The 104,528-nt window shown below is 44.1% G+C and overlaps 6 protein-coding genes and 1 long non-coding RNA gene across 13 annotated transcripts in view; 4 read left to right on the plus strand and 3 right to left on the minus strand.

Annotated features, from left to right (window-relative positions):
- sstr3 (somatostatin receptor 3) overlaps nucleotides 1-11,431 on the plus strand; it is a 14,639-nt gene extending 3,208 nt beyond the window's left edge. For both annotated transcript variants that reach the window (XM_028987632.1, XM_028987633.1), the window contains exon 2: nucleotides 6,907-11,431. In XM_028987632.1, the coding sequence (XP_028843465.1) occupies nucleotides 6,962-8,431 (1,470 nt within the window). In that variant the 5' untranslated portion in view covers nucleotides 6,907-6,961 and the 3' untranslated portion in view covers nucleotides 8,432-11,431. The remainder of the gene's footprint in view (nucleotides 1-6,906) is intronic.
- A 24,284-nt stretch (nucleotides 11,432-35,715) lies between these two features.
- Nucleotides 35,716-38,627, plus strand: LOC114794199 (uncharacterized). Its single transcript, XR_003750318.1, has 2 exons — nucleotides 35,716-36,019; nucleotides 36,404-38,627. It is a non-coding gene; the product is annotated as an uncharacterized LOC114794199 (long non-coding RNA).
- Nucleotides 38,628-39,743: 1,116 nt separating this feature from the next.
- Nucleotides 39,744-45,838, plus strand: eif3d (eukaryotic translation initiation factor 3, subunit D). 2 transcript variants are annotated; one of them, XM_028986704.1, is made up of 16 exons: nucleotides 39,744-39,828; nucleotides 40,394-40,519; nucleotides 40,935-40,980; nucleotides 41,072-41,208; nucleotides 41,301-41,386; nucleotides 41,468-41,540; nucleotides 41,624-41,745; nucleotides 42,489-42,621; nucleotides 42,728-42,875; nucleotides 43,032-43,162; nucleotides 43,509-43,594; nucleotides 44,057-44,186; nucleotides 44,318-44,460; nucleotides 45,215-45,407; nucleotides 45,498-45,591; nucleotides 45,672-45,838. In XM_028986704.1, exons 2-16 carry the CDS (start codon nucleotides 40,397-40,399, stop codon nucleotides 45,683-45,685), a joined length of 1,659 nt encoding a protein of 552 aa, XP_028842537.1. In that variant the 5' UTR covers nucleotides 39,744-39,828; nucleotides 40,394-40,396; the 3' UTR covers nucleotides 45,686-45,838. The 2 variants fall into 2 exon arrangements, with proteins under 2 accessions (XP_028842537.1, XP_028842538.1); XM_028986705.1 differs by having other exon boundaries at nucleotides 39,750-39,794.
- Nucleotides 45,839-47,301: 1,463 nt separating this feature from the next.
- Nucleotides 47,302-73,894, plus strand: dnah1 (dynein, axonemal, heavy chain 1). 2 transcript variants are annotated; one of them, XM_028986100.1, is made up of 78 exons: nucleotides 47,302-47,442; nucleotides 47,526-47,702; nucleotides 47,774-47,846; nucleotides 47,952-48,126; nucleotides 48,209-48,362; nucleotides 48,443-48,575; nucleotides 48,692-48,853; nucleotides 48,953-49,205; nucleotides 49,289-49,446; nucleotides 49,534-49,739; nucleotides 49,812-50,110; nucleotides 50,209-50,359; nucleotides 50,434-50,627; nucleotides 50,741-50,966; nucleotides 51,045-51,164; nucleotides 51,251-51,333; nucleotides 51,420-51,561; nucleotides 51,683-51,838; nucleotides 51,922-52,120; nucleotides 52,248-52,501; nucleotides 52,683-52,895; nucleotides 53,571-53,735; nucleotides 53,822-53,943; nucleotides 54,132-54,237; nucleotides 54,320-54,499; nucleotides 54,677-54,817; nucleotides 54,888-55,051; nucleotides 55,613-55,726; nucleotides 55,874-56,062; nucleotides 56,125-56,230; nucleotides 56,336-56,449; nucleotides 56,527-56,676; nucleotides 56,747-56,833; nucleotides 57,018-57,204; nucleotides 57,274-57,365; nucleotides 57,450-57,604; nucleotides 57,760-57,937; nucleotides 58,022-58,216; nucleotides 58,294-58,413; nucleotides 58,803-58,961; nucleotides 59,046-59,141; nucleotides 59,222-59,362; nucleotides 59,477-59,637; nucleotides 59,717-59,874; nucleotides 59,946-60,119; nucleotides 60,321-60,499; nucleotides 60,600-60,830; nucleotides 60,907-61,103; nucleotides 61,225-61,360; nucleotides 61,440-61,648; nucleotides 61,739-61,910; nucleotides 62,149-62,313; nucleotides 62,414-62,524; nucleotides 62,657-62,842; nucleotides 63,022-63,213; nucleotides 63,316-63,483; nucleotides 64,775-64,966; nucleotides 65,057-65,188; nucleotides 65,471-65,593; nucleotides 65,878-65,997; nucleotides 66,074-66,223; nucleotides 66,311-66,471; nucleotides 66,753-66,978; nucleotides 67,598-67,793; nucleotides 67,909-68,060; nucleotides 68,433-68,629; nucleotides 68,844-68,988; nucleotides 69,395-69,553; nucleotides 69,673-69,804; nucleotides 69,873-70,043; nucleotides 71,248-71,427; nucleotides 71,564-71,740; nucleotides 71,827-71,997; nucleotides 72,085-72,215; nucleotides 72,292-72,436; nucleotides 72,542-72,748; nucleotides 73,402-73,636; nucleotides 73,710-73,894. In XM_028986100.1, exons 2-78 carry the CDS (start codon nucleotides 47,559-47,561, stop codon nucleotides 73,829-73,831), a joined length of 12,519 nt encoding a protein of 4,172 aa, XP_028841933.1. In that variant the 5' UTR covers nucleotides 47,302-47,442; nucleotides 47,526-47,558; the 3' UTR covers nucleotides 73,832-73,894. The 2 variants fall into 2 exon arrangements, with proteins under 2 accessions (XP_028841933.1, XP_028841932.1); XM_028986099.1 differs by having other exon boundaries at nucleotides 62,122-62,313; nucleotides 73,710-73,831.
- A 3,601-nt stretch (nucleotides 73,895-77,495) lies between these two features.
- On the minus strand, nucleotides 77,496-79,812 carry sult3st1 (sulfotransferase family 3, cytosolic sulfotransferase 1). The gene is made up of 6 exons (XM_028986768.1): nucleotides 79,578-79,812; nucleotides 79,158-79,354; nucleotides 78,607-78,733; nucleotides 78,413-78,507; nucleotides 78,067-78,247; nucleotides 77,496-77,776 (listed from the first exon to the last, which is right to left on the minus strand). Exons 1-6 carry the CDS (start codon nucleotides 79,720-79,722, stop codon nucleotides 77,649-77,651), a joined length of 873 nt encoding a protein of 290 aa, XP_028842601.1. The 5' UTR covers nucleotides 79,723-79,812; the 3' UTR covers nucleotides 77,496-77,648.
- Nucleotides 79,813-80,752: 940 nt separating this feature from the next.
- On the minus strand, nucleotides 80,753-86,907 carry rundc1 (RUN domain containing 1). Of its 2 annotated transcripts, XM_028986526.1 has the most exons (6): nucleotides 86,439-86,907; nucleotides 85,691-85,699; nucleotides 84,722-84,880; nucleotides 83,938-84,136; nucleotides 83,712-83,807; nucleotides 80,753-82,720 (listed from the first exon to the last, which is right to left on the minus strand). In XM_028986526.1, exons 1-6 carry the CDS (start codon nucleotides 86,814-86,816, stop codon nucleotides 81,852-81,854), a joined length of 1,710 nt encoding a protein of 569 aa, XP_028842359.1. In that variant the 5' UTR covers nucleotides 86,817-86,907; the 3' UTR covers nucleotides 80,753-81,851. The 2 variants fall into 2 exon arrangements, with proteins under 2 accessions (XP_028842359.1, XP_028842360.1); XM_028986527.1 differs by lacking the exon at nucleotides 85,691-85,699.
- A 1,034-nt stretch (nucleotides 86,908-87,941) lies between these two features.
- grna (granulin a) lies at nucleotides 87,942-102,250 on the minus strand. 3 transcript variants are annotated; one of them, XM_028987471.1, is made up of 16 exons: nucleotides 102,201-102,250; nucleotides 100,404-100,544; nucleotides 99,948-100,070; nucleotides 99,680-99,764; nucleotides 93,935-94,032; nucleotides 93,676-93,820; nucleotides 92,526-92,623; nucleotides 92,264-92,408; nucleotides 91,705-91,802; nucleotides 91,443-91,587; nucleotides 90,286-90,383; nucleotides 90,024-90,168; nucleotides 89,164-89,261; nucleotides 88,978-89,053; nucleotides 88,557-88,750; nucleotides 87,942-88,295 (listed from the first exon to the last, which is right to left on the minus strand). In XM_028987471.1, exons 2-16 carry the CDS (start codon nucleotides 100,542-100,544, stop codon nucleotides 88,155-88,157), a joined length of 1,830 nt encoding a protein of 609 aa, XP_028843304.1. In that variant the 5' UTR covers nucleotides 102,201-102,250; the 3' UTR covers nucleotides 87,942-88,154. The 3 variants fall into 3 exon arrangements, with proteins under 3 accessions (XP_028843304.1, XP_028843305.1, XP_028843306.1); XM_028987472.1 differs by lacking the exons at nucleotides 89,164-89,261; nucleotides 90,024-90,168; XM_028987473.1 differs by lacking the exons at nucleotides 99,680-99,764; nucleotides 99,948-100,070; nucleotides 100,404-100,544; nucleotides 102,201-102,250 and adding an exon at nucleotides 99,566-99,642.
- Between the last annotated feature and the right edge of the window lie 2,278 nt (nucleotides 102,251-104,528).

Here is a 104,528-nt window from a genome sequence, read left to right on the forward strand (position 1 = left end):
TCAGCGGTCCGTCTGATGATGGGGAAGACGTCTCTGGTGCCTAATAAAGTGGCTTGTGAGTGTATGGCCGTAACTGCTTGGATATTATAACACTCTGAATAAAAGCCTGAAAGCTGATAAGTTCTACAAACAGTGGCCAGTCTCTGACCTTGAGTCCCACACTGTTTGCTCCTGTTTATATGCCGGCTCTTATTTTTAGGCAGTGTGAAACACACGCTGAAGCTGTGCTGCTGGACGATAAAAATGGACCTGAAGGGCAGTGGCGGGGAGGCAGGAGGAATCTTTATCTACAGAGTCCCTTTCCTTCGCGCGTGTTGTGTAAAAAATCCATTTGTGTTCAGGCAGCCTTTCTGTGATAGCTCTCTCACACCTCGCTCCCTCGCTCCCTCGCTCTGAAAAGCGAATGCCTTTGAAGTGCACTGAACGCCGCTGAGCATATTGACCCCAGCGACTGAGCTGAAGTATCCAGTGCTCATCGGCCTGGCTACTGCTGAACCTGGATCAGCCATCACCAGGCGGCCTTCAGTGGGCAGTGGGACATCATCCTCTGTATTTCCTCCGAAAAGCTCTTCCTTCTCCCACACTTCTGTCTGGGATGCATTCACCATGTCTTTTCAAAGCCTCCAGAACCTCCCTGTCTCCGTGCCAACCAACACCATTTCCCCCTGTCCTGTCCAACTTCCTCTTCCACACCGCCTGCATTTCCTGTCCATAAACCCCCTACTAGGCCTTCCTCTTTTTCTCCTGACTGGAAGCTCCATTCTCATCATCCTTCTCCCAACATACTCAGTGTCGTCTTCTTTTGGAAACGTTACCATTGTGTCCCTGAGCTCTTGCTCAGGGGGACTGTCCCTGTCACTACTGGTGTAAGACGCTCTGGATAAAGGGCATTAAGTGTTTTCCTTGAAACTCTGATCCTCATGCATATAATGTAATCAACCTGCATGCATCTTCCTCCACTTTTATACGTCACTTATATGTCTTCCTCCCTCATCTTAAACAATGGGTTGGTTCACCACAGACATTTTCATCCTTTTTTGCTAAATCTACTGCCATCTGACCTTCTGCATTCCTATCTTTGACACCGTACCTACGTGTCACCTCCTCATCACCTCCTCATCACCTTCACCAAAATGCCCACTGCAGTCTGCTCCAACCACCACTCTGCACTACTTCATCCATCTAACTCCAAACTCATTTTTCTCACCCATATCACACCCAGCCTGCAGGGCATTGGCACTAATAACATTCGTCACCCCTTCAATTTCCAACTTTACACCCATCACTTTGTCTGACACTATTTTCACCCTCAGAACATCCTCTTCCTTCAAACGAACACCTGCCCTTCTTCCCTTGCTTCTGGTCCCCTGCACGCACAATATATCAACCTTCCTTCTCTCCGTCACATCAGCAGCTCTCTCCCTTTACCTGTTATGCTGTCAGCACCCTTCCATTTCTACTCTCCTACCATTCCTCCTGCATCTGGACACACCTTCCCCACGGCAGCAGTAGTCCAATTTCCACTAGCACACTGTCGTTGTTAACCCAGGCCTCAACCGATCCCTTGTGGGAAATTGTCTGAATGCCCGCGCAATTGATATGGCAATTTTTTATGGACTGGGGACCGACATGGAGAAATACTCTGGTAGGCACCTCACTACTGACTGGGTTAAAAGTTAAAATGTGCATTTAAAATTTTAGGAAGTGCTGATTTGTAAGAAAATAAATTATATCAGTGTGAATTTTTTTTTTCAAGATTTAACCTCTAGACCAGTTTAACCAGGTTTACTGACTTGAGATTGTCGTTTTTCCTGCAGTGAGTAGGGACCAGTGATGTGTGGGTTGATCTGATTAAGCAGTGCCCCAAGTTCAAATGAAATTTTAGCATTAGGTCAAGTGTCATCTAAAGGTTAATAACATGCTGGTTTCATTGATTAATTAATATTATTCATTTTATTTTGCAGTCAGTAATTAAACTGCATGCAGTGATGCATGTTCCTGTTCATGCTCCAAGGCCATGAGGTTGAAATTGCGGCGGCCTCTCAAATCCAGGATCTTAAATACTCCTACATTGACAGGGTTTTTTTTTATCCTTGCAGCTACAAGCCATCCCATTCTCGCAGATTTTTTCCATATTCATGACAAGAGAATAATACTCAGCAACTACAGAGGGTGCTAATGGGCAGCAATACTCCACTAATGTACAAAGTTTACCCTGAACCTAATGCTCCATGTTCTCCCAGCAGCACGTGGCAACCTTCTAAAAAGCGATGATATAGCACTATGGGGTCAGTCTGCTTACACAATTTACTACTCAAAACCAAATTTTGTCATTACAATAAATACCACTGCAGTTTTGACAGTATGGCATAGCTGAAAGTGAGGATATTTCCTGAGCATAGCAATTTAAAATGTTGCCTCAAATGTCAAAATGTCTTCTAGGTAGAGAACTTGTTATGTAATCACACTTTCTCAGTTAATCAATCAGTAAATACAGCAAAGTCATATAATTGTGATATTTGTCATCTGTGCTCAAGCCACAACTATGTTCCGCTTTAGGATATCTGGAAGTGTAGTATGAACTCCAAAAAACTATTCTGGAGGATGGTAAATATTCAAGTCCATTCAAGTAAAATATACTTAATTATATTAGTCAATGAGCTAAAGCTAAAGAAATTCAATAAATCATGCCCACACCACCCAATTGTGTAAGAGCAGCTACAAAAATAAATAGAATAATATTTACCCAAACTGAAGGTGTTCTGGACGTTCTGTGACGTGGGGCGGGATATTTTTGCATGGGTTAATTTACATGTGCCCGCCTACTGGGGTTTATGCATTGTGTGGCACAGTTGGCACAGTGTCACAGTCGTTACTGCATTGTAAGCATTGGCGAAGGGGAGGGTATGAGCTGAACAAGGTGGTTACTGGGGGCATTACACAGTTTGGGTGATTGCTGGCTGGTTCAGTTTGATGGGTCGGTGACTGTTAGTCTGTCCATAGCTTTATCAGACGCCATTATCCAAAGCGACTTACAATCAGTAGTTACATGGACAGTCCCCCTGGAGACACTCAGGGTTAACAGTATTGCTCAGGGACACAGTGGTAATAAGTGGGGTTAGATCCTCGGTCTTCTGGTTCCTAGGCGAGTGTGTTACCCACTAGGCTACTTCCACCCAAGTTATGCTTGCACATTTCTTCAGTTACTGGCACATCAACTTCAGCGGCTGCCTCATATATCCTACTCAACCGTCCTGTCTTTTCATTGTATTAAATGTTCTTTAAAATGTATATTAAAATGTATATTTTTAAATACCATATGATATTTTAAAAACTGAACAAATGAACAGGCTGAATAAAAATGGTTCAAAATTATTTAGTGGCTGGAATTAGGCTCTAAACTGAGTGATTTCCTTTGAAATGACATGAACAGGGAGTGGGCTGGGAATTGATGGCTGGGTCAGAGAAAGGACAATGCTGAGGCTTAAAAGAAATGTGGAGCCCTGGTTGGCAGGCTACACGTGTACCATGTAGCAAGAAGCAGGGCTGACTGAGAGCAGGTGTTTGGGGTCCTCTACTCTTTCTCTTTCTTCTCCTCTTTTAAAAGAAAATTGGCTGGTAATTACAGCACTTATCTTGGTGAAAGTGAACCTGTGCACCAGCCTGTCTTTGTTCTGGATGTGAGAATGGGTTCGGATATCTGCAGGAAATGGCTGCAGTCATTAAGGGAAGTGTTTGCTGCCGAGTTCAAGTTTGCTTCCTTGCACAAAAGGTCACACATGCCGTACGTGATTAGAAGGCTGCATAGCTGTAATTGAATCCATAGTCCGAATGCATTAAGCTGTTTCATCGAGTGTGTTTAAGCCTGGGGCTGATTGTGACTGCATTTTTTGGAGCGTTGCTGATAAGGATAAGAATGCCCCACCCCTTGACCTCTTCCACCATTTTACTGCAGTGGTCACCAGCTGCAGAAAGATGCTGAGAAACAGTCCCGGCTTTGAAGGAACGGCAACTGTAAATATGAGCAGGAGGAAAAACTGAATCTGACTGGAACTCTTAATAAAACAGCATAATTAACATTTCTGGCTATTATCAGATTAGTAGTTACAGGGACAGTCCCCTTGGAGACACTCCGGGTTAAGTGTCTTGCTCAGGGACACAAGTAAAAGTGAAGTGATTGTCATTGTGAAACACAGAATCACAGCACACGGCGACACAATGAAATGTGTCCTCTGTATTTAACCATCACCCTTGGTGAGCAGGGGGCAGCCATGACAGGCACCCAGGGAGCAGTGTGTGGGGACAGCTCCTCAGTGGCACCTTGGCGGGTCGGGATTCAAACCGGCAGCCTTCTGATTACAGGGCCGCTTCCTTAACCGCTAGGTCACCACTGCCCCTTAAAAAACCCCAACTAGATAGCACTTTCTGATTTTAACATAATGCTAGTAAGTGGGGTTTGTGGCCTTCTGCTTTGTAGGTGAGTGTCTTACCCACTAGGCCACTACCACCCCTAAAATTTGGTCAAGTTAAGTGTCAAAGAGCCCGACTGGCATCAAAGAACACATGGAAAAAAAATGGCAGCCACGGGTAGTTAATAAGCAGATGACTATGACTGTATATCCATTGTCAGCATGGGTTTAGACTCATCATGTGAAACAGTCTGGAGGGTAGCCACATTAGATCACATGATGAAGCCATATTGACGCAAGTGCTTTCGTATGGAGAACTGGTAGGCAGGTCCTTGTGTCATCTGCAACAGCAGAAAAACATCTAATGACTTGCAGCCTTCATTTATTAAAACATGATGATTAAAACATGATTTCATGATGAAGCTGCACCCAATATACACAGCCGTACCCATCTCTCATGTCAAGTGAGTAAAAATTCAGTGCAGCAGTCGCTGTGTGCTGATGCTGATTATGAAATGAACCACACAGCCTACAGGGCAATAAGCAACAACAAAATCAAAGCACTGTGTGAGCATGAAGCTGATTCTTTTTTATACAAAGGTTTCATTTGGAATGACTGCATGTTCTATTGTGGCTGTCCTTGAAGTTCGTCACAAAGCCAAGCTTCAGTAAAAGTTGCTATAAAATATTTTATACACTACAGGTCAAAAGGATGGATTCTAAAGAATCCAATGCAAGAAACATAGTCTGTGTACATGTGCACACCTGTTTGTGTGTGTGTGTTTCTTCTTTTTTCTATAAGAGGGAGAAATCACTTGTTTTTTATAAAAAAAAATCAGGATGGAGCTTATTAGACATTCATCTTTAACCTTCAACTTAATCAGAGTGGTTCATTCAGACCCGTGTTCTGTACACACTGTCAGCAAAGTTGTCTCTGGCTTCAAAGCAGACAACTGAGATTACCACATGCACACTCTTTTGGTGGAAAAACTGAAAATCTGCTCAACACAGACTGATGAGACGGTGAAAGCACTTGATGATGGAATTAGTTCAATGAGCTCAAATCAGGTCATATGTTTGCCATAGCGATTATGTTTAATCACCTCTTTGTGATGATTGTGGTTGTTCAGCTACACTTTAGAGCATAACGTGTTGAGTGCACTGGAAGGCGTGGAATAAGCTTCACGCTTGCTGCTGAGAGCCCAGATCACGGCAAGAGGACCAGCCTCTTTAGACAATTCAAGTGAAACTCGCAACGTTTTAAAGCCTTTTTTTTACGGCTGTGTATATTGACTTTGTGGTGTTTCGGCATCTGTCTGTTCTTTGTTAGCTAAAGACACGCTGCCGTCTGAGGATTTCATCTTCTTCTGCATGAAATAGTATCCATTATACTAATGATACTTCACACTGAAAACACCTTTTCATGCTTTGCACAGATGGAACCGGAAGACAAGTGTGAATTTTACAAGCATGAATAACATTATGGAAGCTTTTATGTTAATACCACTGCACTCGTTTAAAAAAAAAAAAAGTGAGACAGTGCTCTGAGGCTCATTCAGTTTCTGCATCTGGGAAGCATTAACATTAATGAACAGTCAACATTCGACTGAAAGCCACACGGTGCTTAGGAGGGGTGCGAGTGGCAGGTGTGAATTTTCTGAGAGTCATATGTACCGCACACATGCAGGCTCCTCTATAGTGCACACACACATTTGCATTTGTGCTTATGCAGCATAATGGATGTATATTAAAAGTGTAACATGTATGTGTGACCTTTAAAAGTTAAGGACCTAAATTTTACAGAAAAAAATAACATTCACTTTACTGTAAATGCGTGCACAACACAGAGAGTAAAAACTGTACAATTGCACTGCTGCATAGAATGACAAATTCAGGCTATGCACATAATTCACTATGGTAAAATTTGGTTTGCATTCACGTTGGATCTATATTTCTTCCAGAAGGAGTGGCATTAAAGATGCATATTATCTAGAAGTGTAAAGCGAGTGCAACATATCAGTTCACCTGGTAACTGATGAAATATGTATTATTAGCACAGGCTCTCCATATGTGGGAACATGCTTTGTTTAATTTGTCTGAGGTGTCAATAGGCGCGCCACCTGGCCAAACACCGACCCCAGAGCGAAGTCAATTTCAGACCCGCATATTCTCCATGTCCTTTAATTGTTTCCTGTCTGACTCACGTATTCTGACGCCCTGCTAGTGTTGTCTTTCTTTATCAACTCAATCTAAGCTCTTGATTGTGTTTTGCGTCGCCCTTAACCTCTCTGGCATGTGTGAAGTCACCACCCGTCCACCACTCAGTATCTTCATTGCCTTCAGCCACGTCTTGGTGGTGAAATGCTTCTGCTCTAAAATTCTGTATTATGTTACAGACCCCCAATAATCATATTTCATTAACCACATACAACAAGACAGCTTAATCCAAAACAAGAGCCAATGCATTAAATGTTTTCATCCTTTTATTTTTCTGCAGGGGAAAACCTATTTTGCTGAGCACAACAAGAACAGACAAGCTCTAAAGGAAAGACATGGAGTCAGCAATCCTTTCAACATCTGCCGCCCCCGACATACAGAGTAATGCCACTGGTCCACCATGTGTCCCAGACCTCCCTCAATCTCTGGTCTTATTCAACGACACCTTCCTGAACCTTTCCTGCCTGCTGAACTTGACCAATTGCACCAACACCACAGATCTGGCCAACCCTCCTGGTGCTGTGGAGGCCGTCCTCATCCCCCTCATATACATCATTGTTTGCATCATTGGCTTGGGAGGAAACACTCTGGTCATCCACATTGTGCTGCACTATACTAAGACTGAGTCTGTCACCAACATTTACATCCTGAACCTGGCTATCGCTGATGAGCTCTTCATGCTAGGCCTGCCTTTTCTGGCAGTGCAAAGTGCACTGCAGTCCTGGCCCTTTGGTTCCTTCATGTGTCGTCTGGTCATGACTGTGGACACCTTCAACCAGTTCACCAGCATCTTCTGCCTGACGGTAATGAGCATTGACCGATACCTGGCAGTGGTGCATCCTATAAGGTCTTCAAAGTGGCGCCGTCCACAGATAGCGAAGGCCGTGAATGGCACTGTGTGGGCCTTGTCCTTCATGGTGGTCGTGCCTGTGGTGGTCTTTGCTGATGTTCACAGAGGACATTGCAACATAATCTGGCCAAAACCAGAAAACATATGGCGTGCGGCTTTCATAATATTCACCTCCACGGTTGGGTTTTTCTTTCCATTGCTGGTCATCTGCCTCTGCTATTTACTCATCGTTTTTAAGATTCGCAGCTCGGGGAAGAAGGTCCATGCCACCTCCAACAAGCGGCGCAAGTCTGAACGTAAAGTCACCCGCATGGTGGTGATTGTAGTGGCCGTGTTTGTCTTTTGCTGGCTGCCATTCTTTGCCCTGAACATAATCAACCTTATTGTGGAGCTACCAGATGAGCCTAAAGGACTTTACTATTTTGTAGTGGTCCTTGGATACACCAACAGCTGTGCCAACCCCATCATCTATGGGTTTATGTCAGAGAACTTCAAGAGAGGCTTCCAGAAGGCCCTGTGCCGCTCCTCACGGAGAGTGCAGAACCATGAGCCCACAGAACAAGAGCACCACCAGGATGACCGCAGGCAGGTGCTCATGCCACGAGAGAGCCTCCGGAGAGCCATGAAGGATGATGACGAAGACGATGATGAAGTGGACCAAGATGAGGTAACAGAGATGACAGAAATCTGCAGGATTGCTCAGAATGGAAATGGCGGTGGGCAACCAAACACGTCCTGTGCCCACCTGTCCGATAAGGCCATGGTCCAGGACGCACCTGAGTACCCAACCCCAGAAAGGAGAGGCCCATTGGGGGACAATTCTGGGAAAGCCTCATGCTTTGGGCCTGCAGCAGCAATGCCTGCTCTGCTAAATGGGGCTAAAAATGGAAGCGTTAAACCATTGCCAGAGGAGCCTGTGGAGAAGAACACACTGCTGGAAATCAGCTATCTGTAGTGTCAGAATGTCAAACTGTGACTGATACCTGACATAGATCAGTATTACTTTCCTTTTAATTCTGATGGAGTTCTCAGATCCTTGCTGTGACAACAGAACAAACTGATTGTGCATAGACACTGGTGGATGAAGTACACAAAGCATGTACTTGAGTAAAAGTAGATTTTACTCCAGTAAAAACAGAAGTCCTTCACTTAAATTTCTACTTGAGTAAAAGTATTTGCCTTCAAATGTACTTAAGTACAAAAAGTAAAAGTACAGTGATTTATTGCGGCTCTAATGTCTCATTTTAATTTACTAGTTAAATCAATTCATTTTAGGTCAATTTTTACATCAATTTTAAGAGGAAAGCCATTAATTTCCCTGCCTTGATAACTATTAAAATGATCATAAATGTACTTTTACGTCATTTATCAGACACCCTTATCCAGAATAACTTGCAATCAGTAGTGACAGGCACAGTCATCCTGAAGACACTCAGGGTTAAGTGTCTTGCTCAGGGACTGTGGCTTCAAACCACCTTTATCATTTTGGTATAGACAAAGTTTTTGGTAGCTAAACCTGTGAAAATTGTAGAACAGATTGCTAGTACAGAGTGTGAGTTACTGAGATATTGAGATGCAGAGTTTTTAATGGACTAATGGACATTTTGTTTTTCATCTACTACTGTATTCACATAATAAGTGTTTTGGGTGATAATTATTGGGTGATCATCACCCTTATAGCCAATCAGTGCACGACGTAACATATAGGTGTCAAACTTGTGACCCACGGGCCACATCCGGTCTGACATACAATTACATCTGACCTGCAAGATCATTTAATATAGTTCTATTATTATGGATGGGTGATTTGAAGCACTGATAACACACAAATTACATATCCCATAATGCAACAGTTGCCTTGCTGAATGCAATCCGTTCAGTAGATATAAGTTGCATTAAACACTCTAAAATCAAGCCGATTTTTAGAGCAACGTCTAAATGAAAATTTATATTTTTCTCTCAAAATACTGATGATTTTAATATGATTGTACAATTTAGGATCTGGCAACAATCTGAAAACATACAATATAATAAAATTATTTGAAAAGACACAGCCATCTACCTGAAATCGCTAAAATATCTTTAACCTGCTACTGGCATTATGGGTAGGTTTCCCAACCTGTCTAGCTAACTGTGTTGAGAAACAAGCCATCAGAATTAACTTGTAAATTTACCCGTTTCCTTAGATTAGATGGTGAATTCTTGTAAAATGAAATCTTATAGGGCTGAGGCAGGCACAAATCCCTCAAATAAGGCAGTTGGATGTTTTGGCAAACTGGACATAAGTACTTCAAATTAGTACAGTAACGAATTACAATTACTTCATTACTATCCCCCATTGTACATAGATGTTTAAATGATCCAAACGGTCATTTAAACATCTAACGGTCCAGCAATCTGCTAGACATTTTGAACCCTCTTATGTAAAATAAGATTTTATGTCAATGTGTGGTCTTAAATATACTGATCTTCACCCATTCTCTCCACTGATTAATATAAAATTATTTAGAAAAAATGCAGATGGCCTTGAACCCCCTCAGAGAGACATGAAGGGGGTTGTATTGAGAATTGAGAGTGATGTGAGAATCTAACATGGTTCTTGGCCAGATGTACCTTGAATTTTACTGTACTAACACCAAAAATCAGCTGAAGCACCTCGTCAAGCAGGTTCGTTCCATGCCCACTCCTCTGGAAACGATTGCACTGCGTCCTGTACCTCCATCCAGCATTTTTGCCACATGCTGATCCAGGACCAGGCTCTATTAAAAAAAATCCCTATAAGAAAATACAGTGGTTTATTTTTTGGAATTATGTATTATGATGGTGTCTGCCTCCTGTAAACTCTTAGCATCATCCAGTACAATTTATGTGAATAAACTGTAGTTATAACATGTGTGTGTGTGTATTGATGAAAAAATATGTTGCATAGCTTATAGTAATGCAAAGTCAGGCCCACTGAAGACAGTGGAAAGCTGGGTGTATGCTCTATTTTATTAATTTTTTCATTATTTGCATCACACGCCTGTTCATGGTTGTTGTTTTTTGTGAAGCTGTGCTGTACAGGTCGGCAGTCCTTTCTGTAAATAGGCAGCTGCACCAACAGGTACAAAACGAGCACTGATTTGAGTCCTGCTTCTGTATTCTGCTTGTCACCTCCACCTCCGCAACCTCTAACCCCCCCTCTCACCCCCGCACTCACTCGTTCAGAAATGATGATTAAAGCAGATCAAATTTATGAGGATCTTAATAGCAACTGTGGTTCGAGAGACATTCTTCCCCAGTGGTCCTTGTGTATCTGTGTAGAGGTGTACTGTGGAGTTTTTCACACACACAATTATTTTCAGTTTTGTGTTAAATAATCCGTTTTTTTGTCCTAGTGTGTGGCAGGTTAACTGTGAGCGTGCTCAGATGTTATTTTTCCTTTCTTTTCTGGAGTGCTGTTTTTGTGAAGGACTGTTTGCACGTCCCACCCTCGCAGATAAGCTTACGTCCCTCACTGTGGGTAGGGTTGTGGCAATCGGATGGCCCTGTGATTGGACAGTCCATCATATCTTCATAAATATCAGTGATTCATTGGCTGCTTGACTCCCACAGCGACCCGCCTACGTACAATATGGATACACAAAGGGGCCAGCAGTGCTGCAGGGGGCTGGTAAACAGTGAGACATTATTCTGCTTATTCTGCAGAGCTCCTGTGCAAATAAAGCCATTTGCTGGAGGCCTGAAATACGCTGGAGCCCACATTGCCATGCTGTTCACTGAATCACTATTCATTTAGATCAGACTAATTATTTTTTCCTATCATTGGCCTGTAGTTATTCATCCACGCATTACACCATAATTGTTTTAATATGTTTGTAAGAGACCAGCAGACTAAAATTAATATTGCTTTTCCTGTAATTTTACATTTTCTCTTGCTTGTACTCTTTTTGATTTGATTGATATAAATGACATAACCAACTATAAAATATATGAAAAAATGGAAATGGAAGAGTGGGAGATTTGCTGCCTGGTGTCTCAGGATTCTTTTCTCTTTTTTTTTTGTTGTTGCAAATAATGCAAATTGTGTTTGTGTTTCAGCAGCAAGCCTTAGATCTCTATATTTCATGAAAAGAGGGAAAATAAATATACTTTTTTGAAATTCTACTGGTTTGTCTTTTTCAGAGAGAGACTCAAATATATTTTCAGGCAGAAAAGCAAATTTCCCAATTTGCAATGTAATTAAAGATTTTTGAAATCCCTATTCCATTAAAGTCATTTTAGCCATAATATAACAAAGGTGTCAAATGAAAGCAGTGAGTTGTAAATCTTCATTAACATGCACTGACAAAGCAGAAATTCATTTTTCCAGAACAACCTTGTGTGCTTTTTTGACACCATATGTGACTTTGGTGTCGTTTTTTAGATTAACCTCAATTTTTTCTTAATTATTACTTCCATAAATCCTAGAAACCAGATTACCAGATATGATAAAGTTATTTAAAACACACTGCGCTGGTCTTCAGATGTATCTCTATCTCATCCAAGTAGGGCTATTGAGAAATAGAATCCAGTGCGGAGCAATAGGTAAATGGCAGGAGTATCTGAGGCCAAGCCATCACCAGGACAGATGGAGACCACAGCTCTCTGTGTTGTTTGAGAACCAAGCTCCTTCCTGACCTATACTCAAGTGTCACCGTGATTCCCTGTCCCAACATATCCTACAGCACCATCATTCTTTGCTCAGGTGCATTAGACTGCCCACAATAAAACTCCACTTTACATAAGCCATCTCCAAAGGTGTTTCAGAGAATTTGGTAGCACATCCAACCAGCCCACAGACCAAGTGCAACCACACCAGCCCAGGACCTCCACATCCAGCATGTTCAGCTTCATGATCGCCTGAGACCAGCCACCCAGACAGCTGCAGCAACTGGTTTGCATAACCAATTGGTTTGCATAACCAATTGGTTTGCATAACCAAAGAATTTCTGCACAAACTGTCAGAAACTGTCTTAGGGAAGCTAATCTGCATGCTCATCCTCCTCATTGGGGTCTGGATCTGACTGTCATTGTAACCGACTGGAGTGCACACATATCCTAACATTCAATTCACATTCACATTGAAGAGCCATTCTGTTCATAGATGAGTCCTGGTTTTCACTGTTCAGTGCAGATGGCAACCAGTGTGTGTGGTGTCATGTGGGTGAGCGGGTTTGCTGACGTCAACATTGTGGATCGAGTGGCGGTGTGGGGTTATGGTATGGGTGTATGTCATTGAGAAAAAACACAGGTGCATTTTATTGATGGCATTTTGAATCCACAGATATATCATGACGAGATCCTGAGGCTGGTTGGGCCATTCATCCACAATCCATGATCACCAATAAAGACACATACGCATGAATGCTGTTCATAGACTTCAGTTCAGCATTCAACACCATAATTCCCTAGTACCTGGCTGAGAAGCTGAGACTGCTGGATCTGAACACCTTCTTTGCAACTTGGACTTCCTGATTGAGAGACCTCATTCTGTCCGGATCAGGAACAGCATCTCCAGTACCACCACACTGAGCACTGGAGCTCCTCAGGGCTGTGTTCTCAGTCCAATACTGTTCACCCTGCTGACCCATGACAGCCAAGAAAGCCCAGCAGAGGAAAGCCCATCTCCCACCACACATCCTCACAACCTTCTATAGAGGGACTATTGAGAGTTTCTGCATCACTGTCTGGTTTGGGAACTGCACCACATCAGACCGCATAGTGTGGACAGCTAAGAATCATCTGAGTCTCTTTCCCCTCCATACTGGAAATGTATCAAACGCGCTGCATCTGGAAAGCCACCAGTATTGTGAAGAACTCTACACACCCCTCATCTGCACTCTTCACCCTCCTGCCATCCGGATAAGGTACCGAAGCATTCAGGCCCTCACAGACTCTGCAGCAGCTTCATCCCACAAGCCATCAGACACCAGAACACTCAGGGACTTTCCACTCTGGACTGACAACCACACACTCTCCCTCATATGTTCAGAACATATCTCTATTACAGCAGCAGTTGCACATTGCTACTCTGCACCTTCATGACTTGTGTTGCTGTTTTTTTAGCGCCGTCTCTTTTGTTATTCTTGCACTGCTTGTCTTGCGCTGTCTCTGTCCCACGTTTGCACATTATGCTGCCAGGGTTTTCGATGTCACACACATGCAATTTATGTCAGTATGTAACTCTGTTTAAATGTTACATGTAGCACCAGGTTCCAGAGAAACTTTGTTTCGTTTCACTATCTACTATGTGCTCAAATTGAACTTGAATACTTGAGCCAATAGAGCTTTTTTTTTATAGAAATCATAATGAAATTAAGAGAATATGAAATGTGTTGATGTGGGGTAAAATGATATTGGAGGTTTTTGGAAAGGAAAAAAACAGTGTTGGATAAAATTTTAAATAGGCGTCAAAAAGGTGTATTTGTGTTGGCATGATTATCCTGAATTGTTAAATAAAATGGTCAGAGGCAATCTTGGGGGAAACAAAAAGAGGGTGTGTCCTTATATGTCCACTTTTATTTGCTTTATACAGAATACACCTGCCTATAAACCAGAAAACCACAAAGTCACAGGTTCAAATCCCACTTACTACATTGTGTCCCTGAGACAAACACTTAACCCTGAGTGTCTCCATGGGGACTGTCCCTGTAAATTCTTTAAATGTAAATCAATTAGTATGCCAATTCCTTGGCCACAAATGTGTCTTGTATTTGTCCATGAGAGTGGGGACCCATTATGCAGCCCTTGTCTCCATATTCCCTTCATTTCTCATCATTATTATGCCTTAGAAGGAAACAGGATATTCATAATACCTGCCAGCTGATGCCAAAAAGCAACACAAGCAGGCTAAAGTATACACAACTAAGATTGGACACAGCGTGCACTTCAAAATGGACATTTGAGTGGCTTAAATGCTAATAAGCAGTAGTTGATCCCTTCCATCTCCATCTCAAACTACCAATTACAAGTAGTTGGTGGAGAGGTGTCCTCCACAGTGTCCTCAACAGTCCTCACCAGTTTCTTACAGGTGCACCGATGAGTCAATCCTGACAAAGTTGTCACATCCTGGTATTTCATTAATATTGTTCTGCACACAGTGGTATTGGAACAGGAAGTTGTGAGATGTGAAAGGATGCAGGGCCGGCCATAACACATTTGGAACCCAAGGCAAGATTTTAGGTGGCACCCCCATGCATTGCAGTAAATTTCACTGCTAGAGCAGATATACTCACAAGAAACTGAATAGCTTTGACTTAGACCTTCTTTTATTTAAATAAACCAATAGCAAATTTAAAATACTACAAAAAACATATTATTTTCTTTAAACGATTAATCTAGCAATTATTTTTACGAAGCATCTCACAATTAATTTTCCTAATCGGTTTGATTCGATTTGATTTCCACATTAATGACTAATACAGGGAGTGCAGAATTATTAGGCAAGTTGTATTTTTGAGGAATAATTTTATTATTGAACAACAACCATGTTCTCAATGAACCCAAAAACTCATTAATATCAAAGCTGAATGTTTTTGGAAGTAGTTTTTAGTTGGTTTTTATTTTTAGCTATTTTAGGGGGATATCTGTGTGTGCAGGTGACTATTACTGTGCATAATTATTAGACAACTTAACAAAAAACAAATATATACCCATTTCAATTATTTATTTTTACCAGTGAAACCAATATAACATCTCCACATTCACAAATATACATTTCTGACATTCAAAAACAAAACAAAAACAAATCAGCGACCAATATAGCCACCTTTCTTTGCAAGGACACTCAAAAGCCTGCCATCCATGGATTCTGTCAGTGTTTTGATCTGTTCACCATCAACATTAACCCTAACACACACAAACTGACCATGCACCAGTCACTCTGTGCAGCTTTGGTCTGCCAACTACCTCACTTGTCACTTTGTCACTTTAAACTTACCTCTGTTGCACTACATGGTTTTGCACTCTCCACCATGTGCCCTTATTTGTATATGGTGTTTTTAAAATTGTATATTGTGTTTTTTTTTTTTTATTGTATTTATACCTTTGTATTCAATGTTACTGTTTTGTATTTAATGTTACTTGTATGGGTCTGAGAGTAACGTAATTTCAATTCTCTGCATGTCCTGTACATGTGGCAGAATTGACAATAAAGCTGACTTTGACTTTGAACATTGCGTGCAGCAGCAACCACAGCCTCCCAGACACTGTTCAGAGAGGTGTACTGTTTTCCCTCCTTGTAAATCTCACATTTGATGATGGACCACAGGTTCTCAATGGGGTTCAGATCAGGTGAACAAGGAGGCCATGTCATTAGTTTTTCTTCTTTTATACCCTTTCTTGCCAGCCACGCTGTGGAGTACTTGGACACGTGTGATGGAGCATTGTCCTGCATGAAAATCATGTTTTTCTTGAAGAATGCAGACTTCATCCTGTACCACTGCTTGAAGAAGGTGTCTTCCAGAAACTGGCAGTAGGACTGGGAGTTGAGCCTGACTCCATCCTCAACCTGAAAAGGCCCCACAAGCTCATCTTTGATGATACCAGCCCAAACCAGTACTCCACCTTGCTGGCATCTGAGCTCTCTGCCCTTTACCAATCCAGCCACGGGCCCATCCATCTGGCCCATCAAGACTCACTCTCATTTCATCAGTCTTGAGATATTTCTTGGCCCAGTCTTGAAGTTTCAGCTTGTGTGTCTTGTTCAGTGGTGGTCGTCTTTCAGCCTTTCTTACCTTGGCCATGTCTCTGAGTATTGCACACCTTGTGCTTTTGGGCACTCCAGTGATGTTGCAGCTCTGAAATATGGCCAAACTGGTGGCAAGTGGCATCTTGGCAGCTGCACGCTTGACTTTTCTCAGTTCATGGGCAGTTATTTTGCGCCTTGGTTTTTCCACACGCTTCTTGCAACCCTGTTGACTATTTTGAATGAAGCGCTTGATTGTTCGATGATCACGCTTCATATGCTTTGCAATTGTAAGAGTGCTGCATCCCTCTGCAAGATATCTCACTATTTTTGACTTTTCTGAGACTGTCAAGTCTTTCTTTTGACCCATTTTGCCAAAGGAAAGGAAGTTGCCTAATAATTATGCACACCTGATATAGGGTGTTGATGTCATTAAACCACACCCCTTCTCATTACAGAGATGCAGATCACCTAATATGCTTAATTGGTAGTAGGCTTACGAGCCTATACAGCTTGGAGTAAGACAACATGCATGAAGAGGATGATGTGGACAAAATACTAATTTGCCTAATAATTCTGCACTCCCTGTATAGCTATTTATACATTATAGTTTAGATATTGAAAAGAAAAACATAAATTTTTTAACATTCCAATACATTTATTGCTGTTAAACTCAAAATTACAAAATAAAATTCAAGTAAGAGTCAAATAAAGTAAGAGTGCAAAATAAAGTAAGCTTGTGGGCAAATTAAAGTGTTTTATGGCCTTTATTAAAATAAACAGCAGCAATAGAGCCCAACATGTTGTCCTTCCTGTGGGGACGATACTTTGCTCAAGGGGACCTCAGACCTCACTTTTGATTACGGGGCCATTTCCCCCGTTCAGTTCAACAAGGTTCTCTTTATTGAGTACACTTGTTACACTCTTATACTCTTCTTTAACAATATCAAGTACAAATTACAGGATGACTTCTTTCTACATTAAGTACAAAAAAAACTCACTGACGCCACCATCTTTGTTTTGGATTCAACAAATCAACACGCGGGACGGTATTACGATATCAACATGCGGGAAGGCTCTAACAATAAGGGGATATTTCAGAATAAACACCTATTTACTCAGCCTATGCCCAGCTCTCCCTTGTCTTGCCCTGACTGAGCAAATGTGTAGCGTTCCCTTTGTCTTCCGTCCTAGTCTGTCCTCCCCACAAAGGCCAACCTCTGGTCTCAACTTTCAAGGCATCGTCTCCTTTCCCATCACCAAAACCCCTTCACCTCCTTCTCTAGTGCCACCTCCCCAAACCCTCTGAGCTCCAGTTCTTGCTCCATGTAGCCAACCAGATCAAGTCCAGTCAAGCCTTAGCCTTTCTTTCTAGAGGGACAATTACTTGTCACTGAGATGATCACAAAATTGGACATGGGAGGATCAGTTTTTCCACCATAATAATAAGCAACAAGGAATGGAGAACCAGAACAGCCTCCATGAGCTATGATGGAATGAGGTCAGCATTGTTTATGTAAATGACTTTTAATGTTTCTGCTGTTCTGCTTCCCATGTTGTGCAGTGTCTGCCCTTGGTGGCATAATAACCACCACAAAGCTCAGTAAACAAGTGAGCATTGTCAAGTAGAATAACAGCAGCATCTTAAACAAATGCTTCCTGAAATTCCCCAAATACTGAAAAAAAAAACTGAAAAAATCTGAAAATGCTGATCAAGCTACTCAACATCATTCCAACCCCTCAAAACAATCGGCTTGCCTGGATCTGTGCTCACATGCTGTGTTGCACAAAATTAGTCCTCTAAATGAATGAGTGTATTTTAGTGTGATGTGAGAAACGAATGAAATTACTGCAGTATAGAAAAATGCACAGAGCTGCACACTGTTCAAAGACATTGACATTCCATGAAATACACAGCATATAAACCATCATGTCTTCATAGTATGAATAAAAAATATTCCAGCCATAAAACTGCAGTGTCTCACGTTGCTAAGAGACCAGAAGCCTTGCAGAAATATAGAGAAAGAGAGAAAAGTTTAGTGTGATGTTATTAGACGACGTGAAAGGCGCCTAGGTGGGTGTTTGCCGTGACAACAGGGAAGCCAGAGAGAGATTTAAGGGGGAAAAAAATAGAATGAAAGGGCAGGATGAATTGGGCCTGGTGTGAAGGGCAAATCTCTCAACACACAGCTCACATTAGCCAATGGCAATAAAGGGGAAGAATGAGAAAAGACTGCACTCCGCAAAGCCTTGGAAAGTGTGTGTTCAGTTTAGAGAGTTATATCATTGTATAATAATCATATAATTACTTAATAACTTTGAGTCTGAATGAGGCAGAATGGTTTTATTTCAGTTTTTCTGGCATCCACTGGCAGGATAAGAATAAAATATTGGTCTACAGAAGGCCTTATCTTTGCTCCCACTGTACGCCCTTCCTGCATGCTGATTGGTTGTTAGCCTCACTGAGTCCACAACATCAGTGTACCATTAATCCCAGTCAACACTTCATCATGCTCCACCTGTGCCTGTTGGCACATAGCATAGGTAGTATAGCACAGGCACTAATGGAGTTACATTTAATCTCATTGTACATGCATATAGTGACAATAAAAAGGGATATTCTATTCTGTTCTATTGGCAAATGCTCAAGGCACCATCCATCAAGGGGGCGCCACAAATGAAAGAAGCAAAAATGTTCCACTACTCTTAAAACTAGTAGGTATTCATGTGTCTTAATATGGAAAAAACAAGCCAAGACGAACTTACCTGCTTAGCAAAGCTTATTAAGTAGTAGTCCATCTCCATCTCCATCTATTGAGCGTGACAGTCACACTTTTAAGTCATTTGTCACATACTCCCACCACACATTGTATTTCTCACACTGAAAAATTATTTGTAGGCTAATATTTCTCAGACCGCCTCACTATGAAAAAAGCATGTGTCAGTGGAAGTCCTAGAGCCGGTCACTTACCAGCCAATCAAAAAAGAAAGGACTAGACAATAGCAGAAAATAGCATCTGGGTAAAATGCAACACAAATTGAAAATAAAAAGGCATCCTGGAATTCATGGAATTATTTTTATACTTGTAACCCCATTCATAGACGCTCCAAGCATCACTTCAAGTCATCTTGTGTTTTAAAGTTACAACAAATTCACAACTTCTTTGACACAAGCAATGACATCTTGACTGCTGTTGGTTTCCTTACCCACTAGGCCACCACTAATTTCTTAGTATCAACTGATGATTATCAGTATGTGGCAGGATACCTTTCTGTCATGATCCGGACCTGGCAGGGGTGACTCCGGATCCGGAGTCCGGACCGGAGTTTCATGTTAGTCTTGTGTAATGTTCCCTGATCGTGTTCACCTGGTGTATATTATATAATTGTATAAAGCTCTCCTGTTCGTGTCTGTTCGCCGTCGGGTCATTGTGCGTGTTCATATTCCCTTGTCTCGTGTAGTTTGTATTAAACCCCTGTCGTGTGAAATCGTGCGAATGTGTCCTCCTTCATCGCCATGTTCAGCCCACCCGTGACACTTTCAGTTTATTCAGGTCTGTTAGATCTAATATGTCTTTATATTTTCATCCTTTGTTGCTCGATGGTCGACCATCTTCACCTTCAACATTATTTTTGGCTTTAAACCTAGTTCGATGATAGCTTTGGAAAATTCAGCCTCAATTGGCATTCAAAAGAACACAGATCCCTCACACACTGGTCCACATTAATGTGGCTGGAAAGCTCAGTGTCATGGCCAACGCGCCTCCAGCCCGCTAGAGGGCGCCTCACCAGCCTGGAGACCGACTGGACCCGGAAGAGGAAATGGAAGCGGGCGGTGGCAATTATAAAAGTGAGGTAACCCCAAGGAGACACGCCCGCTCTTTGTATGAGTTTACTCGCCAGAGACGCTAGCTCTCTCACCCACGGCCAAGATAATTGTGATTCATGTACTACGACCTTCGACTGCCCAAGACTTCGGGAATTGCCTGATCCCCTAGGAACCACGAAAGAACCCCGACCGGAACTTCCTGGCTACGACCTCTGCCTGCCCCTGACCTTGAACCTGCCAGGCCCATCGGTTAAAACGGGATTCCATGCTCCCCTACCGTCCTGCCGCCCAAGACCTACTCCCGTCCAGTCCAAGATCCCGGACCATCCTGAAATGTCTCCGGTCCTCCTGCCCCGCTCGCCCAGTGTCCTCTACCGGTACGACGGCTTGTCCCCACGCCCACAGTATGTCTGCAAGTGCGTCATCGGATTCCCTTTGTGACACTCAGACACTCACGGTTATATTTCAAAAGAGGGCTGTCACAGAGTAACAGAGGAGAAAATGTACTTTAACTTTTTTTGTACTTGATACAGTAAAGTGATGCTTAACAGCGTTAGAAGCAGAAGTAGATAAATTGGTTAATACCACTTTTGTATCAGAACATGGATTCGTTGTGATGTTGACAACTTCTCCAGTCTCACTATGATTCATAAAATTTCACCACATGTTTCAAACAGGTCAAAATCAAATTTTCAATTTTATTGTCATCTCACCATATACAAGTTCACAGAAAGACAAGATTGCGAAGTTTCAGGGATTATGCTCGGTGGGAGCAGAACATTCACAAAACGCTATTGTCCACAGCTATTTCTCTCATTTGATCATATTTAATCGATACTGATGCTAGAATTACAGTAGTATTGAATGTGGATTTACAACACAGCTATAAACAAATACATAATGTTGTAGGTAGACAGGACTATCATCAAAAAACGAATTATTCAAAACCTATTGACACATCATATTGTAGATTGTCTTCCCATTAGTAAATCCCCACATCAGCAATCTTGCCATCTTCAGCATTAAACTCAATTACCTGAGACATTTTCTTAGCATTTGTTTTAAAATCAATTCTGTGTTGAAACCTCAAACACACACTCACGGATGATCTGTTTTTGACTTCCTCATCAATGCTGTGCTTGTACGAGCCTAATTAAAAGTACCTTTTCCTTGATCTACAAAAGACATTCACGGGGTTTGATCTGAGCCATGACGTCTTTTTAACGAAGCTCCTGTTGAGTAAATTCTTCAGTAGCAAACACAGAAGGAAGTAAACCTCTTGATACAAAACTGAGAAAGACATTTTCTGGTTTCTCTGAGCCCAGCAGCAGCTGTCTGATGATGTAATGTGACATTAAGATGAAAGGTTGAGAGACGCATTGTGAAGAATATCGATGTTCATTGCTTGTACATGCATAAAATCCCATCTTCATCTGCACACTGCCACATAAACACCTCATGTAACAGGTAGAAGGACACTGAGAGATGGGAAATTTTGTACCAAAACCATTCAGATATATGTATTATTATAAACAGGACTTGACATAGTACAAAGCATTCAGTCTGCTTTTCCATGAAGGGAAGGTGTCTTCGAGACTTACTTAGATAAAACAAGAAGAAACCACTTGGTAGTTATGTGCATCTAGAAGAAGAAAATCTGATTTCCTTGTTTGATTGTGTGTCATTACTTCTGCCACTCAGGGAAGTGTTAACAGATTTTGTGAGATAGCTATCTGTGAGTCAGTTACCGCAGACTAAAGAAGGTCATCTCTCAGGAATGGGTTGTACTTTCCTTGAAAGACCAACCGACATTGAAGCACAAATTATTAGTTGGGAGCGGGTGATCAGACCTTGTCTGGACATTTCATCATTCCCTGAATATGCAAGATATCTGGACAATAATCTAAGCCTTCATTTCGCCCACCATGGACATCTATTCAGTTCCGAGCACAATCTTTCTATTGCACTTCACTTTTTTTTTGCCAGTGGCAATACTCTGTACAATAAAGGTGACGTTCAACATGTTTCTAAGGCAACCGTGTGTTGGTGCATCAGACACAGTACTCTTTCGCTCAGAGGCTTTCTCTAAACATTCCTGGTCACAGATGTAGTAGAATCAAGTAAGAATTCCAAATAATTGCAGGTATGAATAAATAGTGTAATAAATTGTTTGTAATACGCTTTAAGATTTGAAGCAATAACTGTATGTAATTTAAGATTACACCTTCTACAGTGTCATTCCACACAAAAGTTCTTCCTGTTGAAATTCAGTAGGCCTATGCCCTCTGTGTTAGGATTTCCAGACTGGCACATTCCACATCAAGGCTTTTGTGAATAGGAAAACATTCCATTGCATGAATGTGCAGGTTGGTGTAATTTTAGCTTTTAGCAGTTTAGAACATTGAATTATCAAAATAATTCACAGTAGATTTTATTACAGAAATGTACTGTTACTGAGCTTTACCCCAACCCTCACAAGCTTTTATCCTCAACATTTATACTGTATACTAATCATTGTAGTGGAGTTCCATGGTTAACTACTTGGTGACAAGGGGGATGCCCATGATCCTACCTCATACCCTGGGGCAGTGGTGGCCTAGCGGTTAAGGAAGCGGCCCTGTAATCAGGTTGCCGGTTCGAATCCCGATCCGCCAAGGTGCCACTGAGATGCTACTGAGCAAAGCACCGTCCCCACACACTGCTCCCCGGGCGCCTGTCATGGCTGCCCACTGCTCACTCAGGGTGATGGGTTAAATGCAGAGGGCAAATTTCACTGTGTGCATCGTGTGCTGTGCTGCTGTGTATCACATTTGACAATCACTTCACTTTTACTTTACTTTAACATGGCCCACAGCAAAAAGTACAACTGGGCTCAGAGCAGGACAGGGGTAAAGATGAACTAGGCGTCAGGATTGGCTACAGCTGGAAACATCAGCTGGGGCCAATCAGGATGGTTTTTTAAAAGCCTGCGATTCCGCTCCTCTGCAGCAGCGGCATTTTCGTTAACTCTTTAGTGAACTCGGTTTAGTGAACTAGTTCATGAACTTGACCTTCGTTTTGTACCTGACAACCTTTTGAGTTCTGGCAACCGCCACGTTTATGTTGATCCCCTTTATTTCCCGTTTTCAGCCATCGTGCCTGGTTTATTTGTGTTTCTAAATAAATCCTTCTTTCCCATAATGTCCAGTCTCTGCGCTTCCTTCCCCCGTCAGCTCGCCGACGTGACACTAGGACTGTTTCTAGTGCCTTCGCAGGCTCCGTGTCACGCCAGAAAGGTCCTGTGGTATCACTGCTGCATGCATAGCCCTCCATAATATTTCAATAATGGAAGAAGGAAACCGGGTTGCTTTACCCTGAATTGTAAGATCCAAAAGAAGGAGGGGCGGTCAGAAAATATATAGTCCCCGACAAAAGTCTTGTCGCTTGTGACCTCAATTGACCTCAAGTGCCGCCGAAATAAATTTCTAATATATTTCTACAATTTTTTTTACAAGAAATGGCTCGTTTTATTCCCAACAGCTTTTGTAATAACCTTTCAGTGTAAAACAAAAATGTCAAAACGTATTCTAATATTCAAAGCTGATAAAGCCCATTGAGGCAATTTTTGCAAAGACATAAGTGTTGTCGCCTTGTAATAATGAATAATGAATATGAACTAATAATGAATCAATGAGGTCTCATGTGTCTATAAAAAGACCCCCAGAACACTAGACCTTCACATCTACTGCAACTAGACCTCTGCAAACATGCCTGAGATTCACCCTGACACTAAAGTGTTTATTATCAAGAGGCTGAAGACCAGATCCACGACTGATATGGGAGACACCTTCAATGTGTCTCAGCGTCTAGTACAGAGGATAAAAAAAAGATTTGAAGAGACTGGAGACGTTTTTGACAAGCCCAGGTCAGGCAGACCCCGCAAGACAACTGCTCGAGAGGACCGTTTGTTTGTTGGCTCGAAAATCCCTGTGTCAACCAGAACAGTTTAGCAGATGCTGTGTGGAAATGGCCTCCATGGTGGAATCAGTGCCCTGAAGCCACCACATAACAAAAGACAATTGAAAAACCATGTTGCATTTGCCAAGGCCCACAGCCTGCTAAAAGGATGGAGGCTGGAAAAGTGGCAGAAGGTGGAATATTCAGATGAATCTTCTGTTGATTTACACCACAGCTGCAGGAGACCTACTGGAGCCCTCATGGATCCAAGATTCACCCAGAAAACAGTGAAGTTTTGTGGTCTGGGATTACAGACAGTATGGGGGTGTGCGAGAGATCTGCAGGGTGGAAGGCAACATCAATAGTCTGTAATACCAAGAAATCTTAGCTACCTTTTATATACCCAACTAAAAAAGAGGCCAAATTCTGCAGCAGGATGGTGCTCCATCACATACTTCAAAGTTCCTCAAGGCGAAGAAGATCAAGATGCCCCAGGATTGGCCAGCCCAGTCACCAGACATGTTCACCAGAACATCATTGAGCATGTGTGGGGTAGGATGGAAGAGGAAGCATGGAAGACGAAACCAAAGAATATTGATGAACTCTGGGAGGCATGCAAGATGACTTTTTTTATATTCCTGATGATTTAATCAATAAATTGTATGAATCCTTGCACGACCACATGGATGCAGTCCTTCAAGCTCATGGAAGTCATACAAGATATTAATTTTGGATCTCATAGCACCACTACTTCATTTGCTGACATGTTTTTGCATTTGCAGTAAATTTGTTTCTCTGTAGGCAACAAGACTTTTGTCTTGCCAAAATTTGACCTTTCTCTCTTGATTAAATGATACATTTTTTTTTCAGTGAAACTAATTAATTTCAATGCATTAAACATCATTTGGTAGGTTTTTTGCTTTTCATATGAGCTATTTCTAACACCAATTGATTAATTAAAAGTCAGGTTAATAGCAGGTGTTTCTACAAAATAGATAAGCGACAAGACTTTTGTCAGGGACTGAAATCTTCCCATAGAAGGCACATACATGAAATTAATAACAAGAAAACAAGAAATTATTTCTATTCAAATTTTATTCATTTTCAGGTATTTCAACATTTTCTGTGGGGACGTTCACTAGGTCACTCTTCAACAACACTGGACCAGTCTGAGAAGCTAAACAGACTCAGGAAGTCCCACTGATTCTGCTGTGGAGCCCCTTCGTTGTTGAGCAGCGGTGGTACGACTGGGTGAGGAATTTGCACCACACCGTCTGTGTCCCACTGCTGCTGCCCTAGAGCCTCTGGTGGTGATATGTACACCAGACCCTGGAAACCCCCCTGCTGCTGCTGCGGGGCCTCTTGGTTGTGCTGTGGAGGTGGTGCTATGTTGGCTGGATCCGGGTTGTACCACCACTGCTGCTGCAAGGACTCTTGGTTGTGTTGCAGTGGTGGTACGTTCCCTGGATCATCTTCATAACGCTGCTGCTGTTCAGCCGGTTCGCAGAAATTCAGGTAAGTCTGCTGCTCTGGTTCTTCGGAAAAGCTCTCCCGATGCTGCGTGGAGCTTGGTTGCTGCTCTGAAAACCGGACCGTCTTGCATTGCTTGTCCTTGTGTTTCTTGTCATGCACTTTCAGGCAAGATTGAGTCTTCCCACGTTCAGCATGGTGCAGCGGCCTTTTTCCTCTATGCGTTTTCTCATGGTACAGTAGACTGGATTTATGAGTAAACCTCTTTTCGCACAGGGTGCACTCAAAAGACTTCTCTCCACTGTGCACTTTCTGGTGAGTCCTGAGATTCGAGCTTTGTGAAAACCTTTTTCCACAAGTCTCACACTCATATGGCTGTTCACCACTGTGCACTAACAGGTGCCTTTTAAGATTTGGCTTTTGTGAAAAGCGTTTCCCACATTGTGCGCAGCGATACGGCTTCTCTTCGGTGTGGGTTCTCATGTGGATGGTAAGAGAGGATATTTGAGAGAACATCTTATCACAATAGTCGCACTGGTGGAAGTCCCTATAATCAGGGAGATGTGTGGAGGTCCTAGCGTTGCTCTGGGCGATGTTCCTCTGGCGAACAGCCCTCACTGGTCTGCCTCGTCTCTTTGGAGCCATTTCAATGTTTTCTGTAGCTATTCACAGTATCAAGTAAGAATAAGTTCTGAAGATTCTTTCCATGTTGCTCCTTTAAATACATTAATGTGTGATGATGTCATCGCAAAACCGACCAATCAGCAAGCTGCATATCTTTAAGTGACCAATAAGAAAAAAGTAATGTTTACTGTTGCCGTGACAATCCCAGCCAATCAGCAAGCAGCATATTAGGCACCTCTTTAGGTGACCAATAAGAACAAAAGTAATGTTAACTGTTGCCATGACGATCCCAGCCAATCAGCAAGCAGCATGTTAGCCACATCTTTAGGTGACCAATAAGAAGAAAAGTAGTGTATGATGTTGAATACAAAATAGGATGCACAAAACAGTTGTATCCTACAAAAAAGATAATGCTAATAAACGCATGCCATATTTTTAAAAATCTTATCTAATAATCTACTAATAAACGTGTGCTATTCCTATGCATTATGTTTATTATTTAGAATGCTAAGTGTACTTGTCTTTAAGGTGAGGCACAAGCATGCTAATTTTTCAACATGGTCCAAACGTCACCAAATTTCATGTGACATCGTAGCCACGCCCTGTTAGCATTTTTTATATTAGCATGCTAGCACTAGCATGCTAACATACTAATTTTTAAACATGGTCCAAACATCACCAAATTTCGCGTGACGCATCATGGCCACACCCTGTTAGCATTTTTGATGTTAGAATCTAAGCAGTAGCATGTTAACATGCTAATTTTTAAACATGGTCCAAACGTCACCAAATTTCATGTGACGCATCGTGGCCACGCCATCTTGACTGCTGTTGGTTTCCTTACCCACTAGGCCACCACTAATTTCTTAGTATCAACTGATGATTATCAGTATGTGGCAGGATACCTTTCTGTCATGATCCGGACTGGCAGGGGTGACTCCGGATCCGGAGTCCGGACCGGAGTTTCATGTTAGTCTTGTGTAATGTTCCCTGATTGTGTTCACCTGGTGTATATTATATAATTGTATAAAGCTCTCCTGTTCGTGTCTGTTCGCCGTCGGGTCATTGTGCGTGTTCATATTCCCTTGTCTCGTGTAGTTTGTATTAAACCCCTGTCGTGTGAAATCGTGCGAATGTGTCCTCCTTCATCGCCATGTTCAGCCCACCCGTGACACTTTCAGTTTATTCAGGTCTGTTAGATCTAATATGTCTTTATATTTTCATCCTTTGTTGCTCGATGGTCGACCATCTTCACCTTCAACATTATTTTTGGCTTTAAACCAAGTTCGATGATAGCTTTGGAAAATTCAGCCTCAATTGGCATTCAAAAGAACACAGATCCCTCACACACTGGTCCACATTAATGTGGCTGGAAAGCTCAGTGTCATGGCCAACGCGCCTCCAGCCCGCTAGAGGGCGCCTCACCAGCCTGGGACCCGGCTGGACCCGGAAGAGGAAATGGAAGCGGGCGGTGGCAAGTATAAAAGTGAGGTAACCCCAAGGAGACACGCCCGCTCTTTGTATGAGTTTACTCGCCAGAGACGCTAGCTCTCTCACCCACGGCCAAATTGTGATTCATGTACAACGACCTTCGACTGCCCAAGACTTCGGGAATTGCCTGATCCCCTAGGAACCACGAAAGAACCCCAACCGGAACTTCCTGGCTACGACCTCTGCCTGCCCCTGACCTTGAACCTGCCTGGCCCATCGGTTAAAACGGGATTCCATGCTCCCCTACCTTCCTGCCGACCAAGACCTACTCCCGTCCAGTCCAACATCCCAGACCATCCTGAAACGTCTCCGGTCCTCCTGCCCCGCTCGCCCAGTGTCCTCTACCGGTACGACGGCTTGTCCCCACGCCCACAGTATGTCTGCAAGTGCGTCATCGGATTCCCTTTGTGACACTCAGACACTCACGGTTATATTTCAAAAGAGGGCTGTCACAGAGTAACAGAGGAGAAAATGTACTTTAACTTTTTTTGTACTTGATACAGTAAAGTGATGCTTAACAGCGTTAGAAGCAGAAGTAGATAAATTGGTTAATACCAGTTTTGTATCAGAACATGGATTCGTTGTGATGTTGACAACTTCTCCAGTCTCACTATGATTCATAAAATTTCACCACATGTTTCAAACAGGTCAAAATCAAATTTTCAATTTTATTGTCATCTCACCATATACAAGTTCACAGAAAGACAAGATTGCGAAGTTTCAGGGATTATGCTCGGTGGGAGCAGAACATTCACAAAACGCTATTGTCCACAGCTATATCTCTTATTTGATCATATTTAATCGATACTGATGGTAGAATTACAGTAGTATTGAATGTGGATTTACAACACAGCTATAAACAAATACATAATGTTGTAGGTAGACAGGACTATCATCAAAAAACTAATTATTCAAAACCTATTGACACATCATATTGTAGATTGTCTTCCCATTAGTAAATCCCCACATCAGCAATCTTGCCATCTTCAGCATTAAACTCAATTACGTGAGACATTTTCTTAGCATTTGTTTTAAAATCAATTCTGTGTTGAAACCTCAAACACACACTCACGGATGATCTGTTTTTGACTTCCTCATCAATGCTGTGCTTGTACGAGCCTAATTAAAAGTACCTTTTCCTTGATCTACAAAAGACATTCACGGGGTTTGATCTGAGCCATGACGTCTTTTTAACGAAGCTCCTGTTGAGTAAATTCTTCAGTAGCAAACACAGAAGGAAGTAAACCTCTTGATACAAAACTGAGAAAGACATTTTCTGGTTTCTCTGAGCCCAGCAGCAGCTGTCTGATGATGTAATGTGACATTAAGATGAAAGGTTGAGAGACGCATTGTGAAGAATATCGATGTTCATTGCTTGTACATGCATAAAATCCCATCTTCATCTGCACACTGCCACATAAACACCTCATGTAACAGGTAGAAGGACACTGAGAGATGGGAAATTTTGTACCAAAACCATTCAGATATATGTATTATTATAAACAGGACTTGACATAGTACAAAGCATTCAGTCTGCTTTTCCATGAAGGGAAGGTGTCTTCGAGACTTACTTAGATAAAACAAGAAGAAACCACTTGGTAGTTATGTGCATCTAGAAGAAGAAAATCTGATTTCCTTGTTTGATTGTGTGTCATTACTTCTGCCACTCAGGGAAGTGTTAACAGATTTTGTGAGATAGCTATCTGTGAGTCAGTTACCGCAGACTAAAGAAGGTCATCTCTCAGGAATGGGTTGTACTTTCCTTGAAAGACCAACCGACATTGAAGCACAAATTATTAGTTGGGAGCGGGTGATCAGACCTTGTCTGGACATTTCATCATTCCCTGAATATGCAAGATATCTGGACAATAATCTAAGCCTTCATTTCGCCCACCATGGACATCTATTCAGTTCCGAGCACAATCTTTCTATTGCACTTCACTTTTTTTTTGCCAGTGGCAATACTCTGTACAATAAAGGTGACGTTCAACATGTTTCTAAGGCAACCGTGTGTTGGTGCATCAGACACAGTACTCTTTCGCTCAGAGGCTTTCTCTAAACATTCCTGGTCACAGATGTAGTAGAATCAAGTAAGAATTCCAAATAATTGCAGGTATGAATAAATAGTGTAATAAATTGTTTGTAATACGCTTTAAGATTTGAAGCAATAACTGTATGTAATTTAAGATTACACCTTCTACAGTGTCATTCCACACAAAAGTTCTTCCTGTTGAAATTCAGTAGGCCTATGCCCTCTGTGTTAGGATTTCCAGACTGGCACATTCCACATCAAGGCTTTTGTGAATAGGAAAACATTCCATTGCATGAATGTGCAGGTTGGTGTAATTTTAGCTTTTAGCAGTTTAGAACATTGAATTATCAAAATAATTCACAGTAGATTTTATTACAGAAATGTACTGTTACTGAGCTTTACCCCAACCCTCACAAGCTTTTATCCTCAACATTTATACTGTATACTAATCATTGTAGTGGAGTTCCATGGTTAACTACTTGGTGACAAGGGGGATGCCCATGATCCTACCTCATACCCTGGGGCAGTGGTGGCCTAGCGGTTAAGGAAGCGGCCCTGTAATCAGAAGGTTGCCGGTTCGAATCCCGATCCGCCAAGGTGCCACTGAGATGCTACTGAGCAAAGCACCGTCCCCACACACTGCTCCCCGGGCGCCTGTCATGGCTGCCCACTGCTCACTCAGGGTGATGGGTTAAATGCAGAGGGCAAATTTCACTGTGTGCATCGTGTGCTGTGCTGCTGTGTATCACATGTGACAATCACTTCACTTTTACTTTACTTTAACATGGCCCACAGCAAAAAGTACAACTGGGCTCAGAGCAGGACAGGGGTAAAGATGAACTAGGCGTCAGGATTGGCTACAGCTGGAAACATCAGGATGGTTTTATAAAAGCCTGCGATTCCGCTCCTCTGCAGCAGCGGCATTTTCGTTAACTCTTTAGTGAACTCGGTTTAGTGAACTAGTTCATGAACTTGACCTTCGTTTTGTACCTGACAACCTTTTGAGTTCTGGCAACCGCCACGTTTATGTTGATCCCCTTTATTTCCCGTTTTCAGCCATCGTGCCTGGTTTATTTGTGTTTCTAAATAAATCCTTCTTTCCCATAATGTCCAGTCTCTGCGCTTCCTTCCCCCGTCAGCTCGCCGACGTGACACTAGGACTGTTTCTAGTGCCTTCGCAGGCTCTGTGTCATGCCAGAAAGGTCCTGTGGTATCACTGCTGCATGCATAGCCCTCCATAATATTTCAATAATGGAAGAAGGAAACCGGGTTGCTTTACCCTGAATTGTAAGATCCAAAAGAAGGAGGGGCGGTCAGAAAATATATAGTCCCCGACAAAAGTCTTGTCGCTTGTGACCTCAATTGACCTCAAGTGCCGCCGAAATAAATTTCTAATATATTTCTACAATTTTTTTTACAAGAAATGGCTCGTTTTATTCCCAACAGCTTTTGTAATAACCTTTCAGTGTAAAACAAAAATGTCAAAACGTATTCTAATATTCATTGAGGCAATTTTTGCAAAGACATAAGTGTTGTCGCCTTGTAATAATGAATAATGAATATGAACTAATAATGAATCAATTAGGTCTCATGTGTCTATAAAAAGACCCCCAGAACACTAGACCTTCACATCTACTGCAACTAGACCTCTGCAAACATGCCTGAGATTCACCCTGAGACTAAAGTGTTTATTATCAAGAGGCTGAAGACCAGATCCACGACTGATATGGGAGACACCTTCAATGTGTCTCAGCGTCTAGTACAGAGGATAAAAAAAAGATCTGAAGAGACTGGAGACGTTTTTGACAAGCCCAGGTCAGGCAGACCCCGCAAGACAACTGCTCGAGAGGACCGTTTGTTGGCTCGAAAATCCAAGGCCAGCCCATTTTCCACTGCAGTAGAGCTCTACGAGACCTGGTCACCTGAAGTCCCTGTGTCAACCAGAACAGTTTAGCAGATTCTGTGTGGAAATGGCCTCCATGGTGGAATCAGTGCCCTGAAGCCACCACATAACAAAAGACAATTGAAAAACCATGTTGCATTTGCCAAGGCCCACAGCCTGCTAAAAGGATGGAGGCTGGAAAAGTGGCAGAAGGTGGAATATTCAGATGAATCTTCTGTTGATTTACACCACAGCTGCAGGAGACCTACTGGAGCCCTCATGGATCCAAGATTCAACAGTGAAGTTTTGTGGTCTGGGATTACAGACAGTATGGGGGTGTGCGAGAGATCTGCAGGGTGGAAGGCAACATCAATAGTCTGTAATACCAAGAAATCTTAGCTACCTTTTATATTCCCAACTAAAAAAGAGGCCAAATTCTGCAGCAGGATGGTGCTCCATCACATACTTCCATCTCCACATCAAAGTTCCTCAAGGCGAAGAAGATCAAGATGCCCCAGGATTGGCCAGCCCAGTCACCAGACATGTTCACCAGAACATCATTGAGCATGTGTGGGGTAGGATGGAAGAGGAAGCATGGAAGACGAAACCAAAGAATATTGATGAACTCTGGGAGGCATGCAAGATGACTTTTTTTATATTCCTGATGATTTAATCAATAAATTGTATGAATCCTTGCACGACCACATGGATGCAGTCCTTCAAGCTCATGGAAGTCATACAAGATATTAATTTTGGATCTCATAGCACCACTACTTCATTTGCTGACATGTTTTTGCATTTGCAGTAAATTTGTTTCTCTGTAGGCAACAAGACTTTTGTCTTGCCAAAATTTGACCTTTCTCTCTTGATTAAATGATACATTTTTTTTTCAGTGAAACTAATTAATTTCAATGCATTAAACATTTTTTTTTTGCTTTTCATATGAGCTATTTCTAACACCAATTGATTAATTAAAAGTCAGGTTAATAGCAGGTGTTTCTACAAAATAGATAAGCGACTAGACTTTTGTCAGGGACTGAAATCTTCCCATAGAAGGCACATACATGAAATTAATAACAAGAAAACAAGAAATTATTTCTATTCAAATTTTATTCATTTTCAGGTATTACAACATTTTCTGTGGGGACGTTCACTAGGTCACTCTTCAACAACACTGGACCAGTCTGAGAAGCTAAACAGACTCAAGAAGTCCCACTGATTCTGCTGTGGAGCCCCTTCGTTGTTGAGCAGCGGTGGTACGACTGGGTGAGGAATTTGCACCACACCGTCTGTGTCCCACTGCTGCTGCCCTAGAGCCTCTGGTGGTGATATGTACACCAGACCCTGGAAACCCCCCTGCTGCTGCTGCGGGGCCTCTTGGTTGTGCTGTGGAGGTGGTGCTATGTAGGCTGGATCCGGGTTGTACCACCACTGCTGCTGCAAGGACTCTTGGTTGTGTTGCAGTGGTGGTACGTTCCCTGGATCATCTTCATAACGCTGCTGCTGTTCAGCCGGTTCGCAGAAATTCAGGTAAGTCTGCTGCTCTGGTTCTTCGGAAAAGCTCTCCCGATGCTGCGTGGAGCTTGGTTGCTGCTCTGAAAACCGGACCGTCTTGCATTGCTTGTCCTTGTGTTTCTTGTCATGCACTTTCAGGCAAGATTGAGTCTTCCCACGTTCAGCATGGTGCAGCGGCCTTTTTCCTCTATGCGTTTTCTCATGGTACAGTAGACTGGATTTATGAGTAAACCTCTTTTCGCACAGGGTGCACTCAAAAGACTTCTCTCCACTGTGCACTTTCTGGTGAGTCCTGAGATTCGAGCTTTGTGAAAACCTTTTTCCACAAGTCTCACACTCATATGGCTGTTCACCACTGTGCACTAACAGGTGCCTTTTAAGATTTGGCTTTTGTGAAAAGCGTTTCCCACATTGTGCGCAGCGATACGGCTTCTCTTCGGTGTGGGTTCTCATGTGGATGGTAAGAGAGGATATTTGAGAGAACATCTTATCACAATAGTCGCACTGGTGGAAGTCCCTATAATCAGGGAGATGTGTGGAGGTCCTAGCGTTGCTCTGGGCGATGTTCCTCTGGCGAACAGCCCTCACTGGTCTGCCTCGTCTCTTTGGAGCCATTTCAATGTTTTCTGTAGCTATTCACAGTATCAAGTAAGAATAAGTTCTGAAGATTCTTTCCATGTTGCTCCTTTAAATACATTAATGTGTGATGATGTCATCGCAAAACCGACCAATCAGCAAGCTGCATATCTTTAAGTGACCAATAAGAAAAAAGTAATGTTTACTGTTGCCGTGACAATCCCAGCCAATCAGCAAGCAGCATATTAGGCACCTCTTTAGGTGACCAATAAGAACAAAAGTAATGTTAACTGTTGCCATGACGATCCCAGCCAATCAGCAAGCAGCATGTTAGCCACATCTTTAGGTGACCAATAAGAAGAAAAGTAGTGTATGATGTTGAATACAAAATAGGATGCACAAAACAGTTGTATCCTACAAAAAAGATAATGCTAATAAACGCATGCCATATTTTTAAAAATCTTATCTAAAATAATCTACTAATAAACGTGTGCTATTCCTATGCATTATGTTTATTATTTAGAATGCTAAGTGTACTTGTCTTTAAGGTGAGGCACAAGCATGCTAATTTTTCAACATGGTCCAAACGTCACCAAATTTCATGTGACATCGTAGCCACGCCCTGTTAGCATTTTTTATATTAGCATGCTAGCACTAGCATGCTAACATACTAATTTTTAAACATGGTCCAAACATCACCAAATTTCGTGTGACGCATCATGGCCACACCCTGTTAGCATTTTTGATGTTAGAATCTAAGCAGTAGCATGTTAACATGCTAATTTTTAAACATGGTCCAAACGTCACCAAATTTCATGTGACGCATCGTGGCCACGCCCTGTTAGCATTTTTGATCTTAGCATGCTAGCACTAGTGGGTAACACACTTGCCTATGAACCAGAAGACCCAGATTTGAATCCCACTTGCTACCATTGTGTCCCTGAGCAAGGCACTTAACCCTAAGTTGCTCCAGGGGGACACTGTCCCTGTAACTACTGATTGTAAGTCGCTCTGGATAAGGGCGTCTGACAAATGCTGTAAATGTAATGTAAATGTTAGCATTTTTGATGTAAGCATGCTAAGATTCATGTGCTAACATACTAATTTTTTAACATGCTCAAAATATCACCCTAATTTTATGTGACGCATAGTGGTCACGCCTCGATAGCATTTTTTTAGGTTAGTATTTTTGAATTCACTTTTCTTTGTTTTTTACAATTGTACCAAGTTCACAAAATCAACAAATTGAAGAACAGTTTCACTCTTCCCCTTCATCTTTTCACCCTCTTGTCTTTTAACCTTTTGTTGCTTTCCAAGCCCAAATTTGTTCACAATCTTTACTTTCTAGTAAAAGTTTGAGCTTTGACCGCTGCGCGACGTGACGTATTTTCGTGTGACCAATAGCATCCAAGCGGGCAAGTTTTCTTTCTGCCACTTCGAAACACACACGAAGCGGGAATGGAGGAAAGCTGTGTCCAGTATGAGGGGCCGTTTAGGAAATATTTCAGACTTTTGTTACACAAACACATGTGAAACACACACACATTCACATATGAAACTGACAAGCACACAGATACAGGTGAAAAGCACGCACACACACATATGAAACGCTCACACAGATACATGTGATGGACTCTTATGTAGCAAACAAAAATTAAACTTTTCACTATATCCGGAAGGCATTTCACTATATCCGGAAGGCGGTTCTATGGATTCTATTTTGGTGACACGATTAAAAAAGCGGTAATTTGCGCATGCGCAGTCCAAACCGGGTCGCGACGTCGCTCTCCCTTCCTGACGGAAGATTCTCTGTCTCCTGAGCGCCGCCGCGCTACCAGCCACAGCGCGCCTCCTATGAATGTTCAAATCTTTTTCATTTGTTTTTTATTTAGCTCATGGAGCACTGGTGGCCTAGCGGTTAAGGAAGTGGTCCCCTAATCAGATGGTAGCCATTTTCGAATCCCGATCCGCCAAGGTGCCACTGAGCAAAGCACCGTCCCCACACACGGCTCCCCGGGCGACTGTCATAGCTGCCCACTGCTCACCAAGTGTGATGGTTAAATTTAGAGGACAAATTTCACTGTGTGCACCGTGTGCTGTGCTGATGTGTATCCCAATGACATTCACTTTACTTTTTATGGGCCTTTAACATTTTTGTTTGTTACATAAGAGACCTATTCACCTGTATCTGTGTGAGCATTTCATATGTGTGTGCGTCCATTTCACATGTATCTGTGTGAGTGTTTCATGTGTGTGTGTGTGAGTTTTCAGTAGTATAAATACATGCTTGTCAGTTTGACCTTTTTCAGGACTAACAGTCGATTTTGGTGGTATCAACTTTGCTCTCATTGAATGAAAAGGACAGCTCTGCAAGGTATATTAAGCACCTGACTAAGAAGAAGAACACCAACCCTTCACTGAACACAAGTGAGGAGAGGCTCCGGGGGACTCAGGACCTGAGGCAGCATCTTACCACAGGAGGTTAGACGGTCAAGGTTACGGTCACTACCCTGCCACCAGCAGAATTTAACCATCGCACCAATATTTAGAATGCTAAGTGTACTTGTGATGCATTTTAAAATAAATTTTCATAACCAAAAGTTTAATCCAAACAGTACTGTTATCTGGGCTAATGCATTTTGTAACTTTTATAAAACTGGAAATAATGTTTTATGTCAATTATTTTAACTATTGACATAAGAAAAAGGGTGGACATTATTATATATATATTTTTTTTTACACTTTAATAATAACAGATGTAATCAGATGTAATTAGTTATATTACCTTTATATAATAATAGTACTACTATTACACTACACTACTACCATTAAACTACAAATTCTACTATTATATTTTTGTCATAGCCGCCGTCCCACCACCAGGCCCCCAGGGAGCAGATGACAATGACAGACGACGGCAACCCAGAAACGAAGGAGAATGGGGTCAACACCCTGAATAAAAGCCAGGCCGCCAACTAGGGTGCTGCCTGCTCATTGAGATTGTTTCTGTTTTTTGACGCTAGCCTTCCCAAGTTGATAGATCTCCTGATCTTTGACCTCTTGCCCAAATAATCGACCACGATTCTAGCCTGCTCCCTTTGACCTCCCAAACGCGCGAATGTCCTCGAACACCTCACCCTGCACCTACGGCCCTGTAATCCCCCCTTACCCCTGGACAATAATCAAGCCGGCCACGCTTCTGCTCACTCCCTCTTCTGCCACCAGGAGCCCTGCGTCCCCACCACGCCCAACAGTGCGCTCAGCCCACTCCTCGCGTTCACACTTACCGGCAGCCTACCTTCACCATTTGGGAAGGGAATTTTCAGATTCATTTTCTGTTGATTTACACCACAGCTGCAGGAGACCTACTGGAGCCCTCATGGATCCGAGATTCACTCGGCGCTGTCTATTAGATCACTTTAGCTTTGGTCCTGAGAGCAGAATTTGAGAACAGAAACGTGTTGAAATAGCAGTGCTGTTTGTGGTGGGCTTTCTGTGGGGACGTTCACTGGGTCACTCTTCACGTGTGTGAACACTGATCCAGTCTGAACAGGTAAACAGACTCAGGAAGTCATACTGATTCTGCTGTGGAGCCTCTTCGTTGTTGAGCAGCGGTGGTGGTGATATGTATACTAGACCCTGGAAACCCCCCTGCTGCTGCTGCTGCGGGGCCTCTTGATTGTGCTGTGGAGGTGGTGCTATGTTCGCTGGATCCTGGTTGTACCACTGCTGTTGATGCAAGGACTCTGTGTTGTGCTGTGGAGGCATTTCAATGTTTTCTGCAGCCATGAACAGTATCTAGTAAGAATAAGTTCTGAAGATTCTTTCCATGTTGCTCCTTTAAATACATTAATGTATGATGACGTTGCCAAACCGACCAATCAACAAGCTGCACATCTTTAAGTGACCAATAAGAAAAAAGTAATGTTTACTGGTGCCATGACGATCCCAGCCAATCAGCAAGTTGCATATTAGCCACATCTTTAGGTGACCATGTTAGGGGGCTAACATGCTAATTTTTGAACATTGTCAGAACATCACCAAATTGAATGTGACGCTTCATGCCCTGTCAGCATTTCTGATGTTAGCATTTTTTATGTTAGCATGCTAACACTAGCATAACAGATTATGCAAACATTAACTACGGGATTAAATGCAATTTATATACAGAAACGTGTGCATTTTGAATATGATTTTTACAATAGTCTATTTTCAAAGAATGATGAGTGTCTTATTCCTTATGTAAGAACGTCTGTACTGGGATATGGCTGTATATGAGAGGAGCTTCCCAGAGGAATGTCTTCAGCCATGGATCAGACATTTACATTTACAGCATTTATCAGACGCCCTTATCCAGAGCGACTTACAATCAGTAGTTATCTGTGGGAAAACTTTGTTTTTTTTTTCTGTTTTTTCTAATATAGGTAAAATGTGAATATATGCAGCAATCACACATTTGAGGTCTCGCAAAAAACATTTTGGACAATATTACCTAAGACCGCAATGAAAATGCAGAAATAATTTGTCATGCCACTCTGGGAGGAGGCACAAACACTCAACATTTAACTTTAACTGATATTGTAATAAACACAAGGTGCACACACACACACACACACGGAACATGTGAGTAGTAATACATCTTTCTGAATGCATTCTCTCCGTCAGCAATTTTCCACCACGCTTGCTCCTGTTCCTTAGCGGTTCTGACAGCGTTGCCTTTTTTTTTTTTATCTAATGTATGCTCAAACTCTGTATAGGCTGCCATTAAATAGTTCCAGTTTGACTGGCAGGAAACCTGAGTTTTTTTGTCTGCCTCCCGTTGCCATAGTGAATCATGTTGTCTGCATTCTATCGATGGCGCCGTTACTCAGAGTTAATTACACTCCAGCGTTGTGCGGACTAATTGTTACCACCTGTTCTGAAACAGTTCCATGTATGGCATTTGGCAGAAGCTCTTATCCAGACCGACCAACAACGTGCTTCCATGCTACATGAAGTAATCCTGAAGTAATCCTGGTCAACATCTGGTTAGTGATTGCTGCAAGATTGTTCTGTGTCAAACAAATAAAATCTTGTACAGTGAAAGAAATATGTTTTGCCCGAGTGTGTGTGTGTACAGGGTGGGCCATTTATATGGATAAATAAAATGGGAATGGTTGAACACATTTTATAAGTGGGAAATAGCTCATGAAAGAATAAAGTTACATTAAAACCTATTGAAAAAAACAAAAGTTGAATCCAAGATGGCCGACTTCAAAATGTGCCACAAACAGGACGTTAATATCACAAACCATTCCCATTTTATTAAGGTGTACTTTGCAAAAATGTTAGAAATTCATTACCATTCTGAGAATATCAAGGTTGACTGTGAGAGGATCAAAGTCCTCAGGTCCTAAATCAAATTCTGGTCCTGGTGGTTTAAACGGCTGTATTGGTCCGATGAAGTGAAAGCGATTGTGATGCAGTGACGCAACGAAATTTGTCCCTGCATCACACTCAGAAAGGCACACAGGGAGCAATGTGTGGGGACGCTGCCTTGATCAAGGGGACCTCAGTGACACTTCAGGTTCACTTTGGTCTGAAAATTCTTCAAGAAAATTCTTACTGCCAGAATTCTCAAGTGAAACAGACCGTGCAACGCTATAATTGGGTCTGTCAGAAAGACAGACCATTTATTATTGTGCTGAGAATGGCAAAAAAGAACATGTCTTACGTTAAAGACCGCCACGCGAAGACCGTCAAACGTAAAGAAACAACGGATTTGTAAAAAAAACTTCTTTGAAGTTATACTGCAGTACCACAGTAAAGAAGCCCCATTTTACAAATTCCATGCCCGCAGCTGTGACCAATGCCCGGACAGACCCATCAAAATTTCCCCTGGAATTTTGGCTTCTAGTATATTTTGGTTTTCAGTTGTCCACTCGGCACTCTGCGTGACAGGGACAGTTCCCCTGGAGACACTCAGGGTTAAGCCTCTAGCTCGGGGACACAGGCGAGCGTGTCACCCACTAGGCTACTGGCACCCTATGAAACGTGTCCTGTATGTTCACGATCGGACTGCCTACTCGCTACTACTACTTCATCTATCTGAAACTTGTCCTGTTTTTTTGTCTCGAGTTCCGTATGACGTTTGCGCGTTGTATCGGCGCTGCCGTAAATCGACGCGGACGTGTGCAGCATTTTACGACAGTGCTCTTTACGGCGACACGAGTCGCAGCGTCTCCTCCATTTTGCCGGTTTTTCTGGCGGAGGCTGGGTGAGGCTTACGCTAGTACACGTGCGGCGCTGAGGTTATTATAATTATTTTGTTGTGCGTTCTCGTTGTGCAGTCGTGTAGCGAGTTCACTGCGTTGGATTGCAGCAGATTAATCACGTATACGGTTTTAAAAGCCCAAGCGCTACTTACAGCCTTCACGTTAGCGGTTAGCATCCAACGCTTGTCGGCCACCAGATGCGTTCGTTTTTTTGAATAGCCGTGAACAGATTTATCTGTTGAAAGATTCTATAAAGTGTTTGAGGTTCGATTTGCTACCTGATTGTCTGAAGGCAAGCCAGCTAATAACTCCGCCTTTAACGAACAGCAGACTGCATGATGCCGGATTTGACGGCCTCAGTCTGACCCGCGACCGAGCGTTTCCTTTATTAAGGAAGGATTGTGTGTGTGTGTGTGTGCTAGCATGGTGTTGGTTCGCTCCGCATTTTCAGACTAAAACCTCCCCTCCCCTGACTGCTTATGTTGATATCACAGATGGGCTTATCTCCACCGACAGCGCGTCACTCCTTCCCTGGCTGCGCCACAGCAAGTTCTCAGTGTTGCGACTTGACATGATCTTCTAATTCTTCTTCCGCATTCAGATCATGGCGAAGTTTCATGCTCCTGTGATCCAGGACAACCCCTCTGGCTGGGGTCCCTGTGCCGTGCCTGAGAAGTTCAAAGACATGCCGTACCAGCCTTTCAGCAAGGGAGATCGCCTTGGCAAGGTGACCGTCCCCACGGTGGACACTTGGCACTTATTGTCGAGAATGCATAGCCTTGGTTATTACAGTGTTGCTCCTATAAAAGAACTCTACATATGATACTTGTACACGGCAGTCAGATTGTTTGCTGTATAGATTCATCGGGAAATCTAGAAATGCTGTAATATAATTTGAGGTCGTTACTGAGGTCTTTGAGAATATATATTCACTGATTCATCCTCCAAATGAAAATATAGGGTGGTAGTAGCCTAGTGTGTAACACTCACCTTCTGGTGTAACCAGAAGACCCAGGTTCAAATCCCACTTACTACCATTGTGTCCCTGAGCAAGACAAGTAACTACTACTGATTGTAAGTCGCTCTGGATAAGGGCGTAATGTAAATGTAAAATATGAATGTATTTGTCCTTGTTTTTGCAGGTAGCTGACTGGACTGGAGCCACCTATCAGGACAAACGATACACCAGTAGGTTACAACAGGGCCATTTGTAGCGTTGGTTGGTTCAGCGTTGCGTATAAACTTCTGCTGTTGATTGTGTAAATGTTTTCTTCTCTAGATAAGTATTCGTCTCAGTTTGGTGGTGGCAGCCAGTATGCATACTTTCATGAAGAGGATGAGACCAGCTTCCAGCTGGTGGACACGGCGAAGACTCAAAAGACTGCTTATCAAAGGAACCGCATGAGATTTGCACAGGCATGTTCTGCTTTTTTTTTTTCTTTTCATCCAACCAACATCGTGGAGAGGTGACTTTGAGACTGTTTCTGAACTTGTTTCATATTTTGCAGCGCAATCTGCGGCGTGAAAAGGAGCGCAGAAACCCAACTCAGTTTAACCTGCAGACTCTGCCCAAAAGTGCCAAGCAGAAGGAGCGGTGGGTGTGGTCCACCTGGTTCTTGACTATGTTTGTGTTGATAAAATGCTCTGTGTTAACCCTGTGCCCTTCTACACTCAGAGACCGAATGCGTCTTCAGAAAAAGTTCCAGAAGCAGTTTGGCGTCCGTCAGAAGTGGGATCAGAAATCGCAGGTCAGAAAGACTTGAGAGCAGACTGTATGTTCGCAGCCGGAGTGTTTGCGAAATCATTCTTAAATCACCTTTTGCATCACCAGGCCCAGCTGAAGCCCCGCGACTCCTCCGTGGAGGTCAGGAGTGACTGGGAGGTTAAGGAAGAGATGGATTTCCCTCGCCTCATGAAGATGAGATACATGGAGGTAGCGGATCCGGTGGACATGTGAGTGATGTTATACTTCCTCCTACTGACTCTCGTCTAATGGACGTGTGCGCGTGTGTCCCATCACAAGGTGAATCAGCTTCTTGAATAAATTGTATTGCTTACTTTTGATGGCCAAATTTACCATACCATATTTTTTATAAAGCACTTTAAAATGGAGTTAAGTGCTGTACATTCAAACAGCCAGGGACAGGGCAGACATGGACAAAATGTTCCAAAAAATAATGCAGTGAATAAAAACAGAAAATGCTGCAATTTAGATTAAACATGAGGTCGAATATAGTAAAGGAGTTTGCCACTTGTGATACACAGAAGCACAGCACACGTGAAATTTGTCCTCTGCATTTAACCCATCACCCTTGGTGAGCAGGGATTTGAACCGGCAACCTTCTGATTATGGGGCTGCTTCCTTTACCGCTAGGCCACCACTTCATTTAAGACGATGTGGTAAATGAGTTGTGACAACACTGCATAAGAACCACCTCACACTGGGTTAAAGGCCAGGGTGTAAAAGTGAGTCTTTAATCAAGATTTATACGCAGCGATTGATGGGGCCTGCCTGACTCTTATTGGTAGGTCATTCTGTAAGCGTGGAGCGGCCACCGCAAAGGCCCTGACTCCTATGATGTTACCTAGGAGCAGTAATTTGGGGGTTAGAACAGCACCACATCAATTAAAAAAGAGAGAGAATTGTCATAGTTCTAAAAAAATAAATATTATTTTTCTCTCTCCCCCTCCCTTAGTGAATGCTGTGGAGCGCTGGAGTATTATGATAAGGCCTTTGACCGCATCACCACGCGCAATGAGAAACCGCTGAAGAGCATTAAGAGGATATTCCACACGGTGACCACCACCGATGACCCGGTCATTCGTAAGGTAGGTCTCTTGAGTGATCGACGCCTGCTTTAAAACGCCACCGCCCCGTTGATTTTTTTTGGATCTGTTATTGAGCAAAACGTTCCACTCGGCTCTGTGTTCTTAGTTGGCGAAGACCCAGGGTAACGTGTTTGCCACTGATGCCATCCTGGCCACCCTAATGTGCTGCACACGCTCTGTGAACTCTTGGGACATCATTGTTCAGAGGGTGGGGAACAAGCTGTTCTTTGACAAGAGAGACAACTCTGACTTTGGTGAGTGATTGTCAAGTCGAGTTTTTTTGTGTCACTTCCTGGTCTGGGTTTAACTGGCTTTCTTTGCTCAGTGGATGTAAGGATTCTTCTGTGTTTTCTGAATTTCTCATCTACATGGGGCAGCATGTTAACTAGACGTTGATCTCTTGACCACAGATCTCCTGACTGTCAGCGAGACCGCAAACGAGCCTCCTCAAGATGAAGGGAACTCTCTCAATTCTCCCCGCAACTTAGCCATGGAGGCTACCTACATCAACCACAACTTCAGCCAGCAGTGCCTGAAGATGGTACTGGACTCATTTCAAGCTGGAGGCCTGCAACAGGCATTCGTAGTTCAAAGAAATCTGAGTAATACGTTGTAGACGTAAAGCAATTAAGAGAGAGAGATAAAAAAAAAATGAGAGCCATGACAGATGCTCGGGGAGCAGTCTGTGGGGACTGTACCTTGACTGTACCATGAGACCTCAGTGGCACCTTGATGTTTGATTTTTGAACACAGAACCATTTGATTACGAGTGCCTTCCAAGCTGCCACTGCCAAGAATTTCACAAATAATCATAAAGCATCCATAATAATGATCATTGTTACACCTGTTCCTGTATTAACCATGTGCTCACGTCTGTGTGGTTGAAGGGGGGAGAGAGGTACAAGTTCCCTAACCCAAACCCATTTGTAGAGGAGGATCTGGAGAAGAGCGAGGTGGCTTCTGTGGCATACAGGTGAGTTAAATGTTATTCTTGCTCTGCCTGTGTCCCCTGTTTGCACTTTATGTAGCCCAGTTTGTTTGTGTCGCATACGTGCACTTTATGTCAGTATGTAACTTTGTCTAATCGTTCAAATGTTACATGTAGCACCGGTGAAACGTTATTTCGTTTCACTATGTACTATGTACAAAATGTTCCAAAAAATAATGCAGTGAATAAAAACAGAAAATGCTGCAATTTAAATTAAACAAGAGGTCGAATATAGTGAAGAAAGTGAAGTGATTGTCACTTGTGATGCACAGCACACGTGAAATTTGTGCATTTAACCCATCGCCCTTGGTGAGCAGTGGGCAGCAATGACAGGCGTCATACATACTAGCACGTATGTGAAAGGACCTATTATTTGTGCAACTTCTTTATGTCTCATCCGTGGCGTGTTATTTTGTGAGCATAACGACTTTGTCACCTACACTACAGATACCGCCGCTGGAAGCTAGGGGATGACATTGACCTGATGGTGCGCTGTGAACATGACGGAGTGATGATTGGAGCCAGTGGAGAAGTGTCCTTCATCAACGTCAAAACCCTGAATGAGTGGGATTCAAGGGTACGTGGCGCTGAGTAGGAGTAGACTTGGTTGAAGTCTCATTGTTCGCTCTACAGCCTTTTGTGGCGTTGTACTGTGCATGTGGGCGAGTGAAGTTATTGTGTGTATGCATTGCATGTGTTCGTGTTCAGTATTGCAACGGGGTGGACTGGCGTCAGAAGCTGGACTCCCAGAGGGGGGCTGTTCTGGCCACCGAGCTGAAAAACAACAGCTACAAACTGGCCCGATGGACCTGCTGCGCCATGCTAGGTGGCTCAGAGTATCTCAAGCTGGGGTAGGTTCACGCATGCGTATATTTGTACACGTGAAGGGGCCTGTGAACATTCAATTATGATTATCGATGCATCCAATCAATGTTTCTACATTACTTCATATCATGTCTTCAAATATGCCAGTGAGACCTTTTTCTGCTCATTGGAGCAAATCAAAGCATCTCAAGGGCTTTCAGCACCAGCGTTCGGATGCCATGAATAAACTGAAATGTTTCTGACAAAATCCTGACTAACGATAAACAGTGTTAAACAACGCAGTTACAAAGCACAGCAACTAGATGTTGATTTTGAATGTCTGTGTGGACGAGGCCAAGCTCCGACCCGGAGCAGCACTGTACTCAGATCAGGCAGCCACAGTCGCTACCGGCACTAAAATTCAACTGGAATTTTTATCGTTAGTAATACGTTAGAAAATCGTTAAGCAACGTCATTATGATATAATCAATTATGTTCTGCAGTGCATCGATTTATGAGAAATTTCCATCCCCCTAGTATTTACACACTCTGCCCAAGGTGGGAATGGTGTGAGCATTTACTGTGTGAAAGCAGTATTGGCCATTGATGCTATGCCACGGGTGAAGTCAGGGAGGCAATATTGATTTTGTGTTTGTTTGTTTTTTTTTTTTATATATATATATATATATATATATATATATATATATATATATATATATATATATATATATTATTTAAAAAAAAACATACACATATTTTTCTTCTTCACTTTGGGTTTCTCTGCTCCTGAATTCTCTCCAGCTATGTGTCCCGTTATCACGTGAAGGACTCAACACGACACGTGGTTCTGGGCACTCAGCAGTTTAAGCCCAATGAGTTTGCCAGTCAAATCAACCTCAGTATGGAGAACGCCTGGGGCATCTTGCGCTGTGTGATTGACATATGCCGCAAGCTGGATGAGGGAAAGTACCTCATTCTCAAGGACCCCAACAAGGTGAGGTGACCTGTTCCGCCACAAGACATGGCTGCCAGTTGCTGAATTACTGACTTTTTTTTTTTTTGGGTGCTACGTTTACACCAACAGCAAGTGATCCGTGTGTATAGCCTACCTGATGGGACCTTCAGTTCTGATGAAGATGAGGAGGAGGAGGAAGATGAGGAGGAGGAAGAAGAGGAAGGTTGGTTTGTGCTTATTAAAACCAAATGTTGTTTTCACTCAAATTCATCTGTACGATTTGTCCTTTTACTCTCTTTTCAGATGAGGAGAACTGAAATGGGAGAACTTGCGTGAAGAGATTGCCAGACGAAATAGAGCGCATTCCTCTCTGCTTTCCTTCAACAAAGTTGAACTGCTGCTCTTTTTTCAGCTGTTTCACTTCTTTACATTTGTTAAGCATCATTCATTAAAGTGGAGCGTTAACTAAACTGTGTCGGTGTGTCTGGTGTCAAATCCCCTATCGTGACTTTATAAGGCATTATGCATTAAAATTATTTTGCATGTATACTCCTACAGTCAGGGAAAAATGAAGAACCCCTGTTGATTTTGTACGTTTGTCCACTTACAAAGAAAGGATCATTCTATACATTTATTTGTACAGTGACAGACAGAATGATCCAGAAAAATGGCTGGTAATAGCCTAGTGGGTAACACACTCGCCTATGAACCAGAAGACCCAGGTTCAAATCCCACTTACTACCATTGTGTCCCTGAGCAAGACACTTAACCCTAAGTTGCTCCAGGGAGACTGTCCCTGTAACTACTGATTGTAAGTCGCTCTGGATAAGGGCGTCTGGTAAATGCTGTAAATGTAAGAATTACTTATTAGTCATCAAGATTTTTGCCTTCCAGGTGTATTTTATACGTCTTAGGAAGTAACAGTGGGAACTGTATGCTGGATTTTGTTCTTTACCTAAATGAGATTTCTTTTTTTACCAAGCCACACCTTGACCAGACACGTAATACTTAATTTCCTGCTGCAGACATAGACATGCTTATTAAGCATAAGCATTTGACTTCAAATTACATTCTCATATTGAATATTGAATTGCCAATTGCAAAATAAATTGCCATTTGATTTTTTTTTCCTTATAATCTTTCATGATAATCTTCCATACGGACACCGCCATAGAGCTGGTGTTCTTTCCACTTGTACTTGTAGAAGGTTCGTTTACAGAGTGACGAGACACCCAGTTCTTCTACCACATCACTTCATATCAACATCAACATTATTACCGCTTGCACTTTTAAATCAAGAGTATTTGTGTGCTTAGTTTTTACCTTCCTGAACCGCAAGGATTACTGTCGGGAAGGCGATTTTTTTTATAAATTTCACTGCTTACTAAAACGTGTGCACAGTACTGTACATGACCGAATGACTCTTTTTGACGTTTCTACTTCACTGAATGAACTGAGGGGGGCTCCGCGCACTAGCCAAACGGATCGTGGTACCCCGCCCCCTGGCCGAACCGATCGGGGGGCTCCCCCCACTAGCCGAATGGATAGTGGGACTCCGCCCCCTGGCCGAACCGATCGGGGGGCTCCGCCCACTAGCCGAATGGATCGGGGGACTCCGCCCCCTGGCCGAACCGATCGGGGGGCTCCGCCCACTAGCCGAATGGATCGGGGGACTCCGCCCCCTGGCCGAACCGATCGGGGGGCTCCGCCCACTAGCCGAATGGATCGGATACCCCGCCCCCTGGCGGAACTGATGGGGGGCTCCGCCCACTAGCCGAATGGATCGGGGGACTCCGCCCCCTGGCGGAACAGATGGGGGGACCCCGCCCACTAGCCGAATGGATCGGGGGACTCCGCCCCCTGGCGGAACAGATCGGGGGACCCCGCCCCCTAGCAATAGTTGCCGCGTCTGTGTTCACTGGGAAACGGAGATTTTTGGGCGTCAGAGCTGCCTGGTTTTATTAAATGTAGCCATTTGTACGGTTTGTACGGCACGGTTATTATTTTCCAGCAAAGTTTCTCACAACATTTCACAGGGGAAACTTATAGGCAAAAGGGAAAGTTAAAAAAGGCGGTATGGAATAAGTTTGATCCGTTCTTGGTCTATCCGTGCACTTGTCTTTCTCTCTGTCTCAGTGAATCTCTGTGGCTGTTTAGGTGCGTAACAGTTTGTGTGAAGTTCAGGGGAAGATGAATCCAGAACAACCTCCTCCTCTTCCACGCGCTCCACAGCAGCGCCACAGTGGGCTGCCCCCGCTCAGGAGGTGTCCTGTGGTGGAGCTGAAGGGATTTTACTCCCAGCTGATCAGCACACCGTCCCTACCTCAGCTACAGGTAACACGCTGGAGATGGAACCGTCCCTCGTTTTCTTCCTGCCACGGTCTGTCATGTCGTTTTGTCTACAGTCTTACACACAGGGGCCGGTGATGGAGCAGAGTTTGCTTTCTCAGTCTGGATACGAGACAAACGTCCCGAAAGGTTTGACTGCACATTGTCTTACAATAATGACTTAACAGCAGTGTTGTGCCACTTTCTTCAAGTTCTTCATGCCCATGAATGAAAATACAGCACTTTGTCCTTTAGTTTCCACCTTCAGAACCCCACTGGACCTGCACTCCATAGTTGATAAAGACCGGCATGGCCCCACAACCCAGTGGATCGCGCAGTCTGACCTCTCCACAGCGGGGCACACGCCAAAAGTGCAGCGGCCCTTCACCTGTCCTTCGGGCCAGATCCCCCGCAAATTAGAGATTGAGAGGTGAATGGAGGCTAATATCTGATTGATGCATTTATATTTATCTTTCTGAGAAAATGTCCTTGCACAACATGACTGAATGCAGACGGAGACGTGAGTACCAAAAACTGGACATTTCCGTGCTGCTGGAGGAACACGGCATTGACTCCAACATTTTGGTGCCAAGAAACCCGGCCCGTGAAGAGGACAGAAGCCTGGAGAAGACCTCCTCACCTGTGTCAACCTACCTGGCTCTAGAGGTCAGCAGTGGAACAGGGCCTTCACGGCCCCGGGTGCCTAGATCTTTTTTTCTTTACGTCTCTGTTACGTCCCGTCTAAGGTATTCGACAATGAAGAGTTTGATTGCCGAACCCCACAAGATTGGCTGGCTCTGGGCATTGAGCCCGGATCGACTGACCAGAAGCCAGTTCCTGCTAAAGCCCTGCTGCCCACCAATGACCATGTCCCATCTGGTACGGTTCTCTGCCCCACCACACTTTCCAAGGAAGGGTTTTTACGATTGGCCCTGAGTTACGTGAACGTCAAGTGTAATTGCCTCTGCCCTTCTCTTGCTTCATTGGTCCTGTAGAGGTCCCAGAATCTCCGTCTCTGGAATACTCCTGGCAGTCTGTTGGGGTCGTGGATTATGATGAGGCGGGAAAACTGTACCTGGTTCACAAGGCGGACGGAGATGGCAGGGTGAGGGACAGTAAAGGAAACCCAATCGCGAACGCAGGAAGGAACCCAATAGGCAAGGACCCGGCGCTGTGCACTGATGTCACCGTATGCTCTTCAGATGGACCGGTGTGGCACGTTACAAACTCCGTTGTTGTTCGATGTTCCCCTGCAGGCTGGGTGAAGCTGCTGCCTGGTCAGTACTGGGTGCCTCGGATCCGTCTACTCTTCAGCGCCGAAGACCCGCGCGTGTTTGCCCGGAGGGTTGTTTTTGCCCAGCGGTGGAGGGAGAAGGCCGAAGCGGAGCTGATCTACCGCTTGGCCGTGGATATCACGCCCGCGTGGGACGCCGTGCCCACTCTGAGCCCGGAGAGCCTGCAGCACGTTAAAGAAAAGGCGTTTTCTACAGCGGGACGCGGAAAGAACCTGTAAGACTTGCTAATCCGGGGACGTATTGTGGACGTATTTCATGGGACGTATTGTGGTAAACATGCACTAATCCTCTGTCTAGGCCTGAAGGGTGTTTGGAGAGGCTGGAGGCTGAGGTCAAGCTGGAATATGAACGCGCCGTGAAGCGCTTTGCGTTTGACAAAGGGGTGCAGGAAAGGCCGTCACAATTTCCCGACATTAACGTTCCTCACAAAGATCTGGAACGTGTGCCCCAGAGCGGTAACGTGCTAAATCACAAGAAAGAATGTCATGAACCATATGAGATATGATTAGAACATTTTTCACGTCACCCTTCATCTTCCGTAGTTCATGTCCCTGTACATCCTTTTGAGAAGCACCGGAGAGCATTCATCACCAAAACTCTTCTCACTAAGCCAGAGGTATTATATGCCTTGCACAAAACACGGGCTGAGTGCAACCGTGTGGCGACCATGAATCTGTTCCATGTGACCTTCACGAAACCCATGAGGCTTCAGGAATTTCAGACGGTGCAATCGCATGCATTTACGCAGGTGACGTGTGACGCCCCTCTTCATCATGATCTTGCCACCTTTGTAGGAACCAGACATTCATCCCTGTTTCAGGTGCAACACTTCCTGCAGGACTCTTGGGTGACCTCTGTGTGCAATGGCATCCAGTCCAGCCTCCAGGACGCAGGGCCAGGCTGGTTCAACCTGGCGGAGTCACGCTGGGAGATCTACAGCATGTCCAAGCTCCGTAGCCTCATGAGCCTGGTGTGCTACTCCCTGCAGGACACTCTGCGCTCCCTGGTGCTGGACTCCCTGGACAGCCTGTCCCGGCTGCTGTCAGACGCCTGCCAGAGTGTCCTCTCCTGCTCAGACAACATGGTCTGGGGCTCTGACCTCATCAACAGCCCTTTTAAGTGAGACCTTCATTTTTCTATTCATACATTTTCAAACGTTGACCACCAAGTGAGTGTAACTCTGTCTTACTGCAAACACATTTTGTATTTAATACTAGACCAAAGAAGAACCCTCTTTTCTTGTTGGACCTGGTTCTCGACCAGACTGGAGTCCATTACAGCACCCCTCTGGAGAACTTTGAAAGTTCTGTCATGACTCTGTTTGAGAACGGAATTCTTTCCACTTACAATGTGCCTCAGATAGAAAAGGTGAGGAAGTGTCATACAAAAAAAGTAATTCCGTGGAAGACCTCATGATTCAGATGACATATTTCCCCCCCCAGTTTGTGATGAAGAACATGTTCATCAGTGGCACCCCTCTGCTGGAATCAGTGGGCTTGTGGGAGCCAGCGGTGAAGAAGCTTAGGGAGAAGATTGGTGCTACCCTGCGCCAGGCTGTCATCCCTCTCGAAGCCTATGCCCGCGAGTATGAGTGCCACGTGGAGATGCACACCTCGGACGTCTACACGTACCTCAGGTAAAACGCCACAGTTCACATTGGGTTACGTGACAAATTGGAGTCCAGGATGAGTGTGAACCATCTTAAATGAAATCAAATGAAAAAAACTCGTGTCACGGCATGTGCATCAGCGTCCACGCGCCACAGGAGCGGACCCCGCTAGACGTGCAGTGCGAAGTGGTGACCCATCTGGAGGAAAAGGGCCGACTGGAACGTGCGCTGCCAGCCTCCATCATCATTGGGCCGTTCCTGGTTAGCGTGGAGGCGGTTCGCCGCGGCCTGGCACAGAAACGCCAGGCCCTGGCCAGTGCGGCGCTCGAGCGTCTGGCCCAGAAGCTGCACAAGCATGTTGGCGACGTGAGTGACGCTTTTTTGGGTGGTGCGTATTGTAACCACCCATGTCAAGGGTTGACATTTGTTCACCTGTTTTTCCAGGCTTGTGAAGAATATAACGGCATCAGTAAAAAGCTGTGTGAAAAGCCCAACAGCATTGAGGAGCTGGTGGAGCTTAGAGAGTGGATGAAGCGCATACCAGATCTGCTTTATGCTCAGGAGGTGCTTACTGACTGCTGCTCTCATGGTAAAATGAGAAAACAGTTCCATTTAGATGCTCAAATGTTCTCTTTGTCCATCTTCATTAGAGGCTTCTCTCCAAAGTCATGTCTGACTATGAGCTGATTGATGAGTTCTTCTACAGTCTCTCCAATGAAGATTTCAAAGCGAAGTGAGTCCATAAATATAACTTAATTTTGTGAGGTTACCATTGGACATAACCTGCTCAATTTAACCTGCTTGTTTCTCCATCTGTAGATGGAAAGCCAGGGCCTGGCCTTGCAAGATTATGACACAAATGGAGTCAGTTAAGTCCCAGCATGCACAGGACAAGGAATGCTTCCAAAAGATCCAGCTGGTGGACCAGAATACCTTTCAGGAACGTCTGGATTCTCTACAGGTGACCTGACCTCACCCTTTATAGCACCTGACGGTGAAACGCTCACAATCCTCTTTGTCTGTCTGCCATCTAGTGGATGCTCATGGTCATTTACTGCTCCGTTTCTGCCACGGCTGTGCAGATGGTGGTGGCTGGCTTTGCAGGCTACACTATCGTGAGCCGTGCTCATGAGGTGGCTAATGAGGTTCGCCGCGTGGCCAAGCAGCTGAAGGAGGCTCAGGGCCTGGCACAGGTTTACAACAACCGCGAACGGCTCTTCGGCACCCCTGTCACCAACGTAAGTGCCTCTTCACAAAACATTCAGATCATTACACTTTCCACGTGTTTCAACCTTGACGTCTTGTTTGAATGCGCCGCCAGTACGACCGGATACAGAAGCTGTGCAGAGACTTCCAGCGGTTTCGCGACCTGTGGACCACAGCGTCTGACTGGCTCCGCTGGCAGGAGAGCTGGCTTCATGACCCAATGTCCAGCATTGACCCAGAGCAGCTGGAAAGCAATGTCACTGATGCCTTCAAGACCATGCATAAGTGTATCAAACTGTTTAAGGATATTCCAGGTGACTTAGTTCAAGTAGAGTAAATCTGTGATCACTCGTTCATTTATTAAAAAAAAGGTGTGGTGTGTTTTGCTGATGTTATTTATTTTAGTGAAGATTTAAAAACTTTCATATTTTCCACTTCTAGGGTGTCAGGATGTGGCTACGGAAATACACCTGAAAATTGAGGAGTTCCGCCAATACATCCCTCTGGTCCAGGCCTTGCAGAGCCCCGGAATGCGCAGTTCTCACTGGCAGCTGCTATCTGAGCGACTTCACGTGAACGTGATGCCCAAAGCGTCCCTGACGCTCTCGAACTACCTGGAACTCCGCCTGCAGGACCACATCGAGGAGATCACCCGCGTGGCCGAGGTGGCAGATAAGGAGTACGCCATCCAGAAGGTACCACCTGGATGCCAAGTTCAAATGAAAATGTAGCGGGATTCTCAGACTGTGGGACCAGCTATTTCTCCATGTGTGAACCTTATCAGAGCACTATAAAAATGTGAAGGTTATTTGGAGTAGTGTCACTATTCATTATACCCTGCCAACCCCTCTAACACCACACTGTCCAACTTCTCAGGCTTTGGACAAAATGGAGCAGGAGTGGACGACGGTGGTCTTTCACGTCCTCCCCTATAAAGAGACGGGCACCTTTATTTTGAAAAGCCCAGAAGAGGTGTTGCAGTTGCTGGATGACCACATCATTATGACCCAGAGCATGGCCTTCTCACCCTACAAGAAGGCTTTTGAAGAGCGCATCTTCCACTGGGAGGGCAAGCTGAGAATGACACAGGTGCTTATTCATTTCTGTAAATCGTCTTCATTAAAGGTCCCATAATATGATTTATTTTTTTGTTTTAATATCGGTCTTAGTGGTCCCCTAATACTGTATCTGAATTGAAAGTGAAATGATTGTGAAACACTGCAGCACAGCACATGGTGACACAACTAAATGTGTCCTCTGCTTTTAACCATCACCCTTGGTGAGCAGTGGGCAGCCATGACAGGAGCAGTGTGTGGGGACAATACCTTGCTCAGAGGCACCTCAGTGGCACCAGGATTCGAACCGGCAACCTTCTGATTACAGAGCCGCTTCCTTAACTGCCAGGCCACCACTGCCCCACAGTGTCTGAATTTTATTTCCAAAATTCATTCTTGATGCCGAATCACAGCCAGTTTTGACCAATCACACGAGATTTCCCCAGGACGCACTGTTTTGGTGTCTTTAGCTTTAAAAGCTAATGAGAAGGAGAGAGGCGGGATGAGGAGGAGAGCGGCCTATAGAAGTTGAGCGGGCATGAAATAGAATGACCAAAGCTCTCTTTACACCTATCGCCATGTCTAGCCACTGCAATACCATAGACGGGCGAGGAGAACTCGTATTAATGTTAAATAATCTCACAAAGTGAAGTTTTCATGTCACAGGACCTTTAATGCCTGTGTTCCTTATTGGGTACTCTGGATTTAGGATGTGCTGGAGGAGTGGCTGACATGCCAGCGCTCCTGGCTTTACCTGGAGCCCATCTTCAGCTCTGATGACATCAACAGCCAGCTTCCAGTGGAGAGCAAGCGGTACCAGACCATGGAGCACACCTGGAGAAGAGTAATGAAGAATGCCCATGACAACAGCAAGGTGAGTGGCACAGAATTCAGCCCAAACTCTACACATCCATCAGTAATGTACTAATATCCAATGAACGTTTTTCCGGGTGACTGCAGGTGATTGACCTGTGTCCACATGCCCATCTTTTGGGTAGTCTGAAGGATTGTAATAAACAGCTGGAACTGGTTCAGAAGGGCCTGAGCGAGTATCTGGAGACTAAGCGTGGCTCCTTTCCCAGGTTGGTGGTTTTGCTGATTTTTACTAATACTAGGTATTTGATTTTATATCAAAGTTAGATGCAAAATTTATCAAAAGTATTTAGCCCGGGCTTGGGGGTAGAAGAAAAGCACTGTCACATGTATCCCCATGGCTGGGTTCAACATGTATCCCCAAGTATTTCTTCCTATTCGCTGGTTTCTCTTGTAGATTCTACTTCCTGTCCGATGATGAACTCCTGGAGATACTGTCTCAGACCAAAGACCCCACAGCAGTGCAGCCCCACCTGCGTAAATGCTTCGAGAACGTTGCTCGTGTACGTCTCCCTGATCTGCCCTCTTGTCCCTGGCTGTGTAAATTATCCGTATGTGACATCACCACCCTGTTCACCTCCACAGCTGCAGTTCCAGCCCGACTTGATGATCACTCACATGTACTCCAGTGAAGGAGAGGAGGTCAGGCTGGCCTTTTCCGTGCGTCCTTCTGGGAATGTTGAGGACTGGCTAAGAGAGGTGGAGAGGTCAATGAAGGCCAGTATGAAGGACAACATCTGCCGATCACTGCAGGAGTATCCACAGGTTGGACTGTCTTAATGTTTTGGCATGTGGATGCTGGTCGAGATTTGAGCTGTAAAACCAGTTAATTATCAAAGCTTTCTGATTAGGTGTCATTCTCTATAATCACTGTGTTTCCTGTATGATCATAAATTATAACTGAAAATTGAATCATAAATGCTTTATCATATATGCTTTCAGCAACCTCGCTGTGAATGGGTACTTTCCTGGCCAGGTCAGGTTGTCATCGCCGGCTGTCAGATCTTCTGGACCATGGAGGTATCTGAGGCTCTGAGAAAGGGTGACCTTGCTGACCGTCTGTACCCTCAGCTACAGAAACAGGTATAAGATCAAAACTTCTAAACCAGCATGTCATGTTGCTATGAATGTTATTGCATGCATGTGTGTGTAGCTCGGAGGTCTGGTCCAGCTGGTGCGGGGCCGACTGTCCAAGATGCAGAGGGCAGTCCTCTCGGCTCTAATCGTCATTGAGGTCCATGCCAGGGATGTGGCTGCCAAGCTGGTAGAAGAGGGTATCACCAGCATTAATGACTTTGAATGGATCAGCCAGCTCCGGTGAGGAAAGTCTCAATACTCAGCAGTATACTCAGCATCGATATGACGCCTGAACCAGAACACCGCAAAGTCACGCGTTCAAGATGCAAGTTTTTTATTTTTCATCCTGATGTGCTCTTTGGCTGTGCATACTTAAAGATATAAAGTAATGGAATTAATTAAATAGAGTAAAAGAGAAATAAGGCTAGTATAAAAAAGTAAGCAAGCAAAAAACCAAGCAAATGTGTGTTTGAGGAGAACATGTTTGAGGAGAACATGAGACACAGACATCCGTATGTAGCAGGATGTGAATGTTAAACAAAATCAAATAAAATAAGGAGTTACAGTATAAAGATTGTAACTAATGTGCATTTGAATCTCTTTCCTGTAACTCTCTAACCGTTTTATTTGATTTTACTTAACATTCACGTCCTGCTACAGGTTCAAACCCCACTTATTACCATTGTGTCCCTGAGCAAGACACTTAACCTTGAGTGTCTCCAGGGGGGGACTGTCCCTGTAACTACTGATTGTAAGGCGCTCTGGATAAGGGCGTCTGATAAATGCCAGTAACGTTGACAGGTATTACTGGAACAGCGATGACCTCTACATTAGAGCAGTGAACGCTGAGTTCCTCTATGGCTACGAGTACCTTGGAAACTCTGGACGGTTGGTCATTACTCCACTAACTGACAGGTACGGTGACATTCAGTCTCACGTTTTACCATTTGAATGTGACTGAAACAATCCAGTAAAAAACATATCATACTGTAGTGGTCCATATTTATCACTGCATACTACATGGTTCAAGTAACATCTTTGTCATCTTTGTCTTTGTCACAGATGTTACTTGACTCTAACCGGAGCTCTGCACATGAAGTTTGGAGGAGCTCCGGCAGGTCCTGCAGGCACTGGTAAGACGGAGACCACCAAGGACCTGGGGAAAGCTCTGGCCATCCAGACAGTGGTCTTCAACTGTTCTGACCAGCTGGATTTTATTTCCATGGGCAAGTTTCTCAAGGGTCTGGCCAGGTAAGAGAGAGCTTTATTTTATTAGTTTTTTTTTTTTTTCTCTGAATCTTCCCCTTGTGCAGATCTGGGGCTTGGGCGTGTTTTGATGAATTCAACCGTATTGACGTGGAGGTCCTGTCCGTGGTTGCTCAGCAGATTACAATCATACAGCAAGCCCAGCAGGATAGGGTATGTCTGTTTTCCCTTATTGTCCCTATGTCTTACAGTCGGCTTCTTGCAGAACCACTTTTGGTGGTAGTTCATTACCGTGTGTCTGTCTGTGTGTGTACGAAGGTGGAGAGGTTTGTGTTTGATGGAGTCGAGATCCCACTCGTTTCTTCTTGTGCGGTTTTCATCACCATGAATCCCGGTTATGCTGGCCGCACGGAACTGCCAGACAATTTAAAGGTAGACACTTCTACTTCCAGAGCTGCGCAATGAGACGCAATGAGAAATGAATGCTTCCTGACATTTTGTTTTTGCAGGCTCTTTTTCGGCCAGTGGCCATGATGGTGCCAGATTATGCCATGATAGCGGAAATCTCGTTCTACTCGTTTGGTTTTAGTGATGCCAAATTGCTGTCTAAAAAGATTACTAGCACCTTCAAACTGTCCTCAGAGCAGCTTAGCTCTCAGGTAAGTCTCTGATCAATACAAACGTTTGCTTGTGGTTTGCTTCGGCTAATGCTTTCGGTGTTTTGTGCAGGATCATTATGACTTTGGCATGAGAGCTGTGAAGACGGTCATCTCGGCTGCAGGGAACCTTAAGAGAGAGAATCCGGACATGAATGAGGTGAGAATGCTGCTGATGTTCATTTCGTTGTGACACAACTAAATATGTTGTCTGCTCTTAACCATCCCCCTTGGTGAGCAGTGGGCAGCCGTGTACAGGCGCCCGGGGAGCAGTGTGTGGGGACGGTGCTTTGCACTGGCCCACTGTGTTTTTATGATGCATTTTGTGATCTATTTCCGTCAAGGAGCTCATCTGTCTGCGGGCCATCAGGGATGTCAACGTGCCAAAGTTCCTGCAGGATGACCTTAAGCTCTTTAGTGGAATTGTGTCTGACCTCTTTCCCAACATTAAAGAAGAGCCCATCGACTATGGCAGCTTGGAGGAATCCATTCGCGGCATCTGCACTAAGAAGAACCTGAAAGATGCGGATGGTGAGCATGGCGTGATGAAGCACACAAACAATCACTACTTCAGTTACTCATTTTGTTTTGTTCTTGTAGGTTATGTTACCAAATGTATACAGCTGTATGAGACCACAGTGGTCCGTCATGGCCTAATGTTGGTTGGACCGCCTGGCTCTGGGAAAACAAAGGTCAGTTTTAAGGGTCTCCACACACGTTGTTTCGACATAATAATAATGTTGGAAAGCTGTGTTGATGTGTTGTTTCCTCTTCAGTGTTATGAGATCCTGGCGGCGGCCCTCACTGCATTGCAAGGCCAGCCGTCAGTCAGTGGCGGGGTATATGAACCAGTGCAGGTCTATGTCCTCAACCCCAAGGCCATAACCATGGGACAACTGTACGGGCAGTATGACCTACTGACCCATGAGTGGTGAGGTCTACTGACAGAGGCATTGTCATGTTACTTCTGAGCTCAAGGATCCTCCATTATTAACAGTTATTATCTTCTGTTAGGTTCTCACGAGGTTTGTGACTTGCTCACAGCCCATGTACTGAACACTGTGTCTTGTTTGTGGATCGCTGCAGGACAGATGGCATCCTGTCATCTCTGGTCCGAGTTGGGGCAGCCTCCATGGATACGGAAAAGAAGTGGTACATGTTTGACGGGCCGGTGGACGCAGTCTGGATTGAGAACATGAACACTGTGCTGGATGATAACAAGAAGCTCTGCCTAAGCTCTGGCGAAATCATCAAACTCAGCGATGTGTGTTCTTTTAAAAAAGATCTATGTATGATGTAGGACGTTGCATATCCAAACTGTTCAACCATGTTTTTTCTCATCCCTTAGGCAATGACGATGATGTTTGAGGTGCAGGACTTGGCAGTGGCCTCCCCGGCGACAGTCTCTCGGTGTGGGATGGTGTACCTGGAGCCCAGTATCCTGGGTCTCACACCCTTTACTGAGTGCTGGCTTAGCACCATCCCAGAACACATGCAGACCTACAAAGTGGATCTTAACTCCCTTTTCATGCGCTTCCTTCAGGTAATGCACGGAAGCTGAGATTGCTCCAGAGGTCATGCTGCTCAGGGCAACTGATAATCAGTCTGGTTTCTCTGCAGGACTCCATCTCATTTGTTCGATCATCTGTCAAAGAGGTCATCACTTCCATGGACAGCAACCTCACCTGCAGCCTGCTGAAACTCCTCGATTGCTTCTTCCAGCCCTTTGTTCTACGAGAGGTGAGAAGATGAAATGACATTTACATTTACATTTAAGGCATTTGGCAGACGCCCTTATCCAGAGCGACTTACAATGTGCTTCCATGTTACCATCGATGAAGTGATCAGTTCTGGTTCATTAAGGGGAAGACCCCCAACTATGAATACAATCTTTTTATTCACTCTGTTGTAGTTTATATACATAAGTCAGACAATAAGAAGGTTACAAGTTAATCTAAATATTCTATAAAGAGGAAGGTCTTGAGCTGCTGTTTGAAAGTGCTCAGTGACTGTGCTGTTCTGACCTCGAGGGGAAGTTCATTCCACCACCGAGGGGCCAAGACGAAGAGTTAAAGAATGAGAATTGAATAACACAGGTCTGGACAGATGGTAACTCTGTGTCTCTGCAGGGCCAGAGGCAGCCCCCTCAGGAGAAGCTGGACCGTGTTAGAGACCTAATTGAGCCCTGGTTCATTTTCTCTCTGGTGTGGAGTGTGGGGGCCACAGGGGACGCCTACAGCAGGGAAAAATTCAGTGCCTGGCTTCGGAACAAGATGGCAGATGAAAGGGTGAAACTTGTCATCTTTTCATCTTTCCGATGATCTGTTTTGTTTCATTCTGAAAGTTGAATTTCCATCTTGTGTTTCCTATAGATTCAGCTGTGTTTCCCAGAAGAAGGCCTTGTTTATGACTACCGACTGGATTATGCCGGGATCAGTGAGGAAGAGGAGAAAGGCACTGTTAAAAAGGTGAAATGTGGAACAAAATTCAGTTCTAAATTACAAATTTTGCTACTGACATGGCAAACCCGCACTGCATTTTCTTTAAGGTTCAGTGGGTGAGCTGGATGGCGAATGCTCAGAGTGTGGTCATCACTCCTGAAACCAGCTTCTCTGACATCATAGTGCCCACAGCAGATACCACACGCATGTCCTTCCTGATGGACATGCTCCTGTATAATAAAAAGCCGGTATGTGTTTTCTCATGTTGCATCATATTCTCATTGGACCAAAAATACCGAAATTGCTTTGTAATCTGTATTAATTTTACTTTATGTCTTTTTTTATAACAATTCTTTGGCCAGGTTTTGTGCATTGGACCCACTGGCACTGGCAAAACCCTGACTGTGACAGACCATCTGCTGAAGAAGATGCCTGCTGATTTTATCACTCACCTCCTCATCTTCACCGCGCGCACCTCCGCCAATCAGACCCAGGACTACATTGACAGCAAACTTGACAAGAGGTGCTTCTTCCTTGAACCTTCTATCGATTCCACAATGTTTCCTGGAAAACATGGATTGACTTGCTTTTCTGTGTGTAAGGCGGAAGGGTGTGTTTGGACCACCACTGGGGAAGAATTTAATATTCTTCATTGATGATTTGAACATGCCCATGTTGGAGACATATGGAGCCCAGCCCCCTATTGAGCTGCTTCGCCAGTGGATGGACCACGGGGGCTGGTATGACAGGAAGCAAATTGGTGAGACTTTCTACTGCGACAGAAAACTTTTTCTGTTTCTGAAGCTGAACAAACATGACTTCTCCTTTTAGGTGCCTTTAAACAGCTTGTGGACATAAACTTCATCTGTGCCATGGGTCCACCCGGAGGTGGCAGGAACCCCATTACCCAGCGCTTCACTCGTCACTTCAATTTCCTGTCCTTCACTGAGATGGATGACACCAGCAAGAGGACGATCTTCTCCACCATTCTGGGCCACTGGATGGGTTGGTGCATAGCAGGAAGGCATATGCTGAACAAATGCTTTTTGGTAGAAAATCTATTTCATTTAAAAAGTAACGGCGAATCAGTAAAAAAACTAACTATAAATCTATAAACTATTAATGACTTCACACATTGAAATTTTAAACCCAAAAATGATTAACACTGACTTTTACACAAGTGTGGTGTGTGTGTGTGTGATACAGAGGGCGCTCCTCAGATTCAGATGTTGAATGAGCCACTTGTCAGTGCCACCATCCATGCCTATTTGACCATCACGTCTGAGCTCCTGCCCACCCCATCTAAGAGTCATTACACCTTCAACCTGCGTGACCTTTCCAAGGTCTTCCAGGGTATGCTGATGGCCGAGGCTGGCAAGATACAGGTGTGTCATGTTTTGTGTCAGGAGCTGTAAAGCCTCCAAATAGTGTTAATACTTAACATAATTTTAAGTGTGAGTTATTGAAGTTGCCCATGCTTTGCAGGGGAAGACGTGTCTGCTGCAGCTCTGGTACCATGAGAGTTGCCGGGTTTTCCAGGACAGGTTGGTGAATGCGGAGGACCGCCAGTGGTTTGATGATCTGTACCAGGCCCGCATTGAGGAATTTGGCTGCAGTTTTGAGGAGGTTGTCCCCAGCCAACCTTTGCTCTTTGGGGACTTCATGACACCTGGAGCTGACAACAACATGTATCAGCTCATCGAGGACAAGGAAAAGGTGTGGTGACTGATTCCATCTGCTACCTTCAGGGGGTGTATCTGCTACAATCTTCATGGTCTGCTCTGCTTCCTAGCTGTCCAGAGTTTTGGAGGCGTACATGGAAGACTACAACCATACCAACACCACCAAGATGAAACTCGTGCTCTTTACGAATGCCATCCAGCATGTGTGTCGCATTGTCCGGATCCTGCGCCAGCCCATGGGCAATGCCCTGCTGCTGGGGGTAGGGGGCAGTGGACGCCAGTCTCTCACCAGGCTTGCTACCCTCATGTGAGACTCCACTTTTATCTACAAACTTCACAGACTCATATATGTTAGACTCAAATGTTTGTTGAATCCCTGAATCATCTTCTTGTTAAGTGACTTGACCAATGCCTCAATCTTCGTTTAGATGTGAATATAAGTGCTTTCAGATCGAGCTCTCTAAGAATTATGGGATCCCAGAGTGGCGAGAGGACATTAAGAACATTATGTTGAGTGCTGGCCTACAGAACAAACAGATCACATTCCTGTTTGTGGACACACAGGTGAGCCTCATGCACACAGCAGTTATGGGCACAAGTTCATATTTATAAAAGACATTTACGTATATGTCCTATGTGTCAGATTAAGAATGACTCCTTTCTGGAGGACATTAACAACATCTTGAACTGTGGTGACGTGCCAAACCTGTATACCAACGATGAGCAGGAGTGCATTATGACTGCCATGAAACCCATTGTACGGGAACTCGGCCAGCAGCTGACGAAGGCCAACCTCATGGCAGCCTACATCAGGAGAGTTCGCAGCAATATCCATGTGGTGCTCTGCATGAGGTCAGCTTGTGTTCTATTCAACCTACGCCCTATGCCACATGCCAGTCACTCAATCCAGATTCAATCTCGTGCACTACACTTTTCCCACAGCCCGGTAGGAGAGGTGTTCCGGGCGCGTCTCAGGCAGTTCCCCTCCCTGGTCACCTGCTGCACCATTGACTGGTTCAGTGCCTGGCCAGAGGATGCCCTGGAGTCAGTGGCATCCTCCTTCCTCGGTGATCTGCCAGAGCTGGAGACTAGTCCTGCAGTAATCAAAGGACTGGTGAGCAGTCAGGGGAAATAGAGAGAAATAAGAGTTATTTTTACCAGTTTTGAAGTGGTCAAAATGTTGAAAAAGAATGGAACAAAACATTTGTTCTAATATTTTTCCTGCATTATCTTTTTGGCATATTGGTGGATTCATCCATGTGTCTTTATGAGGCAATAAAATGCCAAATGTAGATTTTTACACGGTTTCTCCTCCACACCTGCAGACCCAGATGTGTGTGGCTATCCACCAGATGGTGGACAGGAAGTGTGTGCAGTACCTGGCTGAGCTGTCCAGACACAACTATGTCACCCCCAAGAGCTACCTGGACCTGCTTCACATATTCTCCACTCTCATTGGGCAAAAGAAACAAGATCTGCACAGTGCATGCCTGCGTATGAAGACCGGCCTGGACAAGGTCCAGCCACCATTCTTTTATGAATGGTTTAGTGCATTGGGTATTTGGCTGATTGTATACAGTCTATCTGACTTTGAGCAGTTTCTGTGTTTATTTACAGCTGTTGAGAACCGCAGATGATGTCAGTAAAATGCAGGAGAAGCTGGCGACAATGAGACCTCTTCTGGAAGAAGCTGCAAAGGACACTGAGGTCACTATGAGTAATATAAAGGTGACATTACAGTTGGGGCCTCCAACATGACCATTCTCTCACAAGTGAATATGAGCATATGAGTAAATATATATATAGATACATATACATATAACAGTATTTCTGTTGTGCGTGTGGGTGTGTTGGTCACAGGAAGACACTGTGATTGCTGAGGAAACCAGACAATCCGTGCAGGCGGAGGAAGCCAAAGCCAAAGAGAAGGCACGAGTTGCTCAGGCCATCGCTGACGATGCCCAAAAGGACCTAGACAAGGCCTTGCCAGCTCTGCATTCTGCTCTGAACAGCATCAAATCTCTCAATAAGAATGATATTACTGAGGTGCAACAGTACATTTTCCTAACCTGTCTCCAAATTAACCTGCATACATTTCTTCTTTGCTTCTACATTCATAGTCTTATCAGAAGGGAATTATGAGTGCAAATGAAACTGACTATCATATATACAACAATGTCACCATCATGTTTTGGAAGCATTAAAACATATAATGACTTCTGTAGGTCAGAGCCATGCAAAGGCCCCCACAAGGAGTGAAAATTGTCATTGAGGCAGTCTGCATCATGAAGGGCATCAAACCTAAAAAAGTGGCTGGTGACAAGCCGGGCACTAGAGTGGATGACTATTGGGAGCCGGGCAAGGGCCTTCTGCAGGATCCAGCAAGGTTCCTTGAAAGTCTTGAAATTTTTGATAAGGTGTGGAGTTACCTAATTCAGTGAATGTCAAGATAAGATGCATGAAGAAAAGTCATGGGAACTCATTTGCTGGTGAATCTGTGTATGTTGGGCTCCCATCAGGAGAACATCCCAGATACTGTGATCAAATCAGTGCAGCCCTACATGGATAACGAAGAGTTCCAGCCAGCCTCCATTGCCAAAGTGTCCAAGGCCTGCTATTCCATCTGCGAGTGGGTGCGGGCTATGTACAAGTTCCACTTTATTCATAAAGAAGTGGAACCGAAACGGGTATGACCTCAGTTCATTCCTTTAGACTGATTTACGGTGCATTCACACCTACAGGCTTTAGTGAGCTTAAACTCAGCTTCATTCCCGCCCTTGTTGTGTTTTGTTTCATCCGGTGTGAAGACATTAATCACACCAAAACAAAAGCACTGAGACCCACAAAAAGAGGTGGTCTTGATTCGAATCAAATTGCGAACTCTAGTGTGGTCCGCCTGGTGAGAATGCGAAGAACCAATGTTCTTTTCACAGTTCCATATGATTAATGCATGATACGTCTTGTGTTGTATTGTTATGCGCCTTCTGCGACTCTGGTCCATTCGTATATTGTTTTCAAGACATTACCACGCTACATTACATAAAAAGTGGTAAATGCATGTAATATAATCTAAAATTGCCAGGGCAAGCGCCAAAACCTCATAAATTTCCACCCATAATTTCCCTCCATTGTCACTCAAACACAGTCCACAACAGCAGATCTGATTCCTGTATTTACTTTTGTTATTCCCATGGCGATACATCTGACCAATCAGAAGAGAGAAAGTTCTGACATTATTTGAAGCGACACATTTTGGTTGACTTGGATTTTTCCCGGTGTGAAAGGGAACCGAACCAAGAGGAAATTTGATACAATTTGATCACAGATTCATTCAGACCAAAGCAAACGTACTAATGTGTGAAAGCGCCCTAAAACTATAACCCATCAACTTCATATCAAGTCAAACCTCACTACTCTTAGTGTCCTTGAGCAAGATACTTAACCTGGATTTGCTCCCGTAAAACTAGTCATTGGAACTCGTAACTAGCAGAGGTGGGTAGAGTAGCCAAACAATTCACTTTGAGTAGCGTTTCTCTCCAATAATAATACCTAAGTACAAATAAAAAGTGGTCATCCAAAAAATGACTCAAGGAAGAGTACAAGAGTACATAGTGATAAAATCACTCAAGTACTGAGTAACAGTTGGATTGTAATATCTCATTCATTTTTTAGAAATTTTGTATTCCGACAGAAAAACTATAAATGTGGTAATTCTGGTATTTGCTAATAGGAACGATAATAATAATAATAATAATAATATTATTAGCTTGTTAAAGGATGAATTGTAGTAAATTGGCTAAATCTGAGCATACAAATCTCCATGCTAATTATATGTTTTAGAATTAATATATTAAATTAAACATCTAAACAATAACACTATTTCATTCCTCTACAGAAAATGTATAGAGTTACTCAAGTTACTCAACTGACCGAGTAAATGTAACTTGTTACTACCCTCCTCTGGTAACTTTTGAGCAGAAAGCCCTGAAGGAGGCACAGGATGACTTGACTCAGACCCAGCACATCCTGAACGAGCAGAGGCAGAAACTGGCAGCCGTGGAACATCGTATGACCACACTGCTGAAGAAACATGATGAGTGCCTCAGTAAAAGGGATGGACTGAAGACTGAGACCCAGCTGTGTGAGGCGAGGCTTGGCCGAGCTGAGAAGGTTCGCCCAAAAACCCAGCCACTTTCTCTTCCATCCCTTTCATCATATTTCCAAGCACTGATGTTCCTTCTCTCCCGCCTGTCTCTCTAGCTGATGGGCGGCCTGGCTGATGAGAAGGAGAGGTGGAAGGAGACGGTGCAGAAGTTGGAGTACATGCTAAACAATATTGCTGGAGATGTGCTGCTGGCTGCTGGATACGTGGCCTACCTTGGACCCTTTACTGTGAGTCCCCACCTCAGTGTGTGTTTCACACTGTTTGTATATAATAAAATCAATTTGTAGAAAGGAATGTACTAGAAGCATTAGTGGTTTTGAAAGTTTTTGAGGGTAACCATCCTGTCACAGGATGTATCAGGATATGTTCTAAAGCTTCTTGAGTATTGAGGTTGTGTAAGTGTGTAATAAAGACTGTAATATCATGATATCATGGTGACCCTTAAACAAGACATGTATGCTCTCTGAGATGGACCATTTATCATGATCACTATGGCGTTGATGGAGCAGGGAGAATATCGGGCTACCATGGCTGATGATTGGCTGCAGAGGTTTAAGGAGTATGGAGTTCCTCACACAGAGCCCAGTCTGATCAACACTCTGGGGGACCAAGTGAAGATTCGCTCCTGGCAGGTTGGCACTTCAGAACAAACGCATTTACATTTGTGGCATTTGACCGACGTCCTTATCCTGAGCGACTTGCAACGTGCTTTCATGTTACCAGCGGTGAAGTAATCGGTTCTGGTTCACTAGGACCCCAACTATGAATACAATCATTTTATTCACTCTGTTGCAGTTTTTCAGACTATAAGAAAGTTACAAGTTTGTCTTAGTATTCTGTAAAGAGTACAAAGCACCATAACAAAGATGATGCATGCAGCTCTGTGCCTTGTGTGTATGTGTGTGTGTGGTTTCAGATCGCAGGCATGCCAAAGGATAACTTGTCTGTGGAGAATTGTGTAATTGCACAGTATTCCCATCGCTGGTGTCTCTTTATTGACCCGCAGGGACAGGCCAACCGATGGATCAAAAAGATGGTAGAGCTCCTCTCCTGCAGCAGCTCTGTCGTGGTGCTTTATTTCTTTCTGTGACCTGACCTCTGTCTTCTCCCAGGAGTGTAACAACGGGCTAGATGTTATAAAGCTTAGTGACCAGGACTTCCTGCGCAGTCTGGAGAATGCCATTCGCTTCGGCAAGCCCTGTCTGCTGGAGAACGTTGGAGAAGAGCTGGACCCGGCGCTTGATCCTGTCCTGCTGAGACAGGTCCTGACTCATTATCCATTCAACTGCAATCAAACCTGATGTGCTTCACACTACAGTTCCCAGAATGCACAGTGGTTCCTGTTTCAGACATTCAAGCAAAAGGGCAGCACTGTCCTGAAACTTGGAGACTCTGTCATTCCCTACCATGATGACTTCAAGATGTATATCACTACCAAGCTCCCCAATCCACACTATTCCCCTGAGATCTCCACTAAAGTGACCCTTATCAACTTCACGCTAACATCAAGGTACTGGCCTCATGTTTCAATTTTGTGGAGTTGTAGTCTAGGTATCTATGGATGCAGCTGCTCTACTCTTTGTTACTTCTACCACATCTTGCCCACCTCCTATATTTGCCATTAAGCAAGGCATCGTTCCCACACACCACACGACATTCATGGCTGCCCACTGCTAACCAAGGGTGATGGTCAAATGCAGAGGACACATTTTGTTGTGTCACCATGTGCTGAGCAGCATTGTGTCACAATGACAATCACTTCACTTTCACTTCCTGTGGCCTGTGGTGCAGGGGTTTGCAGGATCAACTCCTCGGCCGGGTCGTGGCAGAGGAGCGGCCGGACCTGGAGGAGAACAAGAATCACCTGATTGTGAGCAACTCCCAGATGAAACAGGAGCTGAAGGAGATCGAGGACCAGATCCTCCTCCGCCTCAGTTCCTCAGAGGGGAACCCTGTGGATGATGAGGAGCTCATCCGGGTGCTTGCTGCATCCAAAGTCAAAGCTGAGGAGATCAAGGTCAGGCATTAGTTCAATCTTTTGAGTGGTTTTTAACTGTCCATCAGGATAGGGGTAAAAGGAAGCAAACGCATGACAGACATAAACATGAGGCAGTAGTACAAGACTAGACACAGACATGACACATTAGGATACATTTATACACATGAACATGGATGCACACAATCAGGTAATAAGGGGGACATCAGACAAACACAAAACTCTGGAACGCCAACTCACCACTGATGCATGGAGTCGTGAGTGTATACACTTTTAAACCCCATCTGCAAAGTAGAAGTGCACTATATGGGAGAAGTAGTAGTAGGTGGTGGTAGTAGCCTAGTGGTTAACACACTCGCCTATGAACCAGAAGACCCAGGTTCAAATCCCACTTACTACCATTGTGTCCCTGAGCAAGACACTTAACCCTAAGTTGCTCCAGGGGGGGACTGTCCCTGTAAATACTGATTGTAAGTCTCTCTGGATAAGGGCATCTGATAAATGCTGTAAATGTAATGTAAATGTAAAGTAGAAGTTATGCACTGGTCTGTGAGTGAATTGACTTTAAGTATGTGTAATTATGCAACAATTAAGAACATGCTGGATGTTGAAGCTGGCTTCATCACATTGTTCTTGGCAGGCCAAAGTGCTGGTGGCCGAGAAGACAGAGCAAGACATTGATGCCACCCGCCTGGAATATGTGCCTGTGGCCGCCCGCAGCCAAATCCTATTCTTCTGTGTGTCAGACCTTTCCATTGTTGACCCCATGTACCAATATTCTCTCGAATGGTTCCTGAACATCTTCATGTTAGGCATTGCCAGATCTGAAAAGGCTGGTATGTTATATAAATATTGAGGTCTAAACATAAATGCACTTGTAAATCATATCTACTATTATAAATCTTATCCTACAGTAATTATTATTTAAACCGTCTCCTGACCTCTACACAGACACAGTTGAGCAGAGAATCGTCAACATCAACCAGTACTTCACCTTCAGCCTCTACAGCAGTGTGTGCCGCAGCCTGTTTGAGAAACACAAGTTAATGTTTGCTTTCCTCCTGTGTGCTCGCATCATGATGAATCAAAACCAGATGGATATGGTGAGTGGAGCATTTTCATCTGAAGGTACCACAACAAAAAAAGCACTTAATGACATATAGTGACTGTCATGGCAATGGTGACATGGCATGGATGAAGGACGCAAATGCACAACTTCACAGGTCAGGGTTTACTGACGGCACGTAGTACAAGGACAAAGCACAATGTCCATGCAACATGTAAAACGCGCAATGACTGGTCGGCGACACAGTGGAAACAAGGTCCATTTATCCTAGAGACAGCAGGTGATAAAGGAACACACAGACGCACAATACAAACTCCGAAACGCAGGACCGGAGCCTCCTGACAATTACAGAAATTTGTATACCAATTTCTTTTACCATTGAATGTCTCGGTACATTACCTTAACCCAGGCTGAGTGGCAGTTCATGCTGTCAGGGGGCGTCGCCCAACAACAGATGCCCAACCCAGCGGTGAGCTGGCTCACTGAGCGCGCCTGGCAGGACGTCCTGAGTCTCAGCGCCCTGCCCAGCTTCAGCGGCCTGGCAGACAGCTTCTTCACGCTGGCGCTGAGCTTCAGGAAGATATTTGACAGCAGCCAACCACACAGGTTAGCACACAAACGGAACAGAACCTCAGTAGGAGGTCTTTTTGCTTTCATCTGCAAGCATTAATGTACGTTTAGCATATTTCAGCATGAAATTCTCACATTATTATATTTTCTTACATCCTTTATATTTCACATCACTTGTTGATGAGCCTTTAAAATGATGGTGACCTTCTTTATTTTGCATCTGTTTGTGTTTCTGTTGCTGTGTTCACAGGGAGCCTCTCCCAGGTGAATGGGACGCACGGCTGAATTCCTTCCAGAAGCTTCTCTTGCTGCGCTGCCTGCGGGCAGACCATGTGACCCACGGCCTGCAAGACTTTGTAGCGGTGCAGCTGGGCCAGAGATTTATTGAGCCACAGGTTCCAATCCAATTTATTCCAACTAGTAAAAAGAAATGGTATTAGGTGACCCTGATGTCATGTCATTTCAGTAAATTCATACATTTGACACAATGACAGTAATTTAGTACTTTATTGTCTTACACTGCCCCAAATAATAAATTATAATTTTATCAAGCATTTTGGCATAGCTTTAAGTGCATTGGTTATATTAATGTAGTGGTAATGATGCTGATTTAATACTTCATATATTGATTTAATTATTCATATATTCTGTCCATTAAATTAGTCTCATTTATATTTCAATACACAGAAGTTAAGCTTGTGTTAAATTAAAACTTATTGATAGTGTTTAGTCATTACACGTTTAACATATGGATGAATCAGCTGCCGGTTTTCATTCGTGTCTTCTCTATCATGTCTCCAGACCTCAGATCTCTCTGTGGTGTTCAAGGAGTCCTCTCCATCCACCCCTCTCATCTTCGTGCTCTCCCCCGGGACCGACCCAGCCACCGACCTCTATAAGTTTGCTGATGTCATGCACTTCTCTAAAAAAATGAACGCCATCTCCCTGGGCCAAGGCCAGGTCAGAACCATGTTAATAAACTCTGCATCTTGGTGCTTCAGAATGTTTGTGAGACTGGCATAGATCACTGTCTTCTCATCGCCGTGCATGCAAGTGTTAATGCAATAACATGTCTTAAGGGCCCGTTGGCAGAGTCCATGATGCACCGTGCTATGGAGGAGGGCCAGTGGGTCTTCTTTCAGAACTGTCATCTGTCACCCAGCTGGATGCCCACTCTAGAGAGGCTCATCGAGAACATTAATCCTGGCAAGGTGAGGATGGGCTTAATAAATAGTACATTCATTTATCATTTATTACTCTCTGCAATTCTCTTAATTAGGTACACAGAGATTTCCGTCTCTGGCTTACCAGCTTGCCAAGTGGCAAGTTCCCTGTGTCTATCCTCCAGAATGGCTCCAAGATGACCATGGAGCCTCCACGTGGCATCAAAGCAAACTTGTTGAAAACCTACTTGAGTCTGACTGACGACTTCCTAACCTCGTGCTCTAAGGTAATTATTTGCATTTCATCATCAAAGAGATGATGCTGAGGCCAAAAGCCAAAGTATTACGTGACCCTTCCCTGGTTCATTCAGCAAAATCCAAATAGGCTTCCATTGGCTAACCAAACATTTGCTTTTAAGTTTCACGTGTGATTCATTAGACAGGTGTACCCGTGTCGATCAGTGTGTCAATCAGCACACGTCCGTCTTGATAAATTCAGCCGCCGTAACTCACATGGCTGCACCTCCAAAACCCTTCAACATGAATGCAGTAGGCTGGTAACATTAGTATCCCAAACACAAGACAGGCAAGGGCAAGTTCAAAAGGGGTGGTTGGTCAAAAAGGGTCACGTGAGGACAGAAGGAAAAGAAGGAAGACGGAAGGAAAAAGGCGAGCAGCAACAAAGAGATAAACCACAATGATGAGCATGCGAGGATTCAGGATGGGCCCTGAGTATTCTGCTGGTGGTCAGCTTTTTGAACATCCACACGCCCCACTTGGGCAGGGAGGGGGAAAGGTGACAAGCAGGTATAACTAAAATCACGCGTGAGTGAAATATATCAACATAAAATATGTAAAAGAAAGAATGGTAGCCATAGGCATATTTCTAATAATGTAACTAACTGCACAACTTTTAATGAAATGCTGATATCGAGAAACAGTTTAAAAATACTCATTTATCCAGTGGTCAGTTCCATTGGAACCAGATATGAAGGGTCGATTGTGAACACAACAGTGAAACTGCTGGGTGGTCGTGAGCCTAGTGGGTAACACACTTGCTATGAACCAGAAGACCCAGGTTCAAATCCCACTTCCATTGTGCCCTTTTCCCTGTAACTACTGATTGTCTGATTGTAAGTCGCTCTGGATCAGGGCGTCTGATAAATGCTGTAAATGTAAACTTATAATCTCGCAATTAGATAAGTCGAGAAAAAAAGTTAATCAAATATAGCCCATATCAAACATCATCAGAAATGTAATTTCCTCTGCTGCAGCTCGGCTCAACACTGACAGGAACCGCGTACGCGATCTGAGAGCAGCCGTGGACTTCTGTGTATCGGACGCTCGCGTTAAAATGTAATAAATCACCAAATGGGCGTAGAAATGATCGTAAACCCAACTTTCTTCCGTACGCACGTTTGATAAATGAGGTAATAAGATAAATGAAGTGATAAATGATTGTCTGTCTTTTTATACATGTTTTCTTTACAGACGGCAGCGTTTAAGTCCCTCGTCCTGTCTCTGTGCCTGTTTCATGGGAATGTCATTGAGCGCCGAAAGTTTGGACCTCTGGGGTTCAACATTCCCTACGAGTTTACAGATGGAGACTTGCGCATCTGCATCAACCAGCTGAAAATGTTCCTGAACGAGTACCAGGACATTCCTTACAAGGTTTTTACTGCTCCAATTGCAACTCTTTCTCTCTCATCCATCATCACTCGAATATCTTCCTGCTCATGAAGCCCCATTAAATGACAGATGTGTTTGCATGCAGTACAAAGGGTTTAGTAACTCCACTTTCCTCTAGGTCCTGAAATACACTGCAGGCGAAATAAACTATGGGGGCCGTGTGACTGATGACTGGGACCGCCGCTGCATCCTTAACATCCTGGAGGGCTTCTACTCCCCGGCTGTGCTGAACCCGGAGCACTGGTACTCCTCCTCGGGAGAGTACAGGCAGATCAACACGGACCTGGGTGTGAAGGTGAGAGGAAGTGATTCCATCGCGACTTCCATCGCCCCGTTAGCGGTCTGGGTGTAGTGACTGCGGTCGTTTGGCTCCGTAATCAGGGCTACCTGGCGTATATACATGGCCTGCCAATTAACGACAACCCTGAGATCTTCGGGCTTCACAACAACGCCAACATCAGCTTTGCCCAGAATGAGACATCCACTCTACTCGGCACCATGCTGAAGCTCCAGCCCCGGGCCACAGCCAGTGGGGGAAGGAGCCGAGAGGAGGTATCTAATACAGGAGGAGCAGTTATTTCATATAATACTGTGTCGTGATATTTCTATGTTCTGGATGTTTAAATCATTTGTGTACAGATTGTAGAAGAGATCGTAGCAGGTATTGTGGAGAAGATACCTGGTCCAATTAGCGTGCAGGAAGTGTTGGCCAAGTATCCAGTTCTCTATGACGAGTCCATGAACACAGTTCTGATCCAGGAGGTCATCAGGTAGCCCCACAGACACAAAACATTCTGAAAAAGCTGAAAATGTGGTCCAGGCACAACCTAATGTTGCTCTTCTCAGATATAACAGCTTATTGGCTGTCATATCCCAGAGCCTCTGTGACCTAGCGAATGCCCTGAAAGGCTTGGTGGTGATGTCATCTGAACTGGAGCTCATGGCCAACAGTCTATTTATGAATGCTGTTCCTGAATTATGGAAGGCCAAGGTAACATTCCTACACCAACACTGAGCCAGTTAGTTGCTGGTGGGACATTGGGAAGGTGGAATAATTCTGTCAGTAATGAATGTTTTAATTCCTTTGCACCATCAGGCCTACCCCTCTCTAAAGCCCCTGGCTTCCTGGGTGTCAGACCTCCTCCACAGAATCGGTTTCCTGCACGACTGGATCCGTCATGGTATTCCAGCCGTGTTCTGGATCAGCGGCTTCTTTTTCCCACAAGCCTTCCTCACAGGGACCCTCCAGAACTTTGCCCGCCGCGCTGCAGTTTCTATCGACACCATCAGTTTTGACTTCAAGGTGTGTCCACATTAAGATTTTAATGAAATGCTGATATCGAGAAACAGACTAATTTTTCCACTGGTCAGTTCCACTGGAACCAGATATGAAGGGTCGGCTGTGAACACAACAGTGAAACTGTTGGGTGAGTGATGCCTTCACCCAGAAATGTCCAGTTAGCTAATGTACAGCTACAAACTGTAGATGCCCCAGCTGTTACAGTCTATGAACCCACAACATTCTAGTAGTCATTATTTCTTCTCAGTAAACCAGGGCCAGTTTTAGACAGGCATATATGAGGGGTCAGACAGAAATGTGATTGGGACATACAGTGGCGACAGAGGCAGGAAATGGTTGGGGTGAGGGCCTCTGGATAACTGTTTTGTCATTTATTCTATCCTGAGATCTGTCTAACTTCAATGTCTCACCTGAAGACTGAGATTCTGCAGTTGTAGCTCTTAGGGTCCCTGAGGCGCGCAGGGACCCTGGGGGGGTTGAAAAGAGCGAACGAGGTGAAACCATCATCTCATTTGTGCCTTTTCCAGTGGATTTTTTGGCTGCTATTTTTAAAGGATTTTAGGGATTTAAGAGTACAGGACGTTTGTTTTAGTGGGCACTCTTGCCCTGGCATAGAGACGGCCCCGCAGTAAACGTGTACCCTCTGCATTGTGCAGGTGATGAAGGAGTCTGCAGCAGAGTTGAAGAAAAGGCCTGAAGCTGGCTGCCTCATTCGCGGCCTGTTCCTGGAGGGGGCACGCTGGGACCCCCAGACCGGGCAGCTGGCTGATTCTCAGCCTAAGGAGCTGTACACCGAGATGGCAGTGATCTGGATGGTCCCTGTTCCCAACCGTAGAGCTCTGACTTCAGGGATCTACATCTGTCCCATCTACAAAACGCTCACCCGTGCTGGTCAGTTTTCCTTAAATTTTTCATCTGTGGAAATTCCACTGGTGCTTCCGTTCACTTCTTCTGTTTTCCACAGGAACCCTCTCTACAACTGGACATTCCACAAACTACGTAGTCGCAGTGGAACTGCCCACTGACCGTGTTCCAAGTCACTGGATTAAGCAGGGCGTGGCCTTAATTTGTGCTCTTGATTACTGAAATGTTTTTTTTTCTTGTCATCTTTCTGTTCTTGCAGATTGATTCATTGTCAACTTAATAAGATTAGGTATATTTATTTCTGACTTTAATTCTAACCAATGCAATGTAATGATTCCATTTAAAACAATAAAACGATTTCATCACTATGGTGTCATGGATAATGAAAGCAATTTTTAAAAAAATAAATGATCAACAGAATGTGACTTGGCAGGACTTGGCAGCAGTGGTGTCGGAGGGCGGGCGAATGGTCAGCAACATCGGGTTCCAAACGACAGATAAGGGCAATTCCAAAGAGAGTAGTGAGGCAAAAGGGTCAAAACAGCAAAAGAAAAATGCTAGCACCAACAATGGTGCAAAGTCACGATAAAGAGCGGGTGAGGAGGCAAGATGGCAGCCAGATGCCATGGGGCAGTGGTGGCCTAGCGGTTAAGGAAGTGCCCCCATAATCAGAAGGTTGCCTGTTCAAATCCCTGCTGCACAGGAACTGTGACAATTACAGTTACTTATTGAAAAATGTATGATTCTTTTGTTACATTGTGGAAGGAAAATTTAGTAGGCCCAGACACTCCATGAAATTTAGTAGGCCCGAACACTCCACGTGTTTCACCTTTGGTCATGGAACAGTCAGAAGACAACTGTGTATCTTAGGTCTGACCTTGTTGATGCAAAAGCTTGACGCAAAAGCTGGACATAATCTGATAAAAGAAAGGTTCTGTGACGTTGATGGGCGCCACTGTCCAAAGTGGTGTGAGCTTACTTTTGTATACCTTGTATACCCCAGATGTATAAATGCTTGTGAACTGTAATCAAGCGGGGGAGGAGTTCTCTTGTGGGTCCCACCACAAAATTCCCACCACAACATCTTAATATTGTGTACAGTATGTGTAATTAAAGGGGTGTAGCAGGACTAATGGGAGTGGTATTTGTGTCATTCTCAGTGCCCGATGATAAAAAAAAAAAAATTCCTGTAAATTGGTGGGGGCACATGTAGGCTACAGGATAGGGAGGAAAGAAAACTGAAAAAAAAATTCAAATTTGCGGATCTATTTTCGCTGCTAAAATAGAACAAAACAGTCATTATTACATCAAATGTAAGTGACTTAATATTATTAACTTGTTTGTTGTCATATTAACTTATTCTGAACTGTCATATGAAATCAGTGTCACATTTTCAATCGTGAGGTGATGGTAAATTAAGTGTTGGTCAGTTGTCAGCTCTCTTGGTCGTCAGGTCGTGTGATGTATGTTGCTGAACTGTATTAAAATGTTATGAATATAAAAACACCACATTTTGGAAATTTAACTGCAGTATGTCAGTTTAGTTTATTTGCGTGTGCTGCGCTCATAGACTTTAGAAAACGACTCATTTGTTTGATTTCTCCTCGAGAAGCAGCGCAAGCTTCAAAAGTATAAGGTCCTTGCACCCTGACTGAGTCAGAAACTGTCGTATTTGTTTTTTTTCATATTCATCATTTGGTGGCTCTCAATTATCAAAAACACCCCTCAAAATATTTGCTACGGATATGAAAAATGCAGAAAACTGAACCATCCGAATTCATTTTTATGACGGACGGAAGTGACAGACGCTGCCAACGTATACAACGTGAGGTCGTATATATACGACGTATAAAACGAAGAAACTAGTCAGGATATAGGCTACAGTTAAAGCTTTCCTTTAGTTTTTGTGAAATTTCTCCTCCCTAATTCATTCAGAGTCTCTCGTCATTCTGGGCAGCATTGATGCAGGAATATCCTCAACTCTGTGACGTCGCCTTTAAGATTCTCCGTCCTTTCTCGTCGACATATTTGTGTGAGGCAGGATTCTCAAAAACGACTGCACTCAAAACTAAATACCGCAATCGTGCACAAATCGAGGATGATTTGAGGCCATGTTTGTCAAACATTGAGCTAAGAATTGAGGCTCAGGTCTAACATCACCTACCTGCAAGCTTCTGAAAAAAATGAGGATGATGCCTTCTATTAGGCCCAGTAATAATAACAATAATAAAACATAAATTAATATCAGAGATCTAATACCAGCCTAGTAATGATAATAGGCCTATACTGATGATAATAACAACAACAATAACAACAATAAAGCATGTAACCTCATATTATTATATAGCAATAGCCTAGTAATGATGATAGGCTTACTACTACTCATAATAATAATAATGTCTGCAAGCTCACGCTAGAAGTCTAGTGCTACTGCCAATTATAACAATAGCCTAGTAATGATAATAGGCCTACCTACCGCTAATGATGATGATAACAATAATAATAATCTATCTATCTATTTATCTCTCTAGCTATCCATTAGTTGAATGCCCAACCCTGCAACCAATAAATGAACCTGAACCACGCCCATGTCTTGGGCCCATTTACTTATGGATTCCATTAAGCTGGTTTGAGAACAACCGGCATCCAGTGAAAGCAACGTTCCCCAGTGCAGAAAGTAGCCGTGATTAACAGCAGGGCTGGTTCCAGACAGGCATATATGCACATAGTAGGAAATTGGTGGAGGTGCACTGGTTTTGTCATGTAATTGGATTTCACTTTATCAAGCCTCTACCCTGATCTGTGGAACTTCATTAATCATCTGACCGCACCAACATGGAACAGTAATCCCTAGGTTTGCACCAAGAGTTGCATATAATGGCATGGTCTCTGCCATGGTGCTGCCTAACAAACTTCTATTTACTATGCAGAAGTAGGAGGATTGTGATTTTTGGTCACATCACAAGGCTGGAAATCGCCATCAGACTTTAGGAATGTGTTGAATGCAATCTGTTGATCCGTTACAGTAAATCCCACATGACTTAATGAACTTTCCCCATTTAGCTGAGAAGGAAACATTCTACCAAACATTTACAGTTTCCAATAACAAAATGCGGGAATAACCCCTTTATTTAAAGCCAAAATGCGAAAAGCTTCTTTATACACCAACAAACTGATGAAAATTGTTAAAATTATGTTGTAGTGATGGTTCAAAACAGCAGCAAAGATCGACTCAGGAACAGGTTCTTCCCTCAGAAACAGCTATAAAACCACGTTCCATATCCAATTCTACTTGGTCTTCACCCCATAATTGCACTGTTGGTGTTACACTTCATGTATATTTGTGAACATCTGTAAATCAAATCCTGATTGTATGTTGTTGTCTACTGTATTTTGTATTGTATTGTGTCAAGCTAGATCTTAAATAACTTCTGAGCATGCTGTGGTTTATCTTAATGTTTATTAATTCTGTTAATACAATACTTTTCATTTCATGATGAACATTTACATTTATGTCATTTATCAGCCGGCCTTATCCAGAGCGCCTTATAATAAGTAGTTACAGGGACAGTCCCCCTGGAGACTCTATGGTAGTAAGAAACCTGGTGTCATACCCACAAGGCCACTACCACCAGACACGGTTTCTTTCGCCCCCGTGTGGACATCTACATGAACTGCAGTCTTTTGACTACGAACCTGTGGGAGATTTTGAAAAGTTCATACCTGATTAAACATTCTGTGGTTCTGTGGTTGAGAGAAGGTCACAATGAAATAAATCAGCCCTAATGAACATGGTGACATTAACCAAGACAGGAAAAGGACAATTTTACTCAGGAAATAGTCTCATTTCTTCTAAGAAATGCATATGACTGTGCTGAGAATTAAGCTGATTGTACTATAACCTTTTATTGCTTGATAAACACACTAATTTCAATGACCAAGTATTCGATTCCAGTTTTCTCTAAAAATTTAAAAGAAATTAGGCTAGTTATTGGCTAATTAGGCCAATGATTTAATGGGTACGAAGAGTCCTTGGCTATTAGTGCTTCTCTCCATTTATGTCCCAGATGAAGGTCAGTGGCAGGTCCTTCATCCTCTCGTGGAAAATTTCATCAAACCTCTCACTCTGGGCCACTGTGAAGGTGTTCTTCCAGTCGCCAATTGTACCTGCCACACATGAAGGAAAAAAAACGCATGTCACTTCCTGACTGAAGCCCAGCCATCGTCCCATCACCTCTACTCAGATGTTCTATACGGTCTCGGTGATACAGACGGGTTCCACAGGTTTCACGGTTGTCCCTCACCCCACTCATTGACCTCTATACCACTCCGCTAATTAAGTACAATTAAAGTCATTAATGCTTTGAGTGGAATTTGTGGGCCTTCAATTCGGTCATAGTGTTCCTCACATGTCCTACTGGTTTGCAAAAGTGCAAAAATGACATTTTTATAAACACCTTTGCGAAGGAAGCGACTCCTCTCTCTGATGAGCAGATCTTCGGGCAGGAACTCATAATTGGCCTTGGGGTCGTTCTTCATGTTCTTGAACGTTGCCTTTTCCACCACCCGACTAATTTCTTCCTCACTCAGCTGCTTGCCCAGGAAGTGGCAAATCTTGAGGACAGCCCCACGCAGATCCTGACATAACAGAGCCATGTCAGATTGATGCTATCAAGCCACGCCCACAAGCATCACAATACTCAATCATGGCCAATGGTCAAATGAAGATTTTTATAGCTCTCCACAAATGTTGAAAGAGAGGCCATCATTTCTTATTTCTTTCTGTGATTTTTGGTGGTCTACCAGGATCATCTCTTCATAGGTGAGATACAGGATGTTGTACTGTTCTCTGACAGAATGCCAGGACAAGACGTGGTCAAACCAGCAACCTCCTCCAACTGAAAATGGACAGAAGGAATGTGGGTTAATGCTCCTTCATTAAAACACAGCTAAGAAGCTTATTTTCTCTGCAGATGTGCATTTCATGAAAGCCCCACCATGTCCAGATAGATACTGCTGAAGATGTTCCTCAAAGTCCTTTGGTGTGTGCAGATGGGCCCAGGCGCAGGTGAAATGGAAGTAGGAAACTGCGTTGTCTTTGGGATTTCTCATCACATAGATAATCTGGGACAAAAAGAGCAAAGGAGAGGCCTTTGGTTGTGGTGGCCTAGCGGTTAAGGAAGGTTGCAGGTTCGAAACCCGAGCCGCCAAGGTGCCAGTGAGCAAACCTGTCATGGCTGCCCACTGCTCACACAGGGTGATGGTTAAAAGCAGAGGACACATTTCGTTGTGTCACCGTGTGCTGTGCTGCTGTGTCTCACAATGACGATCACTTCATTTTCTCTCTTAAATTCTGCATCAGAGCATCATTAAGAGTGCAATCTCCGAAATCTCATTATAAAAGCAGCTCAAACACAGCTAATAGATAAGATCATAATGAATTAAATATTAACTTTCGCGGTGGACTGTGACCCCTGCACTTATCTTCAGGCCGGTAGGAGGCGTGGCTTCAATCACTTTTTTTACTTTTTTGCCATCTTTGTCTAACCTTGGCCTTCTTCTTCTTCAGGCCGAGAGGCATCAGGGAGGGAATGAGGTGCGAGACGAAGAGGCGAGGGGAGGGCCGATTCAAGTAGACTCGCTCCTCGGGGTACTCCAGCCAGGGCATCCTCTCCCAGTTGTTCGGGTGATCCTGGCCATCAGACTCGGTGAGCAGGGTCAGGATCTGCTGGGTCCAGATGGTTCCTGTGTGAGGCCCGAACAAAAGTAACGCTGCTGCAGGACTTTCCCACGGGTTTAACACATGCTACCTCGGGAACTTTTTCAAAGTGCTTTTAAAAAAGCACGCTGAGCGTGTTACGTGACGCATTACGTAATTCCAGGTGGGCGTGGTCTGAGCCGTGGTCGCAGGGTGGTCGGGTTCCCAGCTCCGGTACCGGCCGTCATTATTCCCTCTTAACTCACTCACCCGACTTGGGGTACGTGACCACAAACACATCGCTGTCGCGGGTCTCGAACGTCTCGAGTGAGTCGATGTACTCCGCCGACGTCTTTTCCGCCGTCACGAACACGTAGCCCTTGTAGCGACAGAGATACTCGGAGATCGGCTCCATGGCGACGCGACCTGCCGTGCGGGACTCGGCGTCGAGTCCAGACTTTACACTGCCATGCCGTGCCGGTGACGTGGCGACTTCCGGCGGCGCCGAGGCTCCGCCCTGCCCGCCGAGGCTCCGCCCTGCGTTGTATCAAAGTGCTTTATAAATACATTTGAACTTGAACTTGAACTTGGATGAAATTAGTGAGTTCCTGTCAACAATCCAGAACTCGGCTCAGTTAGATGTGTGACCCTCAAAAATCACATGAGGCCAGACATTCCGTTTTCTGAGAGGAAAGCATCACACAACATTTCTCTTCTCGTCTCTGTCATCAGACGACAACTTCCACATCGTGGGGCCTTTTTGGGACAACTTTGGTGTCACAGTGGATGTAGCCTAGTGTGCAATTGCTTACATGAACAAGAAGACAATGTCCCAGGTTCAAACCCCACTTACTACCATTGTGTCCCTGAGGAAGATTCTCAACCCTGAGTGTCTCCAGTGGGACTGTCCCTGTATCTACTGATTGTGAGGCGCTCTGGTAAATGTCATACATATAAACATACTGGCTACCCACATTCTTCCGGGATTCCTGGTGCTTGCTAGTCATTATGTTCATGTTGATGTTGTTACTGCAGCTGATACTGTTACCTCCACCCCAAACCACCGTATTTCCTGGCACAGTGTGATCAATGGCACGTCAATCAGGAGTCGTTATATATATTAGGGTGATCTAGAATGATCCAGTGGGTGATCCCGTAATTTATGTGTTGTTGAATTTACCATTAATATAATGGTCTGTATAAAATCATAAGGGGATCATCGCCTTACTCTTTATTATTCACATCTTTTTTTTTACTTACATCACAAATTTAATTTAACATGCAGCGTTCTTTACCATGTACACTGTGTGTCATCAGTTATAACCCTCGCAACATTCTCATTCGATGTGTTTTCTTTATTCTCATGACATTTACATTGGTAGATTCTCACTGAAGACATCCAAACTATGAATGAACACATGTTCGTGAAATGAATTGCAACCCACTAGGATGCAGCCGTGGTGCTTTATTGAGTCTCACAGCATAAACAGCAGCAGGGACTGGTGAAGTACAGAAGCATGAGCTTCGTAAACAGATCAATCATGCCAGAAGAAAAAAGGAAATGACTGCAAAGGTAATATAATGTCTGTGAAACCAATACAAAATATGACATTAAATATATAGAGTGCTGAATAGACACAGGAACAAAAATTTTAAAAAAAGAAAAACAAAAAAAAAAATCATATTCCTTATGTGTACATTCAATATTTCAGGATATGTTTACATTACTAAATTAGAATTACTAAAAAAAAAAATCACATTACCAAGACATTCCACAATCATTTATATTATCATATACTGTGAACATGAAATTAAATATGTATAGTGCTGAATAGACACAGGAACAAAAAGAAAAAAAAATCATATTCCCTATGTGTACATTCAATATTTCAGGATATGTTTACATACTAAAATAATAATAAATCACATTACCAAGACATTCCACAATCAATTATATAATCCTATACTGTGAACAGAGCTGCATGTGTCCATTTGGAACACCACTGCTTTAATGGAAGCGTTGAAGTTTCACATTGTCACGGTCTGTATCTTCAGCAGTAATGAAGGTGATCAGGCTCAACAGATTCTTAAATATGTAAGTAAAATGATTCAAATGAATTCTGCCACAACACAACTTTCACCCCCTGAGCCTTTTAAATGTTTTACACGTTAAATAGACTGTAACCGATCAAAGGCAAACTCATTATTCCTCTTAGAACTGTTCAATGTGCAACATCATCTCTGCCGTCCTTTAACCCTGACAGTCAACGTTGAGTAAACGTTACGCAAACGTTGCAGAACTGGGAATAAATCCCCAGCGTGCAGCATTGTACGACTGTTGTTTGGGAGTGCCAGCGGTCCTGAAAAAAAAAAAAAGAAAAGTTGGAAAAACTGAAAAATTTAAGGCAACCGGCTGCAAATGCCACAACTACAGGGGCGTGAAGTTTTGTAATTTTTTAAGTTTTCCCAACTTTTTATCTTTTACAGGGCAGGATCAGTTCTGTCTGAAGTTCATGGCGCTACCGTTGGACCTTGGTCCATTTTTCAGAAGGCGTCTTTGATATTTTTCAGCTGCCGCACCGCCAGGTCCACCGGCAGGTTGAAGCGGAGATGGCTGAGACGACCCAGGATGCGCAGTGCGCCCTCAAACCCCGTCTGGGCCATGTAGCTCCAGGGCTGGTAGTGCGAGTGGACGAGGCCGCCCGACTTGCACAGCAGGTTCAGCCAGGACACCAGCCGCTGCTCGTTCAGCGCCAGACACACCAGGGCCTTAAACTCGGAGTCCGCGCCGCGCTTGTAGCGCCCGTGTTCGTGCAGCACCGAGTGCACCGCCCAGAGCAGCGACTGCTTGGGCGTCACGGTCACGGCGGCCCCGCCCACGGGGAGGCTGAAGGACTGCGACAGCTGGCGAGCCGGCGACTCCATGAAGGCGGGGCCGTTCTTCGAGTGGTAGTATTTGACGAAGAGCTCCCACGGGTGCAGAGTCTGCGGGGCGGCTCTGTAGGGCAGCAGGCAGGCGATGGGCGCCAGCACCACACTCATGCCCTGCGAGGGGGCGTAGAGGCCGTGAGCCAGGAGGTCGCGCAGCGCCGCCGCCAGGTCCTTCCGGACCGCCGCGGTGAGCTCGTCTCGCGCCCCCCCGGGGGACAGGCAGACGGTGTAGCTGACCACGTGCTGCTCCTCCGGCGCCGGCTGCTGCCGCCGGGCGGCCTGCACCCGGACTCGCTCCACTGCCGCTTCCAGGCGCTGAAGCAGGGGTCCGTAGTCCTGGCTGCCTTGGGACCACATGGTCTGGGGCACGTGGCCCGCGGCACAGCCAAACTGGCTCACGGCGAAGATCTGCAGCACGGCCAGCGCTCGCTGCATCAGCTGCAGACCCGTCTCCCGCATCCTCTGTGCCTGCTCGGGGTCCACTGCGGGCGGGAAGACCGACAGGATCAGTCACCAACCCCCCACAGCACCCAGGCAAACAGCGTTCGGCTCGATTCACTTCATTTTTTACATTTTATTAACAACATGCAGGGGACACCAACACTTATACGCTCTCAAAGTTCTTAATGCAGCCATCATGGCTGCACGACTGGCAGGTTTAACAACTGTAATACCTTACAGTCTCATATATTACATTCCGCCTAAATCGATATCAATGTCACACATATTAGCTAGAGGTGGGGTATTGCGATATTTTATGTGGTGATGTATCTATGCAGGGACACCAAATATCGATAATTTTTATACAAATTTAGTCCACCGGGAAATGCTGTTGATCATTTTATTTAGCAAGCTCGGTACTTGGAATTACGAAACGAAACGCTTGCCTGATTGCTGGGAAGGGTTTTTCAAATGCAGCACTATAGCCATGTACCACGTGAGAAACTAAAGTTGCTGAACTTGCCTCAAGTTCTGTATCCATGCTTATTTGGGGGGTTACGTGGGGTACAGTGGACACATGCAAATAATAATTGAGTTGTATTGATTAACATCATACTGACTGTTTTAATTGATTTAATGTATATGTGTGTGTGTGTAATATATATATATATATATATATATATATATATATATATATATATATATATATATATAAAAATGGGAAAAAAAGAAAAAAGGAAATCATAATTTTTTAGGTTGTATTAATTACTACCATGCCCCTCATTGTGATCGGTCTCCTGTGTTGCACAGATGGTCCTGGAGAATGATATTTCATCTCACTGTATATGAATTTCTGTATTGTTGAGATGACTGTAAAGCTCTACTTACTTACTTACTTACTTACATACTGGAGGCAATTTTAATGAAGTTGCCTGATGCTTCACTCAAATCTAAAACTCTTTGCAGCAAAAGCAGGCATACCAGGGGTTCATATCACATTAGAAATTCCCATAGGGAATATGGAGGACTTACCTTTCTTCCTGCCCCCAGGGGCTCTGGAATTGGGTCCTGAAGTTTGTGTCTGTTGGCAAGGTTCTCCACCGGAGAGCAAAGGGTTCCCCACCTCATCTGTGCAGAGTAAAGAGAAAAGGCAGCACATGAGAAATTACATTTAAAAGATCAAGAAAAAAATATATATGCTCTTCCATCCGGTATATGGTTCCAGATTCAACGGGTCATCAGTTGGATGTGTCTGTACCCTGGATGAAGTTGATGAACATCTCCAGGTCTCTAATCTGGGTTTTGAGCTGCTCCACCAGTTGCTCTTTGACTCGGGCCGGGTTGACAATCTGGGCAATAGCAGCGTCCACTCTCTGCCTCAGTTCCTCTGGGGTCAGGTTTCCAATGTCCTCGTTCAGATTTACATCCAGCTTTTTGATCAGCTCATCAATGATCACCTACAAAGAGAAAACCTGAATCAGCGGCACACCACGATGGAAACACAATACGATGCATTTCTTCTCAATGACTGGAATCATAATTACAGCGTCGGCTGTGGCTCCATATGATGTTGGAATCTTTTTGTTTCATGAATTCATTTATAGAGCACATTTAAACAACCAAAAGTCCAGTACAAGTAATAGCTCAAGCAAACATGGCATAAAAGGTCAGAGCAATAAAACATATGAAAAGCAAAAAAACAAACAATAAAAAAAGCATATGCAAGTCTTGTAAAACAAATTAAATTGTCCTCAACCAGAGGAGAACGGCAATTTATACTGATGTTTTTAAGCAGGGGCAGATCTGACTTGTATCGGGAGGCTGTTGCAGAGATTGGTGCTGCCCTGTGCCCTATGGTTTTCAGCCTGGACCTTGAAACAGGTACATTTATATTTGTAGAAGTTAATAAAATAAGACAGGACTAATACGTCTGCAGACGTTTTGGATTGTTCAGGTTTCATGTGAAACATTGCCGTAATCAGAACCTTGGCATTCATCAAGATGGACAGGTGTGCATGTGTGAATGACGTTCCAATTCCTACCCTCTGCCTTTCCATGACCACAGACTGCGGCAGGGAGTCATAGCTGCCCTCCTGGTAGGCGAAGCGCTCCAGGTCATCAAGCTGAGTCTTCAGCTGCACGATCAGCTGCTTCTGTTTCTCCCTCTGAGCGTCCAGACGCTCCCGCTTCTCCCTCTCGCTCTGGTAAATCAAACGGACAATCGTCAGCTCTCCCTCCATACAACACATACATACGGTACAGTCGTGGCCAAACGTTAAAGTTAAGAAGAAGAAGAAAAAAAAGTCAATATTTGCATATTTTTAAAGACGATTTCTGTGACATGCTATCAGTTCCCTGGCCATGGACCCAAAATGTTGATGTTTTCATCCCCGTTCTTCACCAAACTGTTCTTGGATGGTTGTGAGAAGTTGCTGTCAGAAGATGTTTTGGTACCATTCTTTATTCATGGCTGTGACCTTTGTCACAAAAATTGTGAGTGAGGCCACAGCCCCACACATGAATGGTCACATTGCAGGTAACCATGGTTACCAGAGCATCACCCTCATTTTAAACATCCAGTCTGCTGTTCTAACTCAGTCAGCAGGACAGAATGATCTCCAGCCTTGTGCTCCTCAACACTCTCACTTGTTAACAAGAGGATCAGTGAAATGATCTCAGCAGGTCCTTTTGCTGCAGGGCTGAAATGCTGTGGAACTGATTTATTTTACATACTGTTCTGGAGAATATGCAAATTGGAATAATAAAAACAGTAGAAGCAAACTTTGCAAAAGAAGTTTCAGTATTTGTGTCATTCTCAAAACTTTTGCCCACGAATGTACAGGACAGAACAGCACCAGACTGAGAGTGATGAGACATACAAACCAAAAGAGCGACAGATACAGCAGGAGAGACAGACAACACCGAATGATCAGAGCCTGGTAACGAGTTCTGGCTACTCCAACCGAACACTACAATGAAATGCAAGACAGAAACAGATCTGCAGAACTCACCAGTTCCTCCTTCAAGTAAAGCATGTGATTAAAGTGAAGGAGAGAAGAAAGGAGTTTATATATAAGGGGGCTATATCATATCTCGATCGTGTCACTGTTCCTACTCACTGTCCGATACGGGCAGTGCTCCACAGTAGATGGACACAATAGTTATTAAAAGTTTCTACAAAAAGTTTTTATGTTTTTATAAAGTACAGCCAACAAGTTTGGACACACCTTCTCATTCAATGTGTTTTCCTTATTTTCATGACCATTTACATCAAAACTATGAATGAACACATGTGGAGTTATGTACTTAACAAAAAGTGGCCTCCACAGTCACCGGACCTGAACCCAGTCGAGATGGTTTGGTGTGAGCTGGACCGCAGAGTGAAGGCAAAGGGACCAACAAGTGCTAAACACCTCTGGGAACTCCTTCAAGACTGTTGGAAAAGCATTTCAGGTGACGACCTCTTGAAGCTCATCGAGAGAATGGCAAGAGTGTGCAAAGCAGTAATCAGAGCAAAGAAACTAGAATATAAAACATGTTTTCAGTTATTTCACCTATTTCTGTTAAGTACAGAACTCCACATGTGTTCATTCATAGTTTTGATGCCTTCAGTGAGAATCTACCAACGTAAATGGTCATGAAAATAAAGAAAACACATTGAATGAGAAGGTGTGTCCAAACTTTTGGCCTGTACTGTACGTTGATCCATGTTATTCCTGTAAGTACAGATGATTTGGATGACGTCACCGTGACACCCACCGAGTTCTCCAGCATCTGCGCGTCCTGCGCCCTGCAGCCCACGACGTGCGGACAGCCCTTGAAGGCGAACTCCTCCAGCTCGGCCAGCATCCGCTCCTTGTCCTCGCACTGGCCGGCGTGGACGATCTGCTTCAGGCGGAACTGCACCTGGGCGAAGTGGGAGGTCAGGGCGAGGAGAGAGGAGTTCAGCAGGTCCTGCTCCTCTTCCAGCTTCCGCAGCCTGGCGGTCATCTGCGCCTCGCCGGACGGCGGCCGCAGACTCCCCGCTTTCCCCGCTTCATCCTCCGGGCTGGCGACGGCACCGACCGGAGCCCACCGCTCCCCGGCACCGGCCGGCGCAGCCTCGCTGTCCGAGGCTGACAGCTCTTCCGTCGACATGTGACGCGGCGCGAGAGTGTGTTTTTAAGCGAATCCCCTTAAAACAGCTGGAACAGGTGCAGCGCCATCTTGCATTAAACGTTTACTGCGTCACCGTCCACCTGATACGTCACCAAACCGGAAACAATCCGGCAGCGGTTCATACGCCGCCGGTGCGCTCCATATGCTGTACAGATCGGTTGATCTGGGATCGTTTGCGCGGGTTGTATATCGGCTTGGAAGAGGGTTAGGGCCCTGTTGACTCAGTACGTCCGCCTGTCCGCCATATTGCGAGTGGCTAGTACAACCTGTTTTATATTACAAGGAGCCATAACATACTTTCCTACGAATATTTCATGATTATTTTGCCACTAAAACAACATCAATATTGATACACACTTAATATTTAATTATGAAGTTATGGTACCCTTACAAGAATAAAAAGTGTTCAACTTTGCTGCATGCGTTGAGAAGGAAGAAGTAGGGCCATCTGGTGGACAAAAATAAAAATGTGGTATTGAAACCCAGTAGCCAATAATGAAATGTTAAAATAAAGGAATGCGACAGAACCGTTCTGGCCACTCCGTGCAATACCCTCACGATCCCGCCAAGTAGTTTTCAGGAGATCACGGAGCCGTTTTGCTGGTCAAAGACGCTCTTCGTGTTATAAACATGATTTCAGACATGAGAGAATATATTTAAACTAGAACTTTAAACATTTATATTTTAAACAACGTATCCTGCTAAACTGAAATGTTTCTGTAATGTTTCTATCCCCAGCATGCGCTTTAAGTGGACATTGTGATAGAGTAAATCATGCACATGGCAGTGGTGGCCTAGCGGTTGAGGAAGCGGCCCCGTAATCAGAAGGTTGGCGGTTCGAATCCCGATCTGCCAAGGTGCCACTGAGGTACCACTGAGCAAAGCACCGTCCCCACACACTGCTCCCCGGGCGCCGGTCATGGCTGCCCACTGCTCACCAAGGGTGATGGTTTAAATGCAGAGTACAAATTTCACTGTGTGCACCGTGTGCTGTGCTGCTGTGTATCACATGTGACAATCACTTCACTTTCACTTTTTTAAAAAATGCACAGCAAACATCTAATTAATAAATAATAATATAGGAATTAAAAGCCCACAAGCATCTTTACATATTTTCAAAGTTCTTTTTATTTGGGTCCATGTTCAGTAATAAATGTTCAATTTGACTGATACTGACAGTTGATTGTTTTTTTTATTATTTTCTTGTCTCCACTGTTGATTCAATTTAAATGATTCAGTGTTCACGTGATGAATTAATTTCCCCCGAAATACTGTATATATTCAAGTCTTCAGAATCAAATAGATATAAACAGTATTTCAGAGATATAGTTGGCTCTTCTTCTTGGAGAACAGCCGCCAGGTGCCACGGCTGCGGCGTGTGGACGGCGTGCAGGTGCCGTCCTCAGCACAGGTGTGTCCAGCTGGACAGCAGTGCTGTCCATCATTACAGCATACAGCCTAAAGACGGAGATACAGAGTACTGAACACACTTCCAAAAGCTTGCTACTCGAGGACATGAATCATATGAAGTGTTTTCATCTGGTAGACTAAGAAAAAGGCTATCAATTAATACAGCCTGAGACCAGGAGAGAGACAATGACAGCGGCCCCTTTCATTTCCACAGTGGTGTGTTTTGTTGACAGTAACGTAGGAACAATCTCAGCGTGTACTGTATGGTGTAAGTTCATTTGTAAGAGGGTGATAACATGTCACGCTCACATTAGGAAAATGGCAGCATCCCCATTTGGTTTCGCCAACCATGAAGCAGCATGTATTGTCATGGAGACAGGAAGTGGTAGTGTCGCACTTGACATCACTGGAACCCACAGTAAGCGTCCTCTTACTGTTCTCCAGATGAAGAACTTGGGCTCTGGTCAGCAGTAACTTTATCTGAGGCATTAGGCCACGGCTACCTGTATTATAATGAACACATCAACATATTGAATCACACACTAACAGTCAAATTATAATTTTGTAGAACTGCATGGAAAAGAGCAATATGAAAAAAAGCTTACACTCTGGACTCCCTGAAATATATTTTGGAAAGGACTTGAGACATTTTAAAGCCAATTGTAAACCAGTTGTATAAAAATAAAAAAGCAAGCTAACTGTTAAAAAGGCTCTTTACGGCCATTCCCACCATCACATGTGCCTTGCTGGAGGTCACAGGTGGTTCCTTTGGGGCAGCAATGCTCATGGTCATCACAGCACACAGCCTGGAAAAGACAATTTGTGCATCCCCAAAAATTAGATGCATTTAAGACCCTACAGTCATTTGTCTTCAAACACAGAGTACATGTTGAACCATTAATTCTATGTGCTTTACCTCTGGGTAGGGACAACATGCCCAATCCCCACTTTTAATTTTACAGCAGGTGGTCGCATCTGGACAGGATGCTGTAGAGTTGCAGGGAACATCCATTCCTGTAGAATGGACAGAGAAGGAATTTACGAAGTGAAAGATGCCACAACTCTCTCCAGCAGCCCCTACAATCTGGCATTCTTAACTATTATAGAACATATATTGTGCTTTACAGTGTCTCAGGTACATCTCCATGAGGATGTGCTAATGTGAATACATTAATGAATCATGAGCAGTGGAGGTACTTCCCAGGATGCAAGAATGGATGGAAGCTGTTTTCCACACCTCAAACTCATCCTAACCACTTGAAAATAGAGCACTACATCCATAAACCCCTGGTGAGGACTAGAACTAGTAAACTAAAGATGACACTTTCACATTTACGACTGCAGAGCTATTTTCCATACTGACAACATCCTGGACCCACACTTGACAAAGACTTTCACCAGCCCTACCCAGGCTGTCCTGTTGTTCTCCCCAAGTAATTTATGGTGGAGACAATGAGAGTTGCAAAGACTGGCCATTATAAGTGACCCCCAGAAAAGAGGGAGGTAAGTCTGGACCTCAAGAACAGGGACGTCTGGACCTCAAGACAGAGGAGAAGCCAAAAAGATGTGACATTACAATGTTTGAAAGCACATGACCTCTGCCTGGTCTGCCAAAAGAGGAAAGAGAGCGAGTCTCTGAATTCCCTGTTTCTGTACATGGCCTGAAGAGACCATTACAACATGCAGATGGAGTTGAGACATTTTAAAGCACAAGACCAGTTGTACAAAAAACAAAAAAGAAGGGTACTGTTAGAAAGTAGAAAGATCATAACTTACCACTGTGAGCTCCCTCATATTTCGTGTTGGCAGGAATTTTTACTAACATGGGTATATGGCCATTCCCACCATCACATGTGTCTTTCTGGAGGTCACAGGTGGTTCCCTTGGGGCAGCAATGCTCATGGTCATCACAGCACACAGCCTGAAAATGACAAATTCTCAATAGTGCACCCCCAAACATCAGATGCATTTAAGACCCTACAGTCATTTGTCTTCAAACACAGAGTACATGTTGAACCATTAATTCTATGTGCTTTACCTCTGGGTAGGGACAACATGCCCAATCCCCACTTTTAGTCTTACAGCAGGTGGTCCCATCTGGACAGGATGCTGTAGAGTTGCAGGGAACATCCATTCCTGTAGAATGGACAGAGAAGGAATTTATGAAGTGAAAGATGCCACAACTCTCTCCAGCAGCCCCTACAACATGTAATCTGTCATCTGGCATTCTTAACTATTATAGAACATATATTGTGCTTTACAGTGTCTCAGGTACATCTCCATGAGGATGTGTTAATGTGAATACATTAATGAATAATAAGCAGTGGCGTTATTGTGTTCTCCTCAATCCACTGGCCTTGTTTAGATGGCTATCATGAAGGATCTCAGAGTCTCATTCTCTTTTCCTCCTTTGCAGTCTAGAAAGAGACCTCATCCTTTCAGTATATGTACTTTTTATATTTAACATTTACTTTAGTTCTAATGGTTCAACAAATCCTTCATTTCTAAATAGCTGCAATAATGTATACCATACACACACAATGATGCACTGGACAGAGGGAGACCCCAGAGCAGATCTTGTTGTGAAAAGATCACCAAAACTTATAATACATCCTGTAATTCTTAGCAGGCTGGGTTGGCACTCTTTATCTCATGTTTGACCTTTTTATTCAGTCTTACTTCCCAGGATGGAAACTGTTTTCCACACCTCAAACTCACCCTAACCCCTTCACAATGAAGCACTTCATCCATAAACCCCTGGTGAGGACTACAACAAGTTAACTAAAGATGACACTTTCCACACTTGACAAAGACTTTCACCAGCCCTACCCAGGCTGTCCTGTTGTTCTCCCCAAGTAATTTATGGTGGAGACAATGAGAGTTGCAAAGACTGGCCATTATAAGTGACCCCCAAAAAAGAGGGAGGTAAGTCTGGACCTCAAGAACAGGGATGTCTGGACCTCAAGACAGAAGAGGGGCCAAAAAGATCAGGCCAAGGATTGAAAGCACATGACCTCTGCCTGGTCTGCCAAACGAGGAAAGAGAGTGAGACTCTGAATTCCCTGTTTTCATCATCGGTACATGGCCTGAAGAGACCATAACAACATGCAGATGGAGTTGAGACATTCTAAAGCACAAGACCAGTTGTACAAAAAAAAGCGGGTACTGTTAGAAAGTAGAAAGATCATAACTTACCGCTGTGAGCTCCCTCATATTTCTTGTTGGCAGGAATTTTTACTAACATGGGTATATGGCCATTCCCACCATCACATGTGTCTTTCTGGAGGTCACAGGTGGTTCCTTTGGGGCAGCAATGCTCATGGTCATCACAGCACACAGCCTGAAAATGACAAATTCTCAATAGTACACCCCCAAACATCAGATGCATTTAAGACCCTACAGTCATTTGTCTTCAAACACAGAGTACATGTTGAACCATTAATTCTATGTGCTTTACCTCTGGGTAGGGACAACATGCCCAATCCCCACTTTTAGTCTTACAGCAGGTGGTCCCATCTGGACAGGATGCTGTAGAGTTGCAGGGAACATCCATTCCTGTAGAATGGACAATGGGCAAAATAATAAAAATAAAGATGCTACAACTGACACTTCAGAAGCCTGTGCTGGAATGTGCCTTCTATAGTTCAATAATCTGAATCATTATACTACTTTTTTGAAAGAAACACATACAGAAAGATAAACAGGCCTTATCTATGCCCCCATAACATGTGTAATGTTTCAGGGAGAACTCCTTGTCCTGGTCTTCAAATTGAACTTGTCATGACATGAACATCGAATCAGAATTCCTTCTCATGCCAAAAAAGGGCCCAGATCCAGGTGCAGATGAGTTGCACCAAGACATTTTATTTGGACAATGCAAAAACGTACAAACTAACATTCATGATAAGTCTTTGGCCATAACAACATGCAGACAGAGTTGAAACATTTTAAAGCACAAGACCAGTTGTACAAAAAAAAGCAGGGTACTGTTAGAAAGTAGAAAGATCATAACTTACCACTGTGAGCTCCCTCATATTTCTTGTTGGCAGGAATTTTTACTAACATGGGTATATGGCCATTCCCACCATCACATGTGTCTTTCTGGAGGTCACAGGTGGTTCCCTTGGGGCAGCAATGCTCATGGTCATCACAGCACACAGCCTGAAAATGACAAATTCTCAATAGTGCACCCCCAAACATCAGATGCATTTAAGACCCTACAGTCATTTGTCTTCAAACACAGAGTACATGTTGAACCATTAATTCTATGTGCTTTACCTCTGGGAAGGGACAACATGCCCAATCCCCACTTTTAGTCTTACAGCAGGTGGTCCCATCTGGACAGGATGCTGTAGAGTTGCAGGGAACATCCATTCCTGTAGAATGGACAGAGGAGGAATTTATGAAGTGAAAGATGCCACAACTCTCTCCAGCAGCCCCTACAACATGTAATCTGTCATCTGGCATTCTTAACTATTATAGAACATATATTGTGCTTTACAGTGTCAGGTACATCTCCATGAGGATGTGTTAATGTGAATACATTAATGAATAATAAGCAGTGGCGTTATTGTGTTCTCCTCAATCCACTGGCCTTGTTTAGATGGCTATCATGAAGGATCTCAGAGTCTCATTCTCTTTTCCTCCTTTGCAGTCTAGAAAGAGACCTCATCCTTTCAGTATATGTACTTTTTATATTTAACATTTACTTTAGTTCTAATGGTTCAACAAATCCTTCATTTCTAAATAGCTGCAATAATGTATACCATACACACACAATGATGCACTGGACAGAGGGAGACCCCAGAGCAGATCTTGTTGTGAAAAGATCACCAAAACTTATAATACATCCTGTAATTCTTAGCAGGCTGGGTTGGCACTCTTTATCTCATGTTTGACCTTTTTATTCAGTCTTACTTCCCAGGATGGAAACTGTTTTCCACACCTCAAACTCACCCTAACCCCTTCACAATGAAGCACTTCATCCATAAACCCCTGGTGAGGACTACAACAAGTTAACTAAAGATGACACTTTCCACACTTGACAAAGACTTTCACCAGCCCTACCCAGGCTGTCCTGTTGTTCTCCCCAAGTAATTTATGGTGGAGACAATGAGAGTTGCAAAGACTGGCCATTATAAGTGACCCCCAGAAAAGATGGAGTTAAGTCTGGACCTCAAGAACAGGGACGTCTGGACCTCAAGACAGAGGAGAGGCCAAAAAGATCAGGCCAAGGATTGAAAGCACATGACCTCTGCCTGGTCTGCCAAACGAGGAAAGAGAGCGAGTCTCTGAATTCCCTGTTTCTGTACATGGCCTGAAGAGACCATAACAACATGCAGACAGAGTTGAAACATTTTAAAGCACAAGACCAGTTGTACAAAAAAAAAGCAGGGTACTGTTAGAAAGTAGAAAGATCATAACTTACCACTGTGAGCTCCCTCATATTTCTTGTTGGCAGGAATTTTTACTAACATGGGTATATGGCCATTCCCACCATCACATGTGTCTTTCTGGAGGTCACAGGTGGTTCCTTTGGGGCAGCAATGCTCATGGTCATCACAGCACACAGCCTGGAAAGGACAATTTGTGCAAACCGAAACATCATTCTATGACGATGCTTGATCATGCATGTAAGGTCCTACAATAATTTTCTTTAAACAGAATGTTGAACCTATGTGTTCTACCTCTGGGTAGGGACAACATGCCCAATCCCCACTTTTAGTCTTACAGCAGGTGGTGCCATCTGGACAGGATGCTGTAGAGTTGCAGGGAACATCCATTCCTGTTGAATGGACAGAGGGTGAAATAATGAAATCGTTGTCGGGTACGCTACATCTCCATGTCAACAGGGGAAATGTGAACACCACCGCAACCAACAAGCTCCCACCAGGAAGTCAAGAAAAAGAGTAAATAAAAGCAAAGCAGTCGTTAAACAACTCGTTCGATTTGTTTCTGGCGATATCGATTTCTAGATTGTCTTGCTGTGTATGACCCTGCTGTTCCCTTTTCTGGTCACTGATCTCTCCCCTCTGAGTGCACCTCCTGTCTGAAGGATCTTCCAGACTTTGAAACCTGCCTTCTTCTGATCCACGCTACCTGCCTACCTTCTCTGCTGAACCGTCCACCTTGTTCTGACCCTGGCCTGTCTACGACTCTTCAACATGGCCAACTGGAATCGACCTTCTCACGCACCTGCAGTAGCCACACAGATCCAGAAGCATGTCTGCGAATGTGCCCCACCCTGACCGGCACTGACAGGTATATACGGTCTTTGCAAGATGGAGCTGGCATACCACACCAGCACGACGTCCATGTGGGAGCATCTGAAGCAAAGGGACCCCACTGTTAATCGTGACGCCGGAGAACAGAAGTACTGGGTGGTAGTAGCCTAGTGGTAGCACACTCGTCTATGAACCAGAAGACCCAGGTTCAAATCCCACTTACTACCATTGTGTCCCTGAGCAAGACATTTAACCCTAAGTTGCTCCAGGGGGGGACTTGTAAGATTGGGCATCGCAGGACCATGCTTTTGTTTTGCATAGCGACTGCCTACAAGGAGAAATGTGACATTCCTGTGCAAATTGTTGTGCAAGAAGATTCAACACCTCTGTTTCACATGCCTGTGTCGGACGGCCTTTTGCCGAGCCAAACGTGTGAAGTGTTGGCCGCCTGGACCGCCCACTCTCTTTGTCTTGCGCAGATGGGAGGCCCCGAGCCGAACGTGTGAAGTGTCGGCCGTCAGGATTGCCCACTATCTTTGTCTTCCCCAGATGGGAGGCACCGGGGGGCGTGACATCAGAAACAACAGGTTCTGATTGGTCTGTGACAACTTCCTGTAGGCCAGTGACAACTTCCTGTAGGCCAGGGGTATAAAGGTCTGCTCACATGTGGGGAAGGGACTCTTTTTCTTTTCTTTTCTTTCCCAGCTGTCTTTCCATCGAAACCGGATCTTCTGGTTTTCGAGCCTGCTCTATCATCTCATTATTTCCCATAGCTCTGCCTCTTTCTCTCTCTCTCTCCCCCTTTACTCTTTCTTCTCATTTTTATTTTCTCTGTAACCTTGGTACCTTTTTACATTCAATATTCACATGTAACTACAATAATTATTTACCGGTGTTAATAAATTAGAAACTGTTCATTTTTAACCTCTATTGTGCCATGCCTCTTTCTGCCAGGTAACATCAAATTGGAGTGGTTGAATACAGTGCTTTTGTGTGGAGGGAGAAAGAGTTTTTCTACACTCAGTTCTCTCTCTACCACGCTCTTTTTACAGACTGTCCCTGTAACTACTGATTGTAAGTCGCTCTGTATAAGGGCGTCTGATAAATGCTGTAAATGTAAGTAAGGAACGTTACTCTCGCCAATGTTCCCTAAATGAATTGCATGTTTGAGTAATGTTAGTAGTGTAATGTTCAACGTGAACTTGAGCTCTCTGCACTTCGTTGATGTGAGTGAACGGTGTTTGGTTTCTGCTAATACCTAGTGGCTAAACAGTGTTGAGCTGTTTAGCCACTGTTGTAGCTGAAAGGTGGTAGTAGCCTAGTGGGTAAGACACTCGCCTGTGAACCAGAAGACCCAGGTTCAAATCCCACTTACTACCATTGTGTCCCTGAGCAAGACTCTTAACCTTAAGTTGCTCCAGGGAGACTGTCCCTGTAAATACTGATTGTAAGTCGGTCTGGATAAGGGCGTCTGATAAATGCTGTAAAAAAAAATGTTGAGCTAGTTAGAAACCGCATATACTGCTGATAAATGCTGTAAATGTAAAGGTATTATTGGTAAGGATGGCTAACTTATAGTTAACAGAGCACTGCTATCTCGTCGCAAGCGTCGGCTTACGGCCAGTTTGCCTCACCAAAGTGGCGAGCCGCTCGCTGCGGTGCCTAGCAGATGAAAAGTGAAAAAGTGAAAGTGAAGTGATTGTCACACGTGATACACAGCAGCACAGCACACAGTGCACACAGTGAAATTTGTCCTCTGCATTTAACCCATCACCCTGAGTGAGCAGTGGGCAGCCATGACAGGCGCCTGGGGAGCAGTGTGTGGGGACGGTGCTTTGCTCAGTGGCACCTCAGTGGTACCTTGGCAGATCAGGATTCGAACCAGCAACCTTCTGATTACGGATCCGCTTCCTTAACCACTAGGCCACCACTGCCCCAGATCTTTTATACAAGAGATTTATTCTCGGCCTGTAAAACCGAGTGCTGTTCCTTATAAACTGTCAAACAGTCATTTTTATTTAGTCTTGAACAAGCTGGGATGTCCATACTGTGAACTCCACAGTGTTTTTTTTTTGCACTACAACTTTTAAAAAAAAAAAACTTTAAACTTGAGTTAGTGGTACCATAAAAGAGTTTTGTTTAACAAAATCATTTTGTACAACACTGCTGTCATTTTGTTTTAAGCAGAAGATGTTTGGCTTTGGACACTTTTGTATAATAAAGTAATCTATTTAATCTTTAGGGGCAATTAGGGAGTTTACGTATTTTTAATCATGCAACAGAAAAATAATAGTTAGATAAATCATATAATTAGTCATTAGATTAGTCAACTATTCGATAAAAATAATCACCTGAATAATCGTTTTAAAAATAATTGTTTACCCCCAGCCCTATCTATGAAGTGATGTTCATGCAAACACATTAATGACGCATGAGCAGTGTGTGATGCCTACGCGCCACCCCTGCAACTGCACACGCTCACACTCGATCACCATCCCTGGACGACTAATCATGCAATCATCACCCGCTACATCATCAATCATCACCCCTTTACATTTATGGCATTTATCAGACGCCCTTATCCAGAGCGACTTACAATCAGTAGTTACAGGGACAGTCCCCCCCTGGAGACACTCAGGGTTAAGTGTCTTGCTCAGGGACACAATGGTAATAAGTGGGATTTGAACCTGGGTCTTCTGGTTCATAGGCGAGTGTGTTACCCACTAGGCTACTACCACCTTCACTCGTAGCGCCTGTTCACGAGCCAATCACGGCGTCTACAAAATGTCAGTGGGGGTCCGTTCCTCATCCTGCTCACACGATGATCTGACTGCTGAACATTGAGGTCTCTGCCCAGCCCTGTTTTGTCACCAGTAGAGTGTTTTCCCGAGCCGCGTCCCAATTGTGTTTTGTTTTTTTTAACATGATTTGAATAAGCACAACTGTTTCTGCATCTAGGATCCACCGGTGGCCACACACACCTTCCACCTCAGCAGCTCAGGGCCACCCCCCAAATCGGATGATAAATCCTCAAAGTTTTTTTTTTTTTTTAGCTCCCTATAGTCCTGTCCACACTCGGCAAGGCATGGATATTCACCAAAGTCAACCTCCAGAGCACTTCCAATCTGATCCAAATTAGTGAGCGAGATGAGTGGAAAATGGCTTTCAGAACCACCACAGGCCATTACGAGTGTCGGGTCATGTCCTACAGCCTCGCTCCTGCTTTTTTCCAGGTGTTCATGAAATGGAAATACGTGTCTGTCAGATCTATTGTAGTGAATCAATCCCACAGAATGCAAGCCTGTATGAAATGGCGAGGCGTTAACACTAAAATTGTACACGTGCAGGTGATTTATTTAACACTCTCAGGTCCAAAATTGGACATGAACCACCATCTCTCTTTGGAACCACAAAATACCTTCGTGCGTTGGCGAGAGGAACAGACTGAATGGCCTGTGTGTGTAAGAGGGTGCATATTTCGTCTCTGAGAATCCCCACACTGCTGCATGAAAGGTGGGCGTGGCCAAAACTACAAGCGGTAACCCCGCTCAACAGTCCGCTCTACCCAGGGTGACAGAGCGCATGCGTGCCAGCTGACCATCCCGCCAGCGAGACGGCCCGCAGGAGATGCAGTGGGGACCCCTGACGTCGCACCTTTCCTGGCATATGAAGGAAATAATAGAAAATCAATTGATCAAACTGATAAAAATAAAACATGTTATTGAACAACATGCTGAGGTCTATAGTCTTCAAAGATCTCTTAACAGAACACCAGACATCTCTTCTCCGTTGTCAATTCTGACGTTGCTCGAACAGGGAAAAAAGACATAACCCTTTATAACCTAAAATTGCGAACAAATTGCCGGGACGTATTTTGTTGTTTTAGCCGTGAAAGTGTAATAAAACCTGCTGTGAGTACGTGCCTTTGTCCCTTATTTCAGGATTACTCCACACGTGGTAGTTGTTATGCTTTACTGTTTGCTAGAAGTGCCACAACAGGGTGTAATAACTAGGGGTGTTAAAATTAATCCTGTAATCGATGCATCGCGATGCAGACGTGGACGTTATTGCATCGATGCATCGAACATAATTGTTTACATTATGTTGCGGTGATTTTTCTGGCGGTGCCATAAAAATTGTAGTTAGAAAATTGTGCCGGTAGTGACTGGGGCAGCCTGATTGGGGCAGTACAGCGGCGCTCCGGGGTAGGAGTTTCACGCTGCGCGATGTGGCACTCGGATGGGGCAGTGGTGGCCAAGCAGTTAAGGAAGCGGCCCCGTAATCAGAAGGTTCGAATCCCGATCCGCCAAGGTGCCACTGAGCAAAGCACCGTCCCCACACACTGCTCCCCGGGCGCCTGTCACGGCTGCCCACTGCTCACTCAGGGTGATGGGTTAAATGCAGAGGACAAATTTCACTGTGTGCACCGTGTGCTGTGCTGCTGTGTATCACATGTGACAATCACTTCACTTTACAAGGAATGCCACTCGGCTCCGAAACGTAAGACCTTTTTGTATACCCCAATCTAATAAAGTCCTTTTCAATGTATATGCCTGGTTAATTAATGTGAACATAAAACTGTACAACACTGACGTCTTTCAGCGACTGTCGGTTCATGTGTTGCACATGTTTTTATGTTTTGAATGTCGCTAGTTTTATTCAGCCCGCTTTGCGTTTAATGTCCTGCACGTCATTGCTGGGGAACCAAGAATGCTGAAGAGCAATTTTGCTACAAGAGGAAATGATACTGATTGGATTGAGAACAACAACAAAAAAAAAAGAGTTTAGGCATTTATTTGGTATGGTATTTAGGACTGATGTGCTTCTTAAATCTTCTTTGTGTTAGTTGGGCTGTTGTTTTTTCAGGGTTCTAGAGCACAACCAAGTTGGTTGCACATGCGAATATATCGTATTCTAAACCAACCAGAGATTGTGAGATCTGTTTTTCTGCCTTATTTGGGTGTCATATTCAACAAACACTCTTGGGCGAAAAATATTAAAGCTGTTTTAAAAAGAAACCACTGACTTTTCAGAATCATATGATGAACTGGTAAATCCAGCTAGACAAATACACAACCTGAATGTCTGTCTCACCATTAGCCAAAACATCTAACTTCCTGAAAGCAAATATTCTCATATCCTCATTGTCCGTGCCTGCTTGGCATGACAGGTTTCTCAGGTCAGACGGAGCGAGAGCCGAATCCTGACCTGTCTTCGGGAGGCAGGAGCGTCCATCAGGGCTGCACTCGTGGCCATCCGGGCAGCAGTGATTCAAGTCCCCGCAGGCCACCCCCTGGGAAAAGTGAACTCAAGCGATCAGTCCGGCCGGAGTGTCCCCGTGCACTACAAGTCGTGTGACACTTCAGGACATTCAAATCCACATGGGTAAATGAAGAAGTTCACTGTGTGGTGATGAGAACCACCGCACTGCTGTAACAACAAGCGAGTAGAGCCAATGAAACGAAAGAAGAGGTACCAGAGTAACAGGACAACATCCATAGGCTTTGGGCAGCTTGACACAGGAGAACTCCGCAGGGCAGTGGGAGTTGTCAGGGCAGACTACTCCACCGTCACTGCCAGCGGAGATCACCGGAAGTGACTGCGGGTGGAAACAAGCATAGTACATTTTACGCTCTGTGTCATAAGTACGTTAACATTTATTCTGCAAATTGGTTGTCTTAACATATAAGCTATAAAAGCCCAGACTGCTTCAGTACAACCCTCTCAATCCACAGAAGTGTGTGTGTTGAACTGACACATATGGACTCAGACGCCATGCGAAGTGTGTTTTCAGGACAACAGTGCAAGTGATCTTCACAACACTGTGCCTAGACGCACTGACCCGCATGGAAGAAGTCCACAAATCAGTGCAGAGCGGAAGAGGAACAATGGGCCCCGGCTAGATCAATGTTACCTTGCAGACACAACCTACCTGGGGGTGTGCACAGCAGCTGTATTCGCCCGAGGCCGTCTGGCAGCAGGTGCGCCCCGCCTCACACGCCACATGGTCTGGCCACTTGGTAGCAGTGACCCCCAGGACCAGCAGGGACTGCCACAACGCTAACCTCAGCATCTAAGCCCAGGAAGAAGATAAGATAAAATAAGATAAAATAATGTCGACTGTATAATAGAATAGAATAGAATAGAAAAACAGTGAATCTTGTGTTGTAAAAATATGTCTGTATATTAATAAAAGATATAAGAAAGGTCATAATGAGGTTATTCACAACTAGGGTAGTGGTTAAGACACTTGCCTGTCAACTAGAAGATTGCAAAGTCACAGATTCAAACCCCACTTACTACCATTGTGTCCCTGAGTAAGACAATGAACTCGTCCCAGGTGGACGGTCCCTGTAACTACTGGCTAGTTATGGAAGCCATACATGGAATTCATTGTTATAGTATCGGAATCGGTCTGAAGTCCACTGTCATCTCTACAGTCCTGAGCTTGTTCAGCTCCAGGTTGTGCTGACTGCACCAGAGTACCAGCCGCTCAACTTCCAGTCGTTATGCAGATTTGTCACCATCCTGGATGAGTCCAATGACTGTGGTGTCATCTGCAAACCTCATATGTTTAACAGCAGAGCTCCTGAACATGCAGTTATTGGTGTAGACGGAGAAGAGCAGTGGAGACACCAGCTGGTGACCTGTGATGTCCTTCAGATGGGCTAAAACCAGGCGAGATGGCAACTGGTCTGATGTCATTCAGTCCTGTGACGGATGATGGTGGAGCGTCTGAAGCAGGAGGGAACTTCACCCAGCTCCAGGGAAATCTGCACATCTCAAAGCTGCAGTAGAATTCCTTCAGCCACGTCGATCTCCCAGGTCAGCGTGAAAAAGATCCCTCTCACCTTCTGAAGGCTTCCTCCTCGACCAGGCGAAGATGCTGAACCCCGGTTTATTGTTGTTGTATGTGCAGAAGGTCTCGGTTGGCACACACATATCTTGTATGATGTCACAGTGTCATCCAAGTGGTCAGATGGTCACCTTCTTCACAGGGGAACAGAGCGTGTAGCAGCAGGGACAGTCAGTGTGCTGTCTGTATTTAGGAAGTTTGCTATGAATTATTTTCGTCTCACTTCTGCAAACCTTGTTCTCAGTCGGCTCAGGATAAGTTCCCTTTTCTCAAAAAATATATATACTTATACTTTCATTATACTAATTATTATACTAACTTACTAATACATTATACCAACTTATACTTATACTAATACATATACTTTCATTTTCACTTCGCCAGATTTTTCCAGGCCGGAAAGTCCCCTGAATGTTGATCAAATATCGAAACCTGTTTTCTCTCCAGATTCTTTCACCAATCGTCTGTATTGCTGTATTCTGTATTGATACAGGATTGTCTCATCACGTGCGAGTTGTGCAGCGAGGTGTCCGTGTCCGCAGGTGTCGCCACGTCGTGCTGCCACCGCCTCCAACGTTGCTGTTCTGTCAAACTAAACCAGAATCTGGCCAACTTGAGCCAACTTTCGATCGCGTTCGTTTTGTGTCTTTCAGATTCTGTACCGTGCGAGACATGCTGATACCACCTGATACCAGACATTTCATTCCCGCCTGCCAGCCAGATCGTGAAAATGTAGAAATGAAGTAACTTTACGTTCAACGTTGTCAACCATCAGCCAAAACATAAGCATCATAAACCAGTTAAGGAAGTGTGGAGGTTTGATATTTTTAAAAAGTATATTGCTGAGCTGAACACCACGACAGGTATCGTTACCGTTCTTGCACTGCAGCACCCAGCAAACTTCAGCACCCAGCAGCCAGCCGCCAGCACCCAGCACCCACAGCCGACGCGCAGCTCCTTTATTCAAATCCAGGGGGCGGACGCATGTCACAACTCGCCTTCCGATTGGCGGACCGAAACGTCAATCAAGCCCGGCCGCGGTCGCCATGGGGATCCTCCCGGGGCACGTGCAGCACGTACTTCCAGGTCATTTTCACTTCCTTCACGCAAATAAGTCAAAATAGGTTTTCACGGGTTTTTATAAGGAATTATAATGAATATTTTGTGGTCAACGCGTAAGGGGCCGCTGCCCAGGGGCCCTTGGGGCCCCTAGCCCAAAACAATTTGCAACGCAAACAGTTTTTTTCACATTGAAGAACTTGCAATGCGTAAATCTTTTCCCGTGGTAATAACCAGGCTGCTGAATAGAAATGGGATGATTAGCAAAAGGGCTTTGATTTAGAGCATGAAATGTATGACATTCAAATAATGTGTGTTATGGTACGATCTGGTTGTGCTACGTTGCTACCTGTCTCTAGAAACAGAGATGGGGAACCTGGTGCTAACATTAACGTGAGGTAATGGCATTAGGCTGTACTGAGTATAATTTGAGATCCAACTTACTGTATCAACTTAAGCCACCTTCTTTTCACTTTTTCCAAGGTAAAAAGCGGCAAAAGATTTTGCCAACATCATTCTGCTTTTACAACACGGTATATCGCACTAGTTTGGACCCACAAGTGGCACGGTGACGTAGCAACTAGCCATCCCAGAGGGGCCCACACGACCCATAATCAGTCCCTGCTTTCAACACTCATCTTTCAGTCATGTATAATTTCGCCAGAATGATATATATATATAAGGTCACAGTTACTAGCACACAAAATTGCACAAAACTCTTAATACTTACATGGAAATTGCCATTACAAAGATTTATAATATATTCAATTGAAATGTTGCATTGTAACAGGAAAACTTGAAAAGGACAATAACTTCTTTTAAGACAAACTTGACAATTTAATTAGCTTTCAAGAACAAAATCTGTTGAAAATAAGTGGAAGGTTTAAGAAAGAGACAGATAATGAAAAAGGATCCCTGGTTGATTTTTGCAGAACTGTCCTGATCTGGAGTTGATGTGTCATGAAAGACAGTTGTGAGAGTTCTTCATCTTGGAGGACTTCAACGTCACAATCCAACACATCACATCACACAGCACATCAATGCTGTTGTGGGCAAACTGCAGACAAACTGGGAGAGGCCTTCACCCCTAACCATTCAAACCATTCCCAATGGTAAACATGATGGTGGGAAATTAGCAATTCTCAGCATAGGAATGGAGTATGAAATTCATCAATCCATAATGCAAACATATAGCCTTTCTTCATTCTATTTTCAGTATTCCAGGTCTCACAGACACAGACAAGGATAAGATGGACGCAGAAATATATAGGGAACAGACGCTGTCCTTCAGATGTCCGGTAAACATAATGGTGGGACCATCATGTTTTGGGGCTGTTGTGCTGCTTCAGGCTCATTTGTGTCCATGCCAAAAGAGAAGAAGAATTTAAAGTGATCTGCCGCAGATCATCTGTGAAGAACATCCAGCGATGAACCTCAGCACCAGCTCCATTCCTGAGTTATCCCACATTTGGGTTATCTGTCAAATAGAGGAAAGTTATTTTGTCCTGAACCATGTTTTTGTTGTCCCTGTTATCATCGCTGGTGAAGAAGCAGATTTGGTGCCAGGGTTCGGGTCACGGCAACATATGGGCTAAAATCCCCAGTGCTCTGGTGCCATGTCAAGTCTTTATTCTGTTTCTGTGTTCCTCTGTGAATATGATCTGTCCTGAGGTTTCCGGATGGTTTCTGGTTTTGCTGGTTTGCCATCTTGCCTGTAACCGCACCTGTGTTTTTATTATTACATTCATCATACCAGCGTTGTTGGGCTTTTGGGGCTTTTTTTTTTTGTTTTTGTCCCTGCACGTGCCAAACACATTGGTACATATTTCTGGAAGTTGTCAGCATATAACATATATAACAGGGTTTCAGGGTACATTATAATTTTTTTTAATGTGTACAGTAGTGGAGTAGTTTTTGGGGAAGCTGTGGCAGTTGACCACCCTGTTGGCTGGTTGATGTGACACATCACACTGAAACGATTCATCAGGCTGCTAATGAAAGATTGTCCAGTCTTCAATGTATCATGCTACGTTGTGCAATAATATTACTAAAATATAAGTCTAAAGTTATAGCAACTATGGATCACATTAGTATCTGCAGTTAGATTTGCACAAAAAAAATCAATAAATTGTTGAAGCTGTT

Source organism: Denticeps clupeoides, chromosome 7 (assembly GCF_900700375.1).
Source record: "Denticeps clupeoides chromosome 7, fDenClu1.1, whole genome shotgun sequence".
Classification (NCBI taxonomy): Eukaryota; Metazoa; Chordata; class Actinopteri; order Clupeiformes; family Denticipitidae; genus Denticeps; species Denticeps clupeoides.

Excerpts from the sequence above, each read along its gene's own strand:
- rundc1 (XM_028986526.1), bottom strand. The coding sequence starts at position 86,816 with ATGTCGACGGAAGAGCTGTCAGCCTCGGACAGCGAGGCTGCGCCGGCC. Across the intron at positions 83,808-83,937 it reads GTTCATCAACTTCATCCAGG|ATGAGGTGGGGAACCCTTTG; the intron begins GTACAGACACAT and ends TACTCTGCACAG. Across the intron at positions 82,721-83,711 it reads CCCTGGGGGCAGGAAGAAAG|TGGACCCCGAGCAGGCACAG; the intron begins GTAAGTCCTCCA and ends TCCCGCCCGCAG.
- eif3d (XM_028986704.1), top strand. The coding sequence starts at position 40,397 with ATGGCGAAGTTTCATGCTCCTGTGATCCAGGACAACCCCTCTGGCTGG. Across the intron at positions 40,981-41,071 it reads TCAGGACAAACGATACACCA|ATAAGTATTCGTCTCAGTTT; the intron begins GTAGGTTACAAC and ends TTTCTTCTCTAG. Across the intron at positions 41,387-41,467 it reads AGTGCCAAGCAGAAGGAGCG|AGACCGAATGCGTCTTCAGA; the intron begins GTGGGTGTGGTC and ends TTCTACACTCAG.
- grna (XM_028987471.1), bottom strand. The coding sequence starts at position 100,544 with ATGCTGAGGTTAGCGTTGTGGCAGTCCCTGCTGGTCCTGGGGGTCACT. Across the intron at positions 99,765-99,947 it reads GATGTTGTCCTGTTACTCTG|GGGGTGGCCTGCGGGGACTT; the intron begins GTACCTCTTCTT and ends CACTTTTCCCAG. Across the intron at positions 91,803-92,263 it reads ATATGAGGGAGCTCACAGTG|GAATGGATGTTCCCTGCAAC; the intron begins GTAAGTTATGAT and ends TCCATTCTACAG.
- sult3st1 (XM_028986768.1), bottom strand. The coding sequence starts at position 79,722 with ATGGAGCCGATCTCCGAGTATCTCTGTCGCTACAAGGGCTACGTGTTC. Across the intron at positions 78,508-78,606 it reads GCAGTATCTATCTGGACATG|TTGGAGGAGGTTGCTGGTTT; the intron begins GTGGGGCTTTCA and ends GTCCATTTTCAG. Across the intron at positions 77,777-78,066 it reads GAGTCGCTTCCTTCGCAAAG|GTACAATTGGCGACTGGAAG; the intron begins GTGTTTATAAAA and ends CATGTGTGGCAG.
- dnah1 (XM_028986099.1), top strand. The coding sequence starts at position 47,559 with ATGAATCCAGAACAACCTCCTCCTCTTCCACGCGCTCCACAGCAGCGC. Across the intron at positions 52,502-52,682 it reads AGGAGTACGCCATCCAGAAG|GCTTTGGACAAAATGGAGCA; the intron begins GTACCACCTGGA and ends CCAACTTCTCAG. Across the intron at positions 66,224-66,310 it reads ATCCTGTCCTGCTGAGACAG|ACATTCAAGCAAAAGGGCAG; the intron begins GTCCTGACTCAT and ends TTCCTGTTTCAG.